General features: G+C 37.0%; 3 protein-coding genes across 3 annotated transcripts in view; 1 reads left to right on the top strand and 2 right to left on the bottom strand.

The window, feature by feature from the left end:
* Positions 1-44369, top strand: part of tetrakcng (tetrameric potassium-selective cyclic nucleotide gated channel) — a gene marked incomplete at its 5' end in the record, with an annotated part of 53184 nt that extends 8815 nt beyond the window's left edge. Inside the window, 41 exon segments of the mRNA NM_001081964.1 lie at positions 35-199; positions 1656-1802; positions 2369-2434; positions 2724-2838; positions 3314-3445; positions 3889-3986; positions 8133-8295; positions 9472-9597; positions 10223-10398; positions 10974-11116; positions 21576-21827; positions 22476-22592; positions 23458-23557; positions 24425-24571; positions 25254-25438; positions 26308-26393; positions 26941-27052; positions 27765-27839; positions 28543-28710; positions 29144-29227; positions 29957-30033; positions 30468-30529; positions 30637-30692; positions 31117-31301; positions 31629-31732; positions 33104-33247; positions 34018-34179; positions 34665-34781; positions 35331-35464; positions 35876-36029; positions 36368-36749; positions 37078-37307; positions 37848-37919; positions 38206-38468; positions 39570-39700; positions 41127-41246; positions 41840-41967; positions 42247-42329; positions 42705-42795; positions 43227-43367; positions 44082-44369. Of these exon segments, the coding sequence (NP_001075433.1) occupies positions 35-199; positions 1656-1802; positions 2369-2434; positions 2724-2838; positions 3314-3445; positions 3889-3986; positions 8133-8295; positions 9472-9597; positions 10223-10398; positions 10974-11116; positions 21576-21827; positions 22476-22592; positions 23458-23557; positions 24425-24571; positions 25254-25438; positions 26308-26393; positions 26941-27052; positions 27765-27839; positions 28543-28710; positions 29144-29227; positions 29957-30033; positions 30468-30529; positions 30637-30692; positions 31117-31301; positions 31629-31732; positions 33104-33247; positions 34018-34179; positions 34665-34781; positions 35331-35464; positions 35876-36029; positions 36368-36749; positions 37078-37307; positions 37848-37919; positions 38206-38468; positions 39570-39700; positions 41127-41246; positions 41840-41967; positions 42247-42329; positions 42705-42795; positions 43227-43367; positions 44082-44369 (5781 nt within the window).
* Positions 44370-58327: 13958 nt separating this feature from the next.
* Positions 58328-70367, bottom strand: LOC115927145. Its single transcript, XM_030992614.1, has 9 exons — positions 69896-70367; positions 68161-68313; positions 66403-66566; positions 65226-65356; positions 64125-64218; positions 62868-63209; positions 62112-62286; positions 60467-60600; positions 58328-59606 (listed from the first exon to the last, which is right to left on the bottom strand). Exons 1-9 carry the CDS (start codon positions 69987-69989, stop codon positions 59283-59285), a joined length of 1611 nt encoding a protein of 536 aa, XP_030848474.1. The 5' UTR covers positions 69990-70367; the 3' UTR covers positions 58328-59282.
* A 2549-nt stretch (positions 70368-72916) lies between these two features.
* Positions 72917-127346, bottom strand: LOC574698. Its single transcript, XM_030992613.1, has 10 exons — positions 126922-127346; positions 126200-126245; positions 124807-124907; positions 113559-113604; positions 112411-112511; positions 110810-110855; positions 109424-109524; positions 92898-92943; positions 92095-92175; positions 72917-73184 (listed from the first exon to the last, which is right to left on the bottom strand). The coding sequence occupies exons 1-10, from the start codon at positions 127138-127140 to the stop codon at positions 72925-72927; spliced, it is 1047 nt and encodes a 348-aa protein (XP_030848473.1). The 5' UTR covers positions 127141-127346; the 3' UTR covers positions 72917-72924.
* Between the last annotated feature and the right edge of the window lie 16833 nt (positions 127347-144179).

Below are 144179 nucleotides of genomic sequence, written 5' to 3'. Positions count from 1 at the left end.
ATCACCTTTGCACCTCTTCATGTTGACCTTACAGAAGGACCAAAGTGTTCCCGAGGACCTTCAGAAACAAGTGATAGGTTACTACGAGTACCTGTGGGTCAGGAAGAAAGGTGTGACCGACGACAGTCTTATCAATGCTCTGCCTCTCACCTTCCATGCTGAAGTCTCTCTCAGTGGAAACAAGTACATTCTAGACAAGGTAAGGTCATGTCAGGGGTCATGTCAAAGGTCAAGTCAGTGTCACCATGTGTTGCTTTTGAAAGTGTATTCGCCATTTGTGATCAATGATGCTTGACCTTATCAATGCTCTTCCCCCGACCTTTCATGCTAATTTCTTTTTTATTAGAAGTAAGTAAATTCTAGACAAGGTAAGGTCATGTCAGGGGTCATTTCAGGGTAAGAATTAATGAGTGTTCATCCTATGGCAATGGAAAATTAAGAAGGGGTACAACCAGCTCATGTCTCGTTTTAAAACCAAGGTAGCATACCGTAAGTGCACAATATATTATGTACTCGTCCTTGTGTTTTTGTGTCCATCAAGATCAAATATTGTCCAACAGCCTTGAGGAAAAAAATAAGATGACTTCCTTTTTTGGTTGCTTCTTTCCCCCTCCTTTCCCCTCTTTCACACAATTCTTGATCCAAAGGCCTGTCCTTTCTGATCTAAAAATAACCTGCAATGAGTTATGATATCGTAAACAATTCTGTCATTTGCAGGTAGAATTTAGATTTTTAATAAACTGGGATGATATATACTGTGCGCATTTGTTTAGTATATGCTAGAGTCTTAAGAAATTCCATATCCATGTTTTCACCCCTCTCAATATTGGTCACTCCTGCTATTATAAATGCAGGCAAAACTCCTCCTCATATGTAAAAAAAAATCCAGCCTATATTATTTAGCTTCTTTAAAGATAGGACAGTGAACAAACAGTTGCTAATTAGAATTGAGTTCGGCCTGACAAAATGCAAACACCTGCAGGGGTGCAGGTGGCTTGTTTGGCACATTGTTGGGCGAGTTTATTCTCGACATTCCGCCTGCATTAATAGTGTCTCAGGGCAATTAATACCTGAACGCTCACTGAATTACTGATTTAGGTCGTTTCACTAAGAATCTGTGTTACTATTTTGCCTTAATTTTGTTAACTAAAATGGTTTCTTATTTTCCTTATATGTAAGAGAAGAACGTGTGTGCGGGCAAGCAATGAATCCAATGACCGGTGTAATAGTATATTTGTAAAGCGCTTAGAGACATTCGTATTAAGCGCTGTATAAAAATTAAATATCATTATTATTATTATTACTCCTGAATTTGTATTGAAAGAAGAAGAACGATTTTCATTAACGATACGCAAGAACTCAAATATAGTCTTTGCGACTGCTTTTTTTGCTTCATCATCACAGATGTGCCGTGTGCAGATGGACATCTAACCAGACTATGAAGCAAACGGTATAGGGTTCAAATCGCTTTCATGGCTGTTATGTCCTCTGGCAAGAAATTAACGTCCATTTGCCATGGAACCCTGTCATAAAGTGTTGTGTCTTCTGGGAATTTTTTTTTAATGTGGCTAAACTGATTAAAGGAAACATGTTATGATAATGTCATAGTATCATCACGAAACGTTATGAATGTGTTTTATTTTGAATGTTTTCAGGCGCCCATGTTCCAAGGGCTGAGTGACGGGTTTCTGCGCATGCTCTCTCTGGAGATCAAACCATCGCTGTATCTGCCGCGGCAAAAAATAGCTGGAAGAAACGAGATTTGCCACGACATGTACTTCATACAGAGAGGAGAGATCGAGGTAAAGCAGACTTACATATGCACATTAGGAATTGGAATGGGGGTAGAAAAACAGCAAAGGGGAGGAATGGAAGAGAAATAGAATTTAGAGAAAATGAAATAGAGGCATGCGTGTGCTCTACAAATGATAGTGGATTGAAGAAAAAAGAATAATTTAAGAAAAGGGAAAGGGTGTGGTAAAAATAGTGAAACGTTTACTAAATTGATGGTTATGTCAAAATGGTACTTCTTAGATGACTCTAAAGACATTACAGTACTTTGGTTGATTTTGGAACATGACAAATTATAATCTTAAAATGTTTGATTTATTCAGAGACATCATATAAACCAATATATATATATATATAGAGAGAGAGAAAGAGAGAGAGAGAGAGAAGAAGAGACAGAGATAGAAAGACACAGGGAGAGACATAGTGTGTGAGTGACAGATAGACAGGAGAGAGAGAGAGAGAGAGGGAGATGGTGCTGGGATACAGATATGGGAAGAGAGACAAACAATTCATAACATTTCACAAGGGTTCTTGTAATTACATGATATTTCATTCCCCCCCCCCCCCTCCCCTGCAGGTCCTATCAGCTGATGATGACGACACACCCATTGCTAGGCTCAACCATGGGAAACTATTTGGAGAAGTAAGCCATGTCTTTCATTTGTATCCATTAAGTCTATATGATTATGTTTTACCTTGGATGTTATTTCTTGTTTTGTTTTGTTTTGGTAATTGGGAATATAGATAGCTACTAAAACTTCCTCACAACTTTTAAACATGTATATATGTTGATATATTCTCTTTTTTAATGTTAAAACATAAAACAAAGCCTTAAAAATATACATAAGTTAATAGTTGTTTATGTTTTGAGTCTAGCCTCTTCCTTATGCTGTGTTAATGACTACTTTATTTTCACTTACTTCGTGGTACAGGTTAGTCTTATCTTCAGCATGCCCCGAACAAACACCATCAGAGCCGCTGCTCACTGCGACCTGCTAGTCTTGGACAAGGGTGACTTACAAAATGTCCTCCTTCACTACCCTGAAGGTAAGTAGGGCTTATTCACACATGCCAGGGTAAACCACTTTTACATGTGCGTACTTGACCATACTGCACTTCACATTTGTGTATCTTATAACTGACATATAGGCGCAAAGCTTTATTGTTCATCCCCACTCGCCAATCGTTTACTGAGTCGTTCACACTTAATCCGTGGAGGTTTTTTTTTTTTTTACTGTGGCTTATGTGAACGAGCCTTATTAGTTGGTTCATCTTATACATTTGTTTAGTTTAAAGAATCCACATTCAAATAGCTGTCTTGCCCGGGATATGATAACAAATTAGAGCTACATGTAACTAGACAAACTACTAATGAATGATGTGCATTTCAAAATGTACAGCCCTCCAATTCCAATTGAACTTCATCAACATAATCACAAATCAAGTGAAATATTTAATGAATTACCCAAGTATTTATTATATTTTCCTTGGACTTATGTTTTTTCTCCTTTAATATCTTTAGTCGCCAAGAAGTTGCAGGATATCGCGGATCAACGTTGCGATGCAGCGGGTCTTCTAGAGGAGCGCGTCCGAGCCGGTGAAGGCATCATTCCTGCCTCAAAAAGCCTCTCAAGACATGGAAACCCACAAAACAGTAAGTAGGATAACGTGGAAGTCTTTAGCTTGGATGCTGATATCATACAAAGAGGGTATAAGGCCCTGTTTTTAGAAAGTTTTTATCAATGACTGTTATAAGCTTGACATTGTATTGGCTGAGAGCAAATTTGTCATAGAAATATAGCATTTATTATTGGTAACAAGTTTAATAAAATATGGCGCTGAGCCTAGTATTTTAAAGCGATATGATTGTTTCAAATCGATTGCAAGTTGATGTTAATTGTAATCATATACCCAACAGATAGGAAATTGGAAATCAGTGATTGAGGGGCGGGTTGTATATTGATGAGGAACAATTGCAACTTTTTGGAAGACAGGGCCCAGGAGATGACGATGTTTTACAAATGGTAACGAGACCATACTGAAATATGAAGTTGTAGATATAGTTCTCAAGATGTAAATCCTTTTCTATTTTATCAGAACATGACTCGGCCTATCCACTCAACTCGTACGAAGCATTTGACATGGAAGACGTAGAATCGGAATGGGTAACTGTACACAGGGGATCCGTCGTGATGGTAAGTATAAATAGCCAATGGCATCGTTCCTTTCATCGACCTTATGATAGAGCACAATACTTTAAACCAATCAGATTGGGCCTTTACAAACATTCAACATATTTAATTTAATGGCAATAAAAGCTGCATTAAAAGAGTTTGAAATATTTTTAAAAGGTGTGATATTCTGCAATCTACTTTGAATGTAGCCTAAATTTTTTAATTTTCAAATTCCGATGGAGCAAAAGAGAATTATATTTTCCAAATTGTGACAGAAAAAAAAAGATAATGAAAAGTTATATGGCGTTTTGGGATTGTTTTTCTTCATAAGTGTCAGCCATTGGCATAACAAATTGGCAAGTGTGAAATATCATAGTACACCATTCACCGGTGCAACTTTTTATTACAACGAGAACAGTGATAACAACCAATAATTTACATGTATACTGTTTAAACAAAAAGATGAATGAAAAATCAGGAACCCTTCCCGGCGTTGATAAGATCATTGATTTTTCTTAAGATACTACACAAATAAGACTTTGGCAAAAGTTGTCATTTGAATATATATTTGCCCATAATCTATGCAAATGGTTGATATTTAATGGGTTTTGTTAATTCATCATTTAAATTGATATTTTACCTACTATGTTTCGTAAGGTCTATTATTCAAAACTCATTTTGAAAATGTTCTGTACTTTTAGTTCCTACTCACATTATCATTTATGCATGAGTCTTATTAAAATACTACTAACATAGAACCATACAGTAGAAATATGATAACATTTGCTTAATCTTTGCTTCATATCATGCAGAACATTCAGGATGAGAAGTAGAATTCACATTGATTTTAATAAGTCAATCATTTAGTGATATTAATAACACTGTCTTGTTTTGTTTAAAATCATTATTAGACCAGTTTGCAGATTCATTGTGCTAATATTCCGTCGAATAACAATACAAGAAATAGGAGAATATCTAATATCACTCATTTGCTGTATATTTTCCCAGATTTAATCCGCATACATCTCCTTGTAATGCATATATATAATATTATTATGTGCTAAACAAAAGAAAACAAAATACAAAATTGTTTTTGTTGTTTTTCTTAATCTACTATTTACCTTTAGCGTTGCAGTATTGTCTAATTTGCGTTTTTATATCTAACGAAAGAACAACCTAGAAGTGTGAGCTATGTAACAGCATGACTATGAATATATTAACAATTTCCCCCCCATTCTTTCATTTTTAATGCCATATTTCAGCTTTTTATGGCACAAACCTCATGAAACTATGAAAACGACATTAAATCCTCTCCCTTAAATAGAATAACACTTCCCATACACTTACTAACATGTACTTTCTAACCCAGTGGCGTAGCAGGTACATGTATTAAAGGGTACTCTTATTGTGAGTTGAGTGAATGGGAAATTGTTTCAGAGTTGCAGGAAATTCAATTCAGTTCAATTTAGTGAAATATCAATAATTTGAACATGCAACTATAACAATAATAATGCACATAAATAAGAGTAGGTAAGTGAGTGTGCGGGTGCGTCCGTGTATTTGTTCGTGAGAGAGAGAGAGAGAGAGAGAGAGAGATAGAGAGAGAGTGGTAAGGGGGGGGGGAGATTACATTCCAGTTTATTTTCATGTTCAATTTTTCTCTTCTCACTTCTTTTCACTCTGGCTCTTTCTCTCTGTCTCTCTCTCTGTCTCTGTCTCTCTGTCTTTCTCTTTCCTCCTGTTTTCCATTGCTACTGGGGCTCATGTCCCGCTTCTGAGCTACGCCACTGGTCTCACTTACTGCAATTAATTAATAACCTTCATGATTAACATCATGCATTGCTTACAGGCTGCTCCAGTTACTGACAAGAATGAATTTGAATACCTCCATAATCGACCCCTAGACATTTCTAACATTAACTAATCATTTTTCTTTTTGAACAACGCAAGTTGGCAATTTATTAGACCCATTGCATCGTTCCTGTCACACTAAATTTTGTTTTCTCACAGAAGTCGTACTCGCGGTATAGGACAAAAGGTTGCAATTCGTGAATTAAGAAGAATGTAAATTGTAAATTGGTAGAAAATAACTTTTGTAAATGTTTGAAAGCAAATTAATTATATATAACAAACTTTGTGCAGTAATGACTTGAAAAGGTGTCGGTAGTCAACTAACAATGCTTTGATAATACTTGGTTTCATATATTTCAGTTGTTAGGTAAAGGGGGAAAACGGGGAGATTTTAAACAATGGTCTTCCTTTTTAATTAGGAGTCAACATGAACGTTCATTAATAGTTGAGTTTAAGGGACCACATTTTATTTTGTTCAAAGAATATTTTGCTTCTAACCCTTTAAGAAAAAAATTAAGAAAAACCTAGATAAGTGTAGGCCTACTAATCAATTTTATCTTATGCCTTTTTAAATATACATTTTTTTTCTTTCCGGATTTACTCTTATTCCTATGGCACAAAACCATAATGTTAAGAAGAGGATGTCTAAATGAGAGAACTGTGTTAACAGGTAAAGGGGATTGCTTGCCTATAACTAGGTATCTGGAATTCTTCCGACTTAACTGTATAATTATGTAGGTACACTTTCTTTAATTTAAGTTGTTCATTTTTATTGACATCGTACGACATTTTATCACATTGCCTTAATCAGCACAGCCCGGCAAGGATGACACCATCGGTAAGAACCATCTTGCTTCAAAAGTCGAGATTTAGCTCCTTTAATCTCGCAAAAAAGCCTGTCACGTCACCCCTTTCACAAATTTTCATTCTTTGTCCTGACTTTAGATGTGTAGTATCCATAGTCGCCCTTGTAGACCTGTAAAGAGAGTGTTTTGTCTGTGTATGCGCACATTTCATCGCTTCAGCCCCACCCACTTTTCTCGTTCATCCAATCAGAGTTGTGTCTTGTCTTTGTATGCGCACTTTCCACCGCTTTAGCTCCAACCCACTTTCTCTTATTCATCCAATCACCGTCGCTCCTTCACTGTACACTCCCCCTCCAGCACGACGTCATCTTCTCTTGTGCACAAGTCACCACCTCTTTCTCCTTTGCACATTTAATTGAAACTTGAAGTCATGATCATGTTTTGAGGCCACGCCCTTTCAAGTGCTTATTTAGTATTATCACGCCCCTTCGAATGCTTCTTTCGTATTGTCACAATATTAACACCGTAAATTCCTGCTTATGTAGAAATAATTCTAGCTATATTTTAGCAAAACAAGAGATGATAATGAACATTGATTTCTATGTTCATAAAACATGTTTTTTACCGTATACCAGAAGAACCTTCCCTTACAATGCGTTGTCCTACTGGGTTCCCTTTTATACATTTTCAATATGCGTGGTTTTATTTTATTCTTCAACTCAACAAATCTATTGAATATAGCTTTTGCAGAATTTACTCTAAATCGGTATGCTGTTCACTAACGTTAACTTCGTCTCCCATTTAGCTTTCGGTGTTTTTGTAAAGAAAAGAAGTACTCTTGCATGCTGTTAGATGCTAGTTCTGTCTTATATCTTTTTTAATCCTGGTTTTCTGTATTTGTTAATCATATCCAGTGTCGTTATTGTTCTGTCAGTCTAAAGTGAAAAAACATTACCTTTAATGAAAGGCAGGCCACTTTGTTTCCCATGATCAGTTATAATACATCTTGCATCAAATTAACCCAAATAAATTATTGTGGCTGAAGCACGTTGAATTATCACTTTAAAAAAAAATCCACCATAAAATTCTACTTAAGTAAATGAATCAACAAGTCGAAATCATCTTCACAGCCCGAGCCTTCAGGTATTATGTTATTATAACATCTAACTAGCTTCATTAAAATTGATGACACTTTTAATTACAGATGCCTAAGTTTAGATTGAATACTGAAAAGGCAAGCTGTTCCATTATAAATCTATTTATCTATGAAATACATTTTACTGGACATTACAATCTCTTTTATTCTTACCCTGATGCTTTTTTTTTTTCTCGTTATGGATTAATTTTTAATTAAATATAATGAAAGCAATTTGTTTTAGTAAATGAGCGACTAAAGATGTTAAACAATTTGTAACTAATATTCCTCCATGAAGAAGAAGAGAAAAGATAAAAAGTAAAATAGTACATGGTTACACAACCAGATACAACTATTTTGTTTATATCCTCACAGCGAACTGGACGTCATCTACGTATTTTATGGGATGACATTCAATCCCTCATCACAGACACAGTCGTCCTACCCAACTCACGATTCGCTAGGCTCTGGGAGCTCCTCGTCCTACTCGTCACCCTCGTCATCGCCTTCCTCTACCCGTACTGCGCTAGCTTCATCGGTACGCTCCTACAGAGTTATTACATTTTGAGGGATTTTCATTAATTTTTGTTTTGTTTACGTTCAGAGTAGGATAAATACAAATTATCTTTATTTGTGTATGTGTGAGATACGATGATCTGAGTTTGTTTGAATTCGATTAGTGCATGCAATAATCCTCCAATTAATTCTTGCTTAGACACAAGAAACTAGACCGTAACACGTGGAAAAGAACATAAGACTGAACATGTAATTTGTTTTAACCCTATGTTAAATGGGGGAGGGGGGGGGGGGGTCAATTTGACCTCCCCCCCCCCCCCCTGTAGAAATTTCGCGACTACTCCGAAACCGCGGCAGATATAACATTTTCCTTTCATGACTTTTTTCTTTCGACCCTTACGCATCTTTTAAAAAGATTTTTTTCGAAAATCGAATGTTTAGTTACAAAGTCACGTGATATTTTGTCTTTGCATGTCAGCCCGAAAATTACTCATTGTTGTGATTTGTGTACAAAACATAAGGAAATGTTATTTTTCCTAAAAAGAGATAAAACATTGGTTATTTAGTCTTGTTTAAAAAGTTTGGGTGTTTGTTTTGGGGTCAAAATAGTTGAATTGTAGTTATAAATGAAATAAAACAACAAAACAATAAAATACATGAGTTAAAAAAACAATAAAAAATACGTAATGAATTATCAAAACCATAGATAACAAAAGGAATAACCCGGCTCTTCCAATTTTTTGTGTCGTATTATTATTCCAAATGGTCGAACAAATATATATGTAGTGAAAAAGAATGCTTAAATATGAATAATGTCTGATTTATGTGCAAAAATGTGAATTGTATGACCTTATATGCATAAATTACCATAAATATGCAAATTACTGAATTTTTCAAAAAAAAATGAAATTACCATAGTATTCTATACACTTCACTTGGCATGTATGCACATTTTCGCGGCGATCGGCAGTTAAACGGCCGAGATATTAGGGGGGGGGGGGGTGTCTGAAATAACCCAGTTAAAATAGGGTTAAAGGAGGAACAGGATATAAATGAAGAGAGTTGAATTTAAAAAATGCTGATGATTGATTTATTGTAGAAATATAATTTGCAGTCTTTGTTATGTGATGGTCTTTTGAAATGCACCAAGGATCATGAAAAAAGGTGAAATGCGTAATTTTGCAATTTTCCGTCACAGCCAACCAGAATCGTAACGACGAAGGAACCGAGAACCTGATTCTCCTCACACACATGTATCTCATGGACTTCGTACTCGTCATCGACATCGTAGTACGACTTCGAACGGCCGTCACCACGCCCAACGGTAAGATGATAATAGGATTTTTTTTTAACGAGTTGAAAGGATTCCGTCCTCCAATATGTTGATTGTTGGATTTTAAAGGGTGAAATGATAAAAATAGAAAAAGAAAAACAATCAAGCAATGAAGACAAAGCTACAGAAATTAAGAAAATCGAAGAAAAAAACGAGGAAAACAAAAATTAAAATTAAAAGACATCAAGAAAATTATCTCCGAGTACAAGTTGGGAAAATAGTCACAGCTATTTTACTGTGATGTCATCGATGCGATAACAAAATAGTGTAGGTGTTCATTTTCCGTCAGCAAGAGGTGTGATTACGTGAAGTACACTTACTCAATCCTTGAATAAGAGAGTGTAAACAGGGAATATAAGAACTATCTGGCTCTGACGTCAAAGATAAAAATGATTTAAATGTGGTGGGTTTCTAGTAGATGTCTAGTTATGCATCCGCCACAAAGTAGCCAGATGCATTATTGTCTTATGATATCCAAACCTTTTGGTTGCAATGAATACACATTATTTAAAAAAAGAGAAAAGCATATATTATGACAATGGTCAGTGTTCTTGTCCGTGAAAAAAAAAATTGTGAGGGATATGATTATTTCTATGAGATTACTATTGTTTTGTAGGTACATTCAAGGACTTTCATTACATCCGGGACCACTACGTTCGGAGCTGGGGTTTCGTGGCCGATGTGGTTGCGATCCTACCCCTGGATCTGTTCTGTCTCCTGCTACCTGTAGGCATCCAACGGACCCATGCTCTCTATCTACTGGCTCTCAACAGGCTTATCAAGTGCTGGCGGGTAGGCTTTAAAAAAAAAACATCTTTGTTAACAGTTAATACCAATTCAAATCCATAAAAAAACACATAAGATACAGAATTAATACAATAGAGGAAACAGAGAACACACACAAAATGGAAATATTTCTTGAAATATACCGGAATTATACACAGTTAATCAGCAATAGAAATAAATTAGGAAAACTGCAAATAAAACTCCTTTGTTAACAGTTAATACCAATTCGGAATCCTGCCAAAAAATGTCCACAGTTTCTTTATTATTAGTGAATATCTTTGAATGATTCCGACGTTACTTAAATTTTTTGGAAAATTGTTTTGTCATAACTTTGTGATAGTTATCTTTTATTCTTAGCGTATCAAATCAGGCTTTAGAAAAAATTTGTTTCAATAATATGAAACAAATAACTGCTTTTTTGACAGGGCTAGAAAGAAAATATACATTAAAAAAAAAATGTTTAACAAAATATAACAATATATAACAAAAGATGTCTTTTAGTTTCCTCTTAAAACCGTAAAGTTCCTATACTTACCACGTAAATAATCATGTACATCTTTTGAAATCTTCCCGACAAATAGGTTCCAAACTACCTGCAAAACTTGGAGCAGAACCTTGACGTCAACATCGGGACCATCCGATTCTTCAAGTTTGTCATCTACATTGCTCTTCTCTCCCACTGGAGCGCCTGTCTATGGTACCTCTTCGCATGCCCATCGGGCAAGTAAGTACCCTGTCACAACGGTAACGTACACTCCAGGTACCCCACTACCCCAGTACCGTACATCCCAGTACCATACTCTCATGGACCCTACACCACTGGTACCATACAAAACTGGAACCATACACCTCTAAATACCTATGTATACCCTTCAGTACCTTTACACCAACTACACTCGAACCCTGGTGTCACATGCCCCGAGTACCACGTACATGTACTCCTGATACCCTACAACCTTGTACCCTACATCCTTGGTACCAAATATCTATGGTGCCCTAAAACATTCGTACCATATACTCGAGGTACACTCCACCCCCGGTACCCCACGCCCCTTGTACCACACACTCGATATCCTGAACCTCTGGTACTATACAACCTTGGTACCTTACATCCAATGATCATAAACTTCTGGTATACTTCAACCCGGTACCACAAGCCCTTGGTAGCTTATACATCTAGTACCATACATGTACACCCCCAGTACCGTAAACCCCTGGTACCAAGAGAGAATACCCTTCCTGTGGATAGCCTATAATATATTTTTAAATTTCTGTTTAAAGACTACAAAGAGTCAAATATTCTTGTAATTATGAATGAAATTATAAAAAAAAAATAACATTCTTAATTAATTTCTTTCTTCTTGCTGCTATCAAATAAGTTATCACAAACTGCTCAATCGCTATTGTGCTTTCTAAATGCATTTACTTTTGCAACGGAAAATATATGTAATGTCATCAATTCCTTATCATAATTCGCCTAAAGTAGTTCAGCAAATTAGATTGTTGGAAACAGCTTAGCATTGTGTTTTTTTATTATTATAATAGTGAACTAAAGTAAAGAAAAGATTTTGTTATTCTGTTATCAAACGAAAGTTGCACTGTTTGGTTAAGAAAAAAAGAAAGAAAATGCAGTATGTATTAATATATATTCTAATGCTTAGTTTACTGTAACTCATTCAAGTTGAATGTATCATTTAAGTTAACAATATTGCATTCATCCTTATAAAATGGAAAACGACCATGTTAAAGTTTCAGGAACAAAAATAATTGATAACTTTGTTGTACAAAAGAATCAGTTTGTATTACGTGTATCAATACTTTCGTTCGGGAACAACTGTGCCGAGAATATTCTTCTGAAATTTCGCTTCCTCAAGTAAGATCCCAAAACACGTGTGAGAAAATTATATAACACTGTCCACTTTTTTTTTATCTGCATGGACTTCGACAACGTGTTTTCCATAAATACTCTTCGTCGCGTTATGATATCTCATACTTCTGCCTTTGATCATATTCTAATGCAGTGTTTTATTTATTATACATAATTACTACGCAACTTATTCTTGTTTTGAATAATGATGTTTTTCTGCATGCCTTTCGAGTCTTAAAGACTTCTCTGAATTAAACCAATTTATGTAAAAGGAGATTTCAAGTCGTCAAGAAAATATTCTTTGAAAGATGAGTTTCTTATTAGTTTAGTATTGAAGACCCATGAGAAGAAGTCGGATTAATGATTAGTATTATTATATTGTTTTAAATTCATTCTAAATTTGTCATAGACTTAATCGTTATCAATGAAAATTGTTAATTGAACTAAATAATTTATCATTAATTTTCTAAATGTTTTTATTCGTCACATTTGTGTACAATTTGTATTTCATGTAGCATATTCGTGGTATCACGCTCGTGTAGTATGCATTTGACGTCCAAATTAGTTGCTGCTTCGCTGTCTATTGCATTGTATACGTCGTCCGTGTTGCTTGTCGCATTTAGGTTCCATCAAGACACGTTCTAGATACCCTATTTCATTGCTCACGTCACAGATCGACCAAATCAGTATATCCACAAAACTATATACATTAGACACTTGAATATAATCCCAAAGTAGATTACCTTGGAATGTAAATGTTAACTAGTACCCTCCTCCAAATTGTAAGAATATTCCCGATAGTTATAGACGTAAAGTATTGGGGCGGCACTAGGTACTTGTTTTCTTAAGGGGGAGGGGTCGACTGAAGGCAAATACGATATTGGAAAATAAGTCTCCGCTCCTTGGATGCAGAACCGTAAATAAAGTCATTGTCCAATCCTTCACAAACTTGCTGAATGATCCTAATTGGAAATATAGCTAAAAAAATAGCTCATTCATATATAGATTTTTTTATGAGAAGAAAATAAGATTTAGATAAAGCAGTATACGTTTGAAAAGCGTCGACATTCGAAATGCTCCTGCTTCTTGGTGCCGCCTCCACATACAAGTAGTGCATTGTAGAAATCCCCACCCTCCTACACATCGTGGTATTAGTTAAGAATACACTTTTTAGACCAAAGTCTTTGCTTGATTTGTCCTCTCGCCGTTCACATAGATTCGGTTATTACACATTGCACAATTGAGATATAGGCCTATTCGCGGGCGCAGCCATCACGGTATCTACCAGTTAGAAAGAATTGAGTTTGTTGTAGTGATATCTGCATAATATCAATCAGGCCTTAAATTTCAATATTTTTAGGGTAAGGCCACTTTTCTGTAAGGCACATTCCTATATTACAGCACAAATAGGAAGAATTGGAAAGGGCACAACAAATCTCCAAGGCCAGTAAGAGGGGCATTGAGGCCAATCAAAGGGGCATCCACGGCCGTGGCCTTGGATTAATGCAAGCCCTGATAAATTTTGGGGATACAGTATATCAATTCAAAATTTAGATTTAATTTATTACTAGCTTTGCTTTCAGCTATATATATCGAAAATCAGAGCTGTAGATACTTTGATATCTTACGTCATAATCAGATGGGTACTTGAACTCTCTGTCTCTTGAACTCTTAACCCTTACTGTACTGGGGGGGGGGGGGCCTGGGAGGCCCCCCCCCCTCGACATTTTCGGAGATTGCGCCGCAACCGCTTGGAATTTCGAATTGTCGTTTCATGACTTTTTTCCCTCAAGTCTTACGCACATTTTGATACCATTTTCGTCGAAATCGGATATACCTGTAAGGCGTTACATAACAATTAGTATGCGCATGTCATCAAAAAAAAAAAAAAAAAATGAAAATCGCATCAAAATTTGCATAAATTATCATTATTAATTACATTAAAATAACTTTTTTGTGTGAGAAAAGAAGTTTCATATGGATAATGAGTTTCAACATTCAAAAAGTGGAGTTTGGCACGTTTTCGGTAAAATGCATAAAATTAGCGCATTTTGCATAATTAATTAGGCTAACGACAAAAATTTGCATATTCAGAAAAAACTAATTATACCATCTTGTTCCTTACGTAAATATCTACAAACATGCAAATTTTCGTGTTCATCGGACAATCGACGGCCGAGATCATAGGGGGGGGGGGCCTCCCAGGCCCCCCCCCCCCCCCCCCCAGTCAGTGGGTGCTCAAAATAGCCCAGTACAGTAAGGGTTAAGGACTAGTAATGTTATAGGCCGCCAGCGACGTTCATTTTGTCATGTTTGTTGGGTATTGTCCTTGCAAATCTAGTTTGTTTCTGTATTTTTGTTTCTATTGGATCTTATTTTTTCGGCATTGGTCTTTTCAATTTGGTTCATTGCTGAGTACTTTTCTTTTTCTTGTCGATTCACTTCGAGTGAAACACAGTCACATGCTTTTGTTTTGCTTTCATCGAGAGCCCGAGACATACCACAGTCACCCAAACGAGACCGACACCCGACGGCTACATCAGACTAATAAAACCATTACGTTATACCCATTGGCCACGTTAGTATTACTACCAGTCGGTTTTAAAGTTAGTCGGTCATCGAGTTTAGAGGGCGCTTCTCGCAACGCTCAATGACTTTGACAAGCCATACCAGTGGCAGTGCCAAGCCAGCAACGAGGCCTCGCCGAAGATTTTCGGGCAAACCCGGAGCGGTCACTTTTCGTGCTTTAGTTGCGCGATGTTGCTGTTCTACACGTGTTATTTGCAAATTGATAAAGCAATGGGCATTGTGTGCATGTATATGATTATTATGCATGTACGTGTTCGCCACAAAAAAGACCGAAGTGCAGAGACCGTTATTTGATACTTTCGTCCAAACCTCACAGCTTTCGCCAACAGTTCGTGTATTAATAACAAGCCTGCTTCGCGCGCAACACTCTTATCCGATAACATTGAAACAAATGGATAGTAGCGAGTTTTCGCCCAGCGACGGACAAACCTTCTACGACTCGGGAGCACTCAGGGTTGCGACCGTCGTAAACGGACCGCCCTCGTTGCAATGAGCGGTTTCGCTTTCCGGTGAACGCGTACGTATAGTACGGAGGTATCGCAATGCAATGACAATGCCCTGCCACGCAATACAGTACTGACGGGACCAGGGGCGTACGCAGGGGGGGGGGGGTGTTTTGGGGGTTCAAACCCCCCCCTTTGGTATTTTAATGTATGTAAACCCCCCTAAAAAAAACCTAAAACCCCCCCCACTGAGCGACTTTTCGGCCGGCGCGATTTTCAAATTTTCGGGAGCAACATATTCTAAAACCCCCCCCCTTGAAAAAATCCTGCGTACGCCCCTGGACGGGACTACACGACTAGCCAGCTTAAATTGTCTTGATCGACCAAGCCACAAAACGGCTTTTAATCATATTTCAACAAATCATAATCCACCTTTAAATCAATTCATATGCCATATTCAAGTTGTTATATTTAAGAAACATTAATCGAAAGAAAAAAAAAATCACCGAAGAGCCGTTCGCGTTGAAATTCATCATGTTCCTTCGCGTACGTCCCCCTATCAGCTTTGGTACAAGCGCGCGGATTGGCTGTTGACTCACTTTGGGCGTCATTGAGATCGCCCGTAGATTTTGTCAACAACCGTTCTTGATTTCAGTACCTCAGCGGCCACTCGGCTATTACTATAGTAGCTTCTCGGTTTTGCACACGAACCGCATATTCTCCGTCCGAGTTGAGCTTGCGAAAGCTCCCTATTTTGCAGGGACCACACGCAACGTGCGCGATGTAAGGAACCCTACAGAGCGAAGCGTTCTCGATCCTACCTCGACGCATGCACTTTAATTTGCGGGTGGAGTTGGTAGGGCGGTGTGACTGAGATAGTAATTTGTAATCATGTAGTCAGCGTTGTCATGTGCCTTGCGGCTCCTATTATAAAGTCTGTGTTCATTTAGGTGTTTTTTTTTAATAGATTCTTGGAATAATTGTGTTAATAGAATCGCTAAGTGTGATCTCATTTTGACCTTTAATTCGGAATTCTATCGAGAGCCATATATGTTTTGATTTTGTCATTCAATTTATTAGGAGATGTTTTGGGGCCTAAAGCTTAGTGTATTATTAAAGGTTTTGTTTCATTTATGAAAAAAGTAAAGAAACAATCTAAAATTTAAATACTGCTTTGGTATAGTTGGCGTAGGGTAAACCTAACCCTAACACTCACAAATTATTTTTCACCTCATCCCAGAACTCAACCTTCGCTTTAAAGTGAAAACTAATTTCATATCATTATGATACAAAAGGTGATATTTGGATATGTAAATAGTTACATGTTTTTTAAATGCAAAATCAACTAGAACTACATGAATTTTTTTTTCAACTTTTAATAAACGTGCTAATTTCGTTGACTTAAGCAAAATGAAAAATATCTTGTTTCATGCGTGTATTCTCAAAACCAGTTCATTTTGCGCTTCTCCTACAAAAAGATAAACACACAGAACTTAAAATCGTGAATTAAAACAAAAACTATACGTGTAAAGATTGTTCTTTGGTTAACGTTCTCTGTTCTCTGGTTCTGTTGTTTTTTCAACGAATATATTCGTATTGCTGTTACATTTTAACGCAATTGCCAATCTCATGATCTTGATATTGTAATGTTGTAGTTTAAATGCTATTCGTTCAACGCTGCCATTTCTCTTGTATCATGTTCGCCGAAACAACAGATTGTCGATCACTGTGGAATTCATGTACTTTTTAATAGACAATATCACTTTACTTTCTTAGTTAGAGTCGCCCTTTCTACTTTCTCCTTATTTTGGTCCTAGTAGTTACGCTGTACCAACCAATATATATCATTTTGGCATTTGTGTCCTCGCCCTCAGGCTTTTCTTCATATATTTTCTTGTTCTTTCACGAACATTTTGATTTCAATCTCAGTTTATGTTTAGCTCATCGACATGTTTATATTTATAGAACAAGTCGTTTGTTTAGAACTGTTCGTTTGTAGATACTATTCATATATTCAGTATTATTTCTAAAAGAAACAGTTTACTTCTATGAGCACTACATTTATTTGCGCACAGTAACCACGGTATTACACACACATATTACATTTATGATGCAGATTATAGCCATATCTACAATATCAATATGTTTAAACTCGTGGAATTAGAGAGCTAAAACAAATATTCTACATAGTTGCGTAGCTTATATTTTAGGTAGAAAAGTATAGCAATAACGTTCTATTAAACGTTATGAATTCATTTGATGGTATAGATCGCCACCCCACCCCTCAAATCTTGCCCTCATCCCACATCTGTATGGTATAATTGTACTATGTTTTGCATGATTTTAGAGCATCACCCCTTCCCTTTCCCCTTCCCCTCTCCCACTCCCCACGAACTAGATACATGTTGTCCATGTGATATTGTGATCGTGTAAAACCACCCTTCATGAACACCAATGCATTAAAACCATTTTGGCAACCCGCACATGCAACCCCACCCTTTACCCCTCAACACAGTTGTGTTTAGCTGTTAAGTGGATGTCTTCGGTGTTTCGTTAATTGATCAGTCAGTACAAATAACACTTGAAATTTTTACTTTTGACAATAACGTTCGTTTTTTTCCCGTCTTGTTAATCTTTATAATACAACTTGTTTTTCCCCGCTCTCTCCCTTTTGTTTCTTCAATGCTTACCCGATGATAAATGTTTCCTCCCATCCTTTGTTTGTTTGTTTCTATCTTAACCCCACTTACAACTTTCCTTCTATTATACGTTTATCTAACATTCTCCCCCAACCCTTTACATCACTAAACCCCGCCCTTCTTGTACACATCACGCCCTCCTTGTCAAATGACTATGGTAACCACCTCCCTGTGTATGTCTTGCCCCTCCTCCTTTGGTTTGTGTCCCTCCCCCTTTTCCAACTTGGATTACAACACGAAGCTGTCAAGTGGACATGTTCAAAAGCGATGCACATTTCGTGTTCAACAGTAAGGGGTCGACGAGGTTAGCATTAAAGAATGGTTTCCTATTTTTTTTCTCATCCATTTATGTGTGAAGAATGAATTTTTTTCTTCCATATTTCGCTTTCTCTTTCTGGCTTCGGGTTTCTGTATATCATTGCTGCTTTAATTTTTCTTCCTACAACTTGCCTCTAATTCTGACGGTAACTATTTAAGAAGTTAAGTTACAGAATACATTGCAGACAAGCATCGGTTCTAAGGCTACACAACTCAAAATTGTAACTAATGTACAATTCAAGAAGATGCGTTACACCAACGATGTACACATTGTTTAAGAAGGGACGTTGATATTTAATGAAGTTCATTAAAAACGTTGGTCTTAATTCAACAAATATTAAAAACAAAAATGTAAACAAAAAAACGGGGTCAGCAAACTTAAGTATGCAACCTTTAAGCTCTTTTGGTACTGACCTACAATTAGAATGCAGATGAACTACTAAACTAATTATAAATTATCAATTTTACTTTAGAGCATCAAAGCTTCAGTTCCTTGTTTTTAAAACCATTTCCTCGATTTAAAAATAAACAATTCGATATTTTTTATCAAGAACTTTAGATAAACGACTCAGTTTAGAAATGACTCAGTTTAGAGGCAAGTTTCATTGCATGCACATAATGGTGATTGATTGTAATTAAGCTGATGGCTACCATACGAAGCGCTTTCTAATCTTACTGGAAGACATCATCACACATATTAGTTTATTCTTCTGGTAGTTTGCTATACTTCATAATGACTTTTCTTTTCGGAGCATGAGCTTCTTTGGCAACTTGTTTACAATCTTGCTGCATAACTGCTTGTCATGACCTTTTATTCTCTTCTATGGAAAAGTTTCCGTAACTTAGTTCATTCTCTGTAGATAGATAATCAGTAGACTTAGTAGTAAATATTTATTCATCATTCAATGTACTTAAAATGTTTTTGAAATTCGTTGCAGGGGAGCTGAAGTATACACTGTTAAATATCAACTCATGTGAAATAATGAGACATTCTATAATTTAAGTTCTTTATTTCCCTCTACACAAAATGGTATTATTGTAATACTTTTGCTAATGTTTCACTATGACTAGGTGAATATAGATTAATCTTAATAGCTACAGCTATAGATATTATTTGTTTACATTACAATGAATCTACGTCAAGGTAAATGTTCAGTAGAAGTATACCTCCCAATGCCGTTCCATTCCATTAACACGTTCCGAAAATCAACATGTTGTAAATGAGAATGACATTTACTGCAAATTCAAAATCATCATCATGCACAACCTCAATGGACTACTATACGAATATATGACATCCATCGTACATTGTCGATATATACCATTTTCCCAACATTTGGATACAGACATGTGTACAAATAAAGATCATTGGAAATGAAAGGTACTGTGGCATAAATTGATCTTTGTTGTAAACTCATGAAGCATTGTGTCATGCTTTTGTGCATGGTCAAATCAAAGTTGAAAAGCAGTTTTCATTTGACTCGAAGAAACAGCCCATATGAATGTTTGCTCTTCAGATTTTCGTCATAAATCATCTTTTTGCCGTTTTTCCTTTTCAACCGACAGTACAGTATGTAATTATTTTTCATATTTGGCTATTCATGACTCTCATAAGATAAGGAAATATTCAACCTAGGTATCTTGTAGATAATTCTTTCCCATTCTGTCCTATTAAAACAAAAGATAGTTTGTATACGGATCTGATTTTACTATGGAGATACAATATCATAAATCCATTGTAAATAGGAAAAAGTAATTGCTCCAATCATTGAAATGAAAGTCTCTGATGATTCTTAATTAGGAAGAAGATAACGGTTTTTGATCAGATCTATATTCTTTAGCCGCCCCCCCCCCCCCACAAAAAAAAATAAAAAAAATCGTATTTTCATCATTAGCTTCATTAGTCCATACAGTCAAAATCAAATGTATTGTAATTATTATTTTTTGTTTTTTTTGTCTCTGCTTCGTTTTAAATAGCCAAAGTATGATCTTGCTTTGTTATTCTTCTCATTGATCTATTTATTTATTTATTTATCTACTTATTTTTACATCGGTTGTGGCTACCATTTGTGTTTGTTATCATTTGTATTTATCATGCTCATTATTGCCTTCATATTATGCTTCTTCTATCGCATATCATATCAATTTGGCTATCTTCTCTGCAAGCTTCTAGACAGGCCTATTCAGTAGCCGCTTAACTAATACCTAGGTTGCGGGCAAACTCTCATTTAGAATACGACAGTATCAAATAGACTTTCAACTAACTTGCGCTTCTTAGATTATTTAATTTTCTTAGCATAGGCCGATATTATGCTTACAACTATCATAATCCATATACTTTTCGTAGATATTGATTATTATTGAAATGTACGTTACAGGTGAGTAAATTTATTTGATTTCAGTTCCTCTCACGGTATTCTATGTCATAACCAAAATATGTATATACGTACAACTGGAAAAACTTCCCAGAAATTGCCTGTAAAGTATAATTACATTAAAGTCGATATTTCCAAAGATAGACATGAAGTTCTAATGTTCCTGGTCATGAGGCTCTTTTAAGCTTTTAAATTTATTTTAAAATCATCTTCTATCATCTAAACAGCATATTGAACATCCTTACGAATATTTTCGATGTCTACCCCCCCCCCTAGAAAAATAAAACCCGGACAATAACAACGCCAAGAAAAGAGAAGAATAAATAACTTTCATTGAGCATTACCTGCAGCTCATATATTTCATTTTTGTAAGAGGATTTGTGTCAAACTCAAAGACGAAACCTTAATCGATTATTAATTGTTGGCACTTCCTATTGGATTAAAGTTTCAGAGATAATAAGTCTTAATATAAGGCTGTATATAATTATACTTTTTTTATGAGTTAATATATCTTATGGGAGTTGAAATCCTTAAAGTATTAATGAACGATGTATCTTATTAAAATGTGGTCCAACGGACTTAAAATGTCAGTGTGTGCAGTAATACCGCTTTATGACTTGTAAAATAAATGGTATTAGGTCTACTATTAATTATACATTTTGGCATTTGTGGAGACTACGTACAGTGTGTAAATGTGTTCATCAATTTCTGACGAAATGCAGATTTTTTATTATGAGGGTCATTGGACTATGGGTTCGGTTGATTGTCGAATCCGTAGAATTACCTGGGTTCGTTCTGACTCAGTTGGTACTCTTCTCATTTGGTAATTTCGAGTCAGTTTGTGATTTTAATCCGACTAATCTTCTTTCCTTCCCTCACGATGTTCGAGCAGCGACGACGGTGCGCAAGCCGCTCCTGCCGTGGACATGCCGGTGGACGAGGTGTTCACGCTCCCGTCACACGAGTACATTCAATCGTTATACTGGGCTGCGGCAACGATGACATCTACGGGCTACGGAGACATCAGCGCGCATTCGACCATCGGCCGCGCCATCGCCCTGGCTGCGATGCTTGTGGGACTCCTCCTCTACGGCTACTGCCTGTCCTCCATCGCTGCTACGCTGGCAAACTCTGATGCCCCAAGGTTAGTGGTGAAGGGCATTAAATGGTGGTGTACAGGCGAGGATTTATAATCATGATCTTTTTCATTTTTGTAAACAAATCGGACAAAATACATTTCAATATTGAATACTTTCAGGAGAAAAAAAGATAATCCAAACATTAAAAGAGACAAAAATTCCTGAGCTTAGTTTGAACTACAGAAACAAGCAAATAAAAATATTTTTTATTTCAACCTGTTGTCGTTAATAATTGTAGTAGTCTATAGGGTAACATTTTTAATCAATTCTATTTTTATATGTTTCTTTATTTTGTATATGTTGCTTTGATTGATTTAATTGTCAAGTACTTTTAGGTTCTACCGTTCTAAAAGGAAAAAATGCAGTGCAATCAAAGCATCTGACAGGCAATGGATTAACATTTCCATGCTGTACTACTACTGGTTCTAAAAGCAAGAGTTAGATTATTTGACTAAATTAGAAAGAGCTCAATTTGTTCCTGAAATTCAAAATGTGAATGTAAATTGTGCAGGTGTGATTTGGTCAATAACTGATTAAAAAGAATTATTTGTGACAAATGCATTTGAACCTGATAAAACTATAAAGATATATGTAGAAGAACTGGAAGAATACCTGTCTAGATCCTTCCATCATTTTTTAATTGCTTTCTACAGAGTGGGTTTCCAGGAGAAGCTGTTTGCCGCTCAGGATTTCATGAAGAAACACAACCTGACTCCAGATCTTCAACAGAGGGTGGTCAACTATCTCAGTCTGGTCTTCAGAAGACACAGGTATGTTTGCTTAAAAAATGCTCATGCGTGGGTATATATAGTCCTTCGTGAAGTAGGCAACTTGGCGAACACTGAGCCAAAAGGTATTATGCTCCTGTACGGACGTACGCACAAAGGGATACTAGTACATTGTATGTGCATGCACGGGAGCGTAATACCCGTTGGCTCAGTGTGCTGCCCTCTTTTTACCCATGCATGAATCACTTTAAAAGAGAGAAGGTCATCAGTTTCCAAGAGTAGAAGGTCATAATTTGCTGACACCAGACTTGGTGGCCATACCATTAATGATTTTACAAGTCTTGCACACAGCTAACCCATAGCCCCAGTTTCTCAGAGAGTCTTCGGGTGACAAAAATGTAAGCAATGTTTTTTTTCCATGTTGGGGATTGGTGGAAAATGCAGACCATTACATACATGATAAGGCCTGTTAGTCATATTGAAAAACCGAAGGTTAGTCGTGGTGATTGACAACACCTGTTAATAAGTGTTATTGGGTAAACACCCGAGCCCCCTAGCTACTATGTGTATATGTTGACATGTAATTAATTCATCAATAGTAATTCTATTCGAGTCATTTCAAGCTAAACAATATTATGTAGTATTAGAAATCAAAAGCCTCATCAAATGTCTTGTGCATGCCTGTTTTGACAAGGTATATTTCATTCTACCACAATGGAAAACAAATTCCTTACTTTTTGTATGGAAGGTATTCAAGAATTGATCTTAATTGACGCCCTGCCAGCCCTCCACTATAGATTTTTTTCTTTGGCCCTAATTTTGGTACAAATTGATCATTGCTCTTTTCATGATTATTGAGTAAAGCCATTTCTTACCCCGGCCTGCATACTTGTTATTTCCTTGACAGAGGAGAAGCTATCCCTGGTGGAGAGCGTGTCATGCATGACATGCCCATTCAGCTCCAGCAGGACATCGCCTACCAGGATGTACATGAGACACTCAGCAAGGTAATAGCTAGTCCAGGGCCTTGTTTCATAAAACTCATTATCAATAACAAATGCTGAAATTCTATGACAAATTTGCTCTCAGCCAATCAAATCCCACAATTTCAGTAGCTTATAACATTCACTGTAATTGGTTAATGGTAACAAGTTTTTTGAAACAGGACCCAGATTCTGTCCCGTTTTTAAAATATTTTTTGTCCTTCACTCATCTATGTTGTCCTTTATACACATCACAAAACCCACACAGATTGCGCTTTTCCCAAAAATATCCCTGCCACTAGCGAGGGTAAGAATGAAAGGCAAGGACTGTCTCTATTTTAGCGTTGAGGGTGTGTTATTTTCTCAGCTGAATGGGCGCGCGACACAGAAACAGTCCAGGCAATGGACTAGATAATAGCTCCCTTTACAATGCTGCAGATGATATGTGAACCTCTGAAATTCTAATTCTTGATTTCACACTTTGTGACTAGAGATTTTTTTTTTTTCGTAAGCTAAAAAAGCTTTACAGATAATGCTTGAGGCCCACTGATACTGTGAGGATTATTAATATCAATAAAACAGAAAAGGGGAAAATAAATACGGGGTTGATAATTTGTCTTGTGTGTGTTGTTTCACAGTCGTTTCTTAATTCCTGCACATGTCTTTGGTCTGAAGCTACATGTCTTTAATAGCTGTGATGTATGTTTGGATATTTGATGGTGCTCTGAGGGTCTATGTACCAATATTTACCAATGATGCTTGTCTTCTTTGAGTTGACTCCCTTTTGACTCCAAACATAAGACGAGACAACTTGAGGGGTGGATTTAACACAGTACGTAAAGCAATCCAATGCTCATGACGTGCTTAATGTTTGCTTTTTTTTTGTTGTAGGTGCCACTGTTCAAGGAGTGTGACTCTAACTTCTTGCGCATGCTTGCACTGAAGCTCCATGTGTTCATCTTCATGCCTGGTGATGTTATCGTATATCAGGGGGATATGGGTCGCGAGATGTACTTCATCAGAAGAGGTACCTGTGAGGTAAGCCAACCAAGAACTCAATTTAAAATTTATCATAATTTAAGTAACAATAACCACCTAAATGATGACTGATTTTGCTCTAGTAAGCAAAAAAATCATTAGACAAACTGAAAAGGGGGCTCTGATGGACAACTGTAAATGAAATGAGACGTATCCAATTCACTGTGATGAAATCTCACTGACTGCAACAAATCTTGAAAGAGCTCCTGTAAAAACAGAAATCATGTTTAGAACTTGAAGCTACATGCAGGATGTACATGCAGCTTATCAGAAGATCTGAGGTGAGCCTACCTAGAACTCAATTTTCGTTTAACCATGTCAGTTCCCTTGCTCTTCAGCAGTGTTTTGGTGTAACTACAACAATGCGCCCTGAGCCCTAACGTAATATGCTGTTTGATAAATTAGTTCTTGTTTCTGTCCGTACTCATGCCATGGATTTTTCCAATATATGAGCAACATGAATCTTGCCATTACATGTAAAAAGTTGTACAAACCTCCATTTCCAATGTTGTTACTATTTATCCGTGTTGCCTTGTTCCATTTCCCTGCTCTTCCTACCCAGGTTTTGTCAAAAGATGGTAACCTCTTAATGAGCAACATTAAATCTTTCCAGCACTTTAACTAGGTTATACAAACTTCTCTTTAACCGAATACATGCTTTCTTGTCACATTTTCCGCCCAGGTTTTGTCCAAAGACGGCAATCATGTGATGAGCAACATTGGACCTGGCCAGTACTTTGGCGAGGTTGGCCTAATCTTTGGGGATTACCGCACGGCCACCGTGCGTGCAGCATCATACTGTGAATTGTTGATGCTGAAGCGAGTGGATCTCGACCGGGTGCTCAAGTTCTTCCCTCTGATTGAGAAGTAAGTTTAAAGGCATCGTTTATCAATATAATGTTAAATATGAGATGCATGGCCCTACGTGTAATCAGTGTCTGTGATATGGTGTAATATCGGAGCCCCAAACAAATTGCTCTTCAAAATGATGATGAAGTGCCTCATGAAGTAAAAAATCTTTGAGTGATTGGTTTTACCATACTCATTTTCCCTAATACCGTGTAGTGTTATACAAATGACATTTTGATTTCCAATCATAAATATCTTGATAATCAGACAGGCTATTGGCAAGTTCTAAAAGTCTTGGGATTCCTGACTGACCTAAATGTTTATAATTATGATTAGGGCTTTGTTTCAGAATCTGAGGCAATGTTACCGAGTCAATGTAAGGGTTTCTGTCTGGTATCATTTTTCTAGAGATGATTACTCCAGGCTTTAAATTGTCAAAAAATAGAAAGTTTGGCTTACGGTTATGATTTGGTTTCATGTTAGCTTCAGGTATAGTGCTAGATCCAGGGGTGAAATTTGGATTTTTTTAAATGAAAGAAATAACTGGAGCAATCGTCTCATTAGTATCTGTTATACAACCCACAATAATAATAATATATTGTTAGAAATATGTCCTGTTTACCAAGGATAGCCTTGCCACTATTCCTACTGTTCTACTGTTCTGAGGGCTTGGCAATCACATCATTACCCCGGCTCTACCCGAGCTACCATGAAAAGGTGCTCAAGCATTCAAGGAATTTCTTCCTACCGGGTACCCATTTACCTCACCTGGGTGCAAAGCACCATTGTATATAAGTCTTGGCTATACCTTGATATTATATTCTAGTCTAAACAAATCCTGGATCACTCATTTGTCTATTTTGTGTCTATTCTTTGTGTGTTTACAGGCAATTCTCAGATGCAGCAAGGAACCAAGGCCATCTGAGAGAGCTGAGAGATGCATCCAAAGTAGACAAGAAACCAGTTGAATTCAGTAAGTCAACATCTAGGGGTGCGTTCAAGCAATTTTTAGAAGCTAGACTCACAAACATTAATCACATATCAAAATGCCATTAAAAACATGGTTACTGCGGGAGAGCGTTCAAGTGTATGTACTACGTAGCCTCATTGTTTGGAACAATGTTTTTAGTTAATAGTTTACTAACTTATAATGAATATTTGTTAAAGTTGTTTACACAACTTTGTTTTCAAACCTTAGTTTGAGGGCTTACAAATTTTGATAGGAAAGCTCCATTTACTTTTTCGGAAAACTGAAACAAGAAAAATTTCATGGCAAAGCAAGAATAAATCATTTGCGACAAAAGGCCAGCCAATGTCATAGGATGTTTAAATCTGGACATGTGTTACAAAGAGTTGATATCAATCTCAACTTATTTGCAATTGATATCAATCTACTTATATAAGAGATAGGAGACTGCAAACTTGCGATTGATTGGAGGACTTGCAATTGAATTGGATCAATCGTAACTCTTTGTAAGGCAGGGCCCAGATCATAACTATTGTGATGTTGTTGTTGACAGCTCCTGGTACTGTGTTGGAGCCAGAGGATGATGAGGATTCCGAGGACATGTCTCTCTACCCTGCAGCCACCTCTCTCAGACCCGTAGATATCTCCATCAAGATCTTTGACAAGTAAGTCTCAAGTGTCAATTTTCATTTAAATACATAAGCAGACAAATGTATGACATCACATAACATGAATTATACAAAGTGAGGAAGGCAGTGGCTGAAAAGAAACACACCTTGTAAGAGGATAACCCGTTAAGAAAACAAGATACAATATGATACAATATGTAACATAAAAACACATAAAAAAGGATCACCAAGAAAGATAAGAAATGAAGTACCTAACCTAAAAAACTAATAACTCTTCCTAATCACTCCTTGAATGCACTCTTTACCGTTGGTGGCATCTCTCTGTATTGTAAGCTGTATGGTTACCATGGGCAGAGTTGTAACCAGCCTGAATATTTAGTCTTATACAGCTCTTAAAGCGGGACTGCACTACTTGTAGCTACTTGTGCCCTCTATATACCAAACAATGCCTAAGCGGTACTTGTTGGTTCCCCATGATCCCCCTTTTCGTATGGTAGTTGAGAGCTGATGTAATGAATTAACCACCTGTCAATGATCCTGGCCAATCTAGTGCAGACAGGCTTTAACATTCCGAAATGGTTCAATGACCTTAACATCTGGTGTCGAAGAAGTCCTTTCATATGGATAAATGAATGACAAGAGATGGTACCGTAATTGAAAACTTCTCTCACAAATACGTTTATCGTTATAATCATGATTTCTGATGTTTAATAATGTACTGATATCTATATGCGTCTCTTCTGTGCAGGAAAAGTGAGGATTTCCAGGAGCCATTCCAGGAAATCAGTCTGCTGAGTCGTCTCTTTGCCAAACTTCTCATGAGGTATAAAAATACCCTGCTCCTTTCATCAATGGAAGGAACGGATACCCCATGTTATGCCCAGTCATCAAAATACTCATACTATTTATACTCTTGGGATTATTATAATGATTATATTCAAGATTTTCATTATGTCTCCTGTCTGGAGCTAGAAGGGCATTAACTCTGTGTTAAAGTATATGAGTTAATGCCCTAATGGTTGTAAACATATATATATATTCATGGCAAGCATTTATATTGTTTAGCATTTAGTAATGAAAGGACAGGGGATGGTGTCACAGAAGCACAAGAGTTCTTGATTTGAAACAAAACAAAACAATTGTTTGTGTCAATCTAACAAACAATATACCAAAGATGATAATAATTATATTAATTATAATAATGATATTGATAATGTTAATAAATTGATAATAATGCTGATAATAGTACTCCTACTACTACTAATAATGATAATAATAATAATTTAATAAAAATAATAATAATGAAATAAGGAGAATAATAAAGATGTCAATATTAAATTCAATTAAGGAACTGTTGATACTCTATTTCTGTGTTTCTTTATTTTGTCATTGCATTTATAGCTTACTGGGTATATGAATCGTTATCACAATGTACTTGTATGCCTCGTTTAGTTCAATGTTATATAATATATAGATATAAGCTCTAGATTTGTATTTCTATTATTTTTTCTCATCAACCTAACTAGTCGTGCTTTCATCCCGAATGGAACATGCTTCAAGCGTTGGGAAGCGATCCGTGTTGCTGTGGCAATCCTGGCTGCCTTCACGGTAACCCTTCAAGCGGCTTTCCTTCACATGAACATCGGACTTTGGGTCGTCACCTACGGCCTAGATTTCATCTGCTTCGTTGACATGTAAGAACTGCAAATAATTTGTTACCAATACTAGTAAAACCTAATTAGTTACAAATTATGTTGACTAGAATTAATTACTAACTTCTATTCCAAGAAATAAACTTTTCCTTCATCAATCTGCTCCATTGACAGATTGTGAGCCCTCAGCAGACTCCGCTCAGCTTTGACCTATTTTACATTAGCATACGCATATTTTGCAAAACCATTGTCCATTAGCCTATTCAGCATCAGCAAAAATATACTATCACATATGTGGTTGTTTTACTATCACTATGACTGTCAAGTTATGCAATCTATCATTTTTCATTTTGAAGTTATTTAGACCAATCATGTTGCTAGATTTTTACTTTGTGAGATATAATTTGTTCTATAACTTACACTTACCTAAACTGATACGAGCTTGGTATGACAACTTCTTTGTTTCATTGAACAGGTACCTGAAGTTCCACACTGCATTCTACAATGAGAGCAACGTGCTAGTCACTCATCCATTGTCAACTGCTAAGCACTATCTGAGGTAAGCATTACCATGTCATGTCATGTGCTAACGTCATTATCAAGCATATTCTTTATCATTTGTATCATCATACAGCATCTTAGAAAGAAAACAATGAAGGGGAATAACATCAAAAGCCTTTTTTTAAATCTCAGAAAACACCACCAGTTATTTGACCTGTATTCATGTCATCTAATAAATATTCTACCATATTCTCTCTGTGACACAAGTTGTTGTGGAGTATAATAACCATTAAACCTGATTGTTGATATGACAGCATATAAATAATTGCCTATGCACTGCCTTTTCTAATATTTTAGACAACCGTGGGAAAATTGATATTGGTCAAAGATTTCCAATTTCCCCCCTTTATGAATAGGAGTGATTCTTGCTCTCATCAAATCTGCAGGAATTTTCAATGTCTTTTATACCGAATGGCAGTATTGATGGAAGGGAGGATGAAATCTCCTGATCATGAATGAGAAAAAATACAGTTTATTGTAAAAAGTCGCTAAGAAATTTACAACATGTCTGTATCATGAATTACATCATCTGTTTTGATCCAGAAGGGCATAGATTCATAGATTTGTACACAAAACATCACACCTTCTGGCTCCGAACAGACGGTAGGTATGTTGAACCTTTTTTGGTGGACTTATTACACACTTACATGCTTGTGAACAGCCAATTCTTTTATGCAATCTATTTAATCTGATAATAACTCATGATATTTCTCTCATTTTCTCAAAGAACCAACTTCCTGATTGACGTCCTTGCTTGCTTCCCAACCGAGCTGATAGCTTATGCATTGATTGGAAATTTCTCTCGTAAGTATAAGAAAAGTAACCTTGTTCACTTTCTATTTTTCCCTCATGTTCATTTAAATGTCATTATGGATTGTAGTTTTCTCTTTTAAATACACAACAAATTTACCATGTTCACGTTTCATTCTTCCCTCTACTGTAAAGTTCAATTTTATGTCATCATTACAAAAATGAAATAGGATCAATAAACTATAAATCATAGTGGAATGCTCACAATGAATCACCATGAGTACATGAGTTCATGAAGTAAGTTTCATTGTCATTTTTAAGTGACATGTTTGAATTCATCATTATTAGCTTGAGAACAACATCAGACAAAATTAATGTATATTGAAATGCTATCTGTTTCAGTTGTTTAGTGTGAAAAACTCTCTAAAAAAAGCTGTCATGGCACATTTCTTATTTCATTGTCCTGTCGTTATGTTCTTGTATCGCAGAGGAAGCTATTCATGTCTATGCCTTGGTGAGAATCAACAGGCTTCTGCAGCTATACAGAGTGGTAAGTACTTTGCTAATGATGTATGACCACCATTTTGTATGTAGAGATTATGAAGAGATGTAGTAATTTTTGTTGAATACCATGTACTTCTTGTATCTATCTTTCAGCCACTTGCTTTCAACTACTTGGAGTCCGATGTCCAGAATTTGACAGGAAACATCAGGTAAGAAAAAGCCAGAAACACTTGATTTCAACATGGTTTATTATCCCCCATGATAGATAAGCTTGTCAAGAACAAATAATTTTCAAAGAATTATACAAAATTGTCACGGAATGGTCAAGACTACACATTTTATCTATCAATAATTTTTGAAAAAACACTTTTTGAGCATCATTTTTCCATTGGCAAACCAGTACTAAAAGAACCTGTCGCTATAACAAATCTACCTGCCAATAAAGACAGTTTTCCTTGTTCATTTGAGTGGTCACTTAATCCTGTTTATAAAGGCCACACATTGGAAACAAAATCGACCACTGCAGAGAGGTACCCTTTATAGAGAAGACCGGATTGACTGAAAATTTGATCATAATCAGAACTTAACAATTCCCTTCATTGCCTTCCGTTTGTTCTTTCCCTTTTGTCACAGAATGATGAAGTTCTTCTTCTACATGGTCCTATTCATTCACATGCTGGCGTGTATGTGGTACATGAATGCTTGTCCACCGGTCTTCAAGTATCCGATTACCGGCGAGACTTTCAACGGCTTCATCACCACCAACTTCCACCGCTGCAAGAACAACTCCTGGACGTCCAAAACGGACACAAGTTTCTGTGAGTTTCAATGCCATTTATAGCAGAAGCACAGTAATACTTAAGATAATTGATTTAAATCATTCATTCATTAATTTATTTATATGTGAACATAACAATGATAGTATGTAATCTTCAAAACAGGAACATATTAGATAAGATATCTGAAGTGGGATGATCATGAAAAACACATAAATGGCTTTATATATAAGACATTAAGAATTAACTGGAAAAACTCAAATTTTATGGCTTTCTAGAAAAGCAATTATCTCTATAAATATGTCAAGTCACAGGTAGTGTACTCATTTTATATGTTGTTTTTATTTTTGTTTTCTTTTACCATAATAGATGACCAACCAATTGCTGCCCAATATGTGACTAGTATGTACTGGGCCTCAGCCACCGGAGCCTCAGTAGGATACGGAGATATCCATGCCAACAGTGTCTCCGAGGTATGCTTACCTTATTTGGTGCTCTTGTGCTCAAAGTTAATGAGAAAATACCTGTATTATTAAGCAATTTTAATTCAGGTAGATTCTTTACAAGAGATAGCCAATGTGCATCATTCAGCTGCACATGATATCTCTGTATATTTCTTAGGGGAAAGGGGAGGCGGTCAGTTTGTTAGGGATTTCTTGTCTGCTTTTTTATAATCATTGTCATTAAATAGAGCAAAAAGCATGGCAACAAAACCTTTTTCAACTCTTAACATTCAAATTATTTTTAATTTTGCTTTTTTCTTGCTTTAAAAAAAAAATTATAATGAGTATTTACTTATGTCATTACATGTGAGCACAAAACCATTAATGCAATATAATCATACTTTAAAGGGACTTCTAACATTGTTCAGATGAGAGATAGTGGTGCTTAGGTAGTGACTTCAATGCTAGATGTACAATTAAAGATAATCTGAAAATTTGAGTGAAAACGGATCATTATTCGTGGTACAAATTGGGAAAAACTGATCTGATCGATTCCTTAATTCTCCCAACTATATTATTCTACTTCTATTCTGCTTCTTGTCAAAGCCTGTTCAGCATCAAGACAAGGACAATTGAATTACATTTTAGGTGAATGTAAATCGTCACAAAGCAATAAAATGGCCCTACATTCCATTCCAGACAGTTAAGTGTTGACAGATTTGTATAGCCTGTTCTATGTATTTTTCTCATGGAAAAACGGTTGGGAAAATTCAAAAATGGTTGGGAGAATTTACTATTAATCACTGGTAGAGGGTGCCTCACATCGACGCCTTCAAAGAAAACCATAGATATCTTTGTGGTTTGAGAATTTGTTCAGGATTTTTTGCATGTCAGAGGGTTAGTATAGTAGAAGGAATATAGTAAGTAACATTTTATACAAAATTAAGCAATTTTTTTCATCAACCTTCAACAATGTTACCGAGTCACTTTAAACATGGTCTAAATAAATATATATAATATTTTTTTCATAATTAGAATAGACTGGTACAAATGGATCATTCTCATACAGACATATATCACAATATAGTATACATGGACCAGGACAATGGATTTGCCAGGGAAGGGCATATCATTTAAACATAAAACATAAATTTGTACCGATATGGCTCATAGTTCAATGAGATGATATGTATGAGGTGATACACATTTCAAAAATATTAGTTACATGTAAATAAATCAGATATAGGTGTCGTTTTTATGATATGAGAATAATGTGGCAAGTAACAAAGAGTATATTGAAGATTGTTTAATTTAAAGGATGACAAAGGCAAATTTTTCTTAAAACTTACATTTTGAATTTCTATCATTCTCATGGTATCTGCCAATGATTTTTCTTCTCAGATGATCTTGGCTCTCTTCTCCATGATCGTTGGTATTGTCTTTTTCGGGTACATCATAGCTAGCGTAGCAGCCAGTTTGGCCAACGCAGACGCCCAGAGAGCACGATACCAGGAGAAGCTTACTGCTATTGCAAGATACCTCAAGGTAAAGAAAGGGTGTTAAATTACATAGTAATGGTATTGGTCATGGTAATGGTATTGGTAATAGTCTTGCTAATGGTATCGGTAATAGTATATGTAACAATATTGGTAATGGTATTGATAAAGGAATTGGTAATGGGTTTGGTAATACATGGTAATGGTTTTTATTATAGTTTTTGCTAATGGTATTGGTAAAAGGAATTGGTAAAGGAATTGGTAGTGGTATCGGTTAAAGGAATTGGTAATGGTATTGGTACTGAGAATGGTATTAGTAATGGTATTTGGTAGTGATATCGGTAGAAGGAATTGGTAATGGTATTGGTACTGAGAATGGTATTAGTAATGGTATTGGTAGTGGTATCGGTAAAAGGAATTGGTAATGGTATTAGTAGTAATGGTATTGGTAATATTATTGGTAAAGGAATCGGTAATGGTATTGGTACTAGGATTGTTAATGGTAATAGTATTGTTAAAAGGAATTGGTAATGATACTGACAATGGTATTCAAAATGGTACTGGTAATGGCATTTTACACATACTTTCTCAGTAGACCCCTCCACATTTTTCCATTTTTGTTGTTATTCTAGATCTCAATCTGTTCATTATGCTTTGTATATTTTTCTTAAATCAATATAAACTTGAGTAATTTGTGGAATATATGAACTCAAAATGTTATTTGTTATATAGTATTCATCATTGTTACTAATAATTTATCTTCGAGTATCAGAGTATGATTCTTAAAACTTCCCATTTGTCCATTCTGCCCACGTACAGGATCAGCGTGTAGAGAAATCCTTGGCCCAGCACGTTGACGTCTACTACAACTACATGTGGTTAAGGACCAAGGGTGTAGAACCAGACTCTCTCTTTGATGGACTTCCTCTAGCTCTCAAAGCCGATGTCTCCCTCAACCTCTATCAAGGGATCATCAACAAGGTATTAGATTACTCAACACTTTGAGTGCTGCAAAGTTCTCGCCGCAATAACATCCTGCCTCGATTGGATTTTAACAGAAATTGTACCTTTGTGAGCTAACACAAAAGCATGTATGATAGAGGCTTGTCCATATTTGTGGAAAAGCTTTGTCGTTTACCACATTTAAAAACAAAAGCGTTCTGTACGTCCCAAATTCTTATCTAATAACACATGGATAAGTGAGTACAGGTAAGGCATTTATTGCATCTAGCTATTCTTTTTGTTTATCTATAGCGGCTAAATAGGTGATTCATTAGTGATTAGTAATTTTCTAAAAAATAGAATTGAAGTTGCACTATATGAAGTTAAAAATGCATGGCTTAATTTTGAAATACTATCTGGTATCATAAGTGTATCTTGCGTAATGATGTAGGTGAGAACACTGATGTCATTGTGTGTTAGATGTTGTATAACTTTGTTTTCTTTCTGCATCTGCGATATGATAGGTACCATTGTTCACGAACACAGAGATAGGCTTTCAAAAGATGTTGGCCATGTGTATCAAGCCAGTCTACTACCTCAACAGGGAATACATAGTACGCAAGCATGACTTTGGAAAAGAAGTAAGTAGAATTTCCAGCTCATCTTCGTCTTGAGATTATTCAATTCCTTTTTTTCTGATTTTCTATGTTTGCATATTTCCATTAGAAGGCTCATTTGTTTCATCTTGTTTTTCCTAAGATTAAGCATTTGAAAGATGAGATATATAACAAAAATATCAAAATAATTGAAGCTGAAACTTCAGGGTGGAAGTAAGGGGGGGGGGGGGGTTGGAAAAAGAATTTAACAATAATATCAACCCCTTGTTGGGGTTGAGGGCAATGTGGTTATTATAAGGCCAATAGTCAATAAAAGTAATTTATCTACTCTACTTTATTTTTGTTTAAATTACAAAAATTAAACTTGCACAACGATGGAGACATAATAGCCCAGGGTAGATGCAGGGCAAGGCCATGTGTAGGAACTAAGTTTAACATTTAAAGTGAGCTTAAGTTCCTGAATGTGGGATGAAGTGTACTATCTTCAAATACTGTTCACTGGTACAGCAGGCCTGTCTAAATTATTATAGAAGCATAATATGTAATAATCACACTCGTTTTCCATCCTTCCAGATGTTCTTTATACATCGTGGTCTCGTTGAGGTGGTCTCTGAAGACGGGTCAATCGTCTTCGATACGATGCAAGCTGGTAGATTCTTTGGTGAAATAAGTCTGGTCTTCAGTTGTCCAAGAACAGCCTCCATTAGGTATGGTGAACTATCCAGGCACAAACTTGTGTTAATCGTAACGCATTCCTCATAATCGTTTATAGTCTCAATTTATTTAGCTTATAAGTCATATTCATTTGGGACTGGCCGGAGCATATTTAAGATAGATGGGAAACTGTTGAGTTTGGTTTCAGAGAAGAATCTATTTTGGTAAGCTTGCCTTGCAGCAGCTGTTTTTCTGAATGTTGTGAATGGCATACTCTTCATGTAATACCTATCAGTTGCAATATTGAAATGCCGTTTGTTTAAATACCTAAATTATGTTGAATTTCCCTTGGAAACCCAAAATAATCTGACCTACAAAATGTGAAATGTAAAATGTTGCAAAGATGGGGAAAGAGGTGTGTCCTGTCAGCAGTTATGTATTTTGTTTTTGCTTTTACCCATCAGGGCCCAGAACAATGTGGACATGTTTGTGCTGAACAAGGAAGATTTAGACGAAGTACTGACCCACTACCCATCCATCAAGGACCAGATCAATAAGGTTGCAGAAGATAGGATCACTGCTGTACGCAAGAGAAGTGAGGCCAAGGTTGACCAGGCAGTGAGTCCTTGAACTTCTCTTTCTCAGAAACGGATTTGAAAGGCAATCCTCGGTCCTTGTCTTCAATTGATTTATATCGATCACAACTGAAAATTAATTGTGATTCTTTACTGAAGAGATGCCAATACATTAAAGTCAATTCTGATTCCTATTTCTATTGAATCAGGAAATAGATACGCCATCGGGGGTTCGGCAGTCTTCCTCTTTTTACCATAAGTACCATTTTCTGATGATGTAGCCCTTCAAAACATTTGTCACTATGAAATATAATAATGTTGTATAGTGCTGTACCAAATGTATTTTTGATTGATGTTGAATGTGTGTCTTGTTTGTCTCAGAGCAATACCCCAAACAACAGCAATAACAACAGCATCAAGGGTAGTAGCTTCAACAGCATCGAGAAGTCTGAGAACTCCACAGCAAGCGCAAGCAGCAGCGGTCACCCATCATGCTCCTCCACAGCCGACAACGCCAGCAGCCAGACCAAACCGGAAGATGGACATTCCACCGGTACCGCTGCAGCCGCCAGCGATAACAGGAGCGAGCCTGAAAGCCCCAGCGTCAGCAGCACAGCAGCCACGACGCCAACGTCTACTGAACCACCACCTCCCAGTGCTGCCCCCATGAAGCCGGCCCGGCAGATCCCTCAGCCTAATGCCAACAACAATGCCAGCACTGGAGAAGGCAGTGGTAACAACAACAACCAAGGAGGAAATAATGGTGAGATTTTCTAGTCTGTTATTACTCAACCCATTTTGCAGCAATTCTGAATAAGAATGTGGATGTTTAATTAGTAGTTGAGCTTATAAATACCTTTAATTTTATTTTTCGAAAGAGAATATGTTTTTTACAGTGTGATATTTGTGTGATAAAAGTCAATTAAAGCCTTAACTTTTCAATAAAATGGAGAATTCATGCTTCAAGTTTCACAGTGTATTTATGATGGTGCTTTGCTTCATACCTCTTTGTACGATTATGTTAACAACTAAGAAAAATACGGATTGGTAATGTAATCTATTGATTCTAGAAGTTCAAATCATCTTCACAGCCTCAAACACGCAGTCTGACCCGTCAGCCCCTGATAGTTCCTCCTCCACGACCCACGTACCCACTCGCTACCCGATGCCCTTCTGCTGCATCAGACGGGACAAGAACTACCTAGAGGCACTTCTCCATGCCAACCGCTTCGTTCTGAACCCTGACAGCCCAGTGGTGCGGAACTTGGCCAGACTGACGTGCGTTCTGGCTGTAGCTACTTCGTGGACCATCATGTATCAGGTAATCTCTATTTTCCTTATGGTAACCTGGGTAGTTAACGTATCTGGGCCCTGTTCTATGGTCTTTAACTAAAGATTGTGGGCCCGGTGAGATCAAGAGTTATGATTTATCCACATTGCCTCATAATACATGGTCGAGGGCCCTGTTTTTTATGACAGATTTGCTCTTGGCCAATTAAATGCACTAGCTTATAGCAATTATTGTAACTAGTTAACAGGAAGAAGTTTGATAAAACGGGGCCCATCTTGATGTATACCTAGGCAGATTCTTTGTACATGTTCCTTCTCATAGGAGTATCATTTAAACACATTGCTGGTGAGGACAGTTTGGAATAATGAATTTAATTCACCCAGTCTTTATTTTGACAGATATTTCTTCAAGGCCTCCAATTGTGAATAGTACCTTTATCAATTCAGATCATTTCTTGATTTTTTTTTACATCACTATGTGTACCAATAATTAAACTGTGATTTGCATCAAATCTCAATGCAATATTCCCTAAAATGATATTGTATTCTGTTTCCTTTTTTTTCTATGTAGGCATTCTACCAGGTTCAGAGCATGCCTTTCCTCATCTTCAGCTACGTCTGTGAATGTGTCTTCATCTTTGAGGTGAGTTCATCCACCTTTCACAGGCTCCTAGAGCCTTAGATATCTTCACCATTTATCAGATTTATTCACATTATTGTTGTAATTTGTAAAAAAAACAGCCATCTAACAGGATGTTATCTGTCCAATCAACTATTATTCTTCCTTTTTTTTCTTCTAGTGCGTGCCTGCTTTGTTTACAAAAGGTCCAACAATTGAACATGTATGTAGATGAATCTACATCAGGTGTTCTATTAGGGGTTAGTATATTAGAAACTCAAGTAATTTCTACGATGCCCTTTTCGTTTAGATCTACATCAAGTTTCATGTCAGCAATGCGGACGAGTATGGTGCGCTCGAGAAAGACTTCGGCAAGATATACAAGAGCTACTTACGCAAGTGGAGCGGTTTTGCCCAGGACTTGATACCCACGCTTCCCATAGAGCTCTTTGCCTTCCTTGCCCAGGGGGACAAACAATTTGCAGTGCTGTCGTTCTTGCGGTTCCGTCAGGTTATACGTCTGATGCGTGTCTCTCAGTTCTTTGACAGATGGGAACAGGAACTCAATATCAAGTGAGTATGGTTAGAGGTTTCTAAAGGGTTTGTTCAATTCCTGCATCGTCAGTTTCATGTTTCATTTTTTGTATACATATTTGTACACAAATATGAGATTAGTTTATGAGACTAATTTCACTACCCCATCTTCTCTTACCTTCAAAATCAAAAGTGTTTATTCCTTAAAAGTATATTACTAAAACTTCTATATATTTGATTTTAGATTGCCTTCGACAGCTATGTAGAAAAACCTGACATATGCTATCAAGCATGAGAATTTATTATTTTGTTTAAACACTGAACCGAAAATTTGAAGTATGACCCCTATATCAGAGCTGCCAACGTATGTCGTAAAAAATGTCAAAGTAAATACGACGGTACAATTTTGTTCTCAATAAAATATGATTTATACATTTTTTTGATTCGTTTTTTTGTTGTGTGTGTGCCATTTTCAATGCCTAATATGTCCTGTAAAGTATCCTACAAGCATCTTGCATCAGCAATTTTGGGATGTCCATTGGTTCATCGGACACACCAGTCATGACGAAATCATGCATATTAAACCAATGATCCATACAGAAATGTCTTCCTGTTTATAGGAACATATTGATATTGGCAACCCTTCCTCCCCCCAAACATAAAAAAAAAAAAAAAAAAAAAATGCATGTTCACTGTGAGAAAGTGCTTATCGATCCAAAAAAAAAAGGGAGAAGAATTTTGTTCAGTTGGGGTTGGCAGCTCTGGCTGAATTTAAGAGGCATTGATCCATGTTTCAGTCTGTGTTTTTTTTTTAATACAATTTTTGTCAGTAAAATACAACTTTTGGGATTAAAGAATACAGTTTGTTGAACTCCAGAGGTTGGCAGGTCTGCTATATATAGATGCAATCTGTTGTTTTGGTGATTGGCGTTGACGTATTGTACACACATGTATTTTCATAGTTATTCATGATTCTAGTAAAAATCTGGAGCCTATAGGAAAGTTTAATATATAATCATTTTCCAAAGCACTTACACACATTTATATCTGCAACGTTGTATTATAATGTTCATACAAATAGATTGAGTGAAACTCAAATCTGAATCTAACTTCTTTGTACTATATATATCTTTATTGCAGCATCTTGAAAGTGAGATTGACCAAGTTCCTGGTGTTACTACTGATCATCATTCATCTGTTTGCTAGCATCTGGTACACCATAGCATGTCCTCTGAGTAATTGCAAAAACGGCTCATGGGCTACTATGATGGGTAAGCTTTTGCCTCTTCTCTTCCTATCCCCATCTCTTTTTCTATTTTTCATTATTCTATCTCCCTCACTTTCTTTCTTCCCCTTCCCCTCTCTCTCTCTGTCTCTCTACCTCTTTCTCATTCTCTCTCCTCTTCTTTCCTTTCAATTCCTTCCTCTATGTATACCTCCTCTCCTGCTATCTCTCTCTTTCTCTTTCCTACTCTCTCTCTCTCTCTTTTCTCTCTTGTTCTCTCCCCCTCTCACTCAATCTATCAAAGGCTCTCTTTCTGTTGATAATTACCCATGTTTGAAAAAGTAGAAATTGGGCTTAACATTTGGGGGAAATTTGTTGTTGTTCATTGTATTGAATATGTTAAATACTTATGGCAGCGTTGTTTATTGACTCCAAAATATATGCATTGTATAGGGTACCTTATCTTATTGAAATAAAGATGCATGAGAACTGATACCTGTAGTCCTTTTAAATTGAGCATAATGGGGATAGCAGAGATGCCAACCGTTACGGTTTCGCCGCATTTGTTACAGTTTTAATGCTCTTGTTACGGCGTTACGGTAAACAATCAAAAGGTTACGGGGAAACGATAAATAAAAGTACATTATAGTGAATGCCGTCTTATCACATAGCTTCTGTACACAGTGCTGCATGTCGCACACATTTACTCATAAGTTCACTGAATTTGACTACACTCGATAGGCACTTTCGCGCACATGGTCCGTCCGCCGCCATATTGTTTAATTCCAAAACAACACGGCCGCCGTTATTACTGTTTTGATACTAGTATGCTACGTGCGGTCGTGCCTTTTGGGGGGAGCATGGTGGTACAAGTAGATGATGGTGCGCGCGGCGCCCGCAATACCCATTCATAGTATAGTAGCGAAGACTTCGGTGATTTAGCGGGCGCATTGCAAGTGCGGTATACGGTGTTTTGTTGTTCATGAACGCCGGGCCTAGCGGCCTGGGCTGGTGTGTCTGTGGTACTGGTGAGTGTACGTGTGCGTGTGTAGGATACGAGTTCTGCCATTTGACTTTGGATTTGAATTTGCCATTCGACGCTTGAACGAGGTGTTTTCTTCCTGAATACTATCATGGATTCACTCAAAAGAGCGAGTACCCGAGGAGGAGATCCTTTGGCTGGAAACAGATTTTTAAAAACGTTTTTATGCACATCTTTATTTTGGACTTAAAAATGGTAGGTTCGAAATGCAGTAAGAGTGATTGGGTGTTTGTGTACGTTTTGCGCGAAAATTATGCTGCGGTGTCTTGCGCTGCGGTGTCTTGCATTACGGAAAGACCCCCAATTGTTACGGACAAATAAGGTAAATGTTACTGACAGCCATCCTATAGGGTTGGCATCTCTGGGATAGGAGTCACCCACTGAGTTTCCATTGATAATCAAGAGTTCCATTTGATCTGAACATTGACAGGTTACACAGAAAATGAACCGTACATCTTCTACCGTTACTGTGATACTATCTACTGGGCTGTGGCTACGTTGACATCAACAGGATATGGTGATATCCATGCATACAGTGTTCCTGAGCTAGGTAAGTCTTTGTGTTGCAAGATGTAGTTTGTGGTAATTGCAGGATATCTGTAAATGAACAACTTGGGTAGGAGGCTTCAGAAGTTGTGTATTATTCATAGTTGTATTCACGGTTTGGGAGCATTTTAAGACTAATCTTTTTCTACTGTGATTTGTCCACGTGGGCAGTAAAAGAATCAGAAACTCACAAACATTTCTGGACTTTATTAGAAGTAATGAGTTCAGGTAACGACAGAAAATGGGAACTTTACAAAATCAAACTTTACTACAATTAAAGTGAAATGTGGTGAACAAAGTTGATAGTATGTGTATGTATGATGAAAGATACAAAATACTTGTATAAGGCCTATATTTAGTTGTCCTGACACGTGTCATCATATTTTGGTCTATGGGAAATATTCTCATAAATAAATGTCTGTCAGCTTATAACATTTTTCTGGTCTAAACAATCCACCTACTTCAAGATGAATTAAGTCACACAAACATTGGGCTAAGTTTTTTTCTCATAATGGAATTCCATTATTAGAAGTGAAGCCTAGCTGTAATGAAAACATGTGATTGTTTAATATGTTTCTCCTTTTCTTCTGGTTCTAGTATTTGCAAGTATGGTGATGGTGTTTGGAAAGCTACTCTTTGGTTGGGTGCTCGGAAACATCGCCTCCACCCTCGCAAACGAAGAGTCGGGACGAGTCAGCTATGAGGAGAGACTTGCAGCGGTCAAGGTACAGAGACAAACATACATTTCTATTATTCATCCCTTAGTCTGCTTCTAATCTTCCCTAATGAATTACTGTCATGCATTTTCAAGATGTTCAAAATGTATTTCATAGTTATGTATGATTATTGTATCCATAATAATATTTTTTAATTGTGAGTCTGTAAAGTAGAATTGTCAGAAGTTTTGTATTCATCACAGCAGTGTAAAGTACATTTATAAAATAACTGTACTATATAAATTGATCTAACTATTATCTTGCTTATTTCATACCATTCCATCACAGGACCAAATGAAGGACATGAGATTAAACAGTAAGCTGAGGAATCGAGTCATCAGCTACTTTGACTACTTATGGGCACGCAACAAGTAAGTCGATGTATAGTGCGAGTCAATAAAAGTCTTATAATATGTTTTGCAAATTTGATGTGCTTTTCGAGATATTGGGCCTGGATACAGCCTTCCTTTCTACTGCTATTGTCTTGAAATATACTTTAGGCACTTTGGCTGGCATTGTCTTTTTTCTGTGTACAAATAATGTAAAAAGTAATGATACTACGATGAAGAGTCCTGTGGTAAACCTGTAACTGGGAACCTGGATAAAACCAACTGGTATTCTTGAATACTCATATTTCGTCAGTTGAGAACCACACTAGAATTGAAAGTGAAGTTCATGAGCATGCATCTTTTGTATATTTTGGAATGTTATTTGTTCATACTGTTTTATTGTCTTTGTATTTGCAGGGGTATAGATCAGAGTATCCTATTCAGAGATGCCCCATTCTGTCTCCAGACTGATCTAAGTCTCGATGTCGCAGGCGATCATCTACAGAAGGTTGGTATACTTTTTTGGAAAGCTAGAGCGCCGTAATGGCAGCACAGCTAAAGCCGAGGTAATAATCACCAAGTTTGGATACACTTAGTGATTGTAATAAGCGCTATATAAAACTGAGTATTATTATTGTTATTATTATTATAATAACATCCGGAGTTTGAGGGAAAGAGTTTGTTAAATAATGGACCTACTACTCAATAGTTAAACTCTGTGTCACTCAAAATTGTCTCCATATGCCACCTTGTTTGGCAAGACATTAATCCACATTGCTGCTCTCCACACATGTGTGGCAAATGCTGTAATACTTAAGGTCTTTATGATCGTAGCTCTGCTAAAGCAAACAGCATTAATCTGACTATTATAATTATTTGTATTGCTATTATAAAGTTTGTATACGGTGCTACACTATGCTACAATGGTTTGATATACAGGTGGCTCTATTCCGAGAGGCTGATGAAGCATTCCTTCGTGCTCTTTCCCTGATGCTCAAACCTGTTCTCTTCATGCCTAATGATCTGATTGTCAGACAGGGAGACGTAGGAGATGAAATGTACTTCATCTGTAGAGGAGTGGTATGAATACTCATTTATTTTTATTTTCCTAGTACTTTTTAGGATGAATAAGTACTCAATACAGATGGGAGGTTAATACTCACTCGTTCAGATGTGCAGTGGGGAGAAAACATGGCGTCTGTTGTTACACGCTTCACAGTTTTGTATCTGTTAAACACAGAGCTCAATGAATATGCATAGGACCTTTGTTGCGTGCAGTTGGCATTCATTTACACGTTATTAAAAAATATGCTGTAGTCACTGCTTTGAAAATGAACGACTCTGATGTGATTTTTTAAGGGGAGGGCCAGTTTTCTATCGAAATGGGTTCTTTTCTGTAGTAGATTGGAGTACATATTATATTAAAGCTGTAAAGTCTTTTTTTTGGCAAACAAACAAAAATAAACAACCAAAAGAAATTCTAGTGACTTATTCCTTGTTGTAATATCGTCCTTGTTTTCACGAAGTGACGGTAGTGAGGAAAATCGTAATGCAAAGTGAATGCAATTTTTTTTCGTGAAAACAGCGACGATATGTATATGTAGGGTTATCCAAGCTTCTTGTGAAAGCAATTATTCTTAAACCCCTATCAATCAACATGTATGACAGACTGCACTTACACACATCTTTGTGATTTATCAGTCATACTTTTGATTGGATTTTTAATGTACACTCTATGCTAGTGGAATTTTAAAGTGTACTTTTATATTTATTTTATGATTTTTTTTTTTATAGGTTGAAGAGCTGGAAGTGAACAGCCATTCTCGTGTTGCCAGGGTTCTAGAGACCGGCGAATTCCTAGACGACATCAACCTCCTCTACGACGTCCCACGGCGAACCTCGTACCGGGCTCGAACCCACGTGGACGTCCTTTCACTGTCGGTGCATGATCTGAAGTCTGTGCTGGAGCAGTATCCGCAGGTGGAAGCGCAGATCCGTCGGATCGGGAAAGAGCTCTACGGCGACTATGCCAGTAGTGTGAACGCCCAAGAGAACTTCCCTGCCAAGCAAACTGAAGTCTAAACAAAAACCAGCTACCAGCTCTGCCAGGCTGGAGACGGCAGAGCGTCTGTTTCACCCAAAGTATTAAACGATGGTGACAAGTTATGAGCTGCTGAATGGTGGGTGACATGCGAGAGATGTGAGGGAAAGAGATAATAAGAAAGAAATACTTGCATATTTATAGCCAATTGTGGCCTAAATACAATGTTTCTTGTAGACATATATTATGCAATTGTGTGCATTGTATGATGGTGTGTATTCCCAATAGTTCTGTAGTTCACAGTGAATAGATAGATAAGAGTACTAAGGATTATTCTATATCCCTGACTGGAGTGAAAATGTATAAAATATATATTACAACTAAGTGCTCGTTTACCCTAAAGGCGGACATTTTTTCATGGCATAGCGATTTTCATGAATCATAAAACAAGAGCAAACATTTGCATATATCTATGCAATGTCAACGGGACGAACTGAAAACAAGAGGAAGATGTATTCAATCAAGCAGGCCAACTCCTTGCGTATGTTCTAGTGATGCTTCAGTGATGCTTAGTGTGAAAATTGAGAGAGAGCTATCAGTTTGACAGTAACATTCTATGAAATGTATATTCCTGTAGCTTACAAAAATGCAGTGGTAGAGTTTCAGACTCAAGAGATGTTGATGTTGATGTATCTGTTTGCATTATATACTATACCTGTGCCAAACAAATTGAGGTTATTTACGACGTTTTTTTTATGTTGCCCAGATGATACATTCAGAGAGATAGTGGCAGCACATAAATGTTTGCCCCTTAACCCTTATCCTGCCATAATGAATACAGTCCAGTGCCACAGGGCTAATTCCCATTGTGCCAAGCCACAAATCCCCCCTGTGCCAAGTTTATTTTGAGATAATCTGATGCATGCGATGGTACGATCAATAATATCGTGCAAAGCACTCAGCTCAGTACACTGATCCAGAACAATAACTGCTATTATGAATGCGAGCATGCATGCATAAAGCAGCTAAGCTGTGGCTCGCTGTGTGAATTAAGCAGCCAATCGATAGCGCGCTCACGTGTACAAAACACTATCACGGTAGCATGCATGTGGCCTTATGGCAGGATATGAGTTAAAACTTGTATATGATGTAATGAAATGTTCATATATATAGCGAAATGAGGCAAGTTGTAAAAGCTGCCATGAAATAATTGTAGATGAGTTATTTATGTGATGTAACAGGGTCCTTTCTAGTATATAAAATATGTAGAAACAACTATATCAATTTTACTACATCTATTTTACCCCAAAATTTCTTTGCAACAATATATCTAATGGTAAAATCATATAGTTAAGCCAAATTTGTTTCTTTCTCTTTCTCCTTTTATAACATTTGGTTGTATGTGGCAAAGATTGAATTTAAAAATCTCATGACCTTATTCAATGGTGAACTTATTTGAAGAAATTAAATATTGTCTTTTCGGTTTACACTATGGATTTGGCAACAGTTTACGGCAACTTGATGCGCTTACAATGTTCAGCATCATCTTTTGCAAAGTGGATAAAGGCAAAAATTGTGCAAGTTTGGTATTCATTATCTTAAAGTGTCTGAAGTATACAGTATAATGTATTTTGGCTGAAATTGTAAAGGTTATTTATTAGCATATGTTTAATAGATTGGTAACCTATTTATCCTGAATATTTCAGCATATGATCAGATAATTAATGATTTTGTTTATCATTGGAAATATGAAAGTTTACTGCTGAAATGTTATACTTTCTAAATTTCTTTTTATGAGAGAAAGATGTAATAATTGAACCAAGCGTATGAATTTAGCTTCTAATATCTCCCTTTTATCTGATATATTTGAAAGCTAAAGCTGGGAGACGGTTGCGTGTGTATATATATATAAATGAATATTTCAAACCTGTATATAACTTTTTTCATACTGTTTTTCAGAGTTTTTGCTTTTTAATTTTGATTCTATTCAGCTGTTTCTTGTTCTGATGTTTCAAGTTTTATTCAATCTTTGAGTCATGGATTATTGTGGAAGATCAGTATATTTTACTCTACATTTCTATCCATTGCTCTTCGTATTTAATTTCTTCCTAAATGAACCTCATACATGTAATTATTAGCTTCTTTATGGATCAAATTATTTGCAGTCATCTTCATGTAAAGTTCTGCTATGCTATGAAGGAATTTCGTATCTCAATCTGTAATGTGTTTTGCTGCACCATCTATAAGGTATTTATCTTTTCCAATAAACAGTCTGTGACTTTGGCCCTTTGAAATGGTGCATCATCCCAATGTCCCGATAATTAGCCCAATTCAAATGAATTGTCACAGCAAACATCAAAGAACAGTGCAGATAATGGCGGCTACACACAGAGAGTTGACCCAATGTTCCTCATGTCTCATTAGTTTGTGAGAAACATAGGTTTTTATGAGAATCCCCGGCTCATGTTCTTGTTAAAATCTGTTTTCCATTGGATATTTTTCAAATTAAATGTTCAGAAGAAATTCAAAAGTAATTTGTCTTTTAGAAATAGAGATAAAAGAATATCAGTATATACATGTATTGGGAGAAAAAAAAGAGTAAAGGTACATTTTGTAAAATAGTTGAAAAAAAGACTTTAAGTGCAAGGAGGGAGCATTATAAAGATGCCCCTCAAGTATTTTGTTTTGAAATCAATTTATTCTTTCTGCCTGCAAATGTCTATACTTATATCTTCCTTAATCTATATTTCAAAACCGAAATTGCTTCTTGTGAAAGTCTTGTTTTCTCTATTCAAATGTTAATACGAGCAATAAGAGTATGTTTTCTTTCTGTATGTTCAAATTTGATTTCTTTGTTATATTTTCTTCTGCATAATTATGGATCCAGTATTGCTACTTTGGATGTATATAGAGAGTTTATTTCTCCTATCCTGTCAGATATTTTACCCAGAGCATATCATAGATATAGATTTTGTTGCCTACCCCCGAAGTAGGACACTGATAGTTATCAATGTAGATATTTGTCTTTTTGATAGGAACTGTTTGAAGCTGTAACTAATTTCATTTTAATGCAATTGTACATGCAAACAACAATGCTTTAACATTTAATTTGCTAAAGAGTACAGCCGTTTTAAAAATATCATTCAATAGATGTTAACAGGCATATACAGATGTATTCATGGAATGGAGCTTGATTTATTTGAAGTACAATTTGAATGAATGTAACATTACAGGAACTGTCGGATCATAACACATTTTCATGATTCTTTTGTGATATAATTTGACAGAAATTTGACAGGATGGCATTGTATATGGATCGCTTATGCTTTTAAAAGTGTGTGTTTTCATATACTCCTTATATACAATCATGGCACTGTGTCTCTTTCTTGTAGTAGCAGTGTACTATTGATATTATTAACATTACATAATATCTGCCCTATGTTGAGAAAAGGATGCAATCATCTTACACATGTACATTTGTCAAAAGATATTGGAAAGATGCTCTAAAACTTTGAAATTGTGGACAATCAGAGTGTATTTAACATGATTTCATGTTTGTAACGGAAGAAAGCCCTAGTGTTGGAAAGACTCCTATGTTTTGACGGGGGAAATATGAAAGCTAAATGTCTTTTTTTTCCCCCTGTTTGCTTCCTTTTGTCAAAGTTGGGCAGATTTGTCTTGGATACAAGTTGTAGATTTTATCAGCAAAGATGTTAAAACAGGGTGTCCTTACCTCCTATATGTATGTTCAGTGTATCTAGTATCAAACCCATTATATTTTCTTTCTTGGATTAATTTCTTTCTTGCTTTGTAACCCCTCTTTATCTTCCCTCTCTTTAACGCTGTTGTCTATATCGATTGTTCATAGAGTTTTTACCTTGTATATATTATATAGTGTATAAAGAAGACCAATTTGCTATCATATATCAAATGTGATAAGTTACCGACTTAAAAAAACAAGTAGTTTGAAATAAAGTGTTTTTATCATATCCAATTTATGTTGCCAATCTAATATATGCAAGTGTCTCTCATGGTTTCTCATATTAAATGATAATCCAATTGAACTTAATGAAAAATGCACTGGAAACGTGTGCAGTGTATACTGAATTGAATTTATAGAAACCTGCTCAAACCTGCTTAAACTGATTACATTGAAGCACTTTGAAGTCACTAGATTAATTTGCGTTTACCAGGCCTGATAAAAACCCGATTTAAATCGGTTTCCCGATTATTTTTTTTTCCCTTCCCTATTTTATCCTGATTTTCCCGATTTTCCTCTTATTATCTCTATTCTTCCCGATTTTTTCCCCAATTTTCCCAATTTTCCCAATGTTGTCTCAATTTTCTTACTCGAAAGGGGGGAATGTTGTTAGATGCCATTTTTTCCCTGCGAATCGTCTTTCTTTTTTTTTTACTCCAGGGGGGCGTGGTTGAGGGGGAAACAAAAATCCTATTTTTTTTTTAGTGCTCACTATCACTATCTCACTATACTGCTTCTTAGGCTATATAGTAGAACTATTAGAATGCCAATGCCACAATTATATCCATAGAACTGTCCCTATAGAAAACCTGTGGAGTTATCAAACTGTCTCGTGGTGCCACCAATATTTATCTAAAACCTCTTAATTTAAGAGTAAAATCCTGTGGCTTGTGTGGTATCTAATATTTAAATGGACATGCATAGGGCCTCAGGCTTGACTAAAGAGTATATGGTGTACTATTTAAATTTCCTATACTACTTCAGCCTTTCATCAAGATTCACGGTTGCGTCCATTTACTTAAATATTACACAATTCTGTTCCGCTGTAGAAAACCTTGTATGAACCGGAGCCTCTTGAAAGGATGAGAAAAGATTTGCTGCCAATTCCTTGCAGCAAAACTCTGTCGTAGCGTACAAAGTATTAGCGCATAGATTTGTAAAATGGCCGTGCTATTTATATACAATTCAATAGCATGCATATTTTAGAAACCAAATGTGTTTTGTTATCCTCCTGGTCGGTTTTGAATGAATGATTGATTATTAGTATTGTTATTATAAAGATGATTTGCATATTCATCATAGCTTTTACAGTTTATCGTAAATTTTGGATCAGAATTTGTTTAAACCGTTTAATATAATTCTTTTTTTGTTCTATAGTTGGTTGATAACTATATATTGCATTAATCTTTCTTTTCGCCTATTCTTTCGTCGGTTATTTAGCCGGAAAATGCTGTTGATATATTCTGTTTTGCCCAGTACCATTATGGTTTGTAATATTGGACAATGTATTTTCACACTGCAATAAAAGTTTCCAGTGTGTTTTACGAATGGTTGCCGTCTCTCCGACTCGTATCTTTATTACAGATGATTGTCTCCAATTTATATACATGTATCAACATGTTCCCTTTAGGAGTATCTATTACTCTCCTACTTTTTCTTGTTCTCTCTTTCTCTCTCTCTCTCTCTCTCTCTCTTGGAAACTGAAAGAGAGAGAGAGAGAGGGGATAATGTATGTGTGTGTAGTTGTGTCTGTGAGAGAGGGAAGGAGAGAGAGGTATCATTGATTGTGTGTGTGATAAAGATTGAGAAAGAGAGATGAAGAGAGAGACACACAAAAACAAGGTTTTAATACAATAGGCAACTGGAATAGTCAACACATTGTTTCTGCTTGCTTGAACTTGAATGATATTTCTTCTTTGAATAATTACCACCCCATTTCAATATTAGCTATCGTGAGTAAAATTATAGAAAGGGCCGTCCACCGACAGCTCAGTGAACTCTTGGACGACAATTAATTATTACACCCTAATTAGTCTGGTTTTAGACCTAAACATTCAACAGCTACTGCCCTTGCAAAACTTGTAAATCAATGGTCGTTGAATATTGATAACAAAGAGATTTCTGGAGTTGCCTTCATAGATCTTCGTAAGGCTTTTGATACTGTTGACCATGAGCTACTTCTACATAAACTAGCTTGTATAGGTTGTAGTAATAGGACTATTTATTGATTCAAATCATATTTAGGGGGTCAACAACAAGTGACCCAATTCAAAGGAGCCAAGTCGCATCCATCAACCATTAAATTACTAGTATGTGTGCCACAATAAGGTTCAATTCTTGGTCCCCTTTTATTTTCAATATATGTTAATAGTCTACCTGAATGTACTCCTAAAGGTATCATAGATATGTATGCTGACGATACGACACTTACCGTCAGTGCAAATGATGCAACTGTTGTGGAAGAAAAATTAACCGTTGCATTAAACAGAGTCATGGCATGGATTAAGGTCTTCTTCTTAACACTGAAAAAACTAGTGTCATGTTAATAGGCTCTCGTGCTAATCTCAGGAAAATTGAATCTTTCACCATTTCATTAAATGGCAATTTGATCAAAAGAGTTCAATTCAACAAATGCTTAGGACTTTTGATAGATGAAGAAATGAAATGGTCTAAACAAATCGAAAACGTAAGTAAACTTACCCAAAAAACATTTCATTTATTTATTTATTTATTTATAATCTTTTGACAGAGTAGCCCATTCACCTACAAATAGTGGTCTTCCATGGGGGGCCCTGCATAAATATTAACATATTTACATCGTTTATAACGATGATAAAGCATCGTTTATTAGCATGATAAAGAGAGCAAAGAGTTTGTTTGCCTCAGAAATCCTTAAAGTTACTTTATAACAGTCTAGTGTTGCCATGATTAGATTACTGCTCTGTTGTATGGTCGAACAGATTTCATTCTCATACAACTAAGCTGCAACAAATTCAAAAGAGGGCCGCAAGAAGAATATCGAACAAGACATATGACACACCCTCGGCTGACTAGACAAGCGGTTTGATTTAAGTCGCGTTATGATGATATGTATAAATGCGTTCATAACTTAGCACCTTCTTACCTTCAGGTAGGCTTAATCAATCCTAATGATGTACATGAGCATCATACAAGGCAAATAGACAGTGGATGTTTACGTGTGCCTAGATTTCACACTGATTGTTATAAGTGTAGCTCAATTGTTTCTTCCATATTTGAATGGAATAAGCTAGATAATTCGTTCGGCTTCCTCTGTCAATTCATTTAAGAGATTGTTTAAACAAAGTTGTAATTTGTGAATGGCTCAGCCGAACACACACTACGTGCATGTTGTGTAATATTAATATGACTTATTTACGTAATTGCGACTTAATCAATATTTTCCTAGTGACGTTACTGTTTACTAGGTTAATGATATATGTTTATTTCGCAAATGAGTATTATTTTTGTTAACTGTTTTGTATAAACGTTATAAACGATGTAAATATGTTCATGTTTATTCAAGGCCCCGTGGAAGACCAATACTTGTTGGTGAATGGGCTACCCTGTCAAAAGATTAGAAATAAATAAATAAATGAATAAAGATGTAACATTACACAAACTATAGGGTCATAATACATTTGTCATGATTCTTTTGTGATATAATTCGACAGAAATTTGGATTTTAAGGATGGCATTGTATATGGATCGGTTATGCTTTTAACAGTGTGTGTTTTCATATACTCCTTATATACAATCATGGCACTGTGTCTCTTTCTGGTAGTAGCAGTGTACTATTGATATTAATTAACATTACATAATATCTGCCCTATGTTGAGAAAAGGATGCAACCATCTTACACATGTACATTTGTCAAAAGATAATGGGAAGATGCTCTAAAACTTTGAAATTGTGGACAATCAGAGTGTATTTAACATGATTTCATGTTTTTAACGGAAGAAAGCCCTAGTGTTGGAAAGACTCCTATGTTTCGACGGGGGAAATATGAAAGCTAAATGTCTTTTTTCCCCCTGTTTGCTTCCTTTTGTCAAAGTTGGGCAGATTTTTCTTGGATACAAGTTGTAGATTTTATCAGCAAAGATGTTAAAACAGGGTGTCCTTACCTCCTATCTGTGTGTTCAGTGTATCTAGTATCAAACTCATTATATTTACTTTCTTTAATTGTTTTGTTTTCTTGCGTTGTAACCCCTCTTTATCTTCTCTCTCTTTAACGCTGTTGTCTATATCGATTGTTCATAGAGTTTTTACCTTGTATATATATAGTGTATAAAGAAAACCGATTTGCTATCATATATCAAATGTGATAAGTTACCGACTTAAAAAACAAGTAGTTTGAAATAAATGTTTTCATCATATCCAATTTATGTTGCCAATCTAATATATGCAAGTGTCTCTCATGGTTTCCCATATTAAATGATGATAATCAATTTGAACTTAACGAAAAATGCATTCACTGGAAACGTGTGCAGCGTATACTGAATATAATTTATAGAAACCTGCTCAAACCTGTTTCCATTGAAGCACTTTGAACTCATTAGATTAATTGGCATGTACTGCTTCTCAGGCTATATAGTAGAACTATTAGAATGCCAAATATATTTAAATGAAAGTAATATTAATTATATCCATAAAATTGTCCCTATAGAGAAACTGTGGAATCATACAACTGTCTCTATTTGCTTTCTTAGGTGACACCGATACTTATCTAAAACCACTTAATGGTAGATGCTAAAACCATCTGACATGTGTGATAGCAAATATGTAAATAGACATGCATAGGCATGACTAAGGAGTATAAGGTGTATTTAATTTGCATATACTAGTTAAGCCTTTCATCAAGATTGACGGTTGCGTTCATTTTTCTTAATATCGCACAATTCTGTTCCGTTATAAAAACCGCGCGCGGTGGAATTGTCGATTTTGCTTTCACAGGGGTTTGAACCGGAGCCTCTTGATGAAAGACCGATACCAGATTTGCTGCCAATTTCTTGCAACAAGACTCTGTCGTATCGTACAAAGTATTATCGCATAGATTTGTTTTTAAAAAGCCGTGATAGATATGCAATTCATTGGCATGCTTATATTAGAAACCAAATGTGTTTTTCATCCTCCTGGTCGGTTTTGGATGAAATGAATGATTTTTTATTATTGTTATAATGAAGATGTTTTGCATATTAAACATAGCTCTTACAGGTTATTATACATTTGGGATCAGAATTTTGTGAAACCGTTTAATATATTTCCCTTTTTGTTCTATAGTTGGCTGAGAACTATCTATTTCATTAATCTTTCTTTTCGCCTATTCTTTCGTCGGTTATTTAGCCGGAAAATGCTGTTGATATATTCTGTTTTGCCCAGTACCATTATGGTTTCTAATATTGGACAATGTATTTTCACACTGCAATAAAAGTTTCCAGTGTGTTTTACGAATGTTTGATGTCTCTCCGACTGGTCTCCTTATTTCAGATCTACTGTCTCAAATGAAGTCGCATGCTGCAATTTCTTGCTCTGTTACTCTATTTCTCGTTCTCTCCCCCCCCCCTCCCCCTCTCTCTCTCTCTCTTTTTTTCTCTCTTGCACCACCTCTTTCTCTATCATATATTATCTTTCTCTTCAACGTTTTGCAATCTCTATGTAAAACTCCCTCTATTTATCTCCCTCTGTATCTCCCTTTACCCCTCTCTTTATTAATCAAACTCTATAATGCTTAGAATGAAAGACTGGCATGAATAACACAATGAATAATGAGGGCGTTATCTCTATTCGAAGCGGGAGGGACAGAAAGAGTATGTGTGTCTGGTATATGGAATAGTGCATGTGCTGAGCGCGGACCGGTATTGAATTCTATTACGTCAGAAATATGCGAATTTTACTTAGTTGTGGGCTTAAATAACACACTTGGCTAACTTTGGTATTTAGTTCAATATTTTGGCGAAGCATTTTGTCCTAACATTTAATACAGCTGCCGAGCAGGCTTAAACAGATTATTTAGAGGATTTGACTACGCAATTAACGACGCGTTAATTGCACGTTATTTTGGATTGACAATATGACGTCACAATTATCATCAGCTGGTATTTTACTTAAAAGTCGGCTAAATAAGTAAGAAGCTCTTGAAGAAGGAATCTGAATACGTTTCAATACATATTACTTAGGCGAGAACAAAATCACTGACTTTAATAATCTACGTATTGATTTTAATAGTAGTTGGAAGTTTTGTTTATGTCAGGACCCGACTGGCTCTCCTACACTGCAAAAACAGTGGTGTTAAATTCAACACCATAGGTGTTAATATTAACACCATTCCGGTATCTATATCGGAAAACACCAGTTGGTGTTATTTAACACCAAGGTCTGGATTTGAATGATTCAATTCTACTCTTGGTGTTGCAATTCAATTCTATTTTTGGTGTTAATATAAAATCCTACACCATTTTCTGGTGTAACAATGAATCTGATTTCTGGTGTTATTTAACACCACCGCCTGGAATGAAATAATTTTAATTCTACTCTTGGTGTTGCACTTCAATTCTATTGTTGGTGTTATTTTACACCAATTCTAGAATTAAATAGTATAATTCTGCTCTTGGTGTTGCAATCCAATTCTATTTATGGTGTTAATATAAAATCCAGCACCATTCTTCGGTGTTGCAATAAATCCTATTTTTGGTGTTATATAACACTAAAGGTCTACTACTTTTCTACTCTTGGTATTGCAATTCAATGCTAGTCTCAGTGTTTAAAAAACTCAACACACCATTCTTTCAACACCAACAATTCATTCCAGCTCACTCCATCTTAACACATGCACAGAAAATATTCAAATACACACAAGAAGTGAAAAGAAACAATTTTTTTTCGTAAACAAAAACACATGGTGCTTGTTTAATCAATAAATTAAACAACTTGTTTTCATTCATGTTGAAATCAATGATGCTTAGCGTTTTTATCTTGTATGGTTCAACATTAAATCCTTTTGTCATGTATTCAAAATCTGTGACTCATTTGTCTGAATACAACAAAACACACTTTTTTAAATCATTCAAAATCTGTTATTATGAATCCACCCTTATAAGTAAAAAAAAAAGGATGAAACAAGTAACTAAAAATCATTCAAAATCTGTTATTATGAATCCACCCTTATAAGTAAAAAAAAAAAAGGATGAAACAAGTAACTAAAAATTTTCCAATATAAAAACTTTAAACAATGTCATAATTCCTTTCAAGGAATGAAAAATCAAAGTCGTTTCTAATAAATAGAAACTAAACAGGATGCAAAATGCATGTATAAATGAAGACAAAACAAAAAAAACAACAAACATTATGCTTCTACATCAGAGTGAATTATGTAGCTAATAAGAATTTTGACACATTTCACCTTGAATCCTAGTACATGCATGCTGAAGGAAAATTTCACAGAATCTTTTTCATATGAAATATACAGAGTGCCCCCCCCCCCAAAAAAAAAACCTTGGAAACTGCTAGTATAATCTGCAGGCAGACTCTCGGCTTCGGTTTTTCGCAAGTTTCGTAGTGCATATTTCAGAGTCTGCAGTCAGAGACTACTTTCACTCATATCATGATCCCTTAAAGGGAGCATAACTGTATGTGTATATGTAGTCTCTAAATGCAGACTCTACATCGTGCACTATGCAAATTGCAAAACCGAAGCCAATGGTCTGTGCCCGCAGACTAATTATAGTATGACTTTAATTTCTTATGCTAGAACAATAGCAACACTAACAAATCTCATCCAGCAGTTTTGTTGAACAAGATTTTTTTACCACAGGCCTGCAACCATTGAGATTCAGGATGATTTAATTATTTCAGGGGATTTTTATCTCCTAGCTTCACTGCTTGTAAAGGGTTAAACAAATGTTTCAAAAACATTGAAAAAACACTATAAATTCTACATTCATTCTAATATAGGTGAACATTCTTTTACAGCTTTCTGTTTACAAACATATTCCATTTTACATCGTGCACTATGCAAATTGCAAAACCGAAGCCAATGGTCTGTGCTCGCAGACTAATTATAGTAAGGCTTTTTAATGTCTTATGCTAGGAAGCAGCCTTCAAGAACAATAGCAAAACTAACAAATCTTATCCAGCAGTTTTGTTTAACAAGATTTTTTTTTACCACAGGCCTGCAACCATTGAGATTCAGGATGATTTAATTATTTCAGGGGATTTTTATCTCCTTCACTGCTTGTAAAGGGTTAAACAAATGTTTCAAAAACATTAAAAAAACACTATAAATTCCACATTCATTCTAATATAGGTGAACATTCTTTTACAGCTTTCTGTTTACAAACATGTATTTCCCATTTTACTCCTGGGAGAAAAAATCAAAAAGTAAAATTATGCATTTCTATATCAACTAATTCGCTGCTCGTTTTTCCAACAGGATATAAACAACAACAACAAAAATCAGTCCATGCACTTCTAGTTCACTGGCTTTCATGCACAAACATCATAGAATTGTTTTTCTTGTAAGAAAAAAAAAGAAAATATACAACAGCTATTTGACTTCAATTTGGTTTCGAATTAACCAATTTAAAGATGTTAACAATTAAGAGTCCAAAATATTATTGATCAAAATTATTTTTAAAACCAATTGATACCACTAAGCAAAACCAGACATTAGCTTGAAAGCTTTAAATTACTTAAAAAGTACATGCCTTGGTGCTACATACTTCCTCGAGTCTGTCTTCGACAAAGTTGTCATCAAATCTAGTGGTTTGTAGTCAACAAGTTCCTTTTGATTCTTCACTACATGACAACGTGGAAAACTAAATTCTACTGCATAGGCATGATAGTGTGAATTGTAATACACTGTATCTAATTGGACAAGTACAAAAAATACAGTGCTATTGTGTAATGATATGCTCTATTTGACCAAACAGAGGAAGCTCGCTAACATCATGGCAGACCAGAAGTGACAACTGATAATGTGTTCCATGTACTTTAACCCAGTTGGCATCAAATAATTCAGTAGAAAGATCCTCTACTTGGATTTGCTCTTGCACAATCTGTCCAATATTTTCATCTAAATCTGACAAAAGTAGTGAACTACCTGGCCCAACCTCCAGATATTCCAAAGGATGGTTTGACTGAAGATGGAACGTTAGTGCTGTCTGATGTTTTTTGGCAAGTGATTTACAAATGTTTTTGTAATTACGCACAGATTCTGCAACACGGCCAAAATGGTGATGTTTCGCTTCGTACCTCATACACCATACATGTATGAGTGGCCCAACTTCTCTCAAACACGTTGGATAATGCACCATAAAGTGGTGTTTTGGCAACAACCTTCTGTCAGGAAAGGTTTTCTGGAAATGTGTGTGATGTTCTTCAGTAAGAATAGACAATTGGGCTATCAAGCCTGCTGTCAATTGAGGAGCAAAAATAATGTCCATACAATCTAGTAATCTAAGTAGCAATTCCCAGTAGACATTTCCTTCTTCAATGTCTTGAGCAATTATGAATGGCAGATTTCGAATCAAGCACCATGCTTGCATAGCCTTCTGTCCAACATCATTCCTAGCTGACCTAAGTTTAATAAAGGATGGTTTGTTCTTGTTATCTGTACGGTTTAAGCAATGGCTGGCGACTCTCTGATTCAGTTCATCTTGGGACAAGAGGGGCGGTTGCCTTTCATATATGAAATACTCTAGAACAAGTTTCAGCTCATACTGAACTATGCCTTCCAAAAGATCATGCATTATATCTAGTGAAAAGTTTGCCAAGACATGAAAGTAAATACAATCATTCAATACAGTCTTTTGTTTCACTCCAAACACATGTGACTGGGTAGTTTGAGCTTCAGCTTCTTCTAAATGTTGCTCATAAGTCTGCCTGGTGCGCATATCCATTGAAACCTCTTTGAATTTGTTCTGTGCCTCTTCCTTACTTGTAACACATAATCGACAGTAATAATGAGCAGAAAAGCTCTCTACAAATCCCAGTAGGGAATTAGCACCAAGATTATCAGCACTTATTTGAGTAATGGTCCCCTTCTTCACAATTCCATTAGGGAGAGCAATGCCAACTGTTGACAGGATATTAATGTCTTTTACAATGTGCTTGAGAATAGCATTAAATCCATATTTCTTGGCATCTTCAGCATACCATAGAGCTATAAGATTGATATTGGAAAGATTGGAATTATACTTTGGTGGCAGATTTTTCAAAATGAAATATAAAGCACCTATCTTGTGAATTTTTGTTTTTGAACCAATGGGGTTCACAGTCTCGAAATCATCATAAAAACAGTGAATTTGGAGGGCATTCTCATCTTCATGGAAAAGAGGGGTTTTCTCAAATTGTGAACCATCACAATAATCTCTCATTACACCATCTGTGCTCTTATGGTCATGAGTAGCAAAATGCAATATATCTTTATTGCTTAAAAGCTGCTTCAAAGAATCTAAAATGGGAACGTAAACAAATGTATCTTCAATAGCAATCTGTTCATACTGCTTAGTTCTTTTATTGAGACGACTATCATATCGGATGCCTAACTTGATTTCTTGTGGTTCAACAAGTCCAATTGATTCACAATACTTTGTCCGCTTATATTCTGAATTCAAATTTTCAAAGGGCTTTTCAAGCATAGCAAAATGTGTTTGAATCTCCTTATAAGCCTCGGATTCTATAGGCAGCTTATGTTTTAAGAAAGCAGCTGTAACGGCTGCCGATGCACTTTTTACTACATCACCTACAATCGCACTGGTTGTTTCTACTACATCATTTACAACTTTTCCAGAGTTTGCACTATTTGCTGAAAATTTTGAAATTACATTTACACACTGCCTGTTCAAGGTATCTACAGATAAAATGTCATCTTCATATACATCCTGATCTTCAACAATCTCATCATTATTAATATTGTATTCTTGAAGACTTTCAAGACTTTCTTCAGGAAAGTCACTCACTTTATCATTTTCATTAGACTGCTCTTTATTATCTGGAAAATCGGTTTTAAGGTGAGTCTGCAAATGTCCCCGAAATCCTCGAAAAGTATGAAATGTTCTCGCACAAGCTCCCTGCCCACAGGTCAATACTTCTTTACCATCTTCAATAACTCCATGTTTCAATCTCAAATGTTGAACCAATTTGGGTATTGCAAACTGTTTGTGGCATTTGAAGCAAATCATGGTGCTAACAATTTCGATCTAATTTCACGTACTCTTGGTGTTTCCCGGGACACTCCGATATCGATTTCAAAAATGGCAGTCTGGACAAAAGTCCAGAACTGCCGCAGAGACAAGCAGTACTGCAGGCCAAAGACAAAGTGGGTCTTGAAGAGTAAATCTACTGCTGCTTCGACCGTGCGTGCCGAACATGGAATGGCCTTGTGATCCACAATGATCATGTAGTTGGTGATTCGGGCCTTGGAATTGCCAATTGCCAGAAGGAACGGTTGACTCTTGGTCTCTTTTGTGTTGTCGAGGAATGCTTGAATACTCCCTCCTGTCTGTGTTGAAAACAAATTATTTGTATAGAATGTAACTAGCACTCAACGCATTTCAATACTCAACGCATTTCAATGAACAACATATTTCGATCAACATTTTTAAAAGACAGCCTTACATGTAGTACTGGGGGAAATTGTGTTTTTACAAAAGGGTTATTGGACAATAATGTAGGACATAAAACCAAATCAAATTTACATCAAAGAAAAGAATTGGAATTGGTCCATCAAATGATATAACATCAAAATATCAGATGATATTTTTTGTAATGAAATACAATTTTTCTTACCCTGTAGAGGGGTAAAAATGCAAGTACTTTCAAAGCTTGTTTTATGTATATGATTAAAAAGGGTCTTTCTAATGTGGTCAAGACATTTCAACTTCCACAAAAGGAGTACGAAAAATAAAGATACTGCAATTTCTGCACTATTATTAACTTGCAGCAAATTTGTGGCATGAAATATTCCTTTTCATTTATTGATTCTCCATGTAGGGCTGTGAAAATCAAAGGCAACATGCCTGATATATCACACAAGTTGTTACTATGTTTTCATACACAACATGTTCCTAGTATTTGTTTGCAAATCTTGATGTCTACTGTTCTAGTTTATTTTACTCCGACCAATTTCAAGGCGGGTGAAGTTTTTGAATAGGCCTAAATTTCTCGAGCACCTTCTCTGTCCAAATCAGTCTAAGCCTCTTCATGTAAGAGATCATAAACCAATATAATTGTTCTCTTTGAACACACATCACGATGCTTTCTGAAACTTTTTTTTTAATGCAGCAAGAATGTGTTTTATGTGACAGGGTATTACCGGTACTTAATATTTACAGTTCTCTTTCGTAATGAAAAGCTAAATACCTTCTGAAATTGAATAACCCTCGAGAGAGCTGAAGAAATGGACACTTTTGCAGACGCAGCTTTGGACTTCCCTTGGCTTGCAGGAGGCAATAGGCACAAGAGGAGGAGGATAGCAGATGTGCTGGAATTCCATCCTGTGCATTACAAAATGAAAATGGTTATTATTAAACAGGCTTACATGTTGATCAAGGTGAAAAATAGAAGTTAAATGTACCAAAATAATTACAAACTGACCTGCTAAAATTTGAATCAAAATAGCCTGTAACAAGAAACTATTATAAGAAATAAGTATATAGTCGAGGACTTATCAATATTATAGCCAAAGCATGCAAGTGGCTGTTAATGCAGTTTAGGGGTACTAAACCAAAAATCCAATTGATGCCAGCTTGGCACCCTTGGAGAAATTTTACTGACACTTATAGCAACGCCTTCTTCTTCTTTCTTATGAGAATTTATACAAAGGGGGATGGGAAAAAAGAAATCAATAGGAAAATAATAAACGGGATATTTATGCATGGGAGAAGGCAACATTCATGGCAAAGCACCTAACCTAGATTGTTCTCTGTTGACACATATATAACAAACTCTTTAGTAGCATAAGTTCATGTTTTTTTTTTTACAATTTTTTTCTTGTTCTACTGAATTTAACATGCTTCTACCCAATTTGACATCCTTTTCATGATTAAATCACAAAAATTGCATCAATACTGGAATCAAATGTTGCAATTAACAATTTATCAAATATGTCCCCTATGGGCCACCATATTTTTCAAAGTTAACTAATGAAGAAAAACAAAAATATCATGATTTTCTGAATTCTAAAGCATTTATCTTCAAATAAAGACAGAGTAAACACAAGCAAGCTGCTAATATGTAAATGCAGGGTCCTGTGGGGTCGATTCAAGTTCATATTATAAGATAATAAGCCATGCATATCATATCTGAGGAAGAAAAATAACAAAGTGAACATATAAACATGATGCTTTGTTTCAAAACAGAAGCTCATTCTATTTCAAAAGTAATGATTGGCAATGTGATAATCCTTATAAAGATTCCACAATGGGCCATGCAACAAACTTTTTTCTTCATAATTATATAAATTTCTTCTTCATAATTATATAATTAATATAATAAAAGAATTATGGAGAGCATGTTCCAACTACAAATAACTTTGCCAAGTGGGCATGTAATGTAATTTTTTGTAATTCTCATTGCAACAAGAGTCCACATTATTTGAGATGCCCAATAACCCTACTGTATCCCAGCCTTCCAGATAAATATAATTTGTTGGAGGAGTTGACAAAAAAAGGGGGGGGGGGGAATTGTTTTAATTGGGATGGGTCATTTTTTGTGATTTCAGCATACTTGTCCCTTAATATACATTTTTAATGAGACTGCAAGCTCTTTGGTGGAATTCTCAATGGTGGTTTAAGACCAAGGTCTAAACTTGGTTCAAAACCATGGATTGGATTAGATTTGCATGTATTCTAAAACTTGTCCAATGAACATGCTTGTGTGAAGCACATATATGCTCAAATTTAAACTAACCTATCAATGGTTTATCCATGGTCTCAAATAAACCACCATCAAGAATTCCACCCTTTATGACATCGGAGGGTGCATTCAAGGGAATGTGCAAAAATACCTTCTTTATTTTGATCAGAACTGTCATAAGATGACAGAAGCTCCATCACTGTCAAGTTTCCTTTCTGCTTCAGAAGTTGTCTTGCAAGTGTAACAACCTTGGGCTTCAACTCGGGCCATTTGGTCAGGAAACGCGAGTGATTTTCAGGAAAAAGTTTCCGAAAATCTACCTCAATCTGCAAGAATACATGTAAAAGGAAAACGGGGAAAAGAGAGAAAAAATAAACTATGCATAATTTTACAGTACAGATACCCCAGTTAGACTAAATCAGCAATATAATAAGGTACCGTCAAAGCTCAGACCCCCATATATACACACCCCAGATCCAGGAAAAGGGGATTCTTCAAATATTTATCTGAATAGCAACCACTAAGAAGTACTTTTGAAGGTCTCTCTACACAAAATCCATACATGAATGAAACTTGCTGGACCTTTGAAATAGATTAGATTTGCTAGATATCACTCATGTTGATGCTCACTGTCCAAAGGTACATGACAACCAGTAATGGTGATTGTTCACCAACAGACAGTCACATGCGGTAAATACAGATACAGATTGAAGGATAAAACTGGCAGAATCTTCGGACTGATATTTTCAAAATCTCAAACATATATAATAAAACAGAGAAATATGAATTTGATGCCTCAGTGCCAAGTAATAATTCTGATGCTTTAATTCCCATACACATAATTTTGTTGCCTTAGGCCTGAGAGGCTAAATCAAGAATTAGGAGTAAATTTTTTTGTAACACTTACCAAACCTGGAACAGTTTCAAAAGGAAACTGTTCCAAAATATCCGATGCGGAGCGTCCGTCCCTGACCATATGCTGTCTAACAGGAAAAGTGGATTTCATCTTTTCAACAACCAGGGTAGAATCACGTTCTAATGTTGGACAGTGTCGTAACCAGTTGAGGTCTTCATCATAGGTGCAGCCTGGAGCAGATTCTTGGTCACCTTCTCGGACCTTCCCAGGACCACCATCTCTGCTTGATGGCTTGGGTAATGGGTTGGATGTCTTCTCCTCTGTTGTGCGGTTAACATTTTTTATTCTAGCAGCCAGGAATCCCGTGTTACTTCTTGCATCAAAATAAGCTTCCTAAAGTGAAAGAACGAGATGAATCTTTGACCGCGTGGTTGAAAATGTATGTATAAGCTTTTTGTTGATAATATTAACCTTGAAATGATGCACAAAATGATGTGATGAGAAATTGTAGTTTTCAAAGAAATTTTAGCAAAGTAGCATTAGTGTCATATAATGCAAGCATCTTGACTTTGATACAAGGAAGCAGCCATCACTCTGCCCCACTTCAAGAAAAAAAGAGTTTTGAGTGGTTGTGAAGGAGAGTAGAATGGTATCATACATTTCTTATTGGATATTGTGCCAAAGATGGTGGAGTGTGACCTACACAAGATAAAATTAAAAAAAAAAAATTCTTCTCAGAATATAATTTAGAGAGATTTTGAGGGTATTTTTATCTTATCAGAGTATCATAAGTTTTCTTTTGATTAATGGAATGCAATACCTTCTTATCAGAGAGGACCATGCAGGGCCCATATTCAATTAAATACTTCAGTCAGAAAAATAAATATTTTTTCTTAGATTTTTGCTCGGATAAAATACTTTGCAGATTTTGGTATTCAATTCATAAATTTGGCTAAGTATTTTACTTTAAATTTAAGACACCTCTAGAGGAGACTTAAGCCAAAGCATTTACAAATTTAACTGGTAGATGAAGGCTTACATGTATGTGCGCAGTCACTCTCAGCTGCGGAGAATTATGAAGTAGCGCATTTTTGGTGCAATGTGTTGATTGCGCATCATTTGGTCACAAAATCGTGATGTCACAATGCCTCTCAATAAGTATTTTACTTAAATTTTGACTTACTAAAGTAAAATGCTAAGAACTGAATTGAATACAAAATAAGTAAATACCTTAGCCAAAATACTTAGTAAAAAAACTTACTTAGTCAAAGTATTTATTTGAATATGGGCCCAGATTATAATACTTACATGACCTGTGCTAGTAAACGGATCCTTGAGTCTTGGAAACAGATTCACTATCCCCATGGCATATTTGGTTTTCATAGCTGCTTTTGGATGTTTGCTGTGAAATAAGAAAGCACATCTCCTGTATGAGAATTACAGTCATATGGACTCATGACTGGCTCTATTAAAACAGAACTTAGTATGTTGATAACAAGTAGCATACCCCTAGTGGTCTCGTCTGCATCATATAATTTGCTATAGTTTAGTATTTTTTTATTACTTTAAAATCTCAAAATATCACATGGTTAGTTCATAATACATTTATAAAGTGAGGCCTCATGACGATGAGGCCGCTAACATCTACGGCATTAATCTATTTTAACGTAATGACCCAAAAATGTCACTCACAAGACTGGTAATACCTGATAACCATCATGTGCAAATCACATTTAAAACTAGATGAATCTTCGACCACGCACGGTCAAAATTTAAGCCTCTGCCATCATGCGATCAGAAAGATATTATTGCTTGTTCCATGCCATTGGAAATCCGAAACATTTTGGGTGATTTTACAAATTTTGGGCACTATGAACTTTGACCCCGTGAACCCAAAATCTTCTTCCTCCCATGCTAATACATAATTGAGCTAGGTTTGAAAGAAATTAGTTCAATTTGTCTGAAGTTATAGCAATATCGAGCTTTTTTCGGGTAATTTTTTACAATTTTTGTTTGGCCCTGTGACCTTTGCCCTTTGACCCCCTAAACCCCAAATCTAATCAGTTCATCCTCACATGTATATAAATACTTGTGTCAAGTTTGGTAAAAATCCGTCCAGTAGTTCTGAAGTTATCGTGGTAACAAGTTTCCGACGGACGGACGCACGGACGGACACACGGACGCACGGACGGAAGGACGGACGGACAACCCCGAAAACATAATGCCTCCGGCACCACCTGACGGTGGCGGAGGCATAAAAAATGAATATTTTGAAAAATGATTTTGAAGAGACAACAAATTCCTTTAAAGTTGACCATGTTACCTCAGTTTCTTTTCACATAATTGGTAGTACCTGATAATTATTATGTGCATTTACACAATCATAAAAGAAAATTTGCTGGCACTTACCCATAGTGTTCTTGCATGTGGGCTACCAAAAGGTTAATCATCTGCCGTCTAGTTTTATCTTGAAGTGCTCCAGTCAATTCATACTCTCGGAGAATGGCATCACCTCTGTGCCGCAAAATTTCTTGTACAAACTGCAAACAGGTAAATCATCCCATTAAGTCATAAATAAACATATTGAGTTTATAATGCACTTTCAGGCACTTTAATTCATACTGACCTTTCTAAGGGCACGAAATTTTATGAATGACTATGAATTTATATAGGTACATTATGATATTAAAATTGATATATGGCCAATAATCATAAATTCTAAATAATAATATATTTATTTATAGAGCTTGAAATAGTTTAAATATTGTTAAATACACACTCCCACAAACACCCCAAACACACATATGCACACACGCACATACACACACACGAGGGGACACATGAGGCTACAGGTAAATTTGTGTTTATTGTAATGCGAGTTCCTTCTACTTAATATAGACATGCAAGCCCAATGCCATGGGGAGACCGTCTAAAGTGCCCTGAACAGTGTTCATTACTTTCATATCCACAAACAATACAGCAGGAAACTATTCTATGTTTGGGATCATCATGAACACTACAATAAAGGTTATGTAACAATCGATGCATCTCATCTTCAACTTTTTAATTTTGATATTAGTCCTTTTCCTTGATACCCTCAGAGGTCTATATGGAACCAGATCATGAGATGTATTATTCGATGATTATTTACCTCATTTCTCTTTCCCATTTCTAAAACATTTCATAAAATTTGGCAATTCAATTTAAACCTCTAGACATAATATCATTTGTTTGAAATCATACCACCCATTGGAAGAAAATGAAACTGTAAAAGTTTATGGAAAACTTATGACAGATGACGAAGCAAAAAAGATGGCCAATATCTTACAGGAGTCGTCAGCTTAGATGTACCAAAAAAGAAATCAAATTAGTTGCCTAATGTTAACCTATACCATTACAAAAACCTTACTACAGGAAATATTAATTTACAATGTTAGTTCTAACTACACTAGATGTATTTTTTTTCTCCCAATATCATTTTCAATTTTAAATAATATGAAATCCGTATAGGTGATGAGTCCCTTATATTATGTTGATTATGATAGCTGAGATTGAAATGAAGCAAACAATTTTTTCTTAACCTTACCTCACAAGAGTTGTCAGTGATTGCACCTGATTCACTGAGGGCATTTAATCGTGGCCTCTTTCTACTGGAGCAAAAACTTGAATCAGATTCTGAGCTACTCAGGGAAGAGGAGCTGGTATCCACCTTGATAGTGTCTGCACTTGTGATGCTATGTACATCTGAACCTTTAATAAAGAAAAAAAGATATAAAGCCATGAGCACTGTTAAAAAACAATGAATACTGGCATCTTAAACTTTGGTAGAATTGAATACAGTTGGGCCTCCTTTATCCCCACACTTGGGATCAGCATACATGCATAAGGGAATCCTATATTCAAAACATGCAGTTACCGAGTTTGAATGAATGCATGTTTCTGATCATGAAAAATTGAATTGAATGTGTAATAACAATGTTGGGAATAATGTATATAAGTAACCCAAATAGTTTGCGATATTACGAGTATGCTTGAAATCTTTGTTGGTTCCGCTAATTATTTGAGTAAAATAGGCAAATTCTCAAGTGATCTGGATAAAGGAGACTGGATAAGGGAGGTCCAACTGCATATAAATTTCTATTAGTCTAAAACCATCAGAAACCAGCTAAGTTATATTGGTCTGACACATTTGTTAATTTTATAATACTTGAGCATTTTTTAATGGACAATTTGTTAATTGATGCATTCATTCATGTCTAAGTGAATTATAATACTAGCATTTAGAAATGTTCAATTACTTTTCCATTGGACTGTTCCCAATGAAACCAATAGGTCTGTCCAATATAATCCAACAGAATTCTTTCATGATGGTTTTCTATAAGTATAAGACTAACAGAAAGAAATTGTTGGATTCCTATTATTGGATCAGCAAAAATTTTCTGATGGATTTCTAATGGACCAACAGAAGTATGTGTTGGATTTCTATTGGAGCAATATAACCTTTCTGCTGGTTTCTATGGGTCCTTTATTTCCCTTTCCCTATTGAAACCATTAAACTTATTGGTTTCTATGGGTCCAATAGCCCTCACCTCGTGCTATCACACAAAGCAAACAGAATCAAAATCAGATGAGAAATGGCATAGGAGTGGCCTTTTGTAGGATTTTGAAGCAAAAGGTCAAAGATCATACACAGACACGCACAGAAACACACAAGTATGGCGCCCGTTTCACAGTCCCCTCCTCAAATTTGTTCGGTGGGGTCACAATTTAAATTAAAGACATTTTTTTTTTAAATGCAAGTTTGCATTGTTAAAAAATTCAATTTGTAAGAATCTGTAATTTTTATAATCTTTAGACTTCGAATTTAGATCATTGACCGCCCACAAATCACGGCTCTTGTGGCAAGGTTACGTCATCAAAAAAGGGTAGGTTTTTTTTTCCTCCACCAAGTTTTGAGACCTGTGCCTGTAATTTGAACTGCACATTCATTTATTGCTTATGAAAAGCAAAATGTTAATTCCCTAGACTCTATACAGCATACAAGCCTACACTGTACCTGCTACCAGACGAACGCTGACTCATTTTAACATGCATGCACATACAATGATCAGTGGCGGATCCAGCAGGGGGCGCACCCGGCATGTGCCCCCTCTATATTTTGAGAATTACCTCGTGAACATACACATTACTAAGGTTAAATTGTGATCTGCGCCCCCTCTTTATTTTTAATATGCTCTTTGCACCCCTCTAACTCTATTTTAAAATCCTGAATCCGCTACTGATGATATCACATTTAGCAGGGATTTGCAATTTTGTATTATAATGCACTTTATCCAAAACTTACCAGACCATTCTTCATCTTCTTTTAGCACCATGAGGCTGACTGTGGGATTGCTGGTCACCACATCTCCTAGTACGTCATCGTCTATACCAAACCCTTCTTGTTCATCCACAAGTACGAGATCTTCCCCATCCCTTATGTGGAATTTTCTTCTGACTGTAGGAGAGATTAAATAAATGAGAATAAATATCACAGTGCACTTTTCAGTTTCTTACAGATTGATGGCTCAGTCATAATAAACGAATGCTGCAAAAACTGCTGCTACAAGCCCAACTGTGCTATAGTATACAAATAACGCACGTCCCAGAGTGCAATAGCGGTGAATGCAGTACGCGCGAGGTTTCTTTATATTGGTGCCGCTCTGTGCAACAAGCCGCTTGCGGCGAGTTGACAGTGCGAACCATCTGAAGAAACCGAGCGAACACTGCATTTACGTTTCGCACAACAGGGTCAAGTGCGTTATTTGTTTTATAAAATAGCGACACAAACAGCAACAAACAAAAGTTTAGATCTTAAGTATACGAGAGTTCGATCTAGATCTAGAGTTATGTTGGTTCTAGAAATAAAATGAGGGTCTAAGACCTTGCAGGCTTACCAAAAAGTCTACAGGATTCATTGTTTGATTAAAAATAAAATGCATAGGGTGTCTAGAGACGAGTCTACATCAGACAGCTGAAATTCCTGGCTTCATTATAAAATCCAAAAGTCAAAACGGGTCTAAATCCAAGGCAAAAGTAAAACAAAAATTTGCTTTCTAATAATACCCCGCTCTAGCTAGAGCTAACGCGTACGCTGCGCTGGGGATCATGGTGGATCTTGGAGCGTACAATATTAGCTACGCGTAGCCTATAGCCTACAATGCACTCGAGGGAGCGTACTAGTACTACGCGTACGCGCGCGCACTGGATCCCCATGGTCACGCGTACGCACCGTGCAATATAACTTTTTACTGCGCTTTTTCTGCACTCATTTCTGCAAAATCGTGCTTGCATCAAAAATTTGTCAATGCCATGTGACGCGTATTGACCAATCACGATGCTTAAAATACTAGGCTAGATCTAGAGCCATTTTATAATAGTAAAACTGTTAAATGGGACATCAAGCTCAACCGGGGGTGGAGTTTGGACTGTTGTGTGCGCTACAAATAGTCTAGATCTAGATCTAGATCTAGAGATTGAATTTCCATGTTTATTATTTTTGCATTTTTTTTATTACATGAATGGGGTAGATCTAGTCTAGATCTAACGTTAGATCTAGATCTAGATATCTAGGCCTAATGTCAATGCAGATCTAACGTTAGAACTCTAGATCTAACTGTTAGGCCTAGAAATCTAGAGTCTAGATCTAGTCTAGACTTCTAGATCTAGATCTAGATCTAGCCTAGACCTGATATTTTTGCAAAAACCCAGGATTAGGCCCTAGACTAGGTCTAGATCTACTGATTTTTCCTTTACATTTTGAAACAAATATGTATTAAATAACATATAGACCTAGATCTATCATGAATGTTTGCCCTTTGGAGTATTTATCAATGATAATTTTTCAGAAATCCATAAAATATTAAATGGCATCATGCTGACCGGATACCCAACCCGGCCGGACAGCCAAGGCATAGTAGGCCTAGACCTCTAGGCCTGGGCTACCCAACGACAGGCGCGGCTAGCGCCAGCTGACGAACACGTAATACATAGGCTAGATCTATAAAAGTTTATAACAAACAAGAACCATGTACACTTACTGAGTTCAAAGAATCCTACTGTGTCTTCTGGATCTATAGGCAGGTATTTTCTAATACTTCGATCCGCTGAACAGACCCTGACGCTTAATGGCATGGTTGCATGCACTTCGATCACTTCACATCTAGAATCTAGGCCTAATTTGAAGAATTACTACTCCAGAATCAAGACTTCAAGTCAGTGCCAGTGAAATTCTCTAGCCACATGCGCGCTCTCGTCTAGCTGTGCGCGCGCAGCTGCAGAGGCGCATATCGGATCATATGACAACTTTCGTCCAATGATTTTCGTCGAATTCTCTAGCTTATGCGCATGTGCGATTTTATAACACCAAATATGACACCATCAGCCTGTAATTGAATATTTTCACACCGTTGGTGTTATTTTTCGCCAATCGGACATGAAATGAACACCAAGGGTGTTGATATTTTTCTATTCCATGCTGGTGTTGAATATTTAACACCCTGGTTTTTGCAGTGTAAGAGGCTACGGGCCGTATTCGGGAAACCTGATGAAAATATTGACATTTAGTAACTTTTCTGTTACTAGAACTTTCCTCTTATATTTCCTTACCCAGCGCGTGGTCAAAAGTAAGGCAATGACAATGACAATTTGACAATGATGAAAATGACGATGACAATTTATTCTTATTTCACCCACATTAGGGTATTGGAGAAGTTGACAATCAGTTTGATTTTGTCAATTATACACTGTACAATATACAATTCAAATCGAATTAATAATTAAACAGAAATATAAATATCGACGCTAGTGAGAACAATTATGATGATAATAATAATAATGATTATAATAATACCAACATTAATAATAATAGTAGGCCTAATGATAATAATACAAATACTGATAATACAACTTATAAATATAACTAATGACAAAATTAATGGAAGTAATTGAAAAAGAATGTTACTGGCACCAACAACAAAAATTGTTATTTGCATTAATGATTTAATGAAATTAATCTTGATTTCAATTTAAGAATTTGATATAAGACAGAAAGAGAAAAAGAAACATAACATTGAACTCATAACATTGTATGTGCATATAACTAAATTAATGAAAACGGAACATTATTTGTTGACATAATTTTACTAAGCTTAAGCGTATTTGTGCTTTTTGGGTGGTTAACAAGATGACACACTTCCAGTGTATTCGGTTATTTAATAAAATATTTATTGAGGAAAAATGTTCTGTCTAAACTAATTTACACATAAATGTGCACCGGAAAATGAACATTATTTGCATATATAAATTCCCGTGTAGACCAATCTTAACATTGATTCATCATCTTCAATGACAAAGCAACCATCAATTTCATCACTTTATTTGATTCAACTGAGATCTTAGATTGAAAATTATGATACAAATATGAATATTGATATATTGTTGATGGAAGAAGAATGTGTCCACTTTGTTCACAGACCTATTAAACATTGGAGACTTGTAATGCAAAGTTATAGAAATAATCTGAAGGAAAATTTCTTTAAAACGAACGCTTATTTCACATAAAATTATAGAAGGGTCTACAATGTTTGTAATCCATGTAAGTAAAATCGTAAACTTTGGAGTATTGTTTGTTTTCATTGAAAATAATCATTCAATCAAAGCGTTAACAGGGCAAAAAAAAAAGACTATAAAGAAATATTTTTTGTCTGTTCTCTTTACATAAATTAGTGTACATATCCTAAAACTGAAGGTGTTTCAAGAAGAAGAAAAAATGCAATTCAAATACAGTATACTACATGTTAATGATACAAGACGATGATTATTCTGTTGTAAAGGCTTTATCAATGATTTGGCACCTCATTCCAATAATTTTGCCTATATTCTTTTCAATAACATTTCCTTCCTCTTATTACGGCATAGGTTCTTTTATAATTATGTACACTGTCGCTCAAATATGTTAGTTTTGCGCCAATTTAGGGATTTATTTTAAAAATAATTTAAAAATAATAGATCTAGATAATAGTATACATTCTCAGATTTTATTGAATAATAATTTGACAATGTGTGTTTTGCGTGACTGCTAAAGCATGTGTAAGCTTTATGCTTATCGACTAGGGGACCTACGCCCTTAAGTCATAAATGACAGTAATGAGGACTAATGCCCCCCAAAAAGGGCACTAATATAGCACATCGACACGGTTTTGATCCTGGGGCCTCACAGTTACGAGGCCATTGCTTTGTCTCTGAACCATGACTGTACGCAGCGGGGGCTAGGGTAGGGGGCAGTTTCCATTAAAAAAAAAATGCAATACATTTTTAATAATTTATTGCATTTTACCCCGGTTCCCAACTTAATTAATTTAAAATAATTTCATAAATTGGGGTAAAACAAAAATATTCCAACTATATGAGCGACAGTGTATATATATATATATATATATACTATTTATCACATACATTAACTATTGAATGTAGCAACATGAAGCATTTACAAAGAAACATTCCAGCCTAGGCTACTGCCTGCATACACAGGGCAGTACAAGACGGGAAAAATATTATATAAACATAATCATACATTTAAACAAAAGGGATAAACATACATTGAAGACAAATACAATGAAAATATCATATGGAATTGCTACGTAAGTGTTGGTACTTGGCACATTGACGAATATTACCTTTATATATACTTACTTGGCATCGAAAGCAGTTTGTACACACATGTTTATCAAGTCTTCTCTACATACTAACTATGTTTATATACTATAACCTCAGACTGCATGGAAAAACATTATTGGTTCCAAAAACTCAAATACATCTATAGGAATAATTTCTATCTCTTAATCCCGCTCTCACTATTCAGGTTTTGCCATGAAAAGGTACTAACGTTCTATATCTAGTGCATGCATGGCTTCGTTTTTGAGATATGTTGGTCTCCTTCCCATTACAATGAATACCCTTCTAGGCCGTCACCGTTTCTTTTCGTTTGTTTTTCATTATCTATAACGTCTTTTTACATCCCGAAAGCTCCCTTTATTATCTTGACAGCTCCATTCCCTTTCTCCATAGCTCATAGTCCCTTCTCCATATCTTTCTTTACCTTCTCCATATCTTTCTTTACCTTCTCCATACTTTTCTTTCCTTCCTTCATACCTTTCAGTTTTGCCCTCAATGTTTTCCTTTCTTTCTCCATATCTTCCAGTTCCTTCATTGTTTTCCCCATAGCTGTCTTGCTTTCCTCCATAGCATCCAGCTCCTTCTCCGTAGTTTTCCTCACCTCATCCATAACGTCCATTACTGTATATATAGCGTCCATTACTTCTTTCACACCTTTTGAATACAACGATACATCACAGATGTTCATATTTGGCTAGAGGAATTAATACAGTTTATGACAAAGCAACTTTCATGTAAATATGTCATGGATGTTCACGGTCCTAAAGCAAAGCAAAGCAATAACAACAAAATATAAATTTTACATTTAAGAAATGAAGAACAAAATCTTGCTTAAGAAGTAAAGGATATATTATGTGCTAATAATGATGAATTGAAATGTGGATTGGATCCAAATGATAATGCTTCGGGTCTAATTTCCTCAAACTATTATACTGAGTCCTCGGCCAAAAATGTTTTTAAAAAGTATACCAGATTATTGCTTGTCTATATTACATCTTAATATTAGAAGTCTCAACAAGAATTGTGAACAATTTCGTTTGTTTCTTGATAACACAGGAGTTCCTAAAAATACAGTATTAGGCTTAACTGAGACGTTGCTTTCAGATCAAAATAAAACACTGTTTTCTCTCCCTGGATATGATATACTTACAAATAATCGTATAAACAAAATACCTAGGTGGTGTGTCGCATTATTTGTGCCAATTCAATTTGAATATGTTATAATCGAAGACATGAAAGTGATTAATGAAATTGCAGGAACTTTGTTTATTGAAATTACTGATCGCAATAGAAGAAAAAATATCTTGGGAGTTGTTTATAAGCCACCTCAGAGCAATCATGCCACTTTGAATAATGTATTACACTATCACTCCGTTCAAAACAAAAAGTGTATCATTATGGGAGATTTCAACTATGATCTCTTAACAAGTGATGCTAATATTCAAGCACATGATTTTTTAGAGCCATTCCTCTCTGCCTCTTTCTTGCCACTTATTTCTAGACCCACTAGAATAACCAATACTTCGGTAACTCTTATTGACAACTTTTGTTCAAATGTACGTTCTGAATTTAAAGCTGGCATAGTCCTGTCAGCTATTTCTGATCATTTCCCGGTTTTCATGTATTATTCCGAACGATTTCAGGCAAATAACTATCCTAGTGATGCATCTAAAAGACGTGTGTATAGTGACGAAAACCTATGTGGATTGAAACTAAGTCGAGAAGAAGAATCTTGGGATGACGTGTTTAATACAGAAGATGTTAATCAGTCGTATAAAGTTTTTATTTGAATGTTTATGTCTCGTGTAAATCGAAACATTCCTTTTTCTAAACCCAAGTCTAAAAATTATAAGAAGTCATCCAGACTACCTTGGATCAAACACGGATCCAGTATACTAAGTATAAGAATAAACTTACAGGAGTGATACGTACTGCTAAAAAAAGCGTATTATCATGATCAATTCAATCGTTGCAAAAATGATCTTAAAAGAACATGGAAGATCATCAATTCTACCATCAATAATGGATCTAAGCATTCTAAGATTACTAAGCTTAGACATAATGGTGCAATAGTTGAGAATGAAGTTAAGTTGGCAGATATTTTTAACAATTATTTTTCTCAAGTTGGTTTTAACCTCGCTAGGCACATACCCTCCAAATACCGTTTATTTCACCACTATTTGGGGGAGAGAAATGAAAGTTCTATATTTTTCTCTCCTACGTACCCACAAGAGATAGTTAAGATTATATCTTGCCTAAAAATAAATAAGAGTGCAGGATTTGATGAAATTGATAACAACCTTTTACAGAAAACTATGAATTATATTGTTGATCCTCTCGTTTATATATTTAATTTGTCATTATTATCTGGACATATTCCAGAATCAATGAACATTTTCGAAAATAATCCCAATTTTCAAAAAAGGTGACAGAACATTAACAAGTAATTATAGACCCATATCTTTGCGTACAACCTTGTCTTAAATCCTTGAAAATTTGGTCCACATACGGAACATGGGTTTCTTTAAAAATCACAACATCCTCTCTGATACTCAATTTGGCTTCCGAGAAAAGAGTAGCACTACCCATGCAATACTTTCTTTAGTTCAAACAGTTACCAAAGCTATCGATCAGTATTCTAATACGGCTGGTTTGTTCATAGATTTTTCTAAAGCATATTTGATACTGTTGATCATGATGTCCTTCTTTACAAACTTTCGCACTATGGAATTAGGGGAAAACCGTTGACGTGGTTCAAGAATTATCTTAAAAACTAACTTGGAAAGCGCACGCTGACAATATCTGCAAAATTATTGCTCGCAACACTGGTATCCTTAGCAAATTAAGACACTTCCAACCCCATTATTTTATGTTATCCTTGTATTCTACGCTTATTATTCCTTACTTTAATTACGAACTTATTGCCTGGGGCAGTGCAGCAACTTCCCAAATTAATAGACTCTTTATATTACAAAAAAGAGCTATTCGTATTATTAGTTATGCAGATTTCCGGGCACACACAAATAATCTTTTTCTAAATAATACAATTTTGAAAATTAAAGACTGGTTTATTTTTCAGCTTGGACAGTTAATGTACAAGCTCAACATTAAACAATTACCTTCGCCTTTTAATGATATGTTCATAAGAAATGATTCGATTTATGATGATCTTTTTCAAATTAGATGTTCTTTTGTGAGCCCAGTTATGTACAGGTGCTTAATGTAGATTTCCACTTCACTAGATGAATAGTCAAGAATATTCAGGTGTAAACAATAGCTAGGTTCTGTCAGGTGTATAGAATTGCAGACTCTTTGTATGACACATTTTCATTTGGGTGTGCTAGTCAAAATGCACATGCAGACAGCTCACTTTGATATTTGATCCTGAAGAGAGAGGTCTGTTTCAGTTTTGGAGGTGTTTCCAAAGAAAGGAACCGGCCGTGGTGTGGTGACAACCCAGTGCATGCTGAGACTGTTTCCCCTCTTCTCAGTGCCGAATTTTAAGTAAAGTACATTTTTATATATCATTGTAAACGTATGTCATTTTTATATGCTTAAACAGTCATTGTTATGGTCATTTAAGGAGGATAATATGAAGTTGTTTTATTACCGAATGATATGTACTTCTCGTCTGGCTGAGTCCTTTCAAATATGGACATTTAAAGAGGATAGTTAAGAAGCTGTTTTATTACCGAATGATATGTATTTTTTGTTTGGCTGAGTTCTTTAAAATATAGACATTTATGCTAATGTTAGAAAGTCAATGTAATACAAGTTGTATTTTGCGTTTTCGTGTTAATTTTAGGACCTTCATGTATGCCGTTGAGATTTCGGTCTTTTCTTATTGTAGACGCCGGTCAACCACGGCCTACGTAGGCCTATAGGACAAAGTCAGGTGTTTCAAATTCATTCAAGGTGATTGACTGGCAGCTAGGTCCAGGCGCGGATCCAGGACTTCTTAGGGGAGGGGGCCCATTTTTTTTTTTTTTTTTGCTCCCGAAAATTTGAAAATCGCGCCGGCCGAAAAGTCGCTCAGTGGGGGGGAGGGGAAGAGGGGGGGGGGGGGGGGTAGTGAGCACATTTTGTAGGCCCTCGAACATTTGAAAATTTGCACCCCCCCCCCCCCTTGAGCGCCAGTGGGGGGGGGGGGGCATCCCCCCAAAAAGCTAAAAATCACGTGTTTTTACATGTTTTTTTCCCAGGGGGGGGGGGGCGCCTAGATCCGCCACTGGCTAGGTCACCACACGTGGTATCTGCATGCTGCTAATCGATAAATGGGGCGTCAGTGCCCATAGCTCCAGGACTGAGATGACCTGTTTAGTTTTTCTTCAACCAGATCAACGGCGCGCGTCTCTAGCTTTCAAATGTTTAGGGCAATCACTCGCCTATGGCACGCCTTTAGGGAAACAAATAAATATATGCGACACTTTCAGAAAATATTTGACAAGTTTTATTTGACAAGAATTTTATTCGACATAAATTTCATTCGACACATTGTTCGTCAAAAATTGTATATGTCAACAAATTTATTCGACAAAAATTTTATTCGACAAAATTTCATTCGACAAAAATTTCAGTCGACAAAAATTTCATTCGACACAAATTTTATTCGACAAAAATTTAGTTCGACAAAATCTTATTTGGCACATTTTGTTTTGTTCTACAAAAATATTATTCCAAGGAATTTTTTTACTTTTTATTCGACAATAAAGGTATTCAATGCAAAAGATGTATTCAACAAAGGAGCTATTCGGCGTTCCATACATAATGCATGCCACGAACAAGTATTCGTCTTAAAAATTTCATTCGACACAAATTTTATTCGACACAAATTTTATTCAACCAGAATACATGCGATACTTCACACAACCACCTGAACCGTGCAGTAGTACACGCGCGCGCAACAGGTAGTCTGCAAGCACAGACCCTAATTTAACACTTTATTAAAAATAATTGTGCCTTGAGAGAAGCCTAGCCCAGCTACCTACTGGTTGTGTCAGGAGCAGCGATAGTACATGGCCTATGGTAATCTTATAGTGCAGACTCTCTTTTAAGACTGACCAGGGTTTGTGCCTGCAAACTACACAACAGGCGCGTTTACGGTACGAAGACTAGGAAGGCCTATAGCCTCTGGTCGGACTCACGCACCGGCATGTAGGTAGTCTAGGCATGCAGCGCAGCTACTTAGCTAGCTGGGCTATAGCTGGCTCAGGCAGGCCATCAATAATTTATCTCATACTTTTGCTTTGTTGATGTTATATAACATTATACACTGTATTTACTTTTAATGCCCTGCATTTTCCAGTAAAATGGAATTGTCCTGGGCTTTTGTATCTTCTCCTTTGTTGTGCAAGTTTGAACAATAAAGTGATGTTTAAAAAAGAAATGTTTTATTATTTCTAGTTTCTATATACAGTCAACAGCTCTACATGCACATGTGTATATAAGACGCACGTGCGGGTGTTAAAGTGACACACTGGTTATTTAATCTACAGACCTACTTTTGTGGGGGGGGGGGGTGTGCACATACTGCACCCCTATTAAAACGGTCAATTCATGTTCCAGTACAAACATAACAACTTGCCACCTGTCTATGATGACCTTTTTATACATGAACTCTTCTATGGCAAGAAATGTAAGTAGTTTTCATATACTCATATAGGTAAGACTTTCTTACAAAAACGGAAAGCCTTCAATTGGCCTATATGTTATGGAGTCTTGTTCCACCTGATATAAATTGTCCTTCATTGTATTCATTTAGGCTAAGTTAAGGTTATTCCTGATACTCAAGTAATCCATCATTAATTTGTTTAAACCTTATGGAAGCACCCCCCCGGCCCCCCCCCCCCGTCTTTGATATTTTCTCCCTCTTCTTTCTCGTTATTGGTACCACCTCATCATTTGACTTTATATTTAATTTTGATTGTATAATTTGTTATTATTATTGGGGGGGGGGGGGTAGTCCCGACTACCCTTTCTACCTTTGCTGATTTTTTTCTATTTCAAACATAAATTGGAGTCGTTTTATTGCATGTATGTATTTGATTTTATGTATTTTCCTAGTAGTTTGGCATTTGTGGAGAAATACATTGAATTGCATTGAAGTTCAATGGCCTGCTTTCAAAAGAGTATGTATACAGTATATGTATGAGAACATAGGCGCCGGAAGTGGGGGGGGGGGGGGGGGGCAAAACGCATTTTGCCCCCCCCCCCCTCCAAAAAAAAAAGGCAGTTAAGGAGTAAACATGGTTTGTATGTTTAACCCAAAAGAACATAACAATAATAAAAACCTGAATTAAATCATATATACAATTCCATTCAAAGAAAAGGAAAGTTCACATGAATTAAATTTCATAAACATTGCGCATGCCACCTATACGGTATTTATCAATGGAGGTCTTTATAATAGCGATACGCGCATATCGTGGAAATATTGTGCGAGAATGGGAAAGCGTGTCTGTTTTTTGGTTATAGGGGTGAGAAGACATGAGCCCCTGAACGCTGGCGTACTGATGGGGGAGGGATTATTGTATGCTGATGATAATATAATTCTTGCATAGTTAAAGGAAGACATGCACAATTCACTAAATACCCTATATACTTATTGTTATGACAGATGTCTTTATATCAATGCAACAAACACAAAAGCTTCTATATTATCAAGATGCGAGTTATGAATATCTCTCTTTTTATGTAGGAAATACAGACGTTGATGTTTTTGATGACTTAGTTTATGTAGGCATAACTTTCAATTTTAAAGGACATTCTGCTACAGTCCAACAAGAAATATAAGCAAGCTAGCAAAGCTATGTACTCCTCGATAGCCAAGTGTAGAGGCTTGCTCTCCCGATGGATATTCAACTAAGCTTATTTGATAGCCTAGTATTAACTATAGTAACTTATTGGTGCAAAATTTGGGCTTGCTCTGAGTGCCTTCTTGCACAAAAGCTCCGTTTGGAATTGTGTAAATTAGCACTTCCTTCTAGATTGTCGACTCCTACGCTCTTGTCACCCGTTATCCACTTTCAGAACTCAACTAAACACATAGCTATTTCAGATTGCTTACAGTTAGTCACTGCTTTTTTTGTCTTTCCCGGTGAGAATCATGAACAGACATTTTTGGTAGTTTTGTTCAGTTTCATCAGCGCCTTTGATTAGGCAACTAGATATTGGATATTGGATATTGGATATTGGATAGGTGAACTTAGACGTTTCAGACACATTATCTTTTGTATTCTTTTGGCTAAACTGGTATAACAAAAATGATAATAACATTGCAGCTATAATTAATAGTCTAATATTTCAGATGGAAAGCTCCCAAGGCTACCAATCAGATAGTTCGGATTACTTATTTATTTCTATGTTTAAAGGATACGTCACCTTCTTATTTAGTATATGTTAACTGTTGTTCCCCCATTGCTGTAACTAAACAAGAAAAAGTGTTCACAAAATTAGTGACAATTGTTTATACCTTGTAAATATGTGATAAATGTACAATTTCTATTCATAATTTGTTTGATTGCTCTTTTAAGCCTGTTTTTGTCCCACAGGGCCATAGCTATTCCAATAAAGTTCAAGTTAAGTTCAGGTCATATCATTATCGGCGCATGTTTAATGATGGAAAACTGAAATATTGGCAGTCACTTTATCCAAATTGTAAAGTGTAAGGAAAAATCCTTTCAACAAATTTATATTTTCATGAAATTGCATTATCATTAATGTAAAAATTTATAATAAGCCACTACAAAACGACAGGAAGAACTGAAAACAATAATACTCACACGCCAGGGGAGAGGGGGGAGGGGGGGGGGGGTACAGGCAGAATGATATTGTCTGCACATTCCCCCCCCCCCCCCCCCAAAAAAAAAAAAAAAAAAATACCCCTCCCAAACAAGTTTTACCCACTGGTGAAAACCACATCCTATGTAGGTCCCTTCCTTGATCCCGATTCCTTCCAAATTTCGTAGTCATAGTCTCTAGCCTCACATCAAGGTCAATGAAATCTTCTTTTTCCGAAATTCCTCTTGCGTGACCGTCCAGGCGCCATTTTTTGTCAGGCTTTTTATTTGAAGCCTTTCCTTCGGCCTACCTATCTCCACCATACTAGATGCTACAGACTTCTAACAAATTGAAGGTGCGGAGGGGATCCGTCGTCTCCTTTTTTAACCCTTGTATTACTATTTTTGCCTTTTGCTTAAGGGACAACGCCCCCCCCCCCTCCAAAAAAAAAGAAAAGCAGTAAAGGAGTAAATATGGTTTTTATTTTTAAACAAAAAGAACAAAAAAATAATAAAAACCTGAATAGAATCACATTGAAGTTATATTCCATTAAAAGAAAAGGAAAATTAGCAGGAATTGAATTTCTTAAACATTCCTCATGCCACCTATATTTATCAATGAAGTTTTTTTATAATAGCGATACGCGCATATCGTGGAAATATTGTGAGAGGGGAAAGTGTGTGTGTTTTTATTATAGGGGTGAGAAGACATGAGCCCCTGGACGCTGGCGTAGTGATGGGGGGGGGGGGGTGTTTCTAATTCGATACCAGTGATTCACAAATGTTGCTGAGATGACATGATTTTCAGATATTTTTTCTCAATTTTATTGTAAGTCATACTTTTGTATGCGTTTGTTGGAAAATTAGAAATTCCCAAATTTACAGTCGGGCGAAAAATATGCTTATTTAGAAGCCTTCATGGACTAAAAAAAATGGACTAATTATCCATGTTTTTGTGTATAAATGCAAAGAAAATGTTTAGATCTCCTCAGGGTACTGCTTCAATTTTAATACCACTATTTTTTCTGATGTCTAAGCTTTAAGTTGATACCAAATTTGGCTGCCCGATCTTGCCCGTTGTTATGTTAGAGCCGATTTCCCTTGCCACATTGCCCCGAAAAATGTGTTTTTTTTAGGTCCGCGGCTGAATCATTAGGGATTCGCGGTCATATATCAGCGCGCGTGGGGGCGCGTGACACACGTTCTGAAACCGCGGACCAAAATAAACACATTTTTCGGTGCAATGTTGCAAGGAAAACGGCTCTAACATAATAACGGGCAGAATCGGGCAGCCAAATCTGGTATCAATTTAAAGCTTAGACATCAGAGAAAATGTTGGTAATAAAATTAAAGCGGAAATCCCTGGAAATCCAAACATTTCCTCTTGATTTATAAAAGATAAATCCCCCCAAAATGAGTTTTGGCGCACTTTGGTTCCTCCCTGGCCCACTGTGCGCCCCCTCGACCCCAACAAGGGCTCTAAGTGGGGCCCCTTGATGCTCATCTGACCGTAATTAAATATCTAAAACCTATGAGCTTCCGGGGGCTCTGTCCCGGGGACCCCACCAAGGGCTCTAAGTGGGGCCCCTGGATGCTCATCTGACCATAATTAAATATTTAAAACCTCTGAGCTTCCGAGGGCTCTGCCCCCTGGACCCTTTCAAGGGCCCTAGAGAGGGCCCATGGATGCTCATCTGACTGTAATTAAATGCCTAAAACCCCCGAGCTTGCGGGGGCTCCGCCCCCTCGACCCCAACAAGGGCTCTAAGTGGGGCCCCTGGATTCTCATCTGACCGTAATTAAATATCTAAAACCTCTTAGCTTCTTCCCCCTGGACCCAACCAAGGGCTCTATAGACGGCCCCATGGATGCTCATCTGACCATAATTAAATATTTAAAACCTCTACCCCCTGAACCCTTTCAAGGGCCCTAGAGAGGGCCCAATGGATGCCCATCTGACCGTAATTAAATGCCTAAAACCCCTGAGCTTGCGGGGGCTCCGCCCCCTCGACCCCGACAAGTGCTCTAAGTGGGGCCCCTGGATTCTCATCTGACCGTAATTAAATATCTAAAACCTCTTAGCTTGTTCCCCCTGGACCCCAGGGCCCAATTGATGCTCATCTGACCGTTATTAGATACCTAAAAACCTTTAAAAAAAACCTGAGCTTCGGGGGGCTCTGCTCTGCCCCCTGGATCCCCACCAAATATGGACCTGTCAGTGTCACAAATAAGGTATCAAAATATGCTCATCTGACCGTAATTTATGCCTAAAAACCTTGAGCTTCCAGGGGCTCAGGACCTAGACCCCACGCAAATTTACGCTCGCTCCGCTCTTCCTGATCGCTGATACTCCACTTTGAAAAAAACGTTTTTGCTCATTACGCTACTGCCCCTGGAAGGTGAGCCCCCTGGCATGTCCCCCCCCCCCATCCCCAACTGCTTCCGGCGCGCCTGTTAAGGGATATAGATCTATAACCCCGCGTAGATACATTGCAACAAAACAAGAAGAAACTAGACTTTAATTCGTCAATTAGACGAATTAGGTGATACGTATGATAATGGTCTACATAAAGAATAATGCATTACACGATATATTAATTTGTAAAATGCTTCTCCCATTCATATGCTTCTCCCATTATGATCTATTCATATGTCAAGATTAAATTGTGTCTCCTTGATCATCATGGATCTAGGGAAGATAGATTGAAACAATATATGACCTTTGACCCTGTGAAGTAACCGGTTACACATTTGACAGTAATTTACATCATGAAGAACACCTTTTGACGATTTTTATCTTATTCAATGAAATGAAAATGTAATTGATAAATGATTATCATCATTATGATAATGATGATCATGATGATCAAGATCATGATCATGAGCGCGATCATGACATCTTATTGAAAAAATGAGGGTTGATTTAGATAGCATATAGTCTCAGCTACAACATACTCAAAAATGAACAAAATCCAAGCCGAAATAACGGCGATATTGCTCGCAAAAGACAGGAATGTAGACTCCAGATTTGAGAAAAAGTCATTTCCCATAGGGATTACACGCAAAAAGTAACGGATTAAGTGAAAATAGGGTAATAATAAAGTAAAAAGGGTTGTTTATGACATTATTTGCGATTCTACGTGTTTAAATAATCAAAGGAGATGGTACAGGGAAGGTCAAAAGGAAAAAAAAGTGAAGAAAAAAAATTGTTGGAGACACCCGGACTCGAACGAGGGATCTCGAGGTTGGAAGTCAAGTGCGTTACCGATATACCAAAACATCTCCCATAGCGATTACACGTAAACGGGAAATGGAATTCAGAAATCCTACTTTGCAAGTGAAATATGAGCATGATTCCGGCATCTAATCGAAAAAAAAGCACACTTTTGATAGCTCATTGTCTCAGCTACAACATATCAAAAGCTCAGCGAAAACAAAGCTAAAACAACGGAGATTTTGCTCGCGAAAGACAGGAGTGTAGAATCCAGTTTTGAGAAAAAGTCATGTCCCTTAGACAATACACGCAAAATGCGAAAAATTGACATGCCTCCTTTAATCGCAAAAATACACCATGATACTTTTGTCAAAAATAAAAATTGTGAATACTACATTTGTAGAAAATTGTCTCAGCTAGAACATATCAAAATTAAAAAGAAAATTGATCAATATTCCCAGAGATACAATCAATTTTCTAAAAATATGCTGACGTCATAATATGCAAATTAAAATTTTGAGTTTGGAGGCCATTATGATGACGTCATGAGTTAATTGAGGATCAAATGAGACATGAAATCACATCTCCGACTCATAATCTATCCAAATATGAAAAAATATTAGGAGTTTCTATCTATTTTAAAGAGTTACAATGAATTTTATATAGGCATGTTTTTGCCCATGTATTGTGGATAAAGATAACGCAAATCCGCGCGTGCTGTCAACTTTGACGGACGCTCATTGAGTTAATAAAAGGTGAACAAATTATCAAAATGCTTGGAAAAATGTACCGAATATGATGACAGAAAAAAATCGGCGATTCTATGTTGCAAAATGCCAGTACGCGCGAAAACGCGCGCGCATGCGCGTGTGCGTAATTTTTTTATCAAATGCTCCATATGGCCTGAAACGTATGCAAAAAAAATTTGGGATGATTTAAAGCATTTTAAATTTTTGCGCGCGCGTAAACGCGCGGACGAGCGCGCACGCGCGCATTTACGCACGTGTATTGACCTAAAATTGACCGGACGGATATTGATCTAAATCAAGATAAATATGAATGAAAAATTACTATTCGTTATGAAGATATAATCATTAGTTGATTTTCACAAAATGGCGCCTGGATGACGTCACGATGACTTTGAGTCTTTGAAAATTCACGCAGTTCTAAGTTAGACTAAGATCTATCATCATTGAAAGATTCATAACAATGGCTTCATTCAGTCTTGAGATATCCTGCGAACAAATTCGAGGAAGAATAATAATAATAAACTAGACTTTAATTCGTCACTTAGACGAATTAGGTGATACGTATGATAATGGATTACATGACGAATAAGGCATTACACGATATATTATTTTGTAAAATGCTTCTCCCATTTATATGCTTCTCCCATTATGATCTATTCATATGTCAAGATTAAATTGTGTCTCCTTGATCATCATGGATCTAGGGAAGATAGATTGAAACAATATATGACCTTTGACCCTGTGCAGTAACCAGTTACACATTTGACTCTAATTTACATCATGAAGAACACCTTTTGACGATTTTATCTTATTCAAAGAAATGAAAATGTAATTGATAAATGATAATGAAGATGATCATGATCATGAGCGTGATCCTGATATCTTATTGAAAAAATGAGGGGTGATTTAGATAGCATATAGTCTCAGCTACAACATCCTCAAATATCAACAAAATCCAAGCAGGAATAACGGCGATATTGCTCGCAAAAGACAGAAATGTAGAATCCAGATTTGAGGAAAAGTCATCTCCCATAGGGATTAGACACAAAAAGTAATCGTTTAAGTGAAAATAGGGTAATAATAAAGCAAATAGTTTATTCGCAGATGTATGTGTTTTAATAATCAAAGGAGATGGTACAGTGAAAGGTCAAAAAGAAAAAAAAAAGTAAAGGAAAAAAAGTGGTTGGAGACGCCCAGACTCGAACCAGGGACCTCGAGGATAGAATTCAAGTGCGTTAACGATATACCAAAACAATTCTCGCTACCCTAAATAGGTACGAAAATCTCGAAATTCGCGAGACGAGGTAATTTTCACTCTCTCGGGTCGTCACCACAACTTCCGGTATAGAGTCCCATCCCAAGTCACGGCCTTCATCCACCCCCATTTTTCAGGGTTCTTACGCTTGGAATCATGAGCCCAGCACTGTGCAGCCTCACAAAAGAAAACCATCGTCACTGATGTCAAAAGACGCAAAAAACAACGAACGAAATGTTCAAATAAACGTTGAAATATTTGCGAAAAAAAAAACAAGACCGAGCAGACGACATATTCGGTGCATACACGTTGTGTGGTGACGGCGTTTTACGTTTGCGCTATCGCGCCTAGTAATATAGCGCCTGCACAGGAAGCTGTAATGTCGAAAAGCTATCCCATAATGCAATGCGCGTTTTCAGGATTTTCCCCGGATCTCGGCAGAATCGCTATTTGGGGTAGCGAGAATTCACATAGCGATTACACGTAAACGGAAAATGGGATTCTCAAATCCCACTTTGCAAGTGCAATATGAGCATGATCCCGGCATCTGATCAAAAAATAAAAGACACATTTGAGATAGCTTATTGTCTCCGCTACAACATACTCGAAGCTCAGCGTAAACAAAGATAAAACAACAGAGATATTGCTCGCGAAAGAGGGAAATGTGGAATCCAGTTTTGAGAAATAGTCATGTCCCATAGACAATACACGCAAAATGTGAAAAACTGACATGCCTCCTTTAATCGCAAAAATACGCCATGATACCTTTGTCAAACTGGAAAGGTGTGGTCACTGCATTTGGAGAAAATTATCTCAGTTAGAAAATATCGAAATTAAAGAGAAAAACAATCTATATTTACAGAAATACAATCAATTTCCCAAAAATATGCAAACGTCATAATATGCAAATTTAAATTTTGAGTTTGGAGGCCATTATGATGACATTATGACTTAATTGAGGGTCAAATGAGACATGAAATCATATCTCCATTTCATAATCTATCCAAATATGAAAAAATATTAGGAGTTTCTATCTATTCTAAAGAGTTAAAATGAAATTTATATAGGCATGTTTTTGCCCATGTATTGTGGATAAAGATAACGCAAATCCGCGCGTGCTGTCAACTTTGACGGACGCTCATTGCGTTAATAAAAGGTGAACAAATTATCAATATGCTTGGAAAAATGTGCCACATATGATGACAGAGAAAATTCGGCGATTCTACGTTGCAAAATGCCAGTACGCGCGGAAACGCGCACGCATGCGCGTGTGCGCGATTTTTTTGCGAAATGCTTTAAATGGCCTGAAACGTATGCAAAAGAAATTTGGGATGATTCGGAGCATTTTAAATTTTTGCGCGCGCGTAAACGCGCGGACGAACGCGCACGCGCGCATTTGCGCACTTTTATTGACCTCAACTTGACCGGACGGATATTGATCTTAATCATGATAATTATGAATAGGAAATAACTTTCCGTTACGAAGATATGATCATAAGTTGATTTTCACAAAATGGCGCATGGATGACGTCACGATCAATTTGACTCTCTAAAAAGTCACGCAGTTCTAAGTTAGACTAAGATCTATCATCATGGCAAGTTTCATGATAATGGCATTATTCAGTCTTGAGATATCCTGCGAACAAATTCGAGGAAGAATAATAATAAATAAATAAATAAATAATAATAAAAATCTTGACGAAATCAAAAGGTGATACGTCTACGTACGTATCACCTAATAATAACAATCTTGACGAAATCAATAGGTGATACGTAGACTTCGTTACGTATCACCTAACTAGACTTTAATTCGTCACTTAGACGATTTAGGTGATATGTATGATAATGGTTTACATAACGAATAATGCATTACACGATATATTATTTTGCTTCTCCCATTCATATGCTTCTCCCATTATGATCTATTCATATGTCAAGATTAAATTGTGTCTCCTTGATCTTATGGATCTAGGGAAGATAGATTGAAACAATATATGACCTTTGACCCTGTGCAGTAACCAGTTACACATTTGACTCTAATTTACATCATGAAGAACACCTTTTGACGATTTTATCTTATTCAAAGAAATGAAAATGTAATTGATAAATGATTAGCATCATTATGATAATGATGATCGTGATGATCATGACATCTTATTGAAAAAATGAGGGTTGATTTAGATAGCATATAGTCTCAGCTACAACATACTAAAAAATCAACAAAATCCAAGCCGAAATAACGGCGATATTGCTCGCAAAAGACAGGAATGTAGACTCCAGATTTGAGAAAAAGTCATTTCCCATAGGGATTACACGCAAAAAGTAATGGATTAAGTGAAAATAGGGTAATAATAAAGTAAAAAGGGTTATTTATGACATTATTTGCGAATCTACGTGTTTAAATAATCAAAGGAGATGGTACAGTGAAGGTCAAAAGGAAAAAAAAGTGAGAAAAAAAAGTGTTGGAGACACCCGGACTCGAACCAGGGATCTCGAGGTTGGAAGTCAAGTGCGTTACCGATATACCAAAACATCTCCCATAGCGATTACACTTAAACGGGAAATGGAATTCAGATATCCTACTTTGCAAGTGAAATATGAGCATGATCCCGGCATCTAATCGAAAAATAAAAGGCACACTTTTGATAGCTAATTGTCTCAGCTACAACATATCCAAAGTTCAGCGAAAACAAAGCTAAAACAACGGAGATTTTGCTCGCGAAAGACAGGAGTGTAGAATCCAGTTTTGAGAAAAAGTCATGTCCCATAGAGAATACACGCAAAATGCGAAAAATTGACATGCCTCCTTTAATCGCAAAAATACACCATGATACTTTTGTCAAAAATAAAAATTGTGAATACTACATTTGTAGAAAATTGTCTCAGCTAGAACATATCAAAATTAATAAGAAAATTGATCCATATTTACAGAGATACAATCAATTTTCCAAAAATATGCTGACGTCATAATATGCAAATTGAAATTTTGAGTTTGGAGGCCATTATGATGACGTCATGAGTTAATCGAGGATAAAATGAGACATGAAATCATATCTCCGACTCATAATCTATCCAAATATGAAAAAATATTAGGAGTTTCTATCTATTCTAAAGAGTTACAATGAATTTTATATAGGCATGTTTTTGCCCATGTATTGTGGATAAAGATAACGCAAATCCGCGCGTGCTGTCAACTTTGACGGACGCTCATTTCGTTAATAAAAGGTGAACAAATTATCAAAATGCTTGGAAAAATGTACCGAATATGATGACAGAAAAAAAATCGGCGATTCTATGTTGCAAAATGCCAATACGCGCGAAAACGCGCGCGCATGCGCGTGTGCGTAATTTTTTTATTAAATGCTCCATATGGCCTGAAACGTATGCAAAAAAAATTTGGGATGATTTGGAGCATTTTAAATTTTTGCGCGCGCGTAAACGCGCGGACGAACGCGCACGCGCGCATTTGCGCACTTTTATTGACCTCAACTTGACCGGACGGATATTGATCTTAATCGTGATAATTATGAATGAGAAATACTTTTTCGTTATGAAGATATGATCATTAGTTGATTTTCACAAAATGGCGCCTGGATGACGTCACGATAATTTTGACTCTCTAAAAAGTCACGCAGTTCTAAGTTAGACTAAGATCTATCATCTTGGCAAGTTTCATGATAATGGCTTTATTCAGTCTAGAGATATCCTGCGAACAAATTCGAGGAAGAATAATAATAAATAAATAAATAAATAAATAAATAATAAAAATCTTGACGAAATCAAAAGGTGATACGTCTACGTACGTATCACCTAAAAAGTTCTTGTGCACAATTAGCCAAACCTTTCGAGAATAAGGGGATGTGATTTTACGAAAGTTCATGTGCCGGAAGTCTCAAAGTAATTGAATGGCTACTTGCTCTTTTTTTAAAATTTTCTTTAATCACATCTTTTACAGGTAAATGGAACTTTCTCATTCAAGCGTGAAAGTTCAGGTCTTGATCTTAATTGATGTTGGTAGAGTATTAACAATCCTTTACTTTGATATATATTTATCATTTTAAACAATTTACAATTAGTAGTGTCCTATGTTATTCTTTTTTTTTCCATTCTTTTTTTAGTGTATAAAAACAGAAGTGATTTTGGTTAATGCTTACCTTTAACGTAAAGGTAATTTAGGTTTTGTTTTAATCGCACCAGAACTTATGAATTGGGAAAGTGCAAGATATAGAGAAAAGATTGTCAGCAGAGCATTGTGTGGTTAAACCAAAACATATATATTATGTATTTCATATTTACGTTCTACAGGAAATCGACGTTGTAAAGTGAGACACATAGAAAAAAATCTCTACAATGGGTAAAGCTATTATAAGAGGGTTTTTAAGTTTATATTTGACGGCTTCTACGATAATCTATTTTTGCTTGAGAAAGAAGCCATCAACATATCCCCGCTAGTATTTAGGTGATACGTAACGAGGTCTACGTATCACCTTTTGATTTCGTCAAGATTTTTATTATTATTATTTATTTATTATTATTCTTCCTCGAATTTGTTCGCAGGATATCTCAAGACTGAATGAAGCCATTGTTATGAATCTTTCAATGATGATAGATCTTAGTCTAACTTAGAACTGCGTGACTTTTCAAAGACTCAAAGTCATCGTGACGTCATCCAGGCGCCATTTGGTGAAAATCAACTAATGATCATATCTTCATAACGGAAAAGTATTTCTCATTCATAATTATCACGATTAAGATCAATATCCGTCCGGTCAATTTCAGGCCAAAAAACGTGCGCAAATGCGCGCGTGCGCGTTCGTCCGCGCGTTTACGCGCGCGCAAAAATTTAAAATGCTCTAAATCATCCCAAATTTTTTTTGCATACGTTTCAGGCCATATGGAGCATTTGACAAAAAATCGAGCTCACGCGCATGCGCGCGCGTTTTTTGCGCGTACTAGCCTTTTGCTACATAGAATCGCCGAATTTTCTCTATCATCTTATTAGGCACATTTTTCCAAGCATTTTGATAACTTGTTCATCTTTTAATAACGCAATGAGCGTCCGTCAAAGTTGACAGTGCGCGCGGACCTGAGTTATCTTTATCCACAATACATGAGCAAAAACATGCCTATACAAAATTCTTTGTAACCCTTCAGAATAGATAGCAACTCCCAATATTTTTTCATATTTAGATAGATTATGAGTCGTAAATATGATTTCATGTCTCATTTGACCTTCAATTAACTCATGACGTCACCATAATGTCCTCCAAACTCAAAAATTTAATTTGCATGTTATGACGTCAGCATATTTTTTGAAAATTGATTGTACCTCTGTAAATATTGATTGATTTTCTTTCAAATTTCGATATGTTCTAGCTGAAACAATTCTCTACAAATATAGTGACCACAATTTTTCATTTTGACAAAGGAATCATGGCGTATTTTTGCGATTTAAGGAGGCATGTCAATTTTTCACATTTTGCGTGTATTCTCTATGGGACATGACTTTTTCTCAAAACTGGATTCTACACTCCTGTCTTTCACGAGCAAAATCTCCGTTGTCTTAGCTTAGTTTGTGCTGAACTTCGAATATGTTGTAGCTGAGACAATAATCTATCACACGTGTGCATTTCATTTTTCGATCAGATGCCGGGATTATGCTCATATTTCACTTGCAAAGTAGGATTTCAGAATTCCATTTCCCGTTTACGTGTAATCGCTATGGGAAATGTTTTGGTATATCGGTAACCCACTTGACTTCCATCCTCGAGATCCATGGTTCGAGTCCGGGTGTCTCCAACAATATTTGTCTTCACTTTATTTTTTGACCTTTCACTGTACCATCTCCTTTGAGTATTAAAACACGTAGAATCGCAAATAATGTAATAAACAACCCTATTTTCTTTATTATTACCCTATTTTCACTTAATCCATTACTTTTTGCGTTTAATCCCTATGGGAGATTACTTTTTCTCAAATCTGGATTCTACATTTCTGTGTTTTGAGCAATATCGCCAATATTTCTGCTTGGATTTTGTTGATTTGTGAGTATGTTGTAGCTGAGACAAGTTCCCACGAGATTTATGTAGACTATCTAACATTATATTGACGTTATCATAGTAAAAAATTCAATCATAGGTGACATGTCAATTATCATATATAACAATCCTCAATCGGATACCTAAAGGGGGCGCTATTCCACTTTCAATCATGGTCATCTGGAAGGCATTGTTCTCAATTGCATCTCTCTCTCTCCTCTCTCTTGCTCTTTTACTTCTCCTCTCATGTTCTGCCCCTCTCCTTTTTTGGTCTGTCTCTGCATCTATCTATCTCTCTTCTCTTTCACCCTCTCCCTCTCTCTCTCTCTCTCTCTCTCTCTTGCCTTGCGTCCCTCTTATTCTCTTGGTCTGTCTCCCTCTGCTCTACAGTTGAAACTTGACTCATGGATAGACCATAATGGGAGTAGTAAACGAAATATGAAATCGTGAAAATACGTTCTTTATTATGTTACACATGAGCATACGTATCACTTAATTCGTCAAAGTGACGAATTAAAGTCTAGTTTTACCTTTATTTTTCTTTGCGATGGATGCGAGGACTTCCTCGAAGGTTCTGGGCTCAGAAGGTTCGGAATGTTGAGCACTTTCAGCTGCGTTGTGCGTGTGGGGGGGGGGAACGAAAAACACACGCTCACAAATGTAAATTTAATTACTATTTGGCCAACAAATGTCATCTTTCCGAAGGCAGTGTGTTCGAGGAATTTTTGAAAAGCGTAGGCAATAAGATTTTATAAATCATAACTGACAAAAGCCCACTTCTACACATTACATAGCGATAACAAATATCGTAGATAATTACAGATTATTCCATGAATTCTTCATTCTTCATTCTACAAATGTGAATTTGATTACTATTTCGCCCAAAAATGTCATTTTTCCGAAGGCAGTGTGTTAGAGGAATTTTTGAAAAGCGTAGGCAATAAAATTGTATAAATCATAACTGACAAAAGCCCACTTCTACACATTACAAAGCGATTACAAATATCGTAGATAATTACAGAATATTTCATGAATTCTTAGTTTTTATTATGTGTTATTCTGGTTTATTAATCTATTTTATCCATTCATTTACTTCATTATGTTGCATTTTGATTAGTGTCAACAGCTTAACATCATTTAAGTGTGCATCCTGTAGGGCTTAGGTATGGGTTATTTGATTACTCATGCGCACGAACAATAAATTCCTAATTTAACGATATCAAATATTACAATTCAATATGAATCTACCCTTTTCTCTTATTATATACTAAATGAGTTTCGTACGATCATCGAAAAAGATGGCTGAAGTTATGTATGCAAAAGTCAATAATACCTTGACCGTGAGGTTTTCTTCCAGAGTCCATGCATTTTTCTTTGACCTGAGATATTTGAAAAATAAGAGAACCTTGCCATTAGAAACACAAACATCCAAACGTGCATGCAACATACACACACACACATACCCAATACAAAATATAATACACGGCTGATAGGTACAACTTATGTTATGATCACGCATTAAACTGGCTTGTGATATCAGTTCTTCACAATCATGTAAACACTCATAATTACGTATTGGTCTATTCATACATTATTAATGTATGAATAGACCAATACGTAATTATGAGTGTTTACATGATTATTTACTGCATCACTATCCTGCGAGTAGTGTGAAAAATTAGCATTGAAATATCCGTCGAATATCCCCTTAGAGCTATGTTGTCAATCATTTATTGTCTTCTCTAGTATCTGTGTGTTCCCCCAAAACAAATCTTCTTTCTTTTAAATAAATTTCATTTGCAATTCACATTCTAACAAAAGATAATCTCAAAATAAATACATATTTCTCTTCAATAGTACAGAGACATGATTGAGTGAAATAGAACATCTCATAAAAAAAACATTCAGTAAGAGTTCATTATACTGAACAGATACCATTCCATTTGTTCTCATGAAACTCAAAACGGCTGAGTTTAAAGGATATCATGCGTTCTGTTTTTTTGTAATTGTATTAAAGAAAATAGAAAGGCTTTAAATAAAGGAACGATGTGTCGACATTTTCATGAACAGATTAAATATTTGCCATATACATGTAATATCGTAGTGTTCACCAGATAAAAGTATTATTTTACTAATGTTCTAAAGCAAAATTTTAATACGTGATAATCTAATGAGTAGCATCTTCTTAGAAATTTGCCAACTATACAGATTTTTTCAGAATCTTGAAACAAAAAGGCATATAAAAAATAAATGAATTGTTGTTTGTTCTTGTTCGTTACAAAATTTACATATATTGTGATTAAAAATTCCAATTTTATACAACAAGAAATTTGAATTGAAAATGTCTTAGATTTTTCTCTATTGATGATGTATACAGGGTGAGTCAGAAAGAATGTCCCACTTTTTAAAAGTTGTATTGTTTAAAGTATGAATATTTAATTAGGAATTTAATGATATGTCTTGATAGAGTTATCCTCCCAGTACATTTAGGTACCATTTTCATTTGAATCCGTTCACGCATGACTGAACATTAGACAATCTTTACAAGACTGCCAGATTTCACTTGCGCCAACTTACTGGGTGATGAATAAAACAGTGCATTGAACAAAGACAGGCAGACAGACACACAAACACACACTCACACACACACACACACATACACAAACAACACACAAGGTTACAAATGTCTCAGAATTTGTTATCTTTTTTTCTTTTCTGATTAAGCATTGATTTTTATCAAGATCCCTGAATGTTTAAGTGGCATTTCCCTGACAATCTTTCCCTTTAGTACACATTCACTACCACCATATCATCATCATTGTCATCATCTTAATCTTAATCATAATCATCATCATCTTCATCATCATCGTCATCATGAAGTGCACATGAATCCAATGTGCTATCTCAATACGTAGGTACTTTAACAGCCATTGTTGTACCATAATAAAATACCTCAAAAAATACCAAAATTGTTTGTGTTTTTTTTATTAACCGACGTTTGCGGTATTTGTGGGTGAGTGTGTGAATATGTGCGTGTGCGTGTGCGTATGTGTGCAAGTGCGTGTGTTTGTGTATGTGTGCGTGTGTGTGTGTTTGTGCGCATGCGTGTGTGTGTGTGTGCGTGTGTGCGTGTATGTGTGTGTGTGCGTGAGTGTGTGGTGTGTTTGTCTGCCTGTCTTTGTTCAATGCACTGTTTTATTCATCACCCAGTAAGTTGGCGCAAGTGAAATCTGGCAGTCTTGTAAAGATTGTCTGATGTTCAGTCATGCGTGAAAGGATTCAAATGAAAATGGTACCTAAATGTACTGGGAGGATAACTCTATCAAGACATATCGTTAAACCCCTAATTAAATGTTCATACTTCAAACAATACAACTTTTAAAAAGTGGGACATTCTTTCTGACTCACCCTGTATATCAAATTAAAACAAGACCTTCATATTTCATCATCTGATAATTGTAGTGACTGATCATTTTCCCATTTGAGTTGTTGATCCGTTTCTGACGAAACCATAGTATAACTACGTATAAAAGTAGAGTAACATAATTTATAAACTTGTTTGTGTTTTAGGAATTATCTAATCGATCATCATGTGGTTCACTTAAGTAATTTTTTTTATTCTATAGATTGGCTCCTTATTTTGCTTTTACATTCATTTGGGATAGCAGGTATAAGCGTATTATAGGTACATAAACATATTTCTGAACAATACCTTCAAAAGTTTTAAAATGTGCGTCTCGTGTAAGGACATCAGCTATGTTAATCAAGGATGAATTAAACAATTTTTTGACATAATGGTTTTCCATCAACTAAAATGTGAGAGTTGAACCACAGAGGTTGAGACAATATTTCCTTAAACTTAACAGGTTGTAGTATCTGTAAGATGACCACGAAATTAAAACATCATTACAAAAGGCGGATAGATGATTCTGGCACACGTTCCTTAATATAAAAAAAGGTTCTCGCCAATGTAACGACGGGACTGTTTGAAAAAAAACACTTCCATTTCCCGTTATTTTCGTGATAAGAATCGTTTGACCCATGACATTTTTAATGCTCGATTAAAACACAAACAGTGTGGCATTTTTAAACTTTTATGTAATGTCATTTCTCCAGATACACACAAAATATTGCATACACATATCTATTTTCTTACAAACTATGATATAACATGTATCATAGCAAAAGTTTACATCTCAAGCTCAGAGTAAAACATCATCTAAACTTATTGTTTGGAGTGCATGTACATGTAGTTTGTCAATTAATAACATCAAATGCTAGACTGTGGAAGTCAAAGTGGATTCCGATGCTTAAACCGTGTTCTACGCGCACTCAGCCGAGGCACGGGGGTAGGAGGCGAATGAATTACAGGCATGGGTGAAATATGAGGAATCTCCCCTACTTGTTCATTACCAACACTTGGCCCTTCAATTTCTTGCCTGTACCCCCTAATCAACACCTCATCTGAGTTTGAATCATCCATCTCCCCTACTTTTTTTTTTACCAACATAGGCTGGAGAATTTGGATCATTTGTTCTTAAGATCATTACCTCCTATGCCTCTGTCATTGTTTTGCAATACTGGGGAAATTCGTAACAATCCACAGTGAACCACCCTTTCCTAACCCCCTCTCACAGGCCTAGTAGTATAAACATCATATTCTTCATTATGTCATACAACAACATACTCGTCTCTCTCATAGACATCTTTAATCTTATGCCTGCCTGGAAATGCACATCTTTTTAAAAGTACTTGGGTACCCATAGGAATGGCCTTTAATAGCAAAAGATGGAACCTTATCATCGTACAGCACTTTATTACGTTGAGCGAACTGCTTGACTCTGTCTTGGTCTAGCTGATAAGTTCGCTCTAGGAGCTCAGATTGTTGCTTTACAAATTCCTGATTCCAATTACAATATGTACGACCCCAAATTCGGTCAAGAGGGATGAGTGGTTCTCGACCAAACATTAAAGATGAAGTTGAGTTCTGGTCATGCGATTGCATTGTGGAAGAAACAGTGTGGAATCGACCAGAAAAGGTTGATCATCTAGCATATAAGAATGTGTGTGTATTGCAAGGTTCTGGAATCATCAAAATGATCAGAAATTTGGCCAAGTCTTAGTAAAGTTACAAACACTGTACACAGAAAGATGTATATGGGACTACACGAACACATGGGGTACAAATCCTACCCGGATTTTTACGATGTTACATGACATATTTAGAATATGAAGGCATTTGAAGAGCCATGCTTTTCAGGGAACATGTCTTATCTAATGTTCTTCCACACTTGCATAATAAGAATGATAACGCTCACAAATTACTTTTCACCTCTTCCCAGAACTCAACCTTCTCTTTAAAGTATATGGAGCTATTCCAGTCGTGCAGTGAGGTGTTGTGTTGTACATGAACACCAAATGAGATAACAAGTATGGCCATTTATGTCTCACCTGTGGATCAAGCCAAATAGAGTACGATTAAATCGCTCAGCTTGAGCGTTTCCTTCAGGATGATATGGAGAAGTGTGAGTTTTCTTGATTCCACAACTTGCAAAGCTCCTTGATCACTTCTCCCTCAAAAGTTCGGCCTTGATCGCTATGTATTCTAGTAGGAACACCGAACTTGGTAAACCAAAGGTCTGTAAGTACCTTGGCTCCAGTCACAGCATGTTGGTCTCTACATGCCACTGCTTGAGTGAATTTAGTGTACACGTCAGTAATGACCAAACACATCTTCTACACCACCACTTCCTCTATCAATTTTGACAAAGTCTATTGCTACTCCCTCTAATGGCCGAAAAGCTATCATATGCCTCAATGGGTGTTGTAATGCGTGGTTGGGAAGCCTTTGCCATTATACACGGTGTAAAACGACTAACATGTCTGTGCACTGACGTTGCCATTCTCGGCCAATAAACACGCCTTCTAAGAATGGAAAAGGTCCTAGGGACCCCTTGATGGCCCCACCCGCCATGGGCTCCTTCTAAAAATTGTAATCGGAGACATTCTGGTAACAAATATTGAACGATTTCACCATGTATAGGGTCATGTACATGCCTACAGAGTGCACCATACTTCTTAACAATCTTAGACCACTGCCACAACCAACGTCTAACTTCTGGTGGAATTGGAACTTCCAACTACATCTTTAGGGTTCAAACCTTGATCCCAACGTTTCCACACATATTTAGGGACAGGGTTTGACCTCTACAAAGCTGTCATTTGACTTGGAGACAAAGACGGGAACATTCCAGGAGGAGCCATGTTTGAAGGAATGTTACAAGTTCCTCGATTCACCTCCGCTTGGTAAGGAACAGCTTTGTTGAAACTTGTAGTGTGGAGTGTTGCATACATTACATGTTCCACTTCTGCTGCAGGGAAATGTTCAGGATACCGACTTAAGGCATCTGCACATTTGTTGTCAAAATTAAAAGCAGCTAACTGAGCAACCCATGTCATTGCACAAGCTTCTAACTTAGATGTGTGAACGTGGGCAAGAGGATTATTGTATGTCAGGACAGTAAAAGAACATCCAATAATCTTGAAACTTATCCACAACCGCCCACTTCAATACAAGGAGTTCTAGTTATAATGAACTGTAATCAGGACAATTCTTTTCTGCACCTCTTAATCCTCCACTAGCATATGCTATGGAATGTGGGATATCCTATTGCATCAAACATGCACCTAGGCCCTTCAAAGAAGCATCAGTTTCCAACTGGCCAATCCAACACCTTTGGGATTTTGCCTTTGTCTACAGAAATACCTTCAGCATTCACTCATGACCTAAATATGTAACTTCTGTTTGAAGTAAACTACCTTTCTTCAAACTCTCCTAGTCTGATAAGAACTTTATCTAGGGTTTCTAAGTGGACATCAAATGAAGGAGAAAATAAAAGAATGTCATCTATTAAAGTAAATCAACAACTCTGTCAAGTTGCAGTATTCCATGACTCTCTGAAAAGTACTGGGAGCATTTAACCAAACTAAAAGGCATAGGATTGTATTGAAATGGAACTCGAAAAGCAGACTTCTTTCTAGAGTCAACATCCATTACAACCTGATAATATCCATCGACTAAATCAAGAGATGAAAAATAAACTGCACCATTGAGTGCCTCAATTGACTCGTCGATTCGTGGCAATGGAAAAGGACCTTTCAGTGTCTTCTTATTCGACTGACGATAATATACACATATGTGCAAACTTCCATTTTTTTTTCTTGACAATCACCACTGGGCTGGCATAAGAACTACTACTATGTTCTATTATCCCTTGATCTAACAATTGCTCAATAGTGTCATTCACTTCTTTCACATAATGGGGAGGAATTTCTACGATAAGGCCAAAAAAAAAAAAAAATCATTTGGTTGTCCTCGACCGCCCGCCCGTCTTTTTCGGGCCGCTCGATATTTTTTTTTTTTTTAATTCATGTTTTATTTTTTTTATTTTTTATTTATTTATTTATTTATTTTTTTTTTTTTTTGGGGGGGGGGGGGGGGAGCAATCTTTAATGCCAAACATACCATTTTATGCATTTGCAAGAATCAAATTGCGTCCCGTTTCCGGTTTGGTCTTTTCAGTACGCAATTAGGTATTTATTAAACTTGCCATTTTTATTTTTCTATGTCAAAATGCCGTTCATTGAAGTCAGGTTCTGAGCATTCTTAAACTCATTTTAAAGCCCATCTGTACTAGTTTACAGGAGGGATTAGACCACCCTGCAAGGTCACTGGACAGATTAAATCAGCTCTCAGTTAATATAAGATAAAGAGGATCATGGGGGACCAATTGTTACCGATTAGGCATTGTTTGCTACATAAAGGGCGCAATTCAAGTAGCTATAAGTAGTACAATGGAGATTTAAAAGGTGCTGTATTTCAAAGCCCAAAATACTTTCTGGGTTGGTTTTGATATTCATTGTACATTCAACTAGTCTTTTACCATATCAAAGTGTTTTGTAGACTTTGTTTGTTTAAATGCTTGACAATACCAATGAATTTTGTTTTTATGGAGAAAAAAAATATTAAAAAAAAAAAAAAAAAAATGGGAAAAAAAAAAGACACACAAAAACTGGATTAAAAAAGAAAAAAGAAAAAAGAAAAAAAAGAAAAAAATCCGCCCGCCCGCCCCTACTCCAGAAAAGCAATCGAGGACAACCAAACAATTTTTTTTTTGGCCTAAGGCTGATTAACCGGTTGATCATCAATTTTCTTTATCTCATGGGGCACTTCAGTACACAAACCAACATCAAAATCACCTTTAGAGAAAACAGCATCATGTTTCTGAATAAGGCGTACCACTCTTTCTTTTTCAGGTTCAGATAACCTACGAGATTCCAAATCCAAAACGGATGGTAAAGAGTACTGACTTCCATCACTGAATGTAAACACTTCCTTTGAAGGATTACCTTGATTTTGACTGTCAAGTATCTTTAGCCCTCGATCAGGAAACATAGAAACACGAATGTGTTGATCTTGAGGTTCAACAACTATTTCATTTGAACTTGACACTTCAGTTACATCTACCAATTTAGTATATGGGGGTATTATTAAAGGCTGAGACCCAATATTTGTGACTGACTTTCCATTACTAGCTTCACAAGAATCATAAATTACACAAGTCTCCCCATATTTCACTACACTTACATGCGAGCTCGTCAGCTTGCTCGCCTACGAGTTTGTCGACGAGCAGGCAGACGGACTCGCCGACGAGCTAGTTCGTTCCAAATATGCAAATTAGCTGCGAGCATGCCCGCGAGTTCGCCAATTTGGAAAAAAACAAGCTTGAGGCTAGCTTTTTTGGCAAGCTCGTCACTGGCTGATAAGCTCGTTGGCGAGTTCGTCGAAAAGCTCGTCGGCGAGTTCGTCGGCAAGCTCGTTGGCGAGTTCGTCGGCACGCTTTTCTACAAGCTCTTCGACAATCTCGTGGAAAAAATGGCTGCAAGCTTAATGGCGCGCTTAACAGCAGGTTGGCATTGAGAACAAATTTGTGTCTACATATACAGGTGAACTTGATAATACTGTTGAGCTATTAGCAAGCATATGTATATATTTATCTAACTTATTAACCTTCCAATATCCTGTTAACATTTGCAGACTGGCTATGCAGGGACAATTCAGTTGGCCAGCTGGTGAAGAATACAGTAATTCTCTTAGGGCAAATTAAAAGCTCATTACTTCTGGGATATCAATCAATTAAATCACTTATATATCAAAGAAAAGAAAGAAAAGATATAACATAAAATATAACTTAAAACAAGTAGCTCTTTATTAGAGTCAATACAAACCCTGTATAATGCGTGTTACTTGTATGAGGGGTTCACAACTTTACACAACAATATGAATAAATAAATGATTTCCAAATTATATTATTACAATGTATAATACAATTAAATATGAGAGTAATTACACTGTATAATACTCTGCCTTTTAAGAAATATTATTATCCCTTCTGGTAATATCCATCACTCTAATCACTCATAATATTACAAAGATCCAAACTAATAAAACGGTATTCATACAATAACTATATACACTGTAGCATCCCCCTTCTTGTCAGTGTATTCACCAACCCAGGGTACCCAGTAATGATACCTCCATAAACAGGGGCAACAATGTACATGTTCACAGTGGCGGATCCAGGGGGGGGGGGGTGGGGGTCGTGAGCACATTTTTTTTTTCCCTCCAAAATTTAAAAATTTGGACCCCCCCCCCCTTGAGCGCCAGGGGGGGGGGGGGGGGAATCATCGCCCCAAAAAGGTAAAAATCACGTGTTTTTATACGTTTTTTTCCCCAGGGGCCCTCCCCCCATCCCCCCATTCTCCTGGATCCGCCACTGGCAACATCTATGATAGGATCATACATATACCTTTCAACAAAGTAATCAATGAATCTAAGTCATCTGCAGAGATGAAGTGACATCTTATTTCTTGGCGTGCCGCCCCATCTAAATGGTTCAAAATAACTTGTGCATTTCGCCTTGAGGAAATGTCACAATGATCAAAATAAATGTCTACCTCTTGTAACCATTGGGATAACGTAAATTCTCCAGGAGAGGATTTACCAGAAAATCTAGGTAACTTGGGCGCATGCAAGTGTGTCACTCTACCTCCTTGAGCATTCAACACATTAGTAAGACCTGATATTTATCAACTAAATCATCAGACTTCACTTCTTCAGCCATTTTGTACACGGTATAGAAAATACTAGTAGTAAAAATATCAATATAGTTACTGTAACATTACTCATCATACCATTGCAAATATATTCTGACTGAAAGTATCAACACAATATAGTTCTGGAATATATCTCAAAATTTTATGCTGTCGCCCAGTCACAAGCTCATCATTCGTTCAGTTATTGACATCGTTCTGACGCGTTCCAGACTTCAAAATGTTGTCACATAGTAACTTTCAAAACTATAATAAATAATATTAATATTCAGCTTTTATATAGCGCGAATCACAATTAAGTCTCTAAGCGCTTCCAAACTTGGATATTATTACCCCGGCTTTAGCTGTGCTGCCATTATAGCGCTCTAGCATTCCAAGGAATAAATTCCTGCCAGGTACCCATTTACATCGTTATCCGATAAAGAAATTGATCACTCACAAGTCACAATTTGACTGCCAAAATCAATGAAGAGAAATCCTTACCAGATTCTTGACTAAGGAATGGATGGTAAAATGAACTTTCATAAAATCATCAATCGCTTGCCGTAATCTGTTCTCCCAAGAAGACCCAAATAATGCGCAATAAAACAAGTTTTCCAAAATGTTCCACTCCGGCTCCAGCTTATATATAGCAGGGGAGAAGACTAAAACCAATCCGCCAGCTAAGTATCAACAGCTGGGCAGTAACACTGCAGATCAGATTCCATGTGAAGAAACTCAATTGGTTGATGCACAAATAAAACAGCTCCGAAATTGGTCTCACATCTAAAAACACCAGCAGTTTGATCGCCACATGCAGCTCCAATATGGTAGTACAGATGGGGTACGAACCCATGCGGACATTACGTCTCCTCGGTCGGTCAAAGTAACTCCATTCACTCCCAGTTCCAATTCCAGTAAACCAAGTCAGACAATCCTGCCGATTACGCCATTTAGAACGTTTAATTTTATCAACTGTTTTACTCCATAAGAATTTAAACAACTGTTGAATTTCTTTTAAAAATGTAACTAGTGGGTATGAGACAATACATAACAGGTAGTTCAGTTTAGGAATGATTAAAGGGATAGTTAAATTCTTCGTTAAGACCGCAAATGCCTTCAAAGTGCATGGTTATTGCTCTTATTCTCATTTAAGACATTTCTAGTGCTTTTTTAGGACCTAAAATTGCTATAAAGGTAATTTTAGACCCCAAAATGTGTGAAATTTAGCCAATATGATCATACCCATTCAGCTCCACTTTCCCAAAAATACGGTGACCGTTAATTAATTAATTAATTAATAATAACAATACACGGGTTGGCTGGTTGTATGTATTATAACCAACACGAAAAAGCCAACATCGGCATTGGCTGGAATAAAACGATAAGGCGCTATTTCGTTTTTTTAACAGCCTGTTCAAATTATCGAATATTTGTGTCCCAACAAAAATATTATATTTATGGATATGTCAGCCGTCTCTGAACTGATTTTGATCAACCAAAGATTATTTTGTGATTTGAATTGTATGTTCTTTCAAATTTGACACTCAGTTTTTCATTATCTCACAACAAAATTATTTAGTGTAGCGCCCTCTGCAACAGAACTCAACTATCCCTTTAATGTTTTGATTACTACAATCTGTCCATATAGTATAAGGGATCTGCCATTCCAAATACTCAACAGAGACTTTATTTCATCCAGTTTTGGGACAAAATTTAGGTTGTAGAGGTTATGATTATTATTCAATGGAATATTTATGCCTAAGTATACCACGTAATCTGTGGGCCATTTAAAATGATTGCTTTGGCGGATAGGCATTGTACAATTTCCAAGTCTAATAACATTACACTTTTTTACATTAACTTTTAACTCGGACATTTCTTTAAAGGTATTTAATACAGAAATACATTCGCTGGGTTCAACAAAAATAGTTGTATCATCTGCATATTGATTTATTTTGACGAACTAAACAACCCCAAATTTCAACAAATAAAATGAAAGGGTACGGTGAGAAAGGGCATCCTTGTCTTACTCCTTGATGCATTTTAACAGAATTTGATGAATATCCATTATTTATTACACAGCCCTCAATATCGACATAAAGAAGCTGAGCCCAGGTAACAAACTGTTCTTTGTACAGTATTGTATGTAAATTACCACTAGACCGTGTCGAATTCCTTTTCAAAAACAATACAGAGTGCAAAGCCACCAATGTAATGCATTTTACAGTAATTTTGAATATCAACAAAAAGTATAATATTTTCGCAAATAAACCATCCTTTGAGAACACCTTATTGATCATGACTTATGAGAGGTGATATAACTTTTTTCATACGAAGATAAATAATATTTGCGAGAATCTTATAATCATTGTTTAATAAAGAGATTGGTCGCCAATTTGTCAAAAATAACAGGTTCTTTTCTTGCTTTGGTATCAACGTCATGATACTTCTTCTCATTGAGTGAGGTAATACATTTCTTTCAAAGCATTCACTAAAAACTGAGCATAATAATAATTTGATTTCATTCCAAAAGGTCTTGTCAAATTAAATTGTCAATCCGTCACTTCCTGGTGACTTATCATATGAAAATGAACTAATAGAATCATAACATTCCTTTTTCTGAGATCATTGGCCCCAAAACTTTCCAGGTCCTCGGTGATTGGGCGTGGCAGTCATGTTGTTAGAATCCAGGGGGGTGATTTACTAACTGGGAACGATATCGCTCCTAACATCAATTTTTGTGATCGATTTCAATCCCAGCGTGAATAATCATGCGCGCCTATGAATATTAATGTATGCGATCAATCCAAACAATCTACAGACTCAAATTTAGGTCACTGGGCATTATTACGTCTTCAATCGGCCAACATAATAAGCCGCTTAATTTGTCAATGTCATTTTTATGTTGATCTCGTTCTAACATTAGAATAAAACTAAGTAAAATTTCGCATAAGACAGAAACAAATCATTCATGACTGTTTCATGTAGCAGTGTGAGGATTAATATGATTTTCTGTGGGTATAGTTTGTCTTTCTTTACGCTTATTTCAAGTAAAATGCCGGATTTAACGTCCGTAATGTACATGAATTAGACCTACCGTCCCAAGCTAGATGCAGCAACAGCAGGCAGTTAGCGCTTACCTCGCTCACGTGTCTGGGGCTGTGCTAGCGTGGGCTGGGCCAAGGCCCATCGTACCAGGCGCGGATCCAGTGGCGGGGGCGGGGGGGGGGGGGGAAGAGAGAGAGAGAGGGAGAGAGAGAAGGAGGCTGTTCCCCCCCCAATCAACAAAATAAGGAGAAGGAAGGAAAAAAGAAAAGAAGAGATAAAGGGAAGAAGAAAAGAAAGGAAGGGGGATATCAGTTGCACACTTCCCACTAACAAGCTGTAGATCGGGGGGGGGCATATGGCCCTTGCCTTGCCCCCCGCGCCAAAAAAGAGAGAGGAGGAAGGGAAAGGGAAAAAGGAAAAGGAGAGCTAAAAGGGAAAGAGAAAGAGGAAGAAGAACAGAAAAAGGGTGAATAGAAGGGGACCGACATCAGTTGCGATTAATTCCGCCAACAACGTGTGAATCGGGGGGGGGGGCGCTTGCCTCCCACAGCAAATCTAAAAGAGAGAGAGAAGGAAGGGAAGGGAAAGAAAAAAACGGAAAGAAGAAAGGCAATAGAGACCTGCCAGTGTCACAAATAAGGTATCAAAATATGCTTATCTGACAACTATTAAATGCATATGACTTTAACCCCTGAGCTTCCGGGGGAACTGCCGCCTCGACCCCACCTAGGGCCCTAAGGCTAAAGTTTTTGCTCATCACCCCACTGCTGCCCATGCAGCTGGTCACCATTACGTACAAATAGTTGGCTCGCGTAATTTCAGTTTTGGGCCCCCCTAAGAAAACCACGCATCCCACAATGAGATAATTTATTAAATAATATTTAATGAAATATTAAAACAAGATGAGGTCAAACCAATGTTTGTTATGTACCCTGTTTTTCTGGTATCTCTTGGCTAGCAAGATAAAGATAATATTGAACTAATTTTATTATGCACTTTCCATGAACACAAAAGTGTCACAAAACTGTCTTGTATTTTTTTTCTTCATTAAACCATGGACCTACTACAAATGGACACTGATCGGTACCATAATACATTCATGCACCTGACTCTGTCAAAAGTATCATAATGACATTCCAAACATGCTTCCAAGCTTTGATCTCATCACGCCCGCCGCCAGTCAGCCATAAAATAACCATGGATGTGCCTTGAATAATCTACAAAATGCATGCGCGAAAGAAACTGAACCGCTCAAATTTCATGGAAATGCATGTGCAGTTGTGGCGTACATATGAATATTGACGTATATGAAGTTTTCAATATGAAATTAGAAGTAGTTTACTAGAGAAACCTGTAAATTTGGCTTTAAAACAATGATCTCATATCACAACAAATTGTCATAACTTGGGTTTCACTGCTCCTCTATCTGGTCTTAATTCGCGATACTTGTCCTGAAACTACACTCTTGGCCCTGGCCCAGCGAAAAGAATCTGAAGAAATGTAAAAAAATTGTTTGTCTGCGATGATGCGTGGTTACATAATCAACATTGTCGCATCAAATAGATGTCCTCATCAACATACAAATTATCAAGTGGCGGTGGTCTTGATGTGATCAAAGAAAGACTCTCATTATTAGTCCATCTGTAGTAGGGTCTTTGAATAAACTGTTTCCGGTAACGGGACAGGATTTTTGTTACAAATTCTTCACCTCGTCCCCGACGTTCTGTGGAAACCATGAGTCGAAATTCGGTTTACGCGCAGTTGTCCAAAAGAAGTCGTAGCTTGCGTTCACCAGTATTTGCCAAGCTACACTCCCTTTAAGCTACACTGTTGCCCATAAAGTTGGAATAATTTTTTCTTCAGACAGATTTTTTTTTTTTTTTATTGAAACGCATTAGTCATGACTTTTGACCAAGTGTATTGATTGTATAAAGAGTCCAAACTGCCGAGGTGAAATCAAGCATAACATTCCAATTCATGAAATAGCCTCTTGTTCATGTGGTTGGACGAGCAAGTGTGCGCCTGTAAAATGGCGACTGGCTGGAATGCTCCCCAGGGAGTGGAAAATGTGCACACATTGTGTGCGGGTAAGCCTGAATCCGATGACCGGGGTAATAATATATCTGTAAAGTGCTTAGGCACATCGTTGGATCGGTGTATTGAGCGCTATATAAAAAAACGGATTATTATTATTATTATTATTACAAACAAAAAGCCAACGAATGTTATGTATTGTCTTTTTCCTGCGTGTAGTCTGTATGCAAAGGAGGTCCACATTTTAAGAAATGGCTGTATGATTCTTAGCCAGATTTGACACAGAATTTCACTTGGCTATGCCTCGTCCGAGGTCATTGGGAATACGCCAAAGAGTGATTGCACTCCAACATGATGGACGCCAAGAAGCCGATATTGCTGATTTCCTTGGAATATCACAAAGTGCGGTCTGTAAAATCCTTAAAATAGTCGAACGGAGGGTAAGTTGAGGCAAACATAATATCCAGGAAGACCAAAACTGACTACTTGTCAAGATAATCGGTAACTGCTTAATATGTGCCGTAAAAACCAGAAGTTCCCAGAGAGCCGCCTTCGTAATTTGTGGAGAAGACACCATACATTACATTAACGTTTCTGCCAAAATGTTAGCTTCAGCATGGTTATAAAGCAACACGAATCGCCAAGTGTCTCTGCCTAAATTGTATGCACATAGTTACCCGACTTCGCTAGGCTAGGTAGCATAGAAGACCTCAGCTTGGACACTGGCGAAATATAATAGGGACTTTTAGATTCGCACGAAGACAATAGGTCTATGCTACGATCGACGTCCTTTTAAAGCACTGCCGTGAATGGAAGTACCACGTATCAGTCCACGCAAATCTAAAAGTCCCTATTCTTTACGGATGAGCGCCGCCATATCCTGGACTAAACGAATGGAAGACAAATGGCTCGGTAATTACGTTGACGAACCTTTTATTTATTTCTTTTCTCCATCATTTATTAATTGACGGAACCTCCAAAATGATTGCGTCCATCAAACCAATCAAGCTGGTGGCGGCCCAGTGATGGTATGGGCCAGTACTAATTACGAAGGAACAACGCCATCGGTGATACCTTATGGACACGTCACCGCTGTCGTGTTTTGAGACATATGGAGGAACCATTGCCTTCGACGCGCAAGAAAGGTCTAAAGAAACATCTTTCAACTGCAAGACAAAACTTAGCCACATAAGCAGATGCTGGTAGAAAAATCCTTGATGTGGAGGGGGTGCAGCAGATGCCATGGTCTGCTTGCTCCCCTGATATGAACCCATTTGAGCATGTCTGTGATGCATTAGGAAGGCCATGGATAAGAGGGACAATATTCCTCAAACCCTACAGGAATAAGCCCAGGATCTGACAAACGAGTGGGACACCAACACCATCAACAAGTTTGTGGATAGTATGCCAAGACGTCTGAACTCACTGATCCGTGTCAGGTGAGGCCATACTCGACATTGGTTGACATATCATATTGTAAACAGTTTAACTGGCTTTGTCGACCCCCGAAATCTAGTTTTATGCACAAAAATACATCTCCAAGAAAGATATATTACCATTTATTGTTCATTTTAGTTTCCGGACGCTATGTTGGATTACAACATGACGGCTATCTTCTGTATATTTGTAGGTTTAGGGCTACTCTAACCCTTTATGATGAATTCAAGTATACCAGTGAATATCCTGAAATATACAACTGATTTTGACCTAGCTCATTAAAGGCCGATAGGTAATACAAAGTTTTGGTATGGGGTCATGAATTTGGTTGAAATTAACATATTGGAAGCATATGCGATCCAACAATATTCAGTGATCGTTGTCGCGGTTGAAATCGAGTCTAAAGTTATGAAATCGTTAATAATAAACTCTTTATGTTGTATGGCTACCTTTCAAGGTCAAGATATTAATTAAGCTATAAAACAATGTTTTATGACTAAAATCAACCGATTAGCTATTCCCGTTTTGAAACTATATATCACAACTACATATTCTGAGATTTCATGGATGCAGCTACCATTGTACATCCGCTTTTTGATTTTCTTTTAAATTTACCGGGAGCACCTGTAAATTTGTATATTCAATTTATCTCGAAACCAGAAGCGTTTTAGGGGCTAAATTTTCTAGTGCTTCTAATACATCCACAGGGGCATCCAAATATATCAAATTGGTAAAGAATCACTATCCACCCAATTTTCGAAATTTTCCAAAACTTTGTATTGCATTTAAGGTTAATGCAGGCATTACTCCACTTGCAGTAACCTTCCGACGTCGTTTCAACCTGAGGAAGGCAAACTGGGAAAATTTTAGGCCAAGTCTCACTGGAGCCGGTTGCGAGGGATTCCTTCGGGCTGAGGGAGAATGTATAAATGTGGAGTGGTCTGAAAGTTGTTAGACCACAAAGTCATCTTTTGGTTATGAGGGCTGGTATAAAGTGGAATATAGCATTGTGCATAATCATTGGTGTGAAAAGGGTTAATTTGGAAAAGGAGGGAAGGAGGCAAAAAAATATTGTAAGAGACGAGGGGGAGAAGGAAAGGGCGGATAGATATATAGTATAATTCTTTTCTTGACAACATAAATGGCCTGCTGTCTCGTATAAAATGCAAATGCGACCTGACTCACCGAATCCACTTGATGGGGATTGCCTTGCCCTGACTCATGCACATTGGTGCTTCTGTCCGCATTGCCTGTTTGGCCTGCTTTCAATGATAACTCTTGATCACCTTGAATAGTTAAAAAAAGGAAATATAAAACACGTCATTAACTTTTGTAGAAAATGCTGAAATTTGAGGGAAAATATTGTTTAGCGTGCGGAGAGAAAAGGAGAGAGAGAGAGAGAGAGAGAGAGGAGGGGTGAAACAAATTACAAAAATTAAAATGCCATCGTCACCATCAGCAATTACAAGGCGCTGCTCTGTGGCATGCCCATCATTTTGTACATTGGTTTATCTTTAGATTGTAGTTTTGTTATAGTGGTCTTCTGTTCTCTGCTTCAAAATCATGTTCAGCAACACTCTAAAATCCACTCTGGTTGCATAACTCTTCATTTTGTTGCCACTTGTTCAACTGCTAACCTGTCTCACTGCCCTACTTTTGACAACGAATTTGAATAATGTATATATACGGGCTGAGCTACTTTTAGTACGTGCCAACTCTCCATGCCCAAAGCCTAATGGATAATGAGGGATTTCGAAAGAGAGATAAGGCCAGTGACAGAAGGGAAACAAGGAGGCATGATGACTCGAACCCGAAACCATATGTCCAACCCACCTTTGCCAAAAACTTTGCTTGGAAATGTACGATGACTTACAAACAAACTGAACGGAACTTCACGCTTGTGCTCGCTTTTTGTATAAATTTATGGAATCAAGATAGCTTTGTGTCTGTGTGACCTCTCCTATGAATTTAGATTTTTTTTTAAGGGAACTGGTGAATCCACTCGGTGTCACCTGCTACCTCCTGAATAAGAAGTGAACACACCTGCTGCTTTGATACTATGTTCTATAGCATCACTATAATATTTGTCAATGGGGCTGACGAGCACATAGTTAGACTGGCAATAGCCAATTGTTATCACATACATAACGATTGCAAATAATTCGTATATAATTACAGTATATTTCCTGAATTCTTAGTTGTTATTACTTGAATACTTCTTTTGAAAAATCACATGGTTTGTTGCATCTTAACAAGGAATCCTTCCCCTATACCTCATTAGTTATTCTCGTTTAGAATTTGTTTTATCGATACATTTACTTGTTTACGTTGCATTTTGATAAGTGCTAACAGCTGAACATCATTTAAATGTGTATGCTGCAGAGCGTATGTAGGGTTATTCGAGTATTGCTGCTTTGCTTTCACCAAATCATACGCACAAACAATGCATTCCTTATTAAAAAGTATTTTAATTAATTTTTATCTACCCGTTTCTTTTTTCCTATACTACTTGAGTGTTGTATGATCATTGAAATACATTGCTGAAGGTGAATAGATAAAAGCCAATATTACCTTGACCGCGAGGTTCTCTTCTAGATTCTGTCTTGTTGTCTGTTGCCTGAGATATTAAAAAAAAAATAAGAGAAACTTGCCATTAGAAAAATACTCATACACACGCACACACAATAACGCAAACACACACTGTAGGACAGTGGCGGATCCAGGGGGGGGGGAGGGCCGGGTTGCCCGCCCCCCCCCCCCCCCCCCCCCCTGGGGGGGGGCGGGCGGTTTAAAAACACGTGATTTTTACCTTTTTTGGGCGATCCCCCACCCCCCCTGCCGCTCAAGGGGGGGGGGGGGTGCAAATTTTAAATTCTTGGAGGGACAAAAAAAAAAGTGCTCCCTACCCCCCTACCCCCTCCCCCTACCCCCTCCCCCCCCCCTACCCCCTCCCCCCCCCCCCCCCCCACTGAGCGACTTTGCGGCCGGCGCGATTTTCAAATTTTCGGGAGCAAAACAAAAAAAGTTGGGCCCCCTCCCCTAAGAAATCCTGGATCCGCGCCTGCTGTAGGAGTGAGTTATATCAAGTGGAATATAGCATTGTTCATAATCATTGGTGTGAAACAGGGTTAATTTGGAATCAACGAGGAGGAGAAGGAGAGTGCGAATAGATAAATAAACTACAATGGTTTTCCTGAAGTGCTTGTTCAAAGAAAATCACAAATATGGCAAATAATGTATCAATAAAAACTGGTAAGCTAACAAATCGTCATCGTACAAGTTTTAGGTCAACTACATATCGGGTGATTTATAAAAATTTAAATACAACCCCCTCCATAGCATCTGGAATATGCGAGAGATTCGGCAGAAAAATAACGATGTTTTAATGCCGTCACAATATGAATAAATCCTGCCCAAGCTGACGATATCCAATACAGAATGAATATAATTGCTATTATTTCTAAAATTATAATGAGTTTAGTGTATATATATGTGATGGAATTTTACACCATTCAAAAAGGGATATGACCCCGATTTGAGTCCTAAATTATTTTGTTTGTAAATGCACAGGATAGGGGTTAATGAACAATCAAAGAAACCACACTTTAAAATTAAAAAAGCCCCGGAATGAAATCATGGACGGCATTTGTTCCCCATTGAAACGCCTAAACATACTGCGGTGTATGCAGCTGAAAATACAATGGCGTCTTATTTTGTTTACAAACGAAGGATTCCTTTATTTTTTCCTTGCATTTTTCATCAGGGTTTAGAGTGAGGCAATATATTAAACATTTAGACTGAGGGTAGTGAAGTAAGATAAATAACTGAAGAGAAGACGACAAAACAGGCACTGAAAATGTGTGAGATGTCATGGGACACCGTCTGCTTGTGCAAATCATGTTCAACATGTGACGTCACACATCTCAGCAGCGATCGGAGAGCTTTTCAGGTGTTATGCCGGTGCTATGCCGGGGCTGTTTTTAAGCGTTTTGAAATCATAATAATCATTACTTCGAATGTTTCCAAGCATCAAATTTGTATAAACTTGTCCAATCAAAGTTTCACCTTTGCAATAATGACAATAAAGTTAGTTTTTCAAATCAATGCACCTTCTCTTAAACAACATAAATGGCCTGCTGTCTCGTATAAAATGCAAATGCGATCTGGCTCACCGAATCCACTTGGTGGGGATTGCCTTGCCATGACTCATGCACATTGGTGCTTCTGTCCGCATTGCCTGTTTGGCCTGTTTTCAGTGATGACTCTTGATCACCTTGAATAGTTAAAAAAAATGAAAGATAAAACACGTCATTAACTTTTGTAGAACATGCTAAAAATTGAGGGGAAATATTGTTTAGCTTGCGAGTGAGAGAGAGAGAGAGAGAGAGAAAGAGGGGGGGGGGGGAGGGCTGAAACAAATATAATAATTACAACGTCATCACTGTGCCATCTCTCCATGCCCAAAGCCTATAATGGATAACGAGGGATTTCGAAAGAGAGATAAGGCCAGGGACAGAAGGGGAACAAGGAGGCACGATGACTCGAACCCGAAACCATATCTCCAACCCACCTTTGTCAAAAACTTTGCTTGGAAATGTACGATCACTTACAAACAAAATGAACGGAACTTCACGCTTGTGCTTGCTATTTGTATAGATACAGGGACTCAATTAAGCTTGTTATGTGTCTGTGAGACCTCTCCGATGAATTTAGATTTTTTTTAAAGGGCACTGGTGAATCCACTCGGTGTTACCTGCTAGCTCCTGAATAAGAAGTGAACACACCTGCTGCTTTGATCCTATGTTCTATAGCATCACTATAACATTTTTCATGGGGGCTGACGAGCACATAGTTTGACTGGCAATAGCCAATTGTTATCACTTACATAACGATTGCAAATAATTCGTATATAATTACAGTATATTTCCTGAATTCTTAGTTGTTTTTACTTGAATACTTCTTTTGAAAAATCATATAGTTTGTGGCATCTTAACAAGGAATCCTTCCCCTATACCTCATTAGTTATTCTCGTTTAGAAATTTATTTTTTCGATACATTTACTTGTTTACGTTGCATTTTGATAAGTGCTAACAGCTGAACATCATTTAAATGTGTATGCTGCAGAGCGTACATGTAGGTATGGGTTATTCGAGTATTGTTGCTTTGCTTTCACAAAATCATACGCACAAACATTTCATTCCTCATTAAAAAGTATTTCAATTATTTTGAATCTACCCGTTTCTCTTTTCATATACTACTTGAGTGTTGTACGATCATTGAAATACATTGATGAAGGTAAATAAATAAAATCCATTATTACCTTGACCGCGAGGTTCTCTTCTAGATTCCGTCTTGTTGTCTGTTGCCTGAGATATTTAAAAAATAAGAGAAACTTGCCATTAGAAAAATACTCATACACACGCACACACAATAACGCAAACACACACTGTAGGAGTGAGTTATATCAAGTAGAATATAGCATTGTTCATAATCATTGGTGTGTTAAGGGTTAATTTGGAATCAACGAGGAGGAGAAGAAGGGTGCGAATAGATAAATAAACTACAATGGTTTTCCTAAAGTGCTTGTTCAAAGAAAATCACAAGTATGGCAAATAATGTATCAATAAAAACTGGTAAGCTAACAGATCGTCATCGTACAAGTTTTAGGTCAACTACATATCGGGAAATTTATAAAAATACAAATACAACCACCTCCATAGCATCTGGAATATGCGAGAGATTCGCCAGAAAAAAAAACGATGTTTTAATGCCGTCAGAGTATGAACCAATCCTGCCCAAACTGACGATATCCCATAAAGAATGAACATAATTGCTATTATTTCTCAAATTATAATGGGTTTAGTGTATATATATGTGATGGAATTTTACACCATCCAAAAAGGGATATGACACCGATTCTGAGTTTTGAATTATCAGGTGGGCTGTATATCGTACAGACCACCTTATAATTTCGTTAGAATTACCTTTATTATTTATTTATTTATCAGGTGGGCTGTATATCGTACAGACCACCTTATAATTTCGTTAGAATTGCCTTTATTTATTTATTAAATATTTTTCTTATTTCTAACCACTTTTTCGTGAACAAGATAACACAAAAATGGCTCAATCAAAATCCTTGAAATTTGGCACACATATGTCAAGGCATATGTACAAAGCACAATAATGTTTTCAACATTGACCTTTAGTGATGACGTCATCTAGGCGCCATTTTGTAAAACTTTACGAAAATCAACTCATGATCATATCTTCATAACCAAAAACTATTTCTCATTCATATTTATCATGATCAAGGTCAATATTCGTCCGGTCAATTTCAGGTCAAAGAACGCGCACGTGCGCGTACGTCCGCGCGTCAATGCGCGCGCAAAATTTCAAAATGCTCAAAATCGTCTCAAAATCATTTTGCATATGTTTTAGGTCCTTCTAAGCATTTTATAAAAAATCGCGCACACGCGCAAGCGCGTTTTCGCGCGTAAAACTATTACACAACATAGAATCGCAATTTTTTTTCTTTCATAATATTTCACATATTTTTAAAAACAAATTGATACCATGTTTGTCTCTTTATGACTATTAATAACGGAATGATCGACCGTTTAACATAAATTTCCGTGCGCGCGAGCTCTTGTAAAACATAGCATATATGGGCAAAAACATGGCTATAGAAAATCAATTGTAACTCTTTAGGATGTAAGGTGACCTCAATTTTTTTTCAAATTTTATTAGAGTATGATTCGGAGATATTGTTTCATGTCTCATTTGACCCTCGATTAACTCATGACGTCATCATAATGGCCTCCGAACTCAAAATTCCAATTTGCATATTATGACGTCAGCATATTTATGGAAAATTGATTGTATCTCTGTAAATATTGATCGATTTTCTTCCAAATTTTGATATGTTGTGGCTGAGACAATTTTCTACAAATGCAGTAACTATTATCTTTATTTGACAAAGACATCATGGCGCATTTTTGCGATTAAAGGAGGCATGTCAATTTTTCACATTTTGCGTGTATTCTCTAAGGGACATGACTTTTTCTCAAAACTCGATTCTACATTCCCGTCTTTCGCGGGCAATATCTACGTCGTTTTAGCTTCATTTACGCTGAACTTCGAGTGTGTTGTAGCTGAGACAAAGAGCTATCTCAACTGTACCCTTTATTTTGTCTCAATTTTTTGTTGGATCAGCCAACCTATACTTGTTCCAAACAAGTATTACAAATCTAGTCAGGTGGGCTGTATAACGTACAGATCACCTTATAATTTCGTTAGAATTGCCTTTATTTATCAGGTGGGCTGTATCTAATACAGACCACCTTATAATTTCGTTAGAATTGCCTTTATTTATCAGGTGGGCTGTATATAGTACAGACCACCTTATAATTTCGTTAGAATTGCCTTTATTTATTATTAAATATTTTTCTTATTTCTAACCACTTTTTTGTGAACAAAATAACACGAAAATGGCTCAATCAAATGCCTTGAAATTTGGCACACATATGTATAGGCACATGTACGAAGCACAATAACGTTTTCAACATTGACCTTCACTGATGACGTCATCTAGGCGCCATTTTGTAAAATTTTACGAAAATCAACTCATGATCATATCTTCATAACCAAAAAGTAATTCTCATTCATATTTATCATGATGAAGGTCAATATCCGTCCGGTTAATTTCAGCTCAAATAATGCGCGCGTGCGCGTACGTCCGCGCGTCAATGCGCGCGCAAAATTTTAAAATGCTCAAAATCGTCTCAAAATCATTTTGCATACGTTTTAGGCCATTCTAAGCATTTTATAAAAAATCGCGCACACGCCCATGCGCGCGCGTTTTCGCGCGTAAAACTATTACATAACATAGAATCACCATTTTTTTTCTTTTATAATATTCCACATATATTTAAAAACAAATTGATACCATGTTTGTCTCTTTATGACTATTAATAACGGAATGATCGACCGTTTAACATAAATCTCGGTGCGCGCGAGCTCTTGTAATACATAGCATATATGGGCAAAAACATGCCTATACAAAATCCATTGTAGCTCTTTAGGATGCAAGGTGACCCCAATTTGTTTTCATATTTTGATAGAGTATGATTCGGAGATATTGTTTCATGTCACATTTGACCTTCAATTAACTCATGACGTCATTATAATGGCCTCCGAACTCAAAATTCCAATTTGCATATTATGACGTCAGCATATTTATGGAAAATTGATTGTATCTCTGTAAATAGTGATTGATTTTCTTCTAAATTTTGAAATGTTCTAGCTGAGACAATTTTCTACAAATGAAGTCATAACAATTGTTAATTTTGACAAAAGCATCATGGCGTATTTTTGTGATTAAAGGAGGCATGTCAATTTTCACATTTTGCGTGTATTCTCTATGGGACATGATTTTTTCTCAAAACTCGATTCTACATTCCCGTCTTTCGCGAGCAATATCTACGTCGTTTTAGCTTCATTTACGCTGAACTTCGAGTATGTTGTAGCTGAGACAAAAAGCTATCTTAAATGTACCCTTTATTTTGTCTCAATTTTTTGTTGGATCAGCCCACCTATACTTGTTCCAAACAATTTATTATATATTTTTCTTATTTCTAACCACTTTTTTGTGAACAAGATAACTTGGAAATGGCTCAATCAAATGCCTAGAAATTTGGCACACATATGTATAGACATATGTACAAAGCACAATAACGTTTTCAACATTAACCTTCACTGATGACGTCATCTAGGCGCCATTTTGTAAAATTTTACGAAAATCAACTCATGATCATATCTTCATAACCAAAAGGTATTTCTCGTTCATATTTATCATGATCAAGGTCAATATCCGTCCGGTCAATAAAAGGTAAAATAACGCGCGCGTGCGCGTACGTCCGCGCGTCAATGCGCGCGCAAAATTTTGAAATGCTCAAAATCGTCTGAAAATCATTTTGCATACGTTTTAGCCCATTCTAAGCATTTTATAAAAAATCGCGCGTACGAGCATGCGCGCGCGTTTTCGCGCGTAAAACTTTTGCACAACATTGAATTGCCTTTTTTTTCTTTCATAATATACCACATATATTTACAAACATATTGATACCATGTTTGTCTCTTTATGACTATTAATAACGGAATGATCGACCGTTTAACATAAATCTCCATGCGCGCGAGCTCTTGTAATACATAGCATATATGGGCAAAAACACGCCTATACAAAATCCATTGTAGCTCTTTAGGATGCAAGGTGACCCCAATTTGTTTTCATATTTTAAAAGAGTATGATTCGGAAATATTGTTTCATGTCTCATTCGACCCTCAATTAACTCATGACGTCATCATAATGGCCTCCGAACTCAAAATTCCAATTTGCATATTATGACGTCAGCATATTTATGGAAAATTGATTGTATCTCTGTAAATATTGATCAATTTTCTTCCAAATTTTAATATGTTCTAGCTGAGACAAATTTCTACAAATGCAGTCAGTACTATTCTTCATTTTGACAAAGGTATCATGGCGTATTTTTGCGATTAAAGGAGGCATGTCAATTTTTCACATTTTGCGTGTATTCTCTATGGGACATGACTTTTTCTCAAAACTCGATTCTACATTCCCGTCTTTCGCGGGCAACATCTACGTCATTTTAGCTTCATTTACGCTGAACTTCGAGTATGATGTAGCTGAGACAATTAGCTATCTCAAATGTGCCCTTCATTTTGTCTAAAATGTTAGCTGGACCAGCCCACCTATACTTGTACCAAACAAGTATTACAAATCTAGTTTATCAGGTGGGCTGTATATCGTACAGACCACCTTATAATTTCGTTAGAATTGCCTTTATTTATTATCAGGTGGGCTGTATATAGTACAGACCACCTTATAATTTCGTTAGAATTGCCTTTATTTATTATTATCAGGTGGGCTGTATATCGTACAGACCACCTTATAATTTCGTTAGAATTGCCTTTATTATATATTTTTCTTATTTCTAACCACTTTTTTGTGAACAAAATAACTTGAAAATGGCTCAATGAAATGCCTTGAAATTTGGCACACATATGTATAGGCATATGTACGAACCACAGAATTTTTTTCAATCTTGACCTTGACTGATGACGTCATCTAGGCGTAAAATTTGTAAAATTTTACGAAAATCAACTCATGATCATATCTTCATAACCAAAAGGTATTTCTCATTCATATTTATCATGATCAAGGTCAATATCCGTCCGGTCAATTGCAGGTCAAATAAAGCGCGCGTGCGCGTACGTCCGCGCGTCAATGTGCGCGTCAAATTTTGAAATGCTCAAATCGTCTCAAAATCATTTTGCATACGTTTTAGGCCATTCTAAGCATTTTATAAAAAATCGCGCACACGCGCATGCGTGCGCGTTTTCGCGCGTAAAACTATTGCACAACAAAGAATCGCCATTTCTTTTCTTTCATAAAATTCCACATATTTTTACAAACAAATTGATAGCATGTTTATCTCTTTATAACTATTAATGACGGAATGATCGATCGTTAAACATAAATTTCCGTGCGCGCGAGCTCTTGTAATACATAGCATATATGGGCAAAAACATGCCTATGCAAAATCCATTGTAGCTCTTTAGGATGCAAGGTGACCCCAATTTTTTTTCATATTTTGATTGAGTATGAATTGGAGATATGATTTCATGTCTCATTTGACCCTCAATTTTCTCATGACGTCATCATAATGGCCTCCGAACTCAAAATTTCAATTTGCATATTATGACGTCAGCAGATTTTTGGAAAATTGATTGTATCTTTGTAAAAATTGATCGATTTTCTTCAAAATTTTGATACGTTCTAGCTGAGACAATTCTCTACAAATCCAGTTGTCACGATTTTTCATTTTGACAAAGGCATCATGGCGTATTTTTGCGATTAAAGGAGGCATGTCAATTTTTCACATTTTGCGTGTATTCTCTATGGGACATGACTTTTTCTCAAAACTGGATTCTACATCTTTTGCGAGCAATATCTACGTCGTTTTAGCTTCGTTTACGCTGAACTTCGAGTATGTTTTAGCTGAGACAATAAGCTATCTCAAATGTGCCCTTTATTTTGTCTTAAATTTTAGTTGGACCAGCCCACCTATACTTGTTCCAAACAAGTATTACAAATCTAGTTATTAAATATTTTTCTTATTTCTAACCACTTTTTTGTGAACAAAATAACACAAAAATGGCTCAATCAAATGCCTTGAAATTTGGCACACATATGTATAGGCATATGTACGAAGCACAATAACGTTTTCAACATTGACCTTCACTGATGACGTCATCTAGGCGCCATTTTGAAAAATTTTACGAAAATCAACTCATGATCATATCTTCATAACCAAAAGCTATTTCTCATTCATATTTATCATGATCAAGGTCAATATCCGTTTGGTCAATTTCAGGTCAAATAACGCGCGCGTGCGCGTACGTCCGCGCGTCAATGCGCGCGCAAAATTTAAAAATGCTCAAAATCGTCTCAAAATCATTTTGCATACGTTTTAGGCCATTCTAAGCATTTTATAAAAAATCGCGCACATGCGCATGCGCGCGCGTTTTCGCGCGTAAAACTATTACACAACATAGAATCGCCATTTTTTTTTCTTTCATAATATTTCACATATTTTTACAAACAAATTGATACCATGTTTGTCTCTTTATGACTATTAATAACGGAATGATCGACCGTTTAACATAAATTTCCGTGCGCGCGAGCTCTTGTAATACATAGCATATATGGGCAAAAACATGCCCATACAAAATCCATTGTAGCTCTTTAGGATGCAAGGTGACCCCAATTTGTTTTCATATTTTAAAAGAGTATGATTCGGAGATATTGTTTCATGTCTCATTTGACCCTCAATTAACTCATGACGTCATCATAATGGCCTCCGAACTCAAAATTCCAATTTGCATATTATGACGTCAGCATATTTATGGAAAATTGATTGTATCTCTGTAAATGTTGATTGATTTTCTTCCAAATTTTAGTATGTTCTAGCTGAGACAATTTTCAACAAATAATAAAGTCACGATTTTTCATTTTGACAAAGGCATCATGGCGTATATTTGCGATTAAAGGTGGCATGTCAATTTTTCACATTTTGCCTGTATTCTCTACGGGACATTACTCTTTCTCAAAACTGGGTTCTACATTTCCGTCTTTCGCGAGCAATATCTCCGTCGTTTTAGATTCTTTTACGCTGAACTTCGAGTATGTTGTAGCTGAGACAATAAGTTATCTTAAATGTGCCTTTGATTTTGTCTCAATTTTAGTTGGACCAGCCCACCTATACTTGTTCGAAACAAGTATTACAAATCTAGTTAAATATTTTTCTTATTTCTAACCACTTTTTTGTGAACAAGATAACTTGGAAATGGCTCAATCAAATGCCTAGAAATTTGGCACACATATGTATAGACATATGTACAAAGCACAATAACGTTTTCAACATTGACCTTCACTGATGACGTCATCTAGGCGCCATTTTGTAAAATTTTACGAAAATCAACTCATGATCATATCTTCATAACCAAAAGGTATTTCTCGTTCATATTTATCATGATCAAGGTCAATATCCGTCCGGTCAATAAAAGGTCAAAAAACGCGCGCGTGCGCGTACGTCCGCGCGTCAATGCGCGCGCAAAATTTTGAAATGCTCAAAATCGTCTGAAAATCATTTTGCATACGTTTTAGCCCATTCTAAGCATTTTATAAAAAATCGCGCGTACGAGCATGCGCGCGCGTTTTCGCGCGTAAAACTTTTGCACAACATTGAATTGCCTTTTTTTTTTCTTTCATAATATACCACATATATTTACAAACATATTGATACCATGTTTGTCTCTTTATGACTATTAATAACGGAATGATCGACCGTTTAACATAAATCTCCATGCGCGCGAGCTCTTGTAATACATAGCATATATGGGCAAAAACACGCCTATACAAAATCCATTGTAGCTCTTTAGGATGCAAGGTGACCCCAATTTGTTTTCATATTTTAAAAGAGTATGATTCGGAAATATTGTTTCATGTCTCATTTGACCCTCAATTAACTCATGACGTCATCATAATGGCCTCCGAACTCAAAATTCCAATTTGCATATTATGACGTCAGCATATTTATGGAAAATTGATTGTATCTCTGTAAATGTTGATTGATTTTCTTCCAAATTTTAGTATGTTCTAGCTGAGACAATTTTCAACAAATAATAAAGTCACGATTTTTCATTTTGACAAAGGCATCATGGCGTATATTTGCGATTAAAGGTGGCATGTCAATTTTTCACATTTTGCCTGTATTCTCTACGGGACATTACTCTTTCTCAAAACTGGGTTCTACATTTCCGTCTTTCGCGAGCAATATCTCCGTCGTTTTAGATTCTTTTACGCTGAACTTCGAGTATGTTGTAGCTGAGACAATAAGTTATCTTAAATGTGCCTTTGATTTTGTCTCAATTTTAGTTGGACCAGCCCACCTATACTTGTTCGAAACAAGTATTACAAATCTAGTTAAATATTTTTCTTATTTCTAACCACTTTTTTGTGAACAAGATAACTTGGAAATGGCTCAATCAAATGCCTAGAAATTTGGCACACATATGTATAGACATATGTACAAAGCACAATAACGTTTTCAACATTGACCTTCACTGATGACGTCATCTAGGCGCCATTTTGTAAAATTTTACGAAAATCGACTCATGATCATATCTTCATAACCAAAAGGTATTTCTCGTTCATATTTATCATGATCAAGGTCAATATCCGTCCGGTCAATAAAAGGTCAAAAAACGCGCGCGTGCGCGTACGTCCGCGCGTCAATGCGCGCGCAAAATTTTGAAATGCTCAAAATCGTCTGAAAATCATTTTGCATACGTTTTAGCCCATTCTAAGCATTTTATAAAAAATCGCGCGTACGAGCATGCGCGCGCGTTTTCGCGCGTAAAACTTTTGCACAACATTGAATTGCCTTTTTTTTTTCTTTCATAATATACCACATATATTTACAAACATATTGATACCATGTTTGTCTCTTTATGACTATTAATAACGGAATGATCGACCGTTTAACATAAATCTCCATGCGCGCGAGCTCTTGTAATACATAGCATATATGGGCAAAAACACGCCTATACAAAATCCATTGTAGCTCTTTAGGATGCAAGGTGACCCCAATTTGTTTTCATATTTTAAAAGAGTATGATTCGGAAATATTGTTTCATGTCTCATTTGACCCTCAATTAACTCATGACGTCATCATAATGGCCTCCGAACTCAAAATTCCAATTTGCATATTATGACGTCAGCATATTTATGGAAAATTGATTGTATCTCTGTAAATATTGATCAATTTTCTTCCAAATTTTAATATGTTCTAGCTGAGACAAATTTCTACAAATGCAGTCAGTACTATTCTTCATTTTGACAAAGGTATCATGGCGTATTTTTGCGATTAAAGGAGGCATGTCAATTTTTCACATTTTGCGTGTATTCTCTATGGGACATGACTTTTTCTCAAAACTCGATTCTACATTCCCGTCTTTCGCGGGCAACATCTACGTCATTTTAGCTTCATTTACGCTGAACTTCGAGTATGATGTAGCTGAGACAATTAGCTATCTCAAATGTGCCCTTCATTTTGTCTAAAATGTTAGCTGGACCAGCCCACCTATACTTGTACCAAACAAGTATTACAAATCTAGTTTATTTTTCTTATTTCTAACCACTTTTTTTTGTGGACAAGATAACTTGAAAATGACTAAATCAAAAGCCTTGAAATTTGATACACATATGTATAGGCATATGTACAAAGCACAATAACGTTTTCAACATTGACCTTCACTGATGACGTAATCTAGGCGCCATTTTGTAACATTTTCGGAAAATCAACTCACGATCATATCTTCTGAACCAAATGTAATTTCTCATTCAGATTTATCATGATCAAGGTCAATATCAGTCCGGTCAATTTCAGGTCCAAAAAAGCGCGCGTGCGCGTACCTCTGCGCGTCAATGCGCGCGCAAAATTTTAAAATGCTCAAAATCGTCTCAACATAATTTTGCATACGTTTTAGGCCATTTTAAGCGTTTTATAAAAAATCGCTCACACGTGCATTTGCTCGTTTTCGCGCGTAAAACTATTACTCAACATAGAATCGCCATTTTTTTCTCTTTCATAATATGCCACATATTTTTACAAACAAATTGATACCATGTTTATCTCTTTATGACTATTAATAACGGAATGATCGACCGTTTAACATTAATTTCCGTGCGCGCGAGCTCTTGTAATACATAGCATATATGGGCAAAAACATGCCTATACAAAATCCATTGTAGCTCTTCAGGATACAAGGTGACCCCATTTTTTTTTCTTCATATTTTAATAGAGTATGAATTGGATATATGATTTCATGTCTCATTTGACCCTCAATTTTCTCATGACGTCATCGTAATGGCCTCCGAACTCATAATTTCAATTTGCATATTATGATGTCAGCATATTTTTGGAAAATTGATTGTTTCTCTGTAAATATTTATCGATTTTCTTCCAAATTTGGATATGTTCTAGCAGCGACAATTTTCTACGAATGCTTTTGTTACGATTTTTCATTTTGACAAAAGCATCATGGTGTATTTTTGCGATTAAAGCAGGAATGTCAATTTTTCACATTTTGCATGTATTCTCTAAGGGACATGATTTTTTCTCAAAACTCGATTTTACTTTTCCGTCTTTCGTGAGCAATATCTCCGTCGTTTTAGCTTCACTCACGCTGAACTTCGAGTATGTTGTAGCTGAAACAATATGCTATTTCTAATGTGCCCTTCATTTTGTTGCAAATTTTAGTTAGACCAGCCCACCTATACTTGTTCCGAACAAGTATTACAAATCTAGTTTTTTTTTGGTAAATGCACAGGATAGGGGTTAATAAACAAACAAAGAAACCACCCTTTCAAATTAAAAAAGCCCCGGAATGAAAGCATGGACGGCATTTGTTCCCCATTGAAACGCCTTAACATACTGCGGTGTATGCAGCTGAAAATATAATGGCGTCTTATTTTGTTTACAAACGAAGGATTCCTTTATTTTTTCCTTTGATTTTTCATCGGGGTTTAAAGTGAGGCAATATATTAAACATTTAGCCTGAGGGTAGTAAATGAGGATAAATAACTGAAGAGAAGACGACAAAAAAGGCACTGGAAATGTGTGAGATGTCATGGGACATCGTCTGCTTGTGCAAATCATGTTCAAAATGAGACATCACACATCTCAGCAGCGATCGGAGAGCTTTTCAGGTCTTATGCCGGGGCTGTTTTTAAGCGTTTTGAATTCATAATAATCATTACTGCTAATGTTTCCAAGCATCAAATTTGTATAAACTTGTCCAATCAAAGTTTCACCTTTGCAATAATGACAATCAAGTTAGTTTTTCAAATCAATGCACCTTTTCTTAACAACATAAATGGCCTGCTGTCTCGTATAAAATGCAAATGCGACCTGACTCACCGAATCCACTTGATGGGGATTGCCTTGCCCTGACTCATGCACATTGGTGCTTCTGTCCTCATTGCCTGTTTGGCCTGTTTTCAGTGATGACTCTTGATCACCTTGAATAGTTAAAAAGGGAAAGATAAAACACGTCATTAACTTTTGTAGAACATGCTAAAAATTGAGGGGAAATATTGTTTAGCGTGCGGAAGAACAGGAGAGAGAGAGAGAGAGAGAGAGGAGGGGTGAATCAAATTACAAGAATTACAATGTCATCGTCACCATCAGCAATTACAAGGCGCTGCTCTGTGGCATGCCCATCGTTTTGTACATTGGTTTATCTTTATATTGTAGTTTTTATGATAGTGGTCTTCTGTTCTCTGCTTCAAAACCATGTTCAGCAACACTCTAAAATCCACTCTGGTTGCATAAATCTTCATTTTGTTGCCACTTGTTCAACTGCTAACCTGTCTCACTGCCCTACTTTTGACAACGAATGGTGTTACTGTATATATACGGGCTGAGCTACTTTTACTTCGTGCCAACTATAACGAGGGATTTCGAAAAAGAGATAAGGCCAGAGACAGGAGGGGAAAAAAGGAGGAACGATGCTCGAACTCGAAACCATATGTCCAACCATGGATGGTCCAACCAACCTTTGTCACAGACTTTGCTTGGAAATGTACGATCACTTACAAACAAAATGAATGGACTTCGCGCTTGTGCTTGCTATTTGTATAGATACAGGGACTCAATTAAGCTTGTTATGTGTCTGTGAGACCTCTCCGATGCATTTATGATTATTTCTTTGTCAAAGGGAACTGGTGAATCCACTCGATGTCACCTGCTAGCTCCTGAATAAGAAGTGAACACACCTGCTGCTTTGATCCTATGTTCTATAGCATCACTATAACATTTTTCATGGGGGCTGACGAGCACATAGTTTGACTGGCAATAGCCAATTGTTATCACTTACATAACGATTGCAAATAATTCGTTTATGATTACAGTATATTTCCTGAGTTTTTAGTTTTTATTACTTGAATACTTCTTTTGAAAAATCACATAGTTTGTGGCATCTTAACAAGGAATCCTTCCCCTATACCTCATTAGTTATTCTCGTTTATAATTTTTTTCTCTCGATACATTTACTTGTTTACGTTGCATTTTGATAAGTGCTAACAGCTGAACATCATTTAAATGTGTATGCTGCAGAGCGTACCTGTAGGTATGAGTTATTCGAGTATTGCTGCTTTGCTTTCACAAAATCATATGCACGAACAAATAATTCCTTATTAACAAGTATTTCAATTAATTTGAATCTACCCGTTTCTGTTTTCATATACTACTTGAGTGTTGTATGATCATTGAAATTCATCGCTCAAGGTAAACATACAAAATCCATTATTACCTTGACCGCGAGGTTCTCTTCTAGATTTCTTCCTGTTGTCTGTTGCCTGAGATATTAAAAAAATAAGAGAAACTTGCCATTAGAAACACAAACATTCAAACACACACACACACACACACGCACACACTCACATAATCATATTATAATACATGGCTAATAGCTACAACTCAGTTACGTGTTGAAGCATTAGATTGGCTTGTGATATTTGATCTTCGGATGTACACATTAATAATTACTTAATAATGGTCTATGTATACATTATTGCATCAATATCCCGCGAGCAGTGTTACAAATTACCAATGAAACATCCGTAGGTGATCCCCTACAGCTATGTTGTCAATCATGTCTTGTCTTGCCTAATATCCGTGTGTCTCCAATCTCGAGGCGATACTTGTTTTGTCTTGTAATGTTCTCCAATTTTCCTTGCCATTCTTCCCTTTCCGTAGCTCCCCTTTTCCATTGGGGCCGTACCAAACATTGTTATTACATGCACTGTCATGAACAACGCTAAAAACGTATTTTCTTTAATGTGGATATTGTGACAAGGGTGAGAAATCAAAACTCTTTCTTCTTTATCAAACAAATCTACTTCTTTATATTCGATTCTTTTCATTTTTATCAAACGTGAGGTCATTAAATAGTACAAATAAAAAATGTGCATAATTAATTATTGTTCTAAATCACACGACTTAATCCTCTGCATAATTTAACTAAATACTTACTGCATCGTATTTGATAGCGCGTGTGGTGTCATTTGGTTGAGTATCCTTTGATGGTGGAAACCAACTATCCTGCCATTGCTGTTTTGTAATTCTTTCCCACTGATTTGTTACGAATTTCTTGAGTTGATCGAAGTCATGAGGAAAGATATCCTCCAATTTTCCACAGAAAATGACACAGCTTGACATCTTGAAAACCGTTGGCTGGTTGTTTTTCATCATTTGAAGGCGGGTTTGATAAGTATGCTTCTTCAAATTCTTCACAAGGTATGCAATGACGCAGATAGAATCACGGCCTGCATGAAATTTACAAATTCGAAATATCAGGACAATATACCACACATAGATGAAGAAACAAAATCGTAAGAAATTTTTGTATGTAAATATTCAGTCTGCAATAGAAATCAATGGTATGAGAAAAATCCTATCAACCTTATTTTTAGTGAAACACAAGTTTTTTAAAATCTGTCTGTCGTTGAACGTGCTGGGAGATACGCTTGAGTGCACTTGCCGCCAAGTTGCTTAGTCCTCGATCTTTTCAGCTCACAAATTTAAAGAATTCCAGCCTGGCCTATTGTTGAGAAAAAAAAGCGGCGAACACTACAGAGAACTAACGAAGATGGCGGATATCACGTAATCACGTACGAGCGCTGGCCACATTTTTCGAACCACTATGAGCCTCCTACGTATGTCGAACCCTAACCCTCATTCCGATAAAAATATGCAACCAACCAAAACAAGTTTAATAACAGAAGAAAACTAACGATTACTTTCATCATTAGCCCCCCCCCCCCCAAAGCCGCCTGACCACAACGGAATGAGTGAGGACTTGCGATATCTCCTGAAGTGCAATCGCAACTCGCTATTTTGCTCTTCTCCAACGCAAAAAGATACGACATTGTGCTGGATTAATATGTTTTTTCTTTCGACAAGAGTACAGAAAAAAAGCATGCTATTGTTTTCTATTATACTTTTTGAAAGGTTATGCCTGGATTACATTTGGCCTGCGATCAGTCTACGGAGCCCGTATCCTGCCCGTATTCCCTTTTCCGTACAGAGGCAGGAGGTGGCTGTGAGATTTTCGTACGGATTCACGGGCTCCGCGGCCTCTACGATTTTGTTTCGCAGAAAGTTATTCAAATTTGAAAAATCGTAAGCCCGTAGTCCGTAGACATGTCGTAGGTGTCATTGCACAATCCCTGCACAGACCTCGGGCTGAGGACTCGCGCTTATCGTGCAGCAAACGCACGATTTTTCGGTGAACATGGAGGCCAAAAAACGCTTCAAAACGGCACGGTGGCTGCACGGTCACCGCGCCTTCTCCGCGCAACCTTTACACGGAAGCTGCACGGGCTCCGTACGATTTTCGTGCGGAGGCTGCAGAGACTGCACAGCTACTGCATTGAAATTGCACGATTTCCGTACAATATCCAAGCAGCCTCTGAAGGGATTCGCCTCCGCCTGCCCGCAAAGGCCAATACAAGAAATGGCACGATGCTCATAGATAATGTAAACACAAACATCGTAGCCCGTAGCCTCCTACGATGCCCAAAAAAATCGCACACAAAATCGTAGACTGATTTATCGTACGGCGCCCGGGGTAAATGTAATCCAGGCATAACGTCTAGATCACATTTGCTCTACGGCTTGGATACGGCGGCCGTAGGCCCCTGAAACTGTACGGTCGCCGCAGGGACGCCCTAAGGCGGCCGTGCGTCATCACTTCAAAGGCCATACGGCAGCCGCAGATTTTCTGTCTCCACAAATTCAAAATACGCCGTGCGGCTACCATAACATAATACCGCTACCGTATGTGACCGTGGGAATGCTGAGGCAGCCTTATTATTGATATTGGCCGTAAACATTTTAGACCCCACAGCCGCCGCGGCAAATGTGACCTAGGCATAAGTGACTCCCGGGCACTCCAAAGCTAGAATGAAACGCACGCAAGGCCGTTGGTGACTTTATTCACATGCCCCAGACGTATGGAACGCGGCACACGTCTGCTAAATAACAGGCAGACGTCTGCTAATTGACCAACCACCGCCTGTTATTTAGCAGACGTGTGCAAGGTGCGATAGCACACGCCTGCTAGTTTATTAGCACACGTGTGCCCTTTTCCAGACGGATGCGCATGTTAAGCTGCTAAAGTGAAAACTCCGCTAAAGTGTAACCTGCCGCCTAAGTTTTTGAAAAAGAAGTTCACTTCAGCGAACGGGCTCGCGGCCGTAGCGGTCGTGATGCCGGCGCGCGTTTGTTGTTCGTGTACGTCTGGAGCTAGCTAGTATGGAAAGCCGTTGGTGACTTTATTCACGTACCCCAGACGTATGGAACGCGGCACACGTCTGCTAAATTGACCAATCACCGCCTGTTATTTAGGAGACGTGTGCAAGGTGCGATAGCACACGCCTGCTAGTTTGTTAGCACACGTGTGCCCTTTTCCAAACGGATGCGCAGTATGCTCGTAAATTGGTTTTTAAGGCAACCAATCAAGTCCGCTGTTACAAAGCTGCTCAGCTCTGTGCGTACGGGGCCTGCTCGCTGTTACAAAACTGCTCAGGTCAGTACATATTGGATGGGGGACACACCTACGGCCAGGCACGGATCCAGGGGGAGGGCCGAAGGGGTCTCCCCCTCCCCTGCCACAGAGAGAGAGAGCTAGAGAGAGAAGGAACAGAAGGGAAGGGGGAAAGAGGAGAGAAAGGAAAGAAAGAAGAGGATGAAAAAAAGAAAAGGGGGCAAAAGAGATCGGTTGGGCGGGGAGGGGCGACTGAGGGCCTTGCCTCTGAGGCTGTTGCCCCCCCCCCCCACCTCTTCCCCAAATTAAGGAAGAAAAGGGAAATAAAAAAAGGAGAAGAGGAGACAAAGGAAGGGGGAAAGGAATAAGAAAGGTAATGAAGGGGAATATCAGTAACGAATTTCTCGCAAACAATTTGTTGATCCTCAGGGGGGGGGGACAAAAAAAAAGAGTAGGAAGGGAAAAGGAAAGAGGAGAGCTAAAAGGGAACAAAAAGGGGAAAGAAGAAAAGAAAGGGAGGGGGTCAGATGCAATTAATCCAGCCAACAACATGTGGTTCGGGTAGGCGTGAAAGGCCACTGCCCCCCCCCCCCCAGCAAACTTTAAAAAGAGAGAAGGAAGGGAAGAGGAAGGGAAAGAGAAAAAATAGAGGAAGAAGAAAGGTAGGGGAGATCAGTTGCGATTTTTCCCGCCAACAAGGTGTGAATCGGGGGTGAAAGGCCCTTGCCTCCCCCTCCCCCCTCAGCAAAAGTGAGAGAGAGAGAGAGAGAGAGAAGGGAGGGAGGAAATGGGAAAGAGGAGAGAAAGGGAAAGAAAATAAAGAGTAAGAAGAAAAGAAAAGGGGGAAATATATGCTTTTGCGCCCCTCTCGCCCCCCCCCCCCAATAGGACCACCGCCAGATACACCACTGGACACTACTGGCGTACTCCCCCAAACCAGAATAAAACTAGGTTTTTTTCTAATTCGATTTCAGTGATTTACAAATGTTGTGAAATGACATAATTTTTAGTAAATTATACTTTATGAGTTTGTTGGAAAATGACTAATTTCCCAAAGATACAGTCAGGCGAGAAATATGCTTATTTTAATAGAGGCCTTCATGTCCAGGCCCGCGGAACGGCGGGGCTCGGGAGACTGAGATTTCCCCCCTCCCCACTATTTTGAAAAAGTATATTAAAAAGAAATAGAAAGAAAGAAAGAAAGAAAGAAAGGAAGAAAAAAAGGAAAGAGGGAAAAGATATAATGCTTTTGCGCTCATCTCGCCTCCCCCAAACGAGACCAAGCGCCAAATACGCCACTAGACACCACTGGCGTACTAACTGGAAGGGGCAGCCTCCCCCTTAAATGGTTCATTTCTAATTCGATTTCAGTGATTTACAAATGTTGTTAAATGATATAATTTTTTAGTAAATTATACTGTTTTATGAGTTTGTTGGAAAATGACGAATTCCCGAAGTTACAGTCAGGCGAAAAATATGCTTATTTAGAGGTCTGCACGTCAAGGCTCGCGGAACATAAATTGGCGTAAAGTCCAGGGGCTGAGCCCCAAGAAACTCAGGGGCTATCGGGGCATTCATTAACGTTCAGATGAACATATTTTAATACCCCGGTAACTCAGGGATTTTTAGGCATTTTATAACGGTCAGATAAGTATTCAGGAGCACGCCTTAGGGCCCTTGGTGGGATCAAGGGGTGGAGCCTCCGGAAAGTCAGGGGTTTTAGGCATTTAGCTACGGTCAGTTTATCATATTTTGAGACCTCATTACGACACTGGTAGGTCACAATTGATTTTTCTCTCTTTTTTCCCTTCTTCTTTTGAATATACTTTTTCAAAATAGTGGGGGCCCATGCCCCCGAGCCCCGCCGTTCCGCGAGCCTTGACATGTAGACCTCTAAATAAGCATACTTCTCGCCTGACTGTTACTTTGGGAATTTTCCAACAAACTCATAAAACATTTACTAAAAAACTATGTCATTTGTAAAACACTGAAATCGAATTAGAAATCAACCTCGTTTTATTCTTGTTTGGGGGAGTACGCCAGTAGTGTCCAGTGGCGTATCTGGCGCTTGGTCTCGTTTGGGGGGGGGGGGGCGAGAGGAGCGCAAAAGCATATATTTCCCCCTTTTCTTTTCTTCTTCCTCTTTATTTTATTTCACTTTCTCTCCTCTTTCCATTCCCCGACCTTCCTTCTCTCTCTCCCTTTCTCTCCCTCTCTCTTTTTTTTTGCTGAGGGAGGAGGGGAGGCAAGGCCTTTTCCCCCTCCCCCGATCCCCCTTTTTTTTACCCCTTCATCTTCTTTTTCTTCTTTCTTTCCTTTCTCTCCTCTATTCCTTATTTTCCTTCATCTCTCTCTCTTTTTTTGTCGGGGGGGGGGGCAAGGCCCATATTATTATTATTATTATTATTATTATTGTTATTATTATTATTACACATATCTTAACATTCAAATATTAAAAACAAACAAAGAACAGAAGTATAAAGAAGAAAAAAAAATGTACAAATAAAGATACTACTATCCACCCCCCCCCCCATCATCAATTATTAATTTCCAATCAGCGTTAAAGAAAACGTATAGTTATGTAAATATATATTTAAGCGTACGTAATATATAAACACTAAGAATTATTTCAAATATTATAGAACTCAAACAGTAAATCATATTGATATTGCATTACCCCTTTGTACGCTACATGACGCGAAAACCTTCAAGGCCCGAGAGTGTTCAAGCCCCCTGTCTCCCAACAAGACACAATTTTAAAGTGCCCCCCCCCCCTCTCCGAGCAGTAGCTAGGCTTGTATTCTTTTAGTCTAAATACTAGTTTTATCCTGAGGTTTAAAGATTCCAATGTCATGGACAGACGAAAATTTTCATTGGCTAAAATTGTATAGTTTCTGGGTGCCTGGTCCATAAGTCCTAATAAATCTTATAAATCTAATCTTATTTAGCTAAAAATCTTGAAAATCTAACTTCCTTACTTATTTGGAAAATATACCGTGCAATATTGTATATTTACGAAAAGCTTGAATGTGGTATATAACTTAAAGGCTAAATCCACTTCAAAATAATTCGCTTTCAATAAATGGAGAAAAACAAGAGAAGCAGAGCAAAAAAATGAGTAAAATTGAATAACTAATAAGGAAGTTATGAATTTTTTTAAATATGAAAAACTATGGAACAATGGAAATCACTACACAAATTGCCAATTTGGTTATCAGTTTGTGACGCCATTGCCTCACTATTTATCATGTCCCTGCTATTTATCAATTGCTTTATATATTTGTATGCCAAGGGCCCACTATTTGGAACAAACTACCCCCTAAACTTAAACAGTGTGCATCTTTAAACAGTTTTAAGCATCATCTAAAACTTCACCTGATACAGAAAATTTGAATTTGACAAACGCAATTTGTATGGGTGTAATTACCATTGTAGTATTGTATTTTCTTCGTTCCCTTATTTGTTTTTTGTGTGTACATTTTTAGGATCATCTACCTATAAGTTTTTGTAACTTGTTTGATGATCCAACCACTTCGTAATTTCCTTTAGTGTATTTTCCATTTTAGTGGTTTATCTATGTTTGCAAGAAACTATTGTAGTCATTGCCTTGTATGTTTTTATGAAAGTGGTGAATAAATTCAATTCAATTCGATTCAATCCCATTAATTTCCCTCTTTATCCCCAAAACTTGATTTCCTCATGCCTTTGCCCAGGTTATATGATTTGTATCGTATTGCGGGCATGACATTTCACAAGATCTTTTATAAACTTTGAAGAATTGAATCTGTTTTCAGAATATTGTATATTCATAATTATTGACTTATGTAAATAAATTTTCAAAATTAACACTTTTCATGATTTAGCTGAAAAAATTACTCTATATTAGATTATTATCAATATGACTTGGATGCTAGTGTTAGGAAATGAGATTGTCAGTGGGAAAGTGAGAAATTTATATTACCAATAGAAGGAAAACAATAAGAGGATAGTGAAGCAATGACGTCAGGCGCGGATCCAGGGGGACGAGCGGGCCTTGCCCCCCACCCCGCACAAAAAAGAGAGAGAGAGAAAGAGAAGGAAAAAAGGGAAAGAGGAGAGAAAGGGAAAGAAAGAACAGGAAGAAGAAAAGAAAAAAAAAAGATCGGGGGGGGGGGGGGCCGAAAGGGCCTTGCCTCCCAGGCTGTTCCCCTCCCCTTCCCTCCCCCCCCCCTAAAAAAGAGAGAGAGAGAGAAGGAAGAAAAAGGGAAAGAGGAGAGCTAAAATGGAACAAAAAAAGAGGAGAAAGAAAAAAAAGGGTAAAAAGAAGGGAAGATCAGTTGCTGTTAATCCCGCCATCTAATTAACGTGCGGAGCGGGGTGGGAGCCGAATGGCCCTTGCCCCCCCCCCCCCCGTCAACCTAAAAGAGAGAAAAGGAAGGGAAGGGAAAGGTAAAGAGGAGAGAAAGGGAAAGAAGAAAAAAAAGAAGAAGAAAGGTAGGGAAGATCAGTTGTGATTTTGTTTCCCCGCCAACAAGGTGTAATGGAGGGGTGGGGGGCACTGGTGTACTGATAGGGGGCGGGGGCGGCTTGGGGGAAATGAAATTCAAACGTGGTTTATTTCTAATTCCATAACGGTGGTTTACAAATAATGCTATAATGACAGAATTTTTCCGAGATTTGTCCTCACTTTTTAGTAAATTACCTATACTTTTGTATGCGTTTGTTGGAAAATGACAAATTCCTAAATTTACAGCCAGGCAAGAAATATGCTTCTTGAGATGTCTACATGTCAGGGCCCGCGGAAAAGCGGGGATCGGGAGCCTCGAGCTCCCCTCCCCCCACACACTTTAAAAAAAAAGTATATTAAAGAGAAATAGACAGAAAGAGAGCAAGAAAGAAAGAATGGCTAACTGCCAGTGGCACAAAATAATGAGGTATCAAAATATGCTCATCTGACCGTGATTAAATGCCTATAAAACCCCTGAGCTTCCGGGGGCCGGGTCGGAGAGGTGGAGGCGGTCCTCCCTAAAACGCTGGCCCCCCAAAAAACAAAAACAAAAAAATAAAAGAGAGGAAATAAAAGGAAGAGGACGTAGGAAGAAAAATGAGCAGACAAAGAAGATTTTTGAAGGATTAAAATAAGAGTCGAGAACGGTACAACGAATCGTCTTCTTTCTCTAATGATTTAATGTAACGTAAAAGCTTCCGCGCTTCGCGCAGGAGGGGGGGGGGGGGCTGAATTTAGACGAGCATTAAGAGACGAGTACGGTACAACAAATCGTCTTCTTTTTCTAATAATTTAATGAAACGTCAAAGCTTCCGCGCTTCGTGGAGGGGGAGGTGGAAGCTCGCCCCCACCCCCTATTATGTGACTGCTGGTCACCATTACGTACCAATATTTGGCTCGCATTCAAAACTTTCTTATTAGTTATCCGATTTTGCAAACTTTTAGTTTGATTGGTTTGTTATTAATTTTTGAAGTGGACTTGCCCTTCAAATCCATACAACCCCCTCTCTGTCGATTCCTTCCTTTGTTGTGGGTTAGGGACATGATACATCAGCCCTAGATGGCAACGCTGTTACACCCCACCTCCCCCTCCTCCCCCCCCCCCTCGCGAAACACATACAGGCTACGCCATTTGAACTACTTGAACGAAAATTGTCGGTAATATGTACTTGCACTAAGGGAATACTGTAGGGAGGGTGAGCCGAATGGCGCAGTGTGGTCAGACTGATGGGGGGGGGGGGTGCCCGGGATGATGGTTCACGTTTAAGGGTCGCTATTCATAACATGGGTTGAGGGTCGCTTTTTATAAACAATTAAATGCAAATTAAATTAGCAATAAACAAAATGTTAATAAGAAAGCGAAATAATGGATAGGGAACACCCCCGAGGCTGTGGCGTAGGCGCAAGGGGAGGGGGGGGGGGGGGGGGGGGGGCGGGGGTCGCCACATGGCCCCGAATATTTGTAGAAAACATTTATTGAAAACGTACATTTCTGAACAAATGAAGAAATAGGCGTGCCCCAATAATGTACGTGACCCACCATCCTGCCCCTCCCACAAATTTTTTAAAAAAAATCAGTACGACCACGCTGCGCCATTCGGTCCACCCTCCCCGCAGTATTCCCTTGGTACGAGTAAACAGCGGGGGGGGGGGGGGGGGGGGGGGGGAGGGGGAGGGGGTATGTCGCCGCCCCCAGAAATAAAAAACAACAAAGAAAATGCAATTAATTATCAATAATTCATTGCATTTGACCCCGACCCCTAACATAAAAAAAAAAAATCCTCTATGTGGGCATGCCTTGAACCATAATTCATGGCCCTACATAGTTTCTATTTAGCTCACATCTACATTATTATAAGAACAGTTTCATTATCAAATCGAATAAACACTTATATACAGATAATGTTATATAATCAGGTGGGCTGTATATCGTACAGACCACCTTATAATTTCGTTAGAATTGCCTTTATTTATTTATTATTAAATATTTTTCTTATTTCTAACCACTTTTTTGTGAACAAGATAACACGAAAATGGCTCGATCAAAATCCTTGAAATTAAGCACATATAAGTAAAAACATATGAACAAAGGACAGAAATGTTTTCAACCTTGAACTTGACTGATGACGTCATCTAGGCGCCATTTTGTAAAATTTTACGAAAATCAACTCGTGATCATATCTTCATAACCAAAAAGTAATTCTCATTCATATTTATCATGATTAAGGTCAATATCCGTCCGGTTAATTTCAGCTCAAATAATGCGCGCGTGCGCGTACGTCCGCGCGTCAATGCGCGCGCAAAATTTTGAATTGCTCAAAATCGTCTCAAAATGATTTTGCATACGTTTTAGGCCATTCTAAGCATTTTATAAAAAATCGCGCACACGCTCATGCGCGCGCGTTTTCGCGCGTAAAACTATTACATAACATAGAATCGCCATTTTTTTTCTTTTATGATATTCCACATATATTTACAAACAAATTGATACCATGTTTGTCTCTTTATGACTATTAATAACGGAATTATCGACCGTTTAACATAAATCTCGGTGCGCGCGAGCTCTTGTAATACATAGCATATATGGGCAAAAACATGCCTATACAAAATCCATTGTAGCTCTTTAGGATACAAGGTGACCCCAATTTGTTTTCATAATTTGATAGAGTATGATTCGGAGATATTGTTTCATGTCACATTTGACCTTCAATTAACTCATGACGTCATTATAATGGCCTCCGAACTCAAAATTTCAATTTGCATATTATGACGTCAGCATATTTATGGAAAATTGATTGTATCTCTGTAAATAGTGATTGATTTTCTTCTAAATTTTAAAATGTTCTAGCTGAGACAATTTTCTACAAATGAAGTCGTAACAATTATTAATTTTGACAAAAGCATCATGGCGTATTTTTGTGATTAAAGGAGGCATGTCAATTTTCACATTTTGCGTGTATTCTCTATGGGACATGATTTTTTCTCAAAACTCGATTCTACATTCCCGTCTTTCGCGAGCAATATCTACGTCGTTTTAGCTTCATTTACGCTGAACTTCGAGTATGTTGTAGCTGAGACAAAAAACTACTCAAATGTACCCTTTATTTTGTCTCAATTTTTTGTTGGATCAGCCCACCTATACTTGTTCCAAACAAGTATTACAAATCTAGTTATGTTTTGTTCTTATAAGTACACATCATATTCATTCCTAATATGGTGATTCGTTATACCCTAACTCTAAATTAGACCTTCATTGTACCCATACAATCTCATCTAAACGAGCTAATCTATTATCCTCTCAGATTTAGAAATAATAATACTAACATAGAAATGTGTTGTATTCCTCCAGCACACAACACATACATAATCTCAGGTTTAAATATCGTTTTAGGAAAACGAGCTTACTGCAATCTGCATGTGATTCACCTATAATTATTGCACTATTATTATGCTTCGACTACCCATATGACATATAATATAGAAATATAAAGGAATAATCATAAACTATATACAAGCCAAGAAATATAGACTAAAGAATATTGATTTCCACTTATGAAATACAGCAATATATGTTGTATTATAAGCCAATCAACATCCAAACACCAATTAGGCCTATGGGATAATTATGAGCAGGTTTATTCTATTGAAAAACCAAAAATTAACGGTCAGACAAGCAAATGCAAACTCTTCACAGTGTTTCGAACTTCTAATCTGAGCTCTTAAGCAAACATGCCTCCTATCACTAATCCCCCTGTCCTAGGCCTAGCCCAATTAATGCAGAATGTTGCTCAACAACACAGCATGCACTGGGGAAGAAAGGGAGAGAAAGAGAGAGTGTATGTGTGTGTTCCCCTACCACGAGTGAGGGTTGACCTCTGTACAGAGTGACCCAAGAGAGATAAGGGAGAGATGGAAGAGGGGGGAGAGATCTACTCTGTTGTTCCAACACTATGTATCTACACTGGATCATACACATTGTCACAATGGCACTGTTTAGTATATCACCTAATTTGCAATTAGAGTAGGTACCATTCATGATATTAGATTTACCTTTTCTTTATCAACCCTAGACTAGCTTTATAGTATTTACATACTCCAATACTAGGTGGAGGATATTCAGATAAACGTTCATATAGCAGTTCGGTACTTCGTTTATAATTTGACAATTTTTTTTTTGCATCAGAAAGTCCCAACCTCAATGGAAGTACTCTTACAATGTTCTTTTCTGACATAGAAAAAAAAATCAATACTTTTGAGAACGGTAAGAGTACCACGTGCGTCGATCACCACGTGCCCGGCACATTTTTGCTTGTCTACGCTGCATGCACCCACTGTCGATCCAAACACACACATACAAGGTATTTGATTGGTCGATCAATTCCAGACGCATGCGCAGTAAAAAGCACACGTCTGGAAAAGGGCACACGTGTGCTAATAAACTAGCAGACGTGTGCTATCGCACCTTGCACACGTCTGCTAAATAACAGTCGGTGATTGGTCAATTAGCAGACGTCTGCCTGTTATTTAGCAGACGTGTGCCGCGTTCCATACGTCTGGGGCACGTGAATAAAGTCACCAACGGCTTTCCATAAGCTAGCTGAGCTGAGGCCAGGCGCACGCGTGATGAGATCTAGAGACTGACCGTCATGCGTTACCACACTATGTCCAGCATCTACCTCACAGTTACTCATATGCTCATCCAGTTATAAATAGTCTTTCTACATTTCATGGAAATAGTATTAATACCGTTCTCAATATGAAATCTAACATATTGTTATTTTGGTTATTTGTTGTTGCGAAATGCGGATGAGCGCTACGTCATTGACGTTCTGGTTAAATTCTCCCAACCGTTTTTTTTCCATGAAAATAAGACATACTGTAAGACAGGATTTGTTTAAATCTTTCAACTATTAAATGTCTTGAATGGTATATAGAGCCAATTCATTGCTTTTTGATGATTAACAATCACCTTAATTTTAATTAAGTTGTAATAATATAGTTGGGAGAATTAAGGAGTCGATCAGATCAGTTTTTCCCAATTGTTATTATCAATATTGGTCTGTTTTCACTTAAACTTGGATACCCCTGTGGATGTATTATAAGCAACAAACAAATTGCCCCTAAAACACTTCTGCTTTAGAGAAAATGAATAATAAAAAATTTACAGGTGCTCCCCTGTCCCCCGCCCCCCTGTGGCACCGCCCATGGCAGCAGGTTACACTTTAACATCAGGTTACACTTTATAGCAGCAGGTTACACTTAAACAGCAGGTTACACTTTAGCAGCAGGTTACGCTTTAGCAGCAGGTTACACTTTAGCAGCAGGTTACACTTTAGCAGCAGGTTACACTTTAGCAGCAGGTTACACTTTAGCAGCAAGTTACACTTTAGCAGCAGATTACACTTTAGCAGCATGTTATATTTTAGCAGCAGGTTACCCTTTAGCAGCAGGTTACACTTAACCTGGTTTGAAGATTATTTGTGTAAACGATCACAGTTTATACAATATAAAGACAAAATGTCTTTGAAATTGAATATAACATGTGGTGTCCCTCAAGGCTCCGTTCTTGGACCAACATTATTTTTACTATATATAAATGACTTACCTAACTCCACAAACTTTTTCAATTTCAGATTATTTGCTGATGACTCAAATCTTTTTCATACTTTTAATCCTAGACAAAAAGAAATTGATTTAGAAATTGTAAGTGAAAATTTAATGAAGGTGCAGGAATGGTGTAATGCAAATGAAGTCACAATTAACTTACAGAAAACAAACTATATGATTATGAAATCAAAAGCTAGATCAATAGACAAAAAGGGATCTGTGAGAATATCAAGATCAAATATTAAAGAGGTATCTGTTGCATCATTTGTAGGAATTGAAATTGATTGTCACCTTTCATGGAAAGAACACATTCAGACGATAAACAAATGCATAAGAAAGAAAGTAGGTATTCTGTTTAAACTGAGACATTTTGTTCCCAAGAATATACTTGTGTTATTATATAAGGCTTTTATACAGCCTCACCTCTCTTATGGAGTAGAAGTATGGGGGAGCACTTACAAAAGTAATCTAAATTGTATATATTTAAGTCAAAAAATGGCAATGAGAGCAATTACATTCAGTCCACTTAGAACAGACTCCAAAGCTCTTTTCCAAAGTCTAAACATTTTAAATATTTTTCAACTTCATGAACTTCTTGTATCAACATTTATGTACGATTTGGTAAAAGGTTTTTTACCACACTCTTTAGTGGATTATTGTCAGATGATACAGCATAGATATGCAACTAGGAGAAAAGAAAGTGGCTTACTTTATCAACCAAAATGTAAGACAACGCAAGGGCAATTTTGTATTTCGTTTGTAGGAACAAAGCTGTGGAATGATCTGCCAGATGAAATTAGATTAAAAACATCAAGGTTATCTTTTCGGAGACATCTTTCCACCTACCTTCTATGTAAATGACATGGGCTCAATCCCACCCCCTTCGTTTTTTTCCTTTTATACTACTTGTCTTCCTTTTATATATGTATACACTTATAGCGGCCTTAAGCTTTTACAGGATTTGTGCATGTACGTACATGTGTATGATTATTTTTATTAATACATCCTTTTCATTTTTATGAACACATTGATGATTATATTTCTTCAAAGATTTGTTTTCTTTCATTATAATGATTTACGCTCAAGCTTTTTTATTTTTATTTTTTCATTTTAGTAAAGAAAAAAAGTTACATGATATTGTATTATTTTGCTGTATATATGTAAATACAAAACAAACAAGTTTTACATTCATATGTAAAAAACAAATTAACAGAAAAAAAAAACTTGCCAAAGAATGGAACTAGGCTCGACTAGCACTTGTGCTAACTTCTAGTTCCAATTAACAACTTCACCTAAACATAGTAATATGCATATTTAAGTATATATCTTTTGTACATTTAATAGTATGCAGATGTATGTCTAAAAAATATTGTTTTAAAACCATTACTGTTCAATCGACATTACTCTTATGTTATGTACTTGTATACATGTATCAGTATTATTATTATTATTATTATTTTTTTTTTTGCATTGTATGATTGTTCATATGTACTGTCATTATTGTGATGTGTTGTTGTTAATAAATTCAAATTCAAATTCAAGGTTATTTTGTTGGGGGGGGGGGGGGCGAATGGACGTGCAATGAAGGAAGGGGGTGTCTGAGAGGGTGTAGCCCCCTCAGAGTTTAAGTTTTTGTTTTCAATTGATGCATAAATTGCTCGATTTGGTGCATAATTTTTGCCAAATTAAAAAGAAAACAGTCGTAAGTTCAATTAACAGGAACAAGAACGCAAGGGGAGGGGGTGTACACACCTCTGCAACGATTTTCAAAATAAATGTGTTTGAAGAGGAACATTGATGAAAGAAAGCAAAGTTTAAATGTTTCTGTTGAACACATACTTGAACAAATTAAATAATAATAATAATAATATGTCTTCTTTACCCAGGGTAGCCTCATCAAGTGGCGGATCCAGGTGGGGGGCCGGACCGCCGGGGCCCAGCCCCCCTGGCAGATAAAAAAGAAGGACAAAAAAGGGGAAAGATTTTGTGTGTGTGTGTGTGTGTGTGCTGAAGAAAGCAGCAACAAAAAATGTTCCTTCCCCCCTGCTAAACCACTGAACGAAATATCTGACGACGTAATTTTATAATTTCCAGGGCCAATTTTTTTGTTTTAATTGCTCATCTGACCGTAATGTATTGCCCCAAACCCCTGAGCTTCCGGGGCTTCGCACCCTGGACCCCACGTCAATTTGTGTCCTGCCAGAGTCACAAATAAGGTATCAAAATATGCTCATCTGACAGTAATTCAATGCCTATACCCCCTAAGCTTCTGAGGGCTCCACCCCTTGACCCCCGCCGAGAAATGTTCAGCGGGACCTGCATATAAGAGTGGGATGATGGGGATTTTTTTCGTCTACCCCCCCCCCCCTCCCCCAAACGTTTTTGCCATTGCCGGTGTTACCATTACGTACCAATATTTGGCTCGCATAATATCAAATTTGCCCCCCACCCCCACCTCCCCGAAAAAACCTGGATCCGCGCCTGGCCTCATCAGTATTTATTCTGTTCTCCCTGAGGGCCCTGCAATCATATAATTACCCGGGTAAATGGATTCAGGCTTACCCGCACACAATGTATGCACATTCTTCACTCCCTTGGGAGCATTCCAGCCAGGCGTCATATTTTTTTCAAGCGCACACTTGCTAATCTAAGCACATTAGCTTTCGCATCTTACCGGGTACCCATTAATTAACACCTGGGTGGAGAGTGGCAAATGTAGATCAATGTTTTGCCATGAAATTTGTGGGGCTCCCAAAACTTTAGAGGGGCCTTAAACACCTGACATTTTCACAGACATTATTCTTTCACCGTGAAACAATCATGTGGCCATGTGGTTGGTTAGAACCAAAGATGTTTGAATTTATACTACGTTTAAAACGGTCAGCGTATCAAATTGAGCTTTCCCTTTATGTTTCTGAATGTATGTAATCGGAACGCACTATAAACACAGCCCCTCTAAAGTGTTGGGAGCCCAAAATTGTCTTAATATTTTATAGCAAAATTTCAGTTAAATTATATAATGATGTGAAAGAGGATGTCATTTAACACACTTCTGCAATGATTTATGAAACAAATATGTTTGAAGACGAATTTGACGAAGGAGTTCCCAATATTTTAATTTAGGTTTGTGTTGTACGCAGAAAACCCTAATGTTGTACTTTCATCACTATATTCGTCTTCATAAACATGTTTTGAAAATCCATGTAGAAGTGTGTCTTAAATGTGTCTATCAGCCTGGTGTCCATCAAATTGTTGGGCCTTCCAACAATGTAGAAAGGCTCTAAAGCTCGGCTATAGCAAAACAGCAATTGATAGATAGAAAGAAAAAGGAAGAAGAAGATGAGAAAGACAGAGAAAAACAGAAAGGGCGGGGGAAGATATGGAGAAAGAGAGAGAAGGATAACGAGAGAGAGAGAGAGAGAGAATGAGATGAGAAAGAGAGAGAGAGAGAGAGAGAGAGAGAGAATGAGATGAGAAAGAGAGTGAGAGAGAGAGAGGGGGGGGGTTATAGAAGTGAGATATATTAAGAAAGAGAGGAAGAGAGAGAAAGAGAAAGAAAGCAGAGATAAAAGAAATAGAATATAACTAAATAAATTAAAAAATCGAGACAAAATATGAGATTTGTCGCATATTTTCATCACGAATTTCACTACAAAGTTTGTGATTCGCGATGTCCCTTCAGAGCCACTATTATGGTTCGCTTGTGTTTCCCAACAAATTACGGTTAGCGTGTGCTCCTCAATAACGGTTCCACTGTGTATCAGTGTGTATATAGCGTATCGGCTGAAGTGAACCTTTTTTCAGTTTCTTAGGCGTTAGGTTACATTATAGCGTGAGGTTACACTTTAGCAGCTTCGGATGCGCAGTACGCTCATAAATTGATTTTTAAGGCAACCAATCAAGTCCGATGTTACAAAGCTGCTCAGCTCAGTACGTACGGGGCCTGCTCGCTATTACAAAACTGCTCAGGTCAGTACATTTGGATGGGGGACACACCCATGGCCAAGCATGAATCCAGGGGGAGGGCCGATGGGGTCTCCCCCTCCTCCGCCAAAAGAGAGAGAGAAGGGACAGAAGGGAAGGGGAAAAAGGAGAGAAAGGAAAGAAAGAAGAGGAAGAAGAAAAGAAAAGAGGGAAAAAAGAGATCGGCGGGGGGGGGGGGAGATTGAGGGCGTTGCCTCTGAGGCTGTTGCCCCCCCCCCTCCTCCCCCCCCCCCAAAAAAAAAGGGAGAAGGAAGGAAAGGGAAATAAAAAAAGGAGAAGAGGAGACAAAGGGAAGGGGGGTAAAGGAAGAAGAAAAGTAATGAAGGGGGATATCAATTACGATTTTCTCGCCAACAATTTGTTGATCCTCGGGGGGGGGGGGGGGGGGAGGGGACAACAGAAGAGAGTAGGAAGGGAAAAGGAAAGAGGAGAGCTAAAAGGGAACAAAAGAGGGAAAGAAGAAAAGAAACAGGTGAAAAGAAAGGGAGGGGGGTCAGATGCATTTAATCCAGCCAACAACATGTGGTTCGGGTAGGGGGTGAAAGGCCTTTGCCTCCCCCAGCAAACTTTAAAAAGAGAGAAGGAAGGGAAGGGGAAGGGAAAGAGATGAGAAAGGGAAAGAGAAAAAAGAGGAAGAAGAAAGGTAGGGGAGATCAATTGAGATTT

Source organism: Strongylocentrotus purpuratus, unplaced genomic scaffold, assembly GCF_000002235.5.
Source record: "Strongylocentrotus purpuratus isolate Spur 01 unplaced genomic scaffold, Spur_5.0 spur5_scaffold_20, whole genome shotgun sequence".
Lineage (NCBI taxonomy): Eukaryota > Metazoa > Echinodermata > Echinoidea > Camarodonta > Strongylocentrotidae > Strongylocentrotus > Strongylocentrotus purpuratus.
Note: the sequence above shows the minus strand (reverse complement) of the source record. Positions and strands in the feature narration are given on the sequence as shown.

Excerpts from the sequence above, each read along its gene's own strand:
- LOC115927145 (XM_030992614.1), bottom strand. The coding sequence starts at position 69,989 with ATGCCATTAAGCGTCAGGGTCTGTTCAGCGGATCGAAGTATTAGAAAA. Across the intron at positions 62,287-62,867 it reads TTGAAACTGTTCCAGGTTTG|ATTGAGGTAGATTTTCGGAA; the intron begins GTAAGTGTTACA and ends GTATTCTTGCAG. Across the intron at positions 60,601-62,111 it reads TTCTGATCAAAATAAAGAAG|GATGGAATTCCAGCACATCT; the intron begins GTATTTTTGCAC and ends TGTAATGCACAG.
- LOC574698 (XM_030992613.1), bottom strand. The coding sequence starts at position 127,140 with ATGATGAAAAACAACCAGCCAACGGTTTTCAAGATGTCAAGCTGTGTC. Across the intron at positions 92,944-109,423 it reads ATCCCCATCAAGTGGATTCG|GTCAAAGAAAAATGCATGGA; the intron begins GTGAGTCAGGTC and ends CAAATATCTCAG. Across the intron at positions 73,185-92,094 it reads CATCGCAAAGAAAAATAAAG|GTGTGAAAGAAGTAATGGAC; the intron begins GTAAAACTAGAC and ends TGTATTCAAAAG.